Source organism: Pavona decussata, unplaced genomic scaffold (genome assembly GCF_977016875.1).
Source record: "Pavona decussata unplaced genomic scaffold, jaPavDecu1.1 SCAFFOLD_94, whole genome shotgun sequence".
NCBI lineage: Eukaryota > Metazoa > Cnidaria > Anthozoa > Scleractinia > Agariciidae > Pavona > Pavona decussata.
Window position 1 is genome coordinate 586,768 of NW_028145511.1, and position 104,023 is coordinate 690,790.

General features: G+C 38.9%; 9 protein-coding genes, 2 long non-coding RNA genes and 2 pseudogenes across 14 annotated transcripts; all 13 read right to left on the reverse strand.

The window, feature by feature from the left end:
• Window positions 1-1,907: 1,907 nt before the first annotated feature.
• LOC146473232 (uncharacterized) lies at window positions 1,908-4,459 on the reverse strand (annotated as a pseudogene). The gene is made up of 2 exons (XR_014866438.1): window positions 4,152-4,459; window positions 1,908-2,593 (listed from the first exon to the last, which is right to left on the reverse strand). The product of XR_014866438.1 is annotated as an uncharacterized LOC146473232 (transcript).
• A 1,766-nt stretch (window positions 4,460-6,225) lies between these two features.
• On the reverse strand, window positions 6,226-9,635 carry LOC146473233 (uncharacterized; annotated as a pseudogene). Its single transcript, XR_014866439.1, has 2 exons — window positions 9,246-9,635; window positions 6,226-6,946 (listed from the first exon to the last, which is right to left on the reverse strand). The product of XR_014866439.1 is annotated as an uncharacterized LOC146473233 (transcript).
• A 1,484-nt stretch (window positions 9,636-11,119) lies between these two features.
• On the reverse strand, window positions 11,120-16,603 carry LOC146473234 (uncharacterized). Its single transcript, XM_085118660.1, has 2 exons — window positions 15,814-16,603; window positions 11,120-11,788 (listed from the first exon to the last, which is right to left on the reverse strand). The coding sequence occupies exons 1-2, from the start codon at window positions 16,071-16,073 to the stop codon at window positions 11,203-11,205; spliced, it is 846 nt and encodes a 281-aa protein (XP_084974786.1). The 5' UTR covers window positions 16,074-16,603; the 3' UTR covers window positions 11,120-11,202.
• Window positions 16,604-18,485: 1,882 nt separating this feature from the next.
• Window positions 18,486-21,569, reverse strand: LOC146473235 (uncharacterized). The gene is made up of 2 exons (XM_085118661.1): window positions 21,196-21,569; window positions 18,486-19,276 (listed from the first exon to the last, which is right to left on the reverse strand). The coding sequence occupies exons 1-2, from the start codon at window positions 21,456-21,458 to the stop codon at window positions 18,694-18,696; spliced, it is 846 nt and encodes a 281-aa protein (XP_084974787.1). The 5' UTR covers window positions 21,459-21,569; the 3' UTR covers window positions 18,486-18,693.
• A 580-nt stretch (window positions 21,570-22,149) lies between these two features.
• LOC146473236 (uncharacterized) lies at window positions 22,150-25,334 on the reverse strand. Its single transcript, XM_085118662.1, has 2 exons — window positions 24,624-25,334; window positions 22,150-24,360 (listed from the first exon to the last, which is right to left on the reverse strand). The coding sequence occupies exons 1-2, from the start codon at window positions 25,090-25,092 to the stop codon at window positions 22,790-22,792; spliced, it is 2,040 nt and encodes a 679-aa protein (XP_084974788.1). The 5' UTR covers window positions 25,093-25,334; the 3' UTR covers window positions 22,150-22,789.
• Window positions 25,335-27,920: 2,586 nt separating this feature from the next.
• On the reverse strand, window positions 27,921-42,056 carry LOC146473237 (protein-cysteine N-palmitoyltransferase HHAT-like). The gene is made up of 12 exons (XM_085118458.1): window positions 41,966-42,056; window positions 41,759-41,826; window positions 39,839-39,980; window positions 38,854-38,918; window positions 37,469-37,579; window positions 36,577-36,774; window positions 34,934-35,164; window positions 33,534-33,856; window positions 32,622-32,657; window positions 32,330-32,531; window positions 31,328-31,469; window positions 27,921-29,812 (listed from the first exon to the last, which is right to left on the reverse strand). Exons 3-12 carry the CDS (start codon window positions 39,978-39,980, stop codon window positions 29,721-29,723), a joined length of 1,542 nt encoding a protein of 513 aa, XP_084974584.1. The 5' UTR covers window positions 41,759-41,826; window positions 41,966-42,056; the 3' UTR covers window positions 27,921-29,720.
• A 1,326-nt stretch (window positions 42,057-43,382) lies between these two features.
• On the reverse strand, window positions 43,383-46,159 carry LOC146473238 (troponin C-like). 2 transcript variants are annotated; one of them, XM_085118461.1, is made up of 3 exons: window positions 45,676-46,159; window positions 44,428-44,670; window positions 43,383-43,500 (listed from the first exon to the last, which is right to left on the reverse strand). In XM_085118461.1, the coding sequence occupies exons 1-3, from the start codon at window positions 45,689-45,691 to the stop codon at window positions 43,466-43,468; spliced, it is 294 nt and encodes a 97-aa protein (XP_084974587.1). In that variant the 5' UTR covers window positions 45,692-46,159; the 3' UTR covers window positions 43,383-43,465. The 2 variants fall into 2 exon arrangements, with proteins under 2 accessions (XP_084974587.1, XP_084974585.1); XM_085118459.1 differs by lacking the exon at window positions 43,383-43,500 and having other exon boundaries at window positions 44,322-44,670.
• A 2,875-nt stretch (window positions 46,160-49,034) lies between these two features.
• LOC146473239 (uncharacterized) lies at window positions 49,035-50,418 on the reverse strand. The gene has a single exon (XM_085118462.1). It carries the CDS (start codon window positions 50,364-50,366, stop codon window positions 49,170-49,172), a length of 1,197 nt encoding a protein of 398 aa, XP_084974588.1. The 5' UTR covers window positions 50,367-50,418; the 3' UTR covers window positions 49,035-49,169.
• A 1,720-nt stretch (window positions 50,419-52,138) lies between these two features.
• LOC146473240 (dynein axonemal assembly factor 10-like) lies at window positions 52,139-60,477 on the reverse strand. Its single transcript, XM_085118463.1, has 9 exons — window positions 60,250-60,477; window positions 59,124-59,224; window positions 57,537-57,667; window positions 56,786-56,887; window positions 56,028-56,143; window positions 54,669-54,803; window positions 54,329-54,426; window positions 53,380-53,512; window positions 52,139-52,351 (listed from the first exon to the last, which is right to left on the reverse strand). The coding sequence occupies exons 1-9, from the start codon at window positions 60,421-60,423 to the stop codon at window positions 52,277-52,279; spliced, it is 1,065 nt and encodes a 354-aa protein (XP_084974589.1). The 5' UTR covers window positions 60,424-60,477; the 3' UTR covers window positions 52,139-52,276.
• Window positions 60,478-64,450: 3,973 nt separating this feature from the next.
• On the reverse strand, window positions 64,451-73,349 carry LOC146473241 (calmodulin-alpha-like). The gene is made up of 6 exons (XM_085118464.1): window positions 73,210-73,349; window positions 72,935-72,968; window positions 72,646-72,789; window positions 67,400-67,526; window positions 66,185-66,300; window positions 64,451-65,054 (listed from the first exon to the last, which is right to left on the reverse strand). The coding sequence occupies exons 1-6, from the start codon at window positions 73,210-73,212 to the stop codon at window positions 64,981-64,983; spliced, it is 498 nt and encodes a 165-aa protein (XP_084974590.1). The 5' UTR covers window positions 73,213-73,349; the 3' UTR covers window positions 64,451-64,980.
• Window positions 73,350-78,885: 5,536 nt separating this feature from the next.
• LOC146473242 (uncharacterized) lies at window positions 78,886-80,903 on the reverse strand. The gene is made up of 2 exons (XR_014866409.1): window positions 79,459-80,903; window positions 78,886-79,132 (listed from the first exon to the last, which is right to left on the reverse strand). It is a non-coding gene; the product is annotated as an uncharacterized LOC146473242 (long non-coding RNA).
• A 26-nt stretch (window positions 80,904-80,929) lies between these two features.
• On the reverse strand, window positions 80,930-91,698 carry LOC146473243 (calmodulin-alpha-like). The gene is made up of 5 exons (XM_085118465.1): window positions 91,553-91,698; window positions 91,332-91,368; window positions 84,110-84,253; window positions 82,682-82,924; window positions 80,930-81,947 (listed from the first exon to the last, which is right to left on the reverse strand). The coding sequence occupies exons 1-5, from the start codon at window positions 91,580-91,582 to the stop codon at window positions 81,922-81,924; spliced, it is 480 nt and encodes a 159-aa protein (XP_084974591.1). The 5' UTR covers window positions 91,583-91,698; the 3' UTR covers window positions 80,930-81,921.
• Window positions 91,699-93,439: 1,741 nt separating this feature from the next.
• LOC146473244 (uncharacterized) lies at window positions 93,440-95,996 on the reverse strand. Its single transcript, XR_014866436.1, has 3 exons — window positions 95,863-95,996; window positions 93,931-94,052; window positions 93,440-93,588 (listed from the first exon to the last, which is right to left on the reverse strand). It is a non-coding gene; the product is annotated as an uncharacterized LOC146473244 (long non-coding RNA).
• Between the last annotated feature and the right edge of the window lie 8,027 nt (window positions 95,997-104,023).

A 104,023-nucleotide genomic window follows, 5' to 3' on the forward strand; every position in this document is an offset into this window, starting at 1 on the left:
CTCCCCTATGGCCTCGAAACTCGAATCCCACCAAGGTGATGGAAGAATTGATTCTTATTTAAATATGTTACACTTGCTAGCTTCAATAAACTGTTTCCCTTATACGACACATATGCTCAAGTATAATAAAAGTCTGGTGTCATACAGGGAGTCGTGTGCTAAAGCTGCCTTGTTGATCTATTCCATTTTCAAGCTGGCTCAGAGTGTTATTCTCCTCACTGATTGTATACCGTTTTGTTTGCTGTTAGTTGCGAGAATTTGTTGTTACATCAAAACGGATCATTCACCTGAGGGAGGCACATGTACAGGACTACCTGATATTTTCATTATAAGCAAGTTTACAGTTTAACTATACCAGGATGCACGCAGGATGGCAAATGTCAAACCGTAGCATCAGTTCGACAAAGCCTGCAGCGCAGGTAATGTTTTAAGCTTAAGCTTGACCATTCCTTCCCGCATTGCAAAACACAATCTGGCAAGTCAATACCAAATTTCTTCGCTGCGAGCTGTCCATTTACCATCATTTAAACTGTCGAGTACTTCTCAGAAGTTATCCTTTCGATTTACTGCTTCAGAAGGGTCAATTTTCTTTCTGTAAACAGCACATTTGAATCTGAAACATTAAAACAATATGGCCACTCAAGAAGCATTCTTAGTTCCACCGATAAATCACGAGGACGTGACGTGACAATAGTAGAAAACTCCCGTCCGCTCCCTCCTGACATACACTACGATATTGCATTCTGATTGGACCGTTTTTCTTAAAGACAGTAAGGACAATAGGAAACAAAAATATCCCCATCTAGGAGAAAACTGAATTTGATACATGTGAAACGAGTTAATAATTGAAAGATGCACATTTGCGACTACCATGAAAACGGAACGCTACCTAATTTTAGTCATGGGCTGCCCTCAGGGCGTCCCGCGTAATAAGGAAAAACAGCGAGTGGAATTGGATATTTCCAGTGAGAAAGTGCACGCGTTGCATCTGACGTCATTTTTATTGTCTCGGTACTCTTATAAACAATAGCTACAAGCCAATCAGCGCGAGGGAATTTTGACAGTTAGCTAGTGTAAACATTTATTAGATTAGAGTGCTTCGCGTTTTCCCAGCTCGTCGCACCCAGTGCCTATTATCCGGTTAGTATTTGGTCTTTAGTGTGGAGTTATCAGATACGATCAGACACAATCAAGCACGCATTTGGATTTGCCACTCCTTACTGACTACGTGGCCAGGGAACGAGTCTGGCGTTTTGGAACTAGCAAAAAATGACTTGGAATTCGTCTGCAAAGATTCTTTTATTCCACTTCTAATTAGTAGAAATGAAGATACAGACTCCAGGTGCGTGTACAGCTAGATATTTCAAGCCCGTAGCAGGGGGGAGGGACGGGGGTGGAGAGGGCTTGAGCACCTCCCCCCCCCCCCAGAATTTTTGGAGGTTAAGAAACAACGTGCCAAAAAGAATATGATTAAAACAAATTAATATCTTGAATTGTGACGCTGCAAGTGCCTTTTCACAACCTTTACTAATCTGTTTATTACCTGTCAGTTTCTAACCGAGTTAGTTTTTATACAACAACAACAACCACAACAACAAAGGCGCTCTCTTGATCGCACTAAGAACTAAAATGGATCGAAATGAAAAATTTCATGCGGCATTCCGCGTACAGTGACGACAAAAAAAAATATTACCATAAAATTTGATGCAGGTGTAAAGTTATTGTTTTGCTTATCAAATTTTTTACGTTCTCAGGTTGCATCTTAAAATGACTCTTAATTCCCAAATCGATTTTTTTTTTTCTACTGACGGGGGACAGGGGTAGCTTTGTTCCACCAATTTGTTCGCTCTCCCCTCCCCACCCACCCCCCCCCCCCCCTCCTCCACACACACACCCAGTTGTTTTAGCCTTGCTAGAGGCCTGTATTTCATCTGTCGCTGTTTTGTGGGATATATATTCATTGCACTAGCTATACGTTGTCACTTGACACATCGATGCATCCTCACTTTCTTCTCCAACCTAAGGAACTACTCTCGCATTCAGGGTAGCCCCCGAATTTTTCGCAGGTGAAGCCGTACGCAAACGGGACAGCACAATACGAAGTATAGAGACCATAGTCAGTGCGGCAACAGAGGTCGTGCTCATAACAACCCCGATGCCAACAACAATCGCCACAAAACCACGACCAACACGAACACCCTTTGCCACACATTCCACGGCACGTATTCTCAGTCGGTTGCGAGCAGCTACGTTTCTCAGGGTTATGCTGGTCAGCTGTCTGATATTTCATGTCATTCGCAGCTTTGAGCTCATCCGGGATCGCTACATCTGACGCCTTGAGCAGGCTGAGGCACAAGGCGTGGAATGGCTGCAGGATCTTCAGGCTAGTTAAGTCACTCAACGCCGCTGACACACGCTCCAACAGCTGAACTTCGGGAATATAGTGTAGTTCGCTCATAGCAGCTTGGTAGTGTCTTTTTAGGGCTTCGTGTTGTTCCATACCATTCTTGGACTTGATATCCTCCAGAAGGCTGGGAGTGCTTTTGGCTTTCTTGAGACGTCTTTGCGGACATGAAATATTGAAGGGCCATGTCTAATAAAAATACAACCACAAATCAAATATGGAACAATTTAGTTCGAGCCAATACAACTGACACAAATATGAAGCTATATCAGCTGATTTCAAAATATGTTGAAAGAGACTTCAGTGCCATTTTATTTCTACCCTTAATTACTTTTACTTTCTTTAATTTAGTCAACTAATTAGTGTTACTGTTGAGCGGAATGACCTATTGTACCAGATCTGTTGTACCAACACGTACAGTATTTTTAATTTGAAAAGGCTTCGATCTCGTAAACACGTTCCACTATAATTTATGGAAATGTAGGCGTGGGTCCAAGTCCATACCATTTGTTGATTGCTGTAAGGATTCCTTCGCAACGACTTTTTAACTTACATTTTCATCCCTTTTTAATGTCAATTGTAAATCGATAGAAATGTTTCTCGGTTTGTAATTTTTATATTGCCGTCGTTGTATTAATTTGACGTACGGAGCACCTCAGCGGTGTTAGCGAAATTTTGTGAAGAAAAGCATCTCGGCAATGTTGGATTTGGCCAAGCTTATTTGCGGTACATAAGCATGCTTTTGCGATAAACGTTCTGCGCAGTATATGAACAGAGATTTTATTACGTTTGAAGTGTTAGTTTAACAGCAACGAGATGTCAGCTCTCCCGTCTTCATAAATACTACGTTCAGCAAAGCTGTTCTTAAGAGAGTCGGCTGTAGCTTAAAGTCTCCTGTGTGTTATACCCTTACGTTGTATATAATAAACTTGGGCAACAAAATTAACCAAATTCAGGGCCGTGCCTAGAATTTTTTGTCGGGGTGGGGAGGGGGGGGCAAACTCCGCACACCCATCCACAGGGGTCTCCTGTATACAGACAGGGTTTCTAGTCGGGCGTTTTTGTTTTTACCTCTACACAGAAAGTTATTGCCTCTAAGACCTTTAAAGAAATTGAAACAAACTGATGCTTTTTGTTTTAAATTTTTACGATTTATTATGGCATAAACACCTTGTTAAGCTCGAAATTTCCTCCAAGGTCTCTGCAGCTCTACACAATGATGATTTATATACCATCTTAAACTTAAGCTATACTGTAAACAGCAGATCGTCCAAATTCTCTATAAATAGTTGGGAGTAGCGCAGGCCTTTAAAAACCAGTTTACCCTGAATTTAGCTCTGAAAAAACCTACTCGTGGCAGCTAGATATTGGCTTATCAATCTTTATTTGCACAATTCTAAACACCAGGCCGCCCAAATTACAAAATCATTAATTTCTCAAGAAAACATGTACTGGCCTTTGCCTCGAAAGTTTTTTCAAAAGAATTATTTGGAATTCACATTGAATGGATTTTTTGTCAGTCAATTAGTCAATTTTCGTGTGATTTTGGACCAATATAGTTACAAGAAATAGCTCAGCAATGGCTCAAACACTATATTAGACAAAAATTATTTTTCCTGGCGGGGGCAGCTGTCCCTTCTGCCCCGCCGCTATGTACGGCCCTGGATTTGAATATACTGTAATAATTTGAATGGCATTCCTTGCATTGCATTTAAAAAAATCATATCACTTATCTGATTTCGCTTACCCAATAAAATCATGTTCCAAAACTTGATAGAGGAAAATTTTCGGACCAAGTTCCTGGTAATGCACGATTCCTTCACCTTTAGTCTTGTGCACCTTCATGGAGCCTTTCTTCACATCAAAACAAACTGCCAGGGTCTGATTATACTCATAACAACCTTTGGCTTCGTCCTCAGAATAACTCTTTAAACGAAGTCCGTGATCTGCAGCTAAAGAACACGCAAAGTTTACCAGTATCAGAGTAACCGCCGTTACGGGAGCCATCTTTTAAAAATAAAAACTGTTGCTCTTATGCTAACTAGTTTCCATCTACATTTGAAAAGCACTGAAATGTTTTTATCAAAACAAAGTTAATTGATTGATCCAGCCTCGTTTCAACTCAATTCAAAGGTCACTAAAAGTATCGCACACAACCGTGAAATGCATATGGTCCACTGTCAACACAGCCATTGTTCCAAGTGAGCTTGTACTGCAAAGATTTCAGTCTTGCTATACATTAGCACTTGATTGCACTAGGTCTGAAGTCAGATTCATATATCAGATTCATTCTATAATCTGTGAGGAAATATCTATTTTTTTTTTTCGAAAAAAACAGCTCATCAAACCCAACACATGCTTGTTAACACCCAAAGCCATCTGGAACTCCAGTTAACAATGAGAACGTTATCTTATTGATGGCGTTGATTTGTTGCCAGTCTAAAGCAAACAACGTGCATCTTTAAAGAAATTAATGCTTGGGCCTAATAAATTTATATATCATATTATATGTATAAAAATATATATCAGATATATCACTTTAACAACCGAAAAATTGCCTCTGACACAGTCACTGTTCCAAGTGAGCTTGTACTGCAAAGATTCCAGTCTTGCTGTAAATTAGCACTTGATTCCACTAGGTCTGAAGTCAGATTTACATATAAGATTTATTCAATAATCTGTGAGGAAAAAAAACGGCTCATCAAACCCAACACTTGCTTGTTAACACCCAAAGCCATCTGGAACTCCAGTCAACAATGAGAACTTTATATGGCACTGATTTGTTGCCAGTCTAAAGCGAACAATGTACATCTTTAAAAAAATTAATGCTTGGGCCTAATAAATTTATATGTCAGATTATACGTATAAATATACGTAAATACGTATATCACAGTCATTGTTTCAAGTGAGCTTGTACTGCAGATTCTAGTCTTGCTGTAAATTAGCCGACTTAATTCCACCATGTCTGAAGTCAGATTTACATGTCAGATTTATTCAATAATCTGTGATGAAAGAAAAAATGGCTCATCAAACCCAACACTTGGTTGTTAACACCCAACACCATCTGGAACTCCAGTTAACAATGAGAACTTTATGTTCATGATGGCGTTGATTTGTTGCCAGTCTAAAGCGAACAACGTACATCTTTAGACAAATTAATACTCGGCCCTAAATTTAAAAGATTAATAGGCTAGGTAGTGCTAATCCTTTTTTTTTTCAAACAAGTAAGTTTAGGATGAATTTTAACAGTACTGATAGCAGAGTGTTTCTTTCTGGCACGTTATTCAGCATGTACGGAGTTGTTCGCGTCTCTGGTATTTCGTGTCTTCGGTTTGCTTGCCTTTTTGCGCCGAGAAATACAAAAGGAAAAATTAAACTGACTTTAAGCAGGGAATTTAACGGCAAAGGTCCATAACGCATAGTTTAGAATCCCAAAATTCTATCGCTACTTGGTAAAGTGAGTATATTTGGGAACATGGAGACTGGTTTATTAGTTGAAACGAATATATTTTCAGCCAGAGCCAGAAGTCCGGAATAAGCAGCTGAAATTGTGATATTTGAAAGACCTTGAAACCGTTTGATGGCTTAAAATAACTGGTTTGTTTACGGTTGACGATTAAATTTTAAGCTCTTTTAGACCCTCCGATTACGCCTGCTACGCAGGCAATAGTTACCATAGCAACAGTTTCCATAGCAATAGTACGTGGATAAAGAAAGTTAGCCACGTGCGTTCATCTAATGACACGTACTGCCTGAACTGTGTGCATTCATAACCCACCCACCACCAACATACACTTGTTTCGCCATTGAGACATGATTTTATTCTTTATACTAACCCTGAGTGTTATAAACATTGCTTGAGTATTACATTAATTTTGAAGACCGTAATTCTACCACACCAATTTCTAACAGATATTTATTGAACCATGCAGGTTTACTTGAATGCTTCCACATTTTTATTTCCGGCGCCAACCTGAAGAATTTTTCTTGCATGCTGGATAACCTCCAAATTTTTGGCAATTGAAGCCATATTTGATGGGCACGACACAATACGAAGTATAACGACCGTATTTGTTGCAACATATGTCGTGCTCGTAGCAGCCCCGATGCCAACAACAGTCGCCACAAAACCAGCTCCAACACCGACACCCTAAGCCACACAATCCTTGGCATCTGTTCAACGTCGGCCGAAAGCAGCGTTTTTCTCCGGTATGCTGGTCAACGGTCTCTTCTTCTAGGTCAGGCGCAGCTCTGAGCTCGGCTGGGATCTCTACTTTTGACTTTTTCAGCAGGTCGAAACACAAGGCGTGGAATGGCTGCAGGGTCTCCAGACGTGTGGAATTATCACCCAACGCTGCTGACACCCGCTCGAGCAGTTGAACCTCTGGAACGTAGTGCAGTTTTCTCATGGCTGCTTGGTAATGGCTTTTCAGAGCTTTGAACTGCTCGATTCCGTCCTCGGTTTTGTACTTCACAAAGGCCCTCAGCGCTTGTGGTTCTCTTGGAACATCGTCTGGTACATGAAACATTGAAGGGCCATGTCTGAAAAACACAAAAAATGATATATACTTTGTGATGAGTGAAAGACCTCATCATTAGCTTCATCAGAATCATGCAAGGTTCGTTAAAAAGTCAGGCTTGAACTGAACAAAGGGACTCTTATCAATATCTGAGTTATCATCTGAGAGTTAGTGGTCAGTTGTGTCAACTGTTGTAAGATCGTATATACCCATATATAAATGATAAAAAGAACTAGAACTGATGAAATCAGTTGAAAACATTAAAGTAAAATGTACTCGGAAACAAAACTCCCATTAAGATATGGATGAGCATTTGGAAGTTTGATCTAGGGCTGTTATATACAGCTTTTTGAGCTTAACGTTGTCGCATTTTTAAGCCTCAAGCTTATCCCACAAAACCAGTAGCGAATTAGGTATCTAATTCGCTCCGGGCAAAACCGAAAGGTAGTATGGGTAATCGCAAATCTTGTAATTTGACTATAAATAATTTATTTATTTCATGGTTGTCAGTACGATACGGATGGGGAAAAAAACTAATAAAATGATATGCCCTTGTGAGTTATCTTCTGTAGAGGTGAATATAGCTTAATAAAGTTATTAATGTCGCGTGGCTTTCCGATAACGTTAATTGAAATGGCTGTGTATAAGCGTCTGCGAAGTGTCTCGTAGTCACAATACTTAGGCTTTCCCTTTCCCCATCTCTCGATCTTTGACGTCAAGCATTCAGACGTGACAGCATGGAAAGCAAGTAACTCGTTTCCAGGTGCTGGCATTTTTTATGGGGACCAAAGTTGTCTTTGAAACACTGTTCAGCATTGGAAATGAAATGTTTATAATGGGAATTGAACTGAGGGGAGTGCAATTTGGTCTGAAATCATACGCGTGATTTCAAAATTGAACGAGCGCGCAGCGCGAGTTTGATTTGAAATCACAAGTATGATTTCAGACCAAAATTGCACGACACAAAGTTCAATCACCACTTTATTACACCTATTTTGAAATCACAGAGTATCATTGTCATTATTAATATTCTATTTTTGTTACTTCATTTCCATTTTGATGGGCAAAAGAAAGGATGCGATTTAGAGCAAAAAATGGTGCAATTTGGGAATAAATCGCTCTGTTGAGAGCCAATCAGATTGCAAGGATCACCAGTGATTTCAAAATGGGTGTAATAATGGTGTAAACTGGGATTCGCATTTGGATAGCTATCCGATAGTCGAACAGTCATCCTCTCAAGCCTCTACAGTAGCGTTTGCAAACGCCTTTAATTTAGCAACCACTAGAATTTTGTTCTGGAAGTCTTAATGTCCAATATCTTAGGATTTAATTCAGCAGATGTTGAATTTTTTACTGACCAAAACGGACATCTTGCATAAGGCCTTTGTGACATTAAAACTAATGGTAGCAAAATGAGCTGTTTCTTTGTGATTTGAATATAAATGAGTGAAAACAATATAACAGATATTTTGTTTCTTTTGTGAAATGTAAACAACTTAGCGTGGTGTGATGCCTGTGATATTGTTTTCACTAATTTATATTCAAACCAGATAGAATTGGTTTTAATTTTTCTACAGAAGTTTTTCAGTATACCTCTTAAGAAAATCAATTCAATTTGTCAAGAGCTGAGTGCGAAATACAGCCACTGCTGGTATTTTTTGGAAAGCTAGGTATATTCAAGGAATAACAATATTGTTCTCCTAATATAATGTTCTTTTTGTCTGAAGATATTCAATTTATGAATCCCAGGAGATAAAAGCTCTCTAATCTGTACACAATATCCTTTTTCGGCTAGGGACTGTACGGCAAAACAGAAACGAGAAATTTTGCGCTTAAAATTTTTTTGACTCATATTACCAGTTGAATTTAACAGCAAGATCCGGCTTCAATTTTCACCTTTGTTTTTTCAACTACAATACACTAAACCGACAAAGTTTTGAAGCTTATATACATATTCAACACAGACAAGTGCAGTTGACGTGATGATATGTTTGTCGGACATCAAATGATGCTTTTGCAATATCATGAGATGATTTTGATCTTTTTGCAACCCAATATATTCCTTGACTGAAAAAATTTACTGGTAAAGACAAATTTACAATTTCTCTTTTTCCAATGTTTTTCAAGACTGCAAACAAGTACAACTTCATTGCCACAAATATTAATAATTTTGTACAGTTAAAATACAAATTAATACCGGGTTGCTTCTTATAAAGAAATCTTTTCATTGGTAATTAAGCCGTTGGTTCAGGAATCATTAAAACAGCGTTTAATAACTGTAGCAAAATATATTATTAAATGATGCATGATCTTATAATTACCCAATAAAAGCCTGATCCAAAATCTGATAAAAGAAATGTCTTGTCCAATTTCCAGATAATGCACGATTCCTTCCCCTGTGGTCTTCGACTTTATTTTCATGGAGTCTTGCTTTACATCGAAGCAAACCCCCAAAGCGTCACTGTGCTCATAGCAGCCTTTGACCCCACCTTCGGAATAACTCTTTAAGTGAAGTCCGTTATCTGCAGCTACGCGAGAACATACTAAGCATACTAGTATAAAAGCCATGATGGTTTTCACCGTCAAGCAAGACATCTTAGCGTCACGGCGAGACCGTTTTCTCTCCTATCCGGGCAAAAATTTAAACTAGACTGAGGGTTTATGCCGTGCGAATAAAAATGCTGTACCCGGCGCTTAGCTTTATGGCTATATTTGTATTGCTTCAGGGGTAGTCAATTTAACTTGTGCCGTGTTCAGTTAACCACGCTTTTCAATATCGTGTGAAGTAGAATTTCTTAGTCAAAGTAGCGCCGATGTGAAACAATTCTCGTAAATAAATTAGCAGCAGTAAAGGGAAATTCTCTAATCAAGATAGAGTAGGCAACTACGCAGTTAAAAGATTCCCTTGCTCCGGCACCTGCTTTAACCACCAAGAAATCAAACTACTAGATAAAACGTGTGTAACCGCGTGACAACGTTATATTATAAGGCAGTTTTTCAGTAATTATCAAGGCACGTTACTCATGTATATTTCTCAATCGATTTAAATCAGTTGTTGGCAGTCCAATACGAAAAACGTTTCATTTTGTCAGTTAAACAAATATCAACAAATGAACAGGATAATTTAAATTTTTTCAAAAGCTTTCAAGCAGACACTGCCGGCAACTTAATTAGTTCAATCTTTTATGTTATGTTTAAAACACGAGCAGCAGTGTTTTATCGGGATTTAAAACCACGAGGCGCAGCCGAGTGGTTTCGAACCGATAAAACACGTGCTGCGAGTTTTTTGAACGGCTCCAAAAATATTCCTGGAAAAGCGTGTTCCAAGAGAGTTCATAACAATGATGCTTTTGTGAACGTTGGAAATTAGCATACTAATAAGGAGGAGGTTTTATCGGGGTTTTAAAACCACTGCACGTGATGTTTTATCGACCATTTGATAGGTCAATGGGCTTATGAATTATTAATGAGTTTTTTAATGAGAAAATTATTACACCTAGGACCCGTTTCTCGAAAGTCCCGGTAACTTACTGGGCCCGATAAGTATATTTTCAAATGTAATTTCTCCGATTACACAGTGATTACAGACAAGGTACTTGGCCAATGCTTTCATAGGATTATAAGATTTTAAAATTTAGTATTCAAAGCTAACAAACGTTGACTTAGAACTGTTAAGAAACAATTATCACCAAAGACACTTATCGGGCCCGGTAAGTTACGGGGCTTTCGAGAAACGGACCCCTGGCTGCCTAACAGTACACGCGTGTGATTGTGGTAGAGCACGTGACATACACGTACGGTCAACTAAAAATACTAAACTGCCTGATCACGAGGCGCAGTAAAAATTCAAACTACTCATTACAAATTGCATCCTTTTATATGACTAAATTTGTTGCTGTAAGGCGCAGCACGCAATAAAAAATTAAGCGACGTCAAATTTTAGTCAAGACCTCGAAGTGATTCTCTCTTAGTAATGGATAGCTACCCTGGACAATAGGAGGGTAAACAAAGCTAAGCATGCGCGCGCGACTCACAGACATACAAACAATGGCTATGAGGCCGTCCAGTGAAATGAATACTTAGAGCAAGACACGTACATACTTCTTAAACTCTGTGTTCATTTCCTTCGCTTCCCCATCCCACCAGACACAAATGTCCACTTGTTTGGTCTCCAAAGAAGATTTTATTCTTTATAGGATAAATGGTGTGCAGATTTGAACATTTTTGAATCGATTTTTGTTTACCATGCTAGCTACGTTTCCGGTATGATGCAACTGTTCATTTTCGGCGCCAGCCTAAAGAGCCACTCTTGCAGGCTGGATATCCCCCGAATTTTTTGCAGGAGAAACCGTACACGAAAGGAAGGGCACAATACGATGTAAAACGACCGTATATGTTGCAACAGATGTCGTGCTCGTAACAGCCCTGATGCCGACAGCAATCGCCACACACCCATTTCCAACACCGACACCCCAAGCCACACATGCCGGTGCATCTCTCCTTTAATGGCTTTTCGGCGCAGGTCTCGTCACGATGATGCTGGTCAGCAGGTTCGTCTTCCGTGACAGCCGCTCGAAGTTCAGACGGGATTTCTAGGCTTGACGCCTTCAGCAGGTTGAAACATAACCCATGGAATGGCTGCAGGACCTTTAAGGGTTTGGCGTTGTCACTCAAGGCTGCTGACACCCGCTCGAGCAGATGAATCTCTGGAACGTAGTGCAGTTTTCTCATGGCTGCTTGGTAATGGCTTTTCAGGGCTTTGAACTGCTCGATGTCGCCTTCGGACATGTCTTTCACAAAGGCCCTCAGCGCTTGTGGCTCTCTTGGAACATCGTCTGGTACATGAAACATTGAAGGGCCATGTCTAAAAAACACAAAAATGATATATACTTTGTAATGAGTGAAAGACCTCATCATTAGCTTGATCGGAGTCATACAAGGTTCGTTAAAAAGTCAGGCTTGAACTGAACGGAAAGGACTCTTATCAATTATCTGAGTTATCATCTGAGAGTTAGTGGTCATTTGTGTCAATTGTTGTAAGATCGTAACTGTATCGTATACCCATACTGTATGATAAATGATGAAAAGATATAGACGAAATGGTTGAAAACATTAAAGTAAAATGTACTCGGAAACAGAACTCCCATTGTGATATGAATGAAAAACACAAATATGCGCCGTTTTGTGAGTGAAATGCTATCGAAGTGATGTTGCAGGGGCACACAACGGCTCCTTTCGGTGGATGTCTCCCGCGGCTATATAGGTATGTGCGGCGCCAAAGGGTATGGTTTTTCAGCCGCCTTGGTCATAAATAGGATATCGGTGTTAGCCATCTTGCCGCCATTTTGGTAATGACTAGGGTATCGATATTTTTCACTCTAGTCTTGAATTCTTTTTTTTTTCTTTTTTTTTAAGAAGAAGAAGAAGAAGCTACTTCTTCATCATGATGTTTACGCGCTGGTTTACGGCAACTGTGTACGTGCCGCAACGGCTTGTCATGCGCTCTGGTCACCCGCTGGGCTCCAGGGGTTTTTGAACTGAAGTTGACCAGACACTATCAGGTCATAAATAGGGTATCAAATTCTTGGTCAGGTCATAAATAGGGTAGGGAAAATCCCAGATTTTGGTCATAAATAAGGTAGGGGTTTTGGGAAGCGGGCCGTACACCCATATCCAATTTTTTTGGGACTAACCCCCCCCCCTTCCCCCCCCCTTCCCCCCCCCCCCCCCCCTGTTCGGGAGGCCTCAATCGCCTCGGAAATTCGGTTTTAAATGTAAGGAATATCTAAACTTTTCTTTGGGAAAATGACAGCTTTAAATTTCGCAACACTCATAAACTAATCCCGTTCACTTTCGGAGGGACTAATTGTCGTTAAAATGCAAAAAAAGGTCAGCTAACATTTTCGTAAAACCGACAACTGCTCGCAAAATCGGGAAATGAAATTCCATCCCCTAAAAACTGTTACAACTTAAATTTTCAGTTAAAGCGTCCGAAGAAATCAAACTGAATTAGCTTAAAGGGGAAGTATCAAGAAATTTGATGCCATTTCAAAACCCAAAACTGTTTGTCTGACACAGAAACAAAAAATAATTGTGAAGTTTTGTTATAAATTATCACTCAAGTGCAATATAACTGTCGATTAGTGCCCCTGGCCAGAGACAGAGTAGGTCGGAATGGATTGAAACTTGAAAAATGTTAGGCTAATGTTTTTAAAACGATTTGCGAACCCAGGAGACAAGTTGAACCTTAGCTTTTAATTATTGAGGTGTCCGTGATGTTAAGGAACTTAAGAAGTTACCAACTGAAAAACAACAACAACAAAAATCAGATTGAGGTTTGAATTGGATTAAAACCCAGGCCTTTACCATAATGCTCCTCACCAAAGCCGTATTTAGGCTGTTCGAAAAGAACTCGTTGAAAAATTCAATCCTTACTGGCCCCGACTTGTTTCAGTGTGAAGGGGTAGGCTTAATTGTCTTGAAAAGTTTTGGCCCACTATGAAAGAAATCAACTACGAGCGCAGTTTTAATTTCCTATTAAATTATAATAATAAAAAATACATTTGCAAGCTTCCATTCAACAGTCCCTTGATTGTTATACTGTTGCTGTTTTACAAGTACGGGCATTAAACGTTTATTTGATTTGATTTATTTTTTGTTACTAAAACTTAAAGAAAATTTAAGTTTATCGTCATTGCAGAAAGCACTTTTATGTTTATGTCGTAATACATGGGAGCATATTTTAATGGGTTTATTTAGGGGTTATGTCATTTATTAAAATTATTTTGGCAATGAGATAAATACCAACTTACGTTCTAGCTTGAAAAACTAGACACTGGACATTTTCATTCATCTTTTAGACACCTCGCAATCGCATACCGAAAAAGCTGAACAAACTATAACATTTGTTGTTAATTAAGCAAAAGGTTCAGTCAGCTGTTTGATTTCCCTGAGAGTGGTCACCTCTTCTGTTCGGTTTACTTTACACAGAAATTAGCTAACACTTTCGCAGTGAAAATCACCTAATGATGACTTTACCGTAACTCATTAAAATTTAGCTTTCCGTCATTTTCTTAACGCCTTCTGTGTCCTATCCTTTTGTGTTTCTTAGTCGGTCAACTTTTTTTTTCTTAATTTCGGACACTTTATCGTCTTAAAAACTTAAGCAAAACAATCGTGAACCAAATCAGAATTGAAGCTGTCAAACTACCTGCTTATTTCATGCTATAGAAATACCCCATAAGGATATTTTAAAGACTGAGAGGAACTTCATTCGAATCGGTTTCATGCAGGAGCGCCCAACAGTTCATTTTGGAGAACATTATCTGTTTGGAAGGTCTTAATTAATCGCGTGGAACCGTTCCACAATGAATGAAGAACGATTAAGTGGCCTAGGGATGCTGCTCATTCATCGTGTAACGGATTTCATTTCTGAATCTGAGGTCATTTATCATATGGAACAAAACTGGCGTAAGTGACGGAACCTTACGTTTCGTCTGAGTTAGGTAATTTAAAGTATATGTTTTGTTCGATACAAGACCAACTTGAAAATTTACGATGGATTGGAAAAGATTTCTTTGAACGAAAATCCAACTGAAGACATCTTTTATACGAAATAGACTAATCCGGTTCGTTAGCGATACGTGTTTGGTGTACTATGGCCGAGATATGCGTATCAACTTTACGAAACTTCGGAAATATTCCTGTAAGCTCTAAAAATACCTGATCGAGATTGATTTTTTTGACGAAATATCTCGTGGAGAATCAGTGCTGAAATAGCTTTTCCGAGCGTCTAGATTTCAAAATTTTGGGGGGGGAGCATGCATGCCCCCAGACCCCCCAAGACGCATTGCCCTCCCGTTACAAAAAAAGTCTAGCTACGGCCTTGGCCTTAGAAGTTCGGAGTTAGTTATAGAGAAAATCTAATGGTTTCTTCCGAAAAATTTTCAGCCCAAAATTTCCTAACACTAGAAAACTAATTTATTTTGTTTTATGAGGGGCAAATACGTCAGTTTGCATTTTTGTAAAAGCAGCGACAGCTAGTAAATCGGGGGAATATAATTCCGTTTTCTAACAACAACAACAACAACAACCTTTATTTCCCCATCTAATACCAAGAGGGAAAAATGGAACTTAATATTAGGTCCTAGTAGCTTTTAAACGCCTCATTCAGTTGTTCTATAATACTTTATTTTTCTGCCTTGCTTCACATACAACTCAAATTTTTGGAGCTTGCAAATGTCAGACCGAAAGATATATTCCTCGCATTCATTACGTTCCTCCTCCAATTAAATAAATGCTGTTTCATTTGTTGTTTTGACCCTTTTATGCCTTTGTCTCAGGCAAGTTTACTAGTAAATATACAAGCTATTCCAATATACTGACTTCATAAAATTTCAAGGCAAACAATGTCTCTTTGATATGCTAACATCGTATAACTTTATCTCCACAAACAATTGAAATTAAAGGGTAAAATCGAACTTTGAGATGCATGGAGCCTAACCCGTTTTTCATAGACTCTTCCTCTCCACTGTCCTACTCCTCTACCACCACCACCACCACCACCAAAAAATGGATGAATGACAAAATTTTGTTTCCGGTGTACATTTAAACACCAGAGCATGAGAGAGAAAATGTGGAATAAAATTTCTTGTCTAGATCTAAGAAAAACAACACGACAATCCCCGCCTGGATTTCCCATAACAATAACCGGACGTGTTCAGTAACCACCCCAGCACCGCCTAGGCTCTTGTAAAATTATACTGTAGCATATATTCAATAATAACTTTTCATATACAAGCAGCTTGGTTTAAATCTGATAAAAGTGAATTAGCTGCATGATTCCCTTGCCCCAAATAATCATATCATATCAAAGCGCACATTACTCACGCAATAAAAGCCTCATCCAGTATTTGGTAGAACATGTCTCCTCCAAGATCTTGGTAGTGCACGAGTTCTTCTCCCGTGGTCTTCAGTATCTTCATGGAGCCCTTCTTCACATCAAAACAAACTGCCAGGGTCTGATTGTGCTCATAGCAGCCTTTGACTTCGTCCTCGGAATAACTCTTCAAGTGAAGCGCTTTATCCGAAGCTTCGCAGGAACAAGCGAGGTTTACAAGCATAAAACTCATAACAGTTAAAACAGCCATGTTTTAAAATTCTTGACGAGACTGTTTTCACCTCTCCGGGAACTGCTTGAGACGCTGTAGGAATGACTTGTAAGCCTGTACATGGCTCACAGCTCAGTTTATTTCTATCTGTATTGATTCAGCCGTCAAAGCTTTGTCAAGTTTTAACAGTGATTTAACATGGGGTTTATTAAACTTTGGACTGAGGTGTCACAGCTGGTCAAATTACGCGGCGGTCTGACACAGCTCTAATAAACATTTCAGAAGCAATTTCTCTGATCAAAAACAAAAAAAGTAGACCCAAATTAGTGGAAGCCGGTGAGAGGCGGCTGTGTTCGTAGGCTACCAAATTAGATACTACACAGCACTGTTGCGCCTACGATTACTGAAAACCACTGCAAGGAATGATATTCTTATTAGATTTTTCCGCCCTCGCGTCTCTTCGCGAGACACATGTTTCGCGCGCGCGCGTGGTTTGCGCGCTTCACGCTTTTTACTGTCTTTAGAACACTAAGGGACTTTTTCTAGTCTATCATATTTTGTTAAATTTTCTTTGAATGCACACCGCCCAAGAGATTTGTTGGTCCAGATTCGAGAAAAAAATATATTCAACTTGAGAATGATGCATTATTTAGTAAGTGACACAGGCAACTCGGAAAAAAAATTGAGTGCTCCTATCAGGAGTCGAACCTAAGACCTTCCGATTACTAGTTCAACTTACTGCCAAAAATATCAAGAAATATAAAAAGCCGAGATCACAGGATAATTGAGCTACTCAGAAAGTTCCAATTAAACCAGTAACACAGCTTAAGCCAGGCTTCAATCATCCGGTTAAAATAATCCAAACTAGTAAACAGTACTAACGGTACTGAAACCTAGCTTCAACTAATGGATGAGGGGGTTATAGTTTCTAAAAAAAACTCAGTGTGCTGTTGGGTCAGAGATAGTAGAAACAAATGTTTGGTTTATCAGCAGAGTTGATAACTAAAGGTAAATTGGCCACCGTAAAATGAATGGATTCGCTCTGACGAAGGGCTAACGCTACGAAACGTCAGCACTCGAATCTCTTTGCGGTGGCCAAATTACCTTTAGTTGTCAACTCTGCTGATAAAACAAAACAATACGTTCAACCAGACTGTTTTGGTCCGTCGTACGAAGGCTGGAAAGGCACGAGGTTCTTAACGAATTGAAGTACTATAAGCACTATTTCGGATCATTTGTTCCTAAGATGGCTACAGGGATGACGCCCTACAGTTCCACGTATACTGCAAGCTGAAAATCGAGCTCTGCCATTCATTCCGAAGCGAGCTTTGGCTCTGGAATGAAAGAAGAACAATTCAGTATTTTGCGCAAGCTCCAGTTACAAAGCGAAAAGTAAAACTTGAAGAACAAAGTCAATAGATTGGTCTACGAGGCACAGAAGACAAAACAAGAAACCGCGATTCTAATTAACCAATGTAATTTTACTGTCTAAAAAACTCTGTTTCTTTGTACCCTGAAAAAGACAGTAATGTCGAAACGTCGATTGTTTTCGCATATATTTATATCAATTCCTACTTCTCTGACTTTATTGCAGGGCCGTACATAGCGAGGGGAGGAGGGGGGGGGGCAGAGGGGGCAGATGCCCCCGCCAGGAAAACTCAATTTTTTCTAACATAGTGTTTGAGTTTGCTTAGATATTTCTTGTAGCCAGCTATATTGGTTCGAAATCACAAGAATATCGACTAATATAATTGACTGAAAAAATCTTCCTTCAATGTGAACTATCTGAACTCATGCGAGATTTTGTTTTAGTCAAGATATTCAATTTCTAGTGACGACGGTTACCCGGTACCAATAAACACTACGAGATCTGCGAGGAGCGCGTATCTGCAACTTTAGAAGTGCTTCAAAACTGTACGTTACTCTGTTCCACCCCCCCCCCCCCCCCGTCCCCTCCCCAACCTCTTTCCCCCCCCCGTCCCCTCCCCAACCTCTTTTCTTTGTTTTCCTTACTTCGATTCCTATTGTCCAAACACTACATTACACTTCTGTGGTAATTAGAAAGGATTTTATTCCTCAATACACCCAGTCACAATTTTGTTATCACACGATTAATACAATACACACTCAGAAGTATGGGCTCATGACGCACCTCGCCATTTCATTAGTAGCGCTTCCTAAAACTAGCGCCATTTTTTTTTCTAGATGTATACTTAATCAAGAAAGCAATTCGTGAAAATTTACCGGACGGAGAAATGAAAATAACCCAAAACCTACGCTTCTTCCTTGTTTTCACACCACACTACACAATTATTCAATAGCCAAAGGAGCAAGCGTTCCGCAAATGAAATAACACAAAATGAACTTTAAAAAGTAACCTCTGTGTCAGGCGTAGTTTGGGGGAGGGGGGAGGAGGGAGAGGAGGGAGGGGTGCTCTGGAACTGATAGACGTCGATGAATACATAACAACAGCCGGTTTTTATTTCGCTAAGACCTACGTTATCATTTGGGATAAGAAAGGCTACACTCTAAGAAAACACACTTTGAGAAAAACTCATTACAATGGATATCTTATTTAAGTTCCCTTATTAGATTAACGCCGTTCGCTTCAGCACACGTTTTTCTCGTGTTTTATTCGCATGTACGAGCCGGTACATTTTCACTTCCAACTCCAACCACTAGACCGCAAGCATTTTGGATAACCCGGAAAGCGAGAGCATTTGAATTTGTGATGATAAGGACGAAGGCAATACGAACTTGTAAGGCTCTTCTTACAACACAGGTCATGCTGCTCACACCCCTTATTAAAACAGCAATTGCGGCAAACCCACCACCAACACGAACACCCTTTACCACACAATCCGCGGCAGTTATTCGCTGTTGGCCGCCGACAGCTACGTTTCTGACGTTCAGGATGGTCAGCAGTCTCGTCTTCCATGTCAGGTGCAGCTCTCAGTTCATCCGGGATCTCTACATCTGACGACTTCAGCAGGTTGAGGCACAAAACGTGGAATGACTGCAGAACCTCAGGACCCGAGGAGTTTCCACCTAGCGCTGCTGACACCCTCTCCAACAGCTTAACTTCGGGAACTTGATGCAACTCCCTCATGGCTGCTTGGAAGTGATTATTCAGTTCTACTTGGTCTTCAATTTCATCCTCAGATACATCATCCAGAAAGGTTCGCAGTGCGTCTGGATTTCTTGAAACATCCGCCGGGGCATAAAAGATTGAAGAACCTCGCCTGAAGAACAAAAAATATTATGTTAGTCTAGCAGCGGTATTATAGGCCTGAAAGCAGATTTGGTGTGCGCGAAAGCAAAGATTTCCAGAGAAAAATGTGACTTTTATTTAGAAAATCAAGTTGCACGAGGAAAAACAACCTTTCCACGTTTCGCATAAAAAAATTACAGTATACATCAAGTCGTGGAGGTACATTCAAACGTAAAGCTGTTGAATTTGCCCAGACTCTTCCTTGGTAATTAAAAGTTGGAGTTTGTGAATATAGGTCATGTTCTTCAGGGACTATTCTGGAATAGGAATACACACACAGTTTGTAGTTTGTGAATATGGGCCATGTTCTTCAGGGATTATTCTGGAATAGGAATACACACACATACGTGCAGTGATTAGAAAAATCGCGCCACTTCCTAAAAGGTCCTAAAACACCTAGTGACTTGCTCGCACGGGCTTTCCCATGCTTTGCGCTGGTTACATGCATTTACTTCAGTCGAGTTCAGCCGGTTTAGTTCGTTGTTATTTAGGTCTCTTGTGTTGCCAGAGTAATTATTTGGCTCTGGTTTTACAACGGTTTAATTCGCCGCTTTAATTCAGGGCTCCTATTGATAGCAGGGTGCTTTTAAGCTCCTGAAGAGACTACTCTGAGCTTTATAACTAAATAAAGGTGTCTGTATGTCGCTATAGCATTGATTCGAATGAGCTACAATTAATGTCATCCCGATTTCCTGTTGGAGAATACTGCAGTCACAATCACAACTCATCTCTTTCATTTCGACCCTTGTTCCCACTTACAAGTTTAAAGCACGGAATCACAACCTATGAGTATCGCGAAAAAAAGGTTCAAAGTACTCTGCCCATGCATTCTTATAGAAGATTTGAGAAATCTGGATTTCTTAAATTTCCTGTTCTCAAGGAAAAAACAAAACGAAAACGAAAAATATAAAAGGAATCAATTTTCCTCACGGGATTCAAGATCTGTTTGCAAACTGAGGCCTATTGATTACAGCTAGCCTTTTCAATAATATATATAGCCTTACCATTTATTTTATGCATGGGAGCTACACAAACGTTTTTTAGTTTCATAACAAGTTAAGATGATCATTTTTCGATTTCTTCCCACCATTTTCAAAATAAATAGAGAAAATTTGAATAAAATGTTTTGCTTACTTTGATCATGAATTCTCAAACTCATTAATAATTCATGCAGTCAAAAGCCAATAAATGACCTCCATTTCGGTCAGGTGGATGAATCTTGATACCCCAATGAAACACCAGATGAAACACCACCAGGTTTTCATCTGAGATGAAACATGTTTTTCATCTGAGATCAAACATTTGCATTTTAATGAGATTAATTTCTTATTGTTTCATTTGAGAAGACATGTCAAAAACTCGGGCTTCGTGCTTTATCACGGGTTCCAAATACCTCGAAACAGATGAAAGCACTCGGCCTACGGCCTCGTGCTTTCATCTGTTTCTCAGTATTTGGAACCCGTGATAAAGCACCCGCCCTCGTTTTTGACATATTACGTGAAAATGAGAGGGGCACCCAAAGGCTCTAATTATTTCTTTGTATTCATTCAGCATTAGCTTGATCATGCAGAGCTGCCTAATCCCGAACAAAATGCGACTTAAATTAGCAAATTCGTATTGTGAAACTCCAAAACCATGGCAAACCGCTTATTTCATAGCTTTGCAAAAAAAAGCGTGGTGATGAAAATCCTCCAAAACATTTCATTTTTTTTTTCATGTAATGTTCGCTCGTAACTAAGGAATACATTTTGTAGATCATGATAATTTCGTGACCAAAATGGATGAAACTAAAATATAAAAGCATTGTAGAAACTCATCATGTACTAGGCTCGTGTGTCGCATCATGATCAAAAAGCGTATCAAACTAAACAGAGAATTGAATTTTCTTACCCGACGAAAGCCTGGTCCAACACCTTATACAAGAACATGTCTTCTCCAAGTTCCTGATAATCCACGATGTCTTCTCCCGTGGGCTTCTCTATCTTAACGGAGCCTGTCTTCACATCGAAGCAAACACCCAAGGTCCGATTGTGCTCATAGCAGCCTTTGACTTCGTCCTCGGAGTAAGTCTTCAAGTGAAGCCCTCCATCGGCAACTACGCTGGAACAAGCGAGGCTTACAAGTACAACAGTCAACGCAGTAAAGAGAGCCATCTTGGACAAACCACAGCTTCTACCTCAGTCGCCTTACACTGATCAGGTACCACAAATCGTTCGCACATATAAGTGTGCCAAGCGGAGATTTATATTGATTCAGCCGTTGTTAGGTTTCAATTTTCCTCATTGTTCTAATGCTACAGTGGTGGGCGAGATGTATTATCATAAGCTAATTAAGTGATTAAACCAAGCATGTTTCCTAAACGGAAAAATAGACTAGCAAGGAATGACTTCCGCTCATGCGATTTTTGAAGTTGTTTTTCATGTTTTATTTTACTCAGTGAAGAAAAAAATCAAAATGAATTTTGTTTTGCAGAATATTGTGACATAAAAAGTCCATTTCCAGTGTTCATTCTCTATAATTTATATGGCCATACAGTCACAGTTTTATAACTTAATCAAAACTAAGCGGATAAATTACGCATCAACAATTATGCATCAATAACATGGATTTTATTTGACACGATAATTTTTAAAGCTGCAAAGTTTGTAAGGTCGCGTGACTAGCGAAGTTTAGGGCTTTCGGTATGAAGGGAGGTGAAACCTTAGCGAGACCTCCACGGCACATTTAAAAACCCATATAATCTAAGTAAACCTCGGCGGTAAAAGTGTATGTCAAAACTCAGACAATGACTTTTAAAGTCAACGTCACCCTTAGCGCTAAAGTGAGGTGGCTGTCTGTTTAAGGTGGGGCTTTACCTGAAAAAAGCACACTTTTTGTATAGCCTGTAACAATCACAGTTTTAATCCAAACCATAACAAACTATATATCACTGGAAAGCTTATAATCCAAAGATTCTGAAAACGAATGTTTTTTTGCACTGTCAGCAAATGTAACCTGATACCAGGCTGTCAAAGGCACCACCCACAGTGCAAAACCCTTGGGTACTTGAGAAAAGATTTCTCTTTGCAGACTTCACAGACAAATAAACTTTTTATGTTATTTCAAAGAATAGTACCTAACTGTTGAAATGAATGAAGGATTTTGCTAAATTGTAAAATCACATGCCAAAAGAGCCATCTCAAGTTAAACCATCAAAATGTGGGGGATTTTTCATTGATCATTTTTTCCCCAGCAAGCCCTTGGCAAATTCCCTCATTCATATCAATTCACTTAATGAGCACTAACTCTCCTGAAAATTTCAGGTCAATAGCTTAAATCCTTCTTGAAATATCTTTTCTCAAAGGCAAAAATCGCTCGTTTTGAGAAAACAGACTTAAAGTTTACAACAACAAAAAAATTAATTATATATTATGATTGTTCAGGGAAAACAATATCACTGGGTAGAAAACTATCCAGATTTAGTTCTCAGAGGCTTAAGGGAGCCTTAGAATCCTCCAGGGTCATAGGTTGGTCCATCAATTTGAAGAAGGGCTTCTTCTCTTCTGGTCCGCACAAGTTGGAGTCCCTGGCGGCGCTTTTTCTCCATGGCCGTAGCTTGAGCATTTGCTTTCCTCAACCGCTTGTTGTTCTTTAGTCTAACCGAATGAGTCGTGTGACTCCCACCAGGAATGGATAGTTTATCCATTATTTCATTCCTACATTCTGCTCCTTTGTGGAAGTGGCAGATGGCCGAAGCAGCAGCATAACGGACGACTTTAGCACCATGATGCTTATGCTTGGGGCAACGCACCCAAACCGTACCATTGATACACTCGTTTGGGTTTTGGGTGGTCCCCCGAATGCATCTTTCAAGTAACTTTGTATCACTGAGTGTCATAAATGTTGGCCTGAGAAGTTCTAGAAATACCTCAGGCAAACAGTCATCATCTTTGTAAGTTTTTGTCCCTGTTGCGACATCCTGCTGCCACTTACACCATGAGGTTTCTCCAAAAGGACAGAACCGGTGCTGTTTGGCAGGATCTTGAGCTTTCACACTGTGGTTCAGAATTGCTATAATGTTCTTCTTCATAGTATAAATGGATACATCAACTTCTCTGTCAGTTGGATTCGACTTCTTTATAGTATTCTGACGTATTGCCAGACCATAATATTTCTGTAATTTTTTAATTTTTGTTTCAGTGAGCCTGCCATGCCCCCCTATGGGTTTGCCATCCTCCAGCTTTCCTTTTGTCCTTGCTTTCAAGTTTAAAAGGTGTTTGCCCATTCTCTTTTGTACGTGGCCAACACAATCCAACTTGATCACTTTGCATTCATCATACACATTTTCAACAGTGTTGAATGCTTTGCTGTCACCATCTGAGACCATCCATTTGTAACGCATGTTGTGCAGTTCAATTGATCTCCTCCAAAGAATTGAAGCTCCCTCAGCTTCCATGGCTGGTGAACTACCATTGAAATTAATATCACACTCACCAGAGGCCAAATGTTCTCTTTTCCATTCCTGAAATTGCTCATCATCCCCTTCACACTGGGACTGTTTGAGGGAACATTTTTGGCAAGCTTTAGACAAAACAGAGTAGTCCAAAACCTCACCACTGTCTACTGAAATAGCGAAGACTACCCCTGTTAGGGAGGTAAAACCCCGCTTGGCCCAGGTGCCATCAAAGCTTACAGCTACATCCAAAGTGTCGTCCTTGTCAAAGTCTGGATTCTCATCAAGAACGATGTTTCGCAGCCTTTGACCTGCCTGTGTGAGCTCGTCCTTTGTGTAATCTTCTACAACGTCTAAGATGCTGTCTACTTGTTTTTGGTAGGCACTCGTTGACATACAGGGCATGTTCATGATTCCACAAAAGGATGCAAGCCCTTCATAACCCATTCCGGATTCCAGGGAGTGATAAACAGCTCTTTTGTTTACATCGAAGGACTTTCCCCTTTTTGTAATGTTAGCTGATGTCTGGAATGAAATGCTTTGATCACAAGCACTACAAGTAGCAGTTAGGTCAGACTTTAAGCCAGCCCGACCACTTTCATTTTCCTGAAGAACGATGTTTGCTGAAGAAAGAAAAAAGAGAAATATGTAGTATGAGACACTACTCTTTTTGTAATTTCTAAAGATCTAGAGTGAAATCTGACAGATGCCATAATTCGGAAACAAAACCCATGTAGAAATAGAATTGCCTACATTTATGCACAGAGAAAAACATCAAAACCTCAAAATCACTAAAAAAGAGTTTTATATCAACTGAAATTCCCTTGCTCCTCAGCTTGAAACACAATATAAAGGTTTGATAAAATCTGTCAAACTTATTTCTCACCTTCTTCACATTCATGTGCCTCAGAGAGCACTGAAGACAGACTTTCCAAGTTAATTAGTCTGTAACCAGTTGTTTCGCATTGCTCAATTGATTCGTCATCCAAACGTTTTGAAGCTTCGTCTGGTGAATGATAGAGCTTCATTTTCTTCGCTGATGAACTGAGTGGTTGAGCACATTCAGAGTCTGACATGTCTGGTTCCTCATGAGAGGTGCTCGGTTTTTCTCGATCGATTATTGCTTCTGCTAACGGAGTGTTTTCACCAAGTTCTCCCTTTCTTTTCGATCCGCCAAATCCTTTACCTTTTCGTTTAGGCCTGTACCTGCTTCTCTGCTTTTTTCCAGCCATTGAACAATATATCTTTCGACTATTTCTCGGCACACTAATTTCACAAAGCAATCTCAACCTTCGGTTTACAGTAAATCTATCCCAGACTGCAATTCGTGGCGATTCCTCGAAATCTAGCGTCATGTATGTGTCACTAAGTATCACATTCGTGTTTCGACAGGAAAAGACGCAGAAAAAACCTGTAAACGGCCACAAAAATCAAAAAATGCTGTCGACGTTGCCATGGTAACGCGAACACAGATTTGAAGCGCTTGTAAACAAACCATTTATTTACAGGGAAATACCCAAAAAATCGAACAAAAACACTTTCTAATGTTTATTTAGATAGTTAAAGTTGCCGATTTTAAGGAAAAACTAAAAACGAATTTTTCAGCAAAATTCAGGTGAAGCCCCACCTTAAGCGCCCTAAAAGCAATCCGAATAAAAACCTACTGAAATAAACCGTTGTTGGTGCCCATGTAAATTAACCCTGTAAATTAAAACCTTTTTAGAACTTAATAAAAAATAGTTAAATCATATTTACATTGTTCATTTTGTAAACTTCCCACAGGCTAAACAGGAATAAATCAAATTAACTGTGTCAATACCGACGAACGATATGATATTGGAAATCGTTCACGGCAACATATTGAAAGATATTCTTACAAATCCCTCAACTAACTGTTTCGTTTGAACTCGTTACCTTCCACCGACTAATCAATTTTTTTGATAAAGAAAAAGAAAAATGTTTTATTACTTCTCCTTTTTCTTTGCGATTTGAGATGTGCATATAGCAGTAAAAGAATTAAAGTGGCTCTAAATCACCCCCCCCCCCCCCCCCCCAGCTCGAAAGTACTACCTTAGTGTCATAAAAACCGCTTTTTACTTCACAAGGTTTTTTGTTAGAGCCAGTTGAACTTGGACTTTCTTACTGTTCGGCTGGTTGACGTAAATAGGTAAGTTGCTTCCAAGTATCGTGACTAGATTTTTGTCTTCTTTGGATGACAGGAAGTATTAAGAATAAACAATGCACTGTTAACCCATCCGTTAATATAATGGGTGCCTTTTTGTCGACAGAGGAAGTCGTTAGACGGATCAGCGCTTTGTGTAGTTGCCTATACGTGACGGAACAAACGTATTTTCCATGTTTTTGTAACAAGGCTTTAGAAGAAGGCGAAATTTATTCCCCGCCAGATGTATGGGGCTTCTTTCTCGTTGAAGTTCGCTGGTAGTTAACTGACGAACTAAAACTATGCTCTGTTTCACTAAGGCGGAAAATTATCTTCGCATTTACTGAAGAATATGTACTTTCAGAATCGTTGCAACTTGTTGCCGTTTGAGCACGCCTTAGCTGAGCTCAATTGAGGAAAAGGGCCGAGGGGGCATGGGCGCTGATTGTAAATCGAGCAAATACGGTATGTAGAAATACACGAAATTGGTCTCTAAATCGTTGGCTATTTTGGTTTATAACCTAAAAGAACTTTTCATTTTTTAACGGACTAGTATGTAGAAGTGAATTATAAAAGCTTTCCATATAATTTTTCGACTGTCTGTTTGCTAAACGGGGAACAATCACATTAATTGTGTCAACTGTGCATGATAAACGGCACAAATTGCTCAACGGTATAAAACTGAGAAAAATAATTTGTCAGTCACTAAGATTTCCTTACCATTAATAATGAGTAAACAGAAAATTTAAATGAATTCATTTTAATGACTGGGTGATATTTCTTCAAATTTCTTTTAACCAAAGAGGAACTAAACATCTGAACTTCTGACCGCAAACGGTAAAAACAACTTATCGACTTCCGTTCTTCATTCGAAAGTTTAGAAAACCAAAGTCGAGCAGTTTCATAAAAAAAAACTTATACATTGAAAGTTCCCTTACCAGTGGTGCTTTTTGCTAAATAGTGAAATAGATGATGGAGAATTACACGCTCTAAATCATCCGTTTTCCGTTGTCCCAAGTAGGCCATTTGTTGAGACACTTTTATTTTCATGACGTAAAGCGCTCACAACAAACAACTGAATCATATTTACATTACATTGTCCAATATCCCAACTCTTTGTTTATAGATGTCAGAAACTGAAGCTAATGTCTGGCGGCCGGCTAATTTCAGTGTAATTTCACCCACTAAATTAATTAAAAACCTTTTAAAATTTTAATAAAACCATTTACCCATATTTACATTGTTCATATCGTAAACTTCTCGTTGGCTAAACAGGAATAGGAATATATTTAAGTCAGCTGTGTCATTTATTGAGACGAACGATATTACGAAGTGTTTCAACATATTAAAAGATACTCTTACAATTCCATCTACTAGAATGTTTCGTTTGAACTCGTTCCGTTCGCCCGAACAATCAATTTTTTATAAACTTTATCAAAAAGTGAAAAAAGGCAGGAAAATGTTCCACGTGCGATTTGAGATGTGCATATATCAGTAAAAGAATTATAGTGGCTCTGTCATCTAAATCACCCTCGTAAAGACATTGCGGTGATAGCGGCTCGTTCCAAAGTTTCAGTTGACAGGGAAGAGACAGTCAAGCTTCGCATATAGGAATTATTCTTATCCACAGATGTATTTCTCAATATCGGTTCACGTTTTCCGAGGTTGATAAATTATATTTACGAGCATTATCATACTCGTAGCGTTCATTTCAAAACCTCTGATATTGATCCGTATCAGCAGCGAATCAATTGTGACAAACGGTAAAAAGTGTTTTGTTGTCAGGAATTAAGAGTGTAGGTACTGATACAGTCAACTAAAAATTTTCTTACCATTAATCACTATAGGTAAACCCAAAAGTCATCATTTAATGAGCCATGGCTCCCGCTATATCTTATTTACATTGCTTAAATCTTCTTGTTTGTTCAGAAGGAAAATAGTATTCACTGTGTTGATCGTCACAAATGGTAAAAAGTTTGATAGAAAGGGTACAGAATTCAAAAAAGAAATATTCGCGTCGAGTTATCTTCGACAATATTTATTTGTCATTTATCTTCGCAATGACAAAATAAAATTTAACCGGGACCTTCAATAGCGCCCGGAGAGTCGTCCTGCTTCAAATCACAACGAATCATTGCCAAATTTGTCATAATTTTGGCTCAAAGAATACATACAATCATTTATTTAAACACGATAATGGTTTAAGCATGCACATATATATACTTGTGGGGTCGTGTTCTATCTAATACTAACTATACTAAAATTAACAAGACATACATCTTTTATTTTTACTAATAAAATTTAAAGTGTGACATTGTCCTCGGTTGTGTATTGTATTGACAGACTGTTAAAGCCGACTTCCTTGATAAATTCATCTTGTTTCACTTTGGGGAAAATTTATTAAACCAGTGGGTTTTTAATCTGGGTTTAAACGAAATGAAAGTCGACAAGAATTCATACTGGTACCCTCGATTCATTTTCAAGTATTTTATTACTGTCTTGTCATTTCCCTCACACTCTCGAAGAGTTTAAATCTGCTCAAGCTTTCGTCAGAATCAAGGAAAGTTCAATCTTCAATCTTTATTATACGGTTACCAATTTATTTTTAAGGTAATTACACTGGACCACAAGAAGGCGAAAGCTAATCGAGGCGGGAAGGGAAAGAGAAAAAGAAATATACAATATAATGAAGAGGCATAAACACACAAGAGGAAATGAAGCAGTATAATATGAGATCGAAAGTAATTACATTTTATAAAATAAATAAATGCAAAGATTTTTTTTTTTCTCGTTTTACAGAGAAAAAAAAAACAAAAAGTGAGAGAAAAAGGCACCAACTATGGTTTTTTTTTTTTTTTTTTTTTTGACTCACCGATGATTCATGAAAATCCATGAGAGTACCAAATTTTCAGTCGCTTCCATCTCACCGCCAACTCACGTGTACTTGATAGTCAAATCTTGTGCGCTCTCAAAACAGATTGAATCTGGTCAAATTTTCATGGTTTAAAAACGAGAATTTAAGCTTTCACTCGTCAAATAGAACTTGATTTGGCCACTAACACTCGTTGCGCTCGTTGACTTTCGCACTTGCCGAGTTTCAGTGGACTCTCACTAGTTCATTTTCCGATCGCATATTCACAGGCGCTTTCATCAACCCCCGTGCGCGTTTAGTTCATATCGAGTTTTGTCTCTCGTAAATTCTCGTCTCTCGTTTTCATTTCAAAACGAATTAACGGCGCTACTCGGTAAATGATTTTTTTGTTTAAGGATGTTGTGGATCAACATCCCGTTCGCTTTTTTAGGCCTTGTTTACCTGGAGGAGGGAAAATCCTAGCACTAGGAAGATCCTAGAGGGCGGAACAACTTTTCGTTTGGTTTACATGCAAAAATTTCGGTCGGGGTGATTACCAAGTAGAGAAGGAAAAGAAGAAAAGTTGTCGACCTTTGACAGCTGAACGCCCGGTTGCGGTTTTTTGTTTTTTGTTTTTGTTTTTTTGTTTTTTTCCTACTACTAAGACCTTCCGAGCGAAGGTAGTTTACATGGCGCTTGGATCGTACTAGCGATGGGATTTCCTAGCTGAGAGATAGGAAGATCCTAGCGCTAGGGCCAAGTACAAACTGAATGCTGAATACAGAAAATTTATGGCGCTAGGATGATCCGCCTTCTAGGAGCTTCCTAGTGCTAGGATCTTCCTCCCTCCCTGTAAACGGCCCCTTACTCATCGACTTCAAACTCTCGTCTTTTCATTTCACAGCGGCTTCGCTTTGTGTAGGGTTATGTCTTGGGTTGTAGCATTTATCTCAAAGTAGAGAAACAGCGAGTCACCACTCGGAGATATGCCTGTTAAGCTCCATGTTTGTCTGCACAACAAGGTACATTGTGAAAAGAAGCAAAAGAGCTGATGACGGCCAACCTATAAAGTAACACAACAGAATGTTAACAGTGATCTCTTTGAAACTCTCTTCAGTGTCTTTATTAGTGCTTCTATACGGTTACTTCAGTTGAAAATGAAATAAAGGTATTCGTCTATTCATTGATCGCGCAGGGTTATCACATTGACAGTGAGAATTAAGCACAGTGCCTACTTTTGTTACTGCGCATAAACTCTGCACATCTCGAGATACTCGGGTTTCCTATGGATGGTGCGTACTAATACAGGGATATTTTTGTGCGGTTTAAAACTATGCGGAGAAAGCAGAACTTAGTAAGGGCTATTGGTATCCTAAAAGAAAATTGGGGGTAAGCATGCATTTTAAGAGAAAATAAACTTCAATCTGGAAAAAACGCCATAAATTGCTTTGTATTTTACTGTTTTTTTTTAGAACAATTGTTGCTTAATTATCTCTGAAAAATGCGTGGTTACCCCCAATTTTCTTTTTGGATTTCAATAGCCCTTGCTAAGATCTGCTTCCCCCGCATATTCATAAACCACACAAAAATACGTCTTTATTAGTAGGCACCGTCCTTAATTAGGTTTTTTATTCAACACATTGTAACACTTCCCAAATATGGTCATGGTGCATTGAATATTCGTCGTCCGTAGTCAACAGATATCCTGCCATACTACGTAATTTCGTGTATCGGGGAGAAAAACGGCAAAATAAAGATCGTCTCCAGCTTTTCTGCAATAAAACTGTGCTTTGTAATCAGTGTGTTGAATAATAAAACAATTATCCTGCTCAATCTTGAGGAATATCCTCTGATTTTAGCCAACTCGGCCTACGGCCTCGTCGGCTAAGTATCAGGCGATATTCCGCACGATTTCGCAGGATAATTGGTAAAAATCGATCTGATATATGTGTAAAATGGCTTGGTGTTTGCTAAGGACAAAGGGATAATGAGTATGTGTTAAGCCCTTTAAAATCTGAAGTGCGACTTCTGAGTCTGCAGAAGCCAATTCCTACGATAAGCCTTGCATTAAGTAAGGGCCCCCACAGACGAGGCAAATTGTTATCGACGACTATTTTAAATCAAAAACTTAATTGAATCGACAACTATTAATGATCGGAAATGCGTTTTCACACCCGAAAATTAAAATGTCGATAACCTGTATGCTTTGAGGGGGCCTGGAAAGTTGTAATGTGCATGTGTACATCGTGCAGAACGGCGGCGAAACAGCGGCCACGTTTACGTCGCTGCAAAAATAGACTTTAGTACTTGCTGGACGGAAGGAAGTGAGTTGTCGATGTCAAAACTGCCGCTTTGTTATCGACAATTAAAGTAGTATTCCTTTTGAAAAGGAAAACTACTTTGTTGCCGACGACTTTATTTTTCACCATTTGTAGTCCATCACTTGATTCACACACGAGATGTTTCGTCATCGATAACCCTTTGTTATAGACAACGACAACAACTTTTTGTTATCGTCTGTGGAGCTTCAGTCCTTATTTATTTATGAAAAAAATTAAAGTGTTCATTATAAACCTACCAAAAAAGAAAATTCTCTGAATGTAAAACCAAACAGGTTCAGTTCCGCATAAAAACACCAGGTTACTCAGAATCAGACAAGAAACAGTTACAACACCAAACACAGCACGAATTCGGCGAGAAGCGGCTGGAGACAGTTGCTCCTGTAAACAAAAGAAAATACAGCATGCATGAATTATTTTTGTGAATTTTTAGCCTGTACGACTTTTCTAGGAAATTTCCAGTCTGCGAAAATAACGCGCTCCAAAAAAAAAACAGTATAACTGCAAATATATTTGAAAAAATCACCGCATGTAAATCAAGATTGCTCACAAATTACACTTCCTGAGACATGAGGCGGAGTTCCTTTCCTGGGCGAAACAAACGTTTTGCAAGTTGGGACAGTATTTCGCCCTTGTACAGACGAAAGCGTGCGAATAAATTAAAAATAGTCGCACGTTCATGCACCGAGCTGTCATTTAATCAGCGGTTGTTTCTCTTGTACATCTTTAAATAGGCCTTATCACGGTTTCCGACGCCATTCTGATGAGTAGGCAAACACGTCTTGAAATAACAGTGTTTGTATGGAAATCCGAGGTCAAATAATTTTCATAAAACATCGCTTCTGAAAAATTCATAAATTGGAAACTTTAGGCACTATGCAAAGGATTTCACAGAAAATAACTGAGGAACGTAGCTGTGCTAAAAAGCCTCTAGTTGCGTTTTGACATTTCCATACATTTGTCTGTATAGCGAACCAGCCGTGAACTGCTACTGAAAATAGTTCGCGGAAAAAAATACAGGAAAATGTATGGAAAGTTCAAAACACGACTGGACGCTTTCTGGCACAGCTACACCTCTGCAATTTTTTTTTTCTTAAAATCGTTTTATGAAAATTACTTGACATCGGATTTCCATACAAACACTGTTATTTCAAGACGTGTTTGCCTACTCGTCAAAATTTGCGTCGCAAACCGTGATAAGGCCTATTATACTTCTGTTTTTCTCGAACAAAGACACCCACCTCCAATCGTTTCACAGACGGTTGTGCTAAGACAATCCCTGCTGCGGACTCCAACACCACACCCAGCCAGTTTGGTATGAACCACCACAGCTGGGGCACGTGACCACCATGCCATTGCCATATAAAGGCAAAAGCGCAAAACGAGGCTAACATTTGGCGAATGATACCCTGACGGGATCCTCCCAGGGGTATATAAATGTACCTGCAACCGATAACAAGCCATAACTTGACTCAAATACAGTGAGAAGAACAACCACTGCGAAGACGAAATTAAATTTAACTCAAATCAAACCTTCTCATCCAAATGTTTAGTCCCCTGTCAAAATATCTGGAAATGAACAAAGAGACGAATGAGATTTAACGGAGTACTGAGGGGGAGCAGACATGGTGAGATCGTTACAGTACATTCGTCTGACCAATATTAGACTACGAGTAGACACTTTTTTGCTCGAAAATCGGCGGGGAAGAACGTAAAAAACTGAGCGAGCACGCGATGCCCGCGCTACTCGCCCCTCGAATATCGTGCTGGCTCAGTTTTTTCGTTCTTGCTCGCAGTCCTATGTCTACACCAATAGGTGGATTACATTGTCGCCATGTTGGTGGACAAAACAAAAGAAAATTTGCTCACATAGCTTGCATAAAAATGGAAGTTAACTCCTAGAGGAGAAAACTCTTAGGGAAGTGGTCAAAACTACTATACTCGAACAGGACCCACCAAACCCCAAAATAGACTGGTGGCCTCTGACTGCACCCCACTTCCTCAACCTCAAAAGATGGTGTCTTTATTGCATAGCCACCCCTCTATCCAGCAGTAAAAAATGACAGTGAGATTCAAATCTCACTTTTCTTATTCACTGTAGCAATACTGACTCTTGTTAGGTGATTATTTCTGTGTCAACTCAAATTTTAAAGCCAATAAAAATTTTGTCGGTAATGTCCATGAGATAGGTGGTGTCTTTGATAACTCCCCTACCCCAGACAAGGTGGGTCCTCTTCGAACAAACTTGTTTTGACCAGGTCACTTATTGTTCCTATCCACCAACATGGCCGCCATAACGTCACATGCAATCCTCCAACAGAAACGAAAAAATATAAGAAGGAACCAGAAACGACAAAGAAAAAGCTCTGCTTGCGGCGTTGCGTTGCCATGGCGTTATCAAGCGTGAATGGCTGTAAAACACCCACAGGACGTCAATTTACTTACTTCCACATATCACTAAACAGATACAAGGTGGTCACACATCTCGGCGGCCGAGGAGCACTAACTCCATCCAAGCGAGCAAACACAGCAGTGCTGAGATAGAACACTTTGTACTTCACCAGGAAAATATGAAGCTGAGAGTACATAATCCCAGATAGGGTCCAGTTAGAGAGGGTGGTAAATATGCTGGGGTCCTGGGTAATGGCTGTCGAGTACACAAAGTGGAGATAGCACTGAAGGAACAGGTACCACCAAATTGTACGAATTGTGTCCTTCAGTAGTGACTTGACTTCGTCGCGAGTAAAAGACTTTTGTGGTCGATAAAACTGCGGAAGACAAAAAACAGAGAACAGTTAAATATGTCTTAAGTGCGAGACCTTGAAATTCAACAGAAAGCAGTGGTCACTCAAGAAATTCTACACACAATGTCTGACTGAGAGGAACTGATTTCTAATGGAGGTAATCGAATACGAAAGTGGTCTCTCAGAAATACAGATTTGCAGACAGTAAAAGTAGAAGGGAAAAAATTGAAAACTCGGGGAGTAACTCCAAAAAAGCTGAAGACTCGTTCATTTTGTAAGGTGTCGAACTTAAGTACTACAGCAATAGGCTTAATAACAAAAACAACAACTCTACAAGCGTATTACACTTTTTGGAACATTTCCTTCCCGTTGTGCACGGCTAGGAAGTGGAATTTCTTGCTAAGATGTTATATGGGGGACGTAAACACACAACGACGAATTTTTCTTTCTCTTTCTAACCTTTGGTGCGGTCTCCAAAAATTCAACTCCAGGAAATTTCACCTACATTATTTTGGTATTTACAACGAGTTGGAATAATCACGACGACGTTTGAAAAGACGCGAATTCATTTTTAGGGAGCTTAAGCAACAACGACGGCAACGGCAACGAAAACGTCACCTGAAAATATATCTTTATTTCATTTGCGCTACTTTGCGATTATTTCAACTCGCTCAACTTTTACAAAAATGGCGAACTATACAGGAGCCAAATTGGTAGGAGTGGCGTACAAGTTAAGAAAGAAAATGAAAAATTCACCGTCGTGCGTTCACGCTCGCCACAAAACCTTAAATGTGGTCATTTCACGTTGTTGTTTTACAGAGGACGGCAAAGAAATGTACGAAACTGTAAAACGCACGTGCATAGCGATTGTTTTTGCTCATTGAACCTATTGTCTTGTGGCGTTGTCTTTGCCGTCGCCGTCGTCGTTGCTAAAGCTCTCTAATAACGCTTTCGCTGCCGTCGCCGACCTCGTTGCTAAAGCTCCCTATTCACAATGGATCCGGAAGGTACGTTGCACTTCCGATTCCATCGCCAGTGTGAACTAGCCCTCAGTGATACACGTGTTGAAAGGAACCACGACGCACGATCAAGACAACTCACCGTTTTTTGAAAAGTATCAAAAGTGATAATAGGGCCATTAGCAAAAACCGGAAAGTAAAAGTTAAACACGAGAAGGTCCAGCAGCGTGTACAGCTTCGGGGGTTTGTCCTTTTCATTTTCACGTGCGCGCCAACAATAATCCATTCCAAAACTAACGCAACGGAGAATAGACATCAGTGCGGCAAACAGCGTGAGATTCTTGATCTGCGGGTCAGTGCTTAAGTGATCAATCTAAGGGAACAAACAAAATGCTTCAAAGAAATTGTCGCTGTACAGTGAAGTTTTAGAGCGGTTTACAGCTGACTAAGAGAACTGGTCATAACAAGTTTGTTCGAAGAGGACCCACCTTGTCTAGGGTAGGGGAGTTATCGAAGACACCACCTATCGCATCAACATTACCGACAACGCTTTAAAATTTGAGTTGACACTTGACACAGACATATTCAGCTAGCAAGAGTCAGCATTGCTACATAAACAAAAAAAGTAAGGTTTGAATCTCATTGTCATTTTTACTGCTGAATAGAGGGGTGGCTATGCAATAAAAACACCGGCACCACCTTTTGAGGTTGAGGAAGGGGGTGCAGGCGGAAACCACCATCTATTTTGGGGCTTGGTGGGTCCTCTTCGAGTAAAGCAGCTTTGACCACTTCCATAAACACTGACAACAGGCTAAAAACAAGAGAAACTGAGCCAGCCATTTACCAAAAACGTCAACGACGTCATCAACCAATTAAAGAAACATGTACAGTGCACTAAGCGCGGGAAAACGCGTGCAAGTTACGATTGGCCTGGTATTGGTTTCACTTTTAACTGGTTGGCAATAGAGTGTGGGTTTTATCACAGAAATACTTCCGACACTCAATTTAACACCGCTCCAAGATGCGTTTCACACGGAGCATCCTGGCTCAGTCTTCGCGGTAAACTGCTTTTATGACCCCAAACTATTGTGTCGTAAATTTATCTTTGCTGACCCACTATAGCCAACTCACTGCCTGTTTTATTTTAAGTTTGTCGTGTGTGTGTTCACCAGCATAAACAATAAATCTCCTTTCAAAAATACCCGTTTTTAACAGCGTTTCCGTGTGAACGAAAAACCTGGCCCCATAAGGAAATTTCTGTTTTGAAATCACAACGAACGAAAAGAGCTACTTGTCGATTTAAAGGCTGGTTTTCACTAGGACATAAGCATAAGCATAAGCAGAAGCTCCGCAAACGCTACTTAGGCAAGTGAAAACACCTGCGGCATAAGCATAAGCAGAAGCACAAGAAGAACGATTCGTTCTTCTTGTGCTTATGCTTATGCTTATGTCATGTTATGTCGCCGTTTTCGCAAGTGACAACAGGGACGACATAACCACAAGCACAAGCACAAGGCAGTCAACCATTTCGTCCGCCATCTTGCTTAACATTGAGGGGGGCTGGTATCGAGAATTCCGTCAAGAAATGGTTTTCTACGCGTGCGTCTGTCCTTATGCGTATGTAGCTATAAATGTAGCTAGTATTCTCACTTGCTTATCTTTATGCTTTTGCTTATGCTTATGTCCTAGTGTAAAGCAGCCTTAAACCAGAAAGGCCACTTCCAGTCTACCATATTAATGTTGCTCTACTCAGGTCAATTTACACAAAGGATCACCGTTGCTTACCTGCCAGACTTTAGCTGCTTCTATTTCTAGTGAGAACGAAATGCTGATACAGCAGATCCACAATATGATAAAGGACTTGAAGATGTAGCAGACTCCGTACACAATCAAGCAGTGCACGAGCAAAAATGCCACAGGTTTCCAGCCGGTGACGTAAAGAAGAAAAGACAGCGTGAACAGAAGGCAATAAATGGGCTTAAACTGAAACAAAAAGTTCATGAAAAAAATTAACAAAACGTTGAGTTAGGAATTCCAATTTGCAGCCACTTTGTAACCACTTTTGCGCACGCAGGTAACGGGAGAGGGGGCCATGCTCCCACGGGAGATCTACTCTCTGAAATGCCATTTCTTGCAATTCCCTAGAACGAAAAATCCTTAGAAAAATAAAATATTTGACAGTTATTGTGGAAAAGCAATGACATTATTACCTAGTAATCCACCAATTCGGTGGTATCTTTCAAGAAGTAATTATTTCACTTGAAAGTACCGGACCATAAGAGTATGCTTGCAAGCAGCCCATAGCTACAAGAGATTATTATAAGTACTCTTTTTATCCAAGGACAATTTCAGAATGGAACAATCTCCCAAGGGAAATTGTATTGTCCAGTTCACTGGCTGCATTTAAAAACGCAATTTTTAACATCTACCGACCTTTTTTATTTTTATTTGTTTATTTATTTTATTTATTTTTATTTTTTATTTTTTTTTTTCTTTTAAAGCGGTCTAAAATGCTCAGTATTGAGTGACAGACCTACCTGGTAAATAAATAAATAACTAAATAAATAAGTGCCAAACGACGATATGAACACTTTCCGACCACAAACGCCCCTGTTTATGTAATACGTAATGTTTCACTGAACAGAACTTGCTTCTTAACAAAAAACAAAGATCTTACCTTGGGGAGAAAACGGGAAAAAACAAGTGTTCCGATCGTGTGAACCAACATGGCAGGTATTAGATATGCTACGACACTCGTCCAAAACTCCCACTCAAAATCCGTCACGTCCTGCAAAAAAAAGAGTCCCTGGCTTGTGTTACATTCATTAACCAAGCTAAAATATACATACCATCACATTTATTCCACTGCGGATATGCCACACATTGACATTCAAATCCTAGCAGTATGCAGGATGTTTGTCCCATAAACCTAGTTTAATGGCGTTAGCTCCCACGAGTCTCCTGTAGTTCAGTGGTAGAGTGTCCGAACTAGTAATCGGAAGGTCTTAGGTTCGACTCCTGATAGGAGCACTCGGATTTTCATTTTCAGATTATGCCTGTGTCACTTTGAATAACACATCATTCTCATTCGAGCATTTTTCTGTTACCAAGACAATTTTGGTCCATTGCAATAACCAAAATTTAAACAGCTGTCCTCTGAAAAGGGGACAACATACTGAACAAACAGGAAACTGCTTGCCACGTATCGTAATTGAAGAAATTTTATACCGAGGGGCCTCTCAGGCAGATGCTTCCCACCTTCCCCGTAGTATGTCCACGAAAGTGCGCATTACCAACATCTACTCTGCAAAACCGCTGTTCCTCCCATCGCTCCTGCGGGCAGCTAAGGGCGTTTCGCGAGCGATAGATCTTCAGGCTACTTGCGTAGGTGCCTTTCAGTGAAAGTTACAGACTGGCTTCCAATCCATGCATTTTTTGTTTGTTTGTTTGTTTTACTTGTAATGTGCTTTAATAGTTCCCCAAGCTGAGCAGAGACTTGTTGTTATGTGTTCATTCTTTTGTTCCTTTTCGTTTTTGACCAGGCCTTAACAAACAAGACTTCATTTCCCCTCAGTGACTAAATACCAGAGGTGGTACTCCCTTAAACTTCCTAAATATGGATTATGAGTCACCAACGGGTATGGTTTCTGAGCTGTATCAATTTAAGTTCTTGTCTTATGATGGGTGACGATATAGGACTCCATTCAGAAAATGGGTGAGCAAAATCGCACATATTTTGGTCGGAAAATGTGTAAAGTGGGCTACACACCCCGACCAAAATTTTTGAGGAATTCCCCCCCCCCCCCCCCCCCCACATCTCCCCAGTGATAAATGTTGCTACTACTAGTTCGGATTGGAGTTTTTCTTTTCCTCTGTTTGTTTTTATTAGATGATTGGCAAAAAATTTATTTGAGTTTGCGCCATTCACCACAAGGTACCAACTGGTACAGGGAACAGGTATACAGGAGCCTGACTGGGGGGGGGGGGGGGGGGAGGATGGTATTTATAAGACCTCAGAGAATGGGAGAGATTATCCAATCTATAACAAAAGTTAATCTTAACCTTCTTCCTTCCAAGAAACTTCCATCTTTCCTGTAAATCCTCCTCATACATTTCATCTTTATACTCTGTGGACATTTGACAAAAATAATTAATTTGAATGAACCAATATTATTAATTACCTAGCCTATGAGGTACATTATGGCTATGGTTGCATTAGAGAGTTCAACACTAGCTTTTACAGCAAATGACATCAAACAAATGAACAACCATTGGCGAACAAGAAATGGACGTTTTCATGACATAATAGGTTACCATAGCAACAATACAACCTGTTAAAACACCCCTAATTTTACTTCTAAGTGGTTTTAACTCAAAAATGAGCTTGATGGCCCCCATTTTTGTTGTGGAACTGTTTTTAATCATCTTGTTTAATAGATACAACTTTCTGCAAAGTTTTTAAAAAAATCTAATAAGGGGTTCGAGCCACCTTAACTTTTTGAAAATTTAGGGGTGTTCTTAACAGGTTATACTGTAGCTAGGGTAACCTATTATCTCAAGAAAAGAACCATAACTTGTTCGCCAAAGTTTAGGCATTTGTTTGATACCAATATTGTTGTATCAACTGATATTTAAAGAGTGGTAGTATTGATCCGTCAAAGTGAAGTGCCAGAAAATGATGGAAACAGGCCTGTGCCAGCCACCTTAAAATCCAGACACAACAGTATTTCAGTATACTCTGGTTTAGATTTGTTATTGGCTCTTTCCTGGCTGCAAATCTTTCTTGAGGGCTACAAATCCTCCACCTAGAAATAAAACCATCTTAGTTCTCAAATTTTCAATTCAATCTGTTTCACTGAAATTAAATAGGGGCCAAATAATTTAACCATCAGTTCCACTGTGTATGACCGCCTCGAGCATCAGCTGTCACGGTTACATCTCTTCTGTACACTAACTTAGAATCTTTTAAGAAATAAAGAGGTCGGTGGAGGTTCTATATGATTTTATTCAAAAGGGGATGGGTGGGGGGGATACACGAGCGACATACCGTGAGAAGCTATGATGACGCTGTACATGGAATATGACAAGAGCGAAATCCACAAGACCCAGTACAGCGAAATCTCAAGCAAGGGTAGTGGACCATGCTTATTTTTGTTGCTGTCAAGTTTTTCCACGTTGGGGTTAGACATCTAATAATAAAATAAAAGGTGATAACAGTCAATTTAAACAAAAAGGACAGCCAGAAAAATATGTGCATTTCCTAACGTCAATTATACAAAATGGTGCGATTCAAACATCACACTACTGCCACCAGTCTCCTTAATTTTATGGGCTATTCTGATCATTATTAAATACAAATTAACACTTCACTCCGAGTCAACAGGAACTAAAAGCCCAATGAGAGTTGAAACTTATAAAGAATTAAAAGCCTTCACTAGATACTTAACCAATGTGACTTAACTATAAGAGGTATTGATAACAGAGCTCCTGAACAGGCCAAAGGTTTAAACCAGCAAAGTAGCATGTATAAAAAATGAATTAAGACCATGAGGTTTGTTCCGCGAATCTGATTGCTCCGATGAAGGGCTAACACTCATGACTTCAGCACTCCAATCTATTTATGGTGACCTGAAATTACCTTATCAACTCTGTTGCTAAAACCAAACAGTCCCCTTTATTCCCCCACCGACGCAGCACCATACTTTCTTCAGAAACAAGCCTCTTATCTCTTTGTTCACGAGGGAAGTGGTAATTTACAAACTCTAAGTTGGTCGACTATCTTCACTGTTGTTTCTGACCATGATAGCCAGCTGGTGGCCACTAATAACAGTCGTGCACTAGCATAAATAGCTTCCCACTGGGGTCAAGACACTACATCGCCATAAAAACCAAAATATCAATTTAAGGATGGTGCCTACTAATACCAATTGAAAGTTGTTGTTTTTTTTTGCGTGCGGTTTATGACTATGCAGAAAAAGTAGATCTTAGCAAGAGCTATTGAAATGCAAACAGAAAATTGGGGGTAACCATGCATTTTTTAAAGCTAATTAAGCAACAATTATTCAAAAAGCCATTAAATACAAAGCAATGTATGGCATATTTTTCCAAATTGAAGCTTTATTATCTCAGAAAAATGCATGGTTACCCCTAATTTTCTTTTAAATACCAAGAGCAGTTGCTGAATTCTACTTCCTCTGCTTATAGTTTTAAACCGCACAAAAATATCCCTGTATTAGTAAGCACCACCCATAGGAATCCCAAGGATCTCCAGGTGCACAGAATGTATGCGCAGTAGCAAAAGTAGGCGCCGTCCTTGAGACATTTTCATCTTATTTTATCTTAGAACACAACAATGACTGACCAACTAATTGTCAGCAATATTATTGTTCTGGTTCTAACTAGACCAAGGTATGACGAAACGTCTTAAAATAAGATTTTGGTTTTTAAGAAGATTGGCTACTTCAATCTGCTAAATAGTGGAGGCCTAGGCTATGAATTGAAGACATCAACCGCCTTCAATTGCCCCTTTTAACCTTTACCCCTAATACCAAAGAATAAATTGTGCTATATCTTGTCCCCATACTTTTCAAGCCTTATAAAAAATTAAAAGTACTGGGGAGAAATTATTAAAAAATCAAGAAAATTCACCTTGCGTTGGGCGATCATATCCTTAATACTCCTAACCTCACAGTTTGATTTAAGCATTGACATTACATGGAGAAAGTTGATACTGATCACTGTTAGGGCTTTTCGTTGGCGTTTTTCTTTAATGACATCCCTTTAAATAGTGTGAATAGACAAATTATATCAATACAGCAGCAAATATCCCAGCTATGGCCACATATGGTAGCCACAACTCTGAATTGAAGTCAATTTGGCGCGCAAATTTCCAAGGCAATGGCAGAAATTTTACTTTCGATCAGTCACTTAGATTACTGATTAAGGGAGAAAAAATACGACTGTTTACCTCTTATTTCCGTCAGCAAAAGGAGGAGAGACAGCTGGCCCAACGTTATCTGCAGGTTACAATTTTCTGAGCAGCGAAAACGCAGAATTATATTAAACTTCAGCAACTCAGAGCTGAGCGCTATGCTTTTCGACCCTTTTCGTCACGCAAAGATTCTTCATTAACAAAAAGAATTTCCAATTAACCTGTATGGAGTGTTAGCTTACCTTTTTATATCTCCTTACATACTATTTCGCTTGAATCTTAATTAAAAGACATAAAAAAGAATTAAAAATTCTCAACAGTTTGCTAACCGTACAGCTGAACTCACTTTCGTTGACATTCGATCCACTTCCGGTATCTGTCCAAATTTGAGACGGCGGTCAACAAATAACTGGCCAGCGGTGTCTGGCCACTCCCTACCCCCCGTCAGGAAAGTTTTCGACACTTCTCTTTCCCCGCCAAACACTCACCATTCACCGATATCCACAAAAGTGTTGTTTTGTTGATTTGCAATTTATTGAACCTTCCGTAAGCGAGCATCCAAAATACTGGACACCTCGGTATCCGATCATCGATAACATGAAGAAGCACTTCCGATCCGAAACGACAAGAAACAGGAAAAGGATCGAAAAGGGTCGTAAAACACTGGAGGATAATTTTTAACACCGACCAAAACGCTAAAAAACCGAATCCGGCAGGTTTTGAGAATACCGCAATACCGTCAATTTTAGATTAGAATTACCGAATACCGCGCGCGTGAAAAACTGCCCAATCTGTCACCGCATTACCACAAACCCCAATGGCCCCCTCCATGAACATGCTCATTTCAGTTTTCAAGTTGCTAAAAGCGGCAGTGAATGTGGAAATAAACTTTGCTTACCTCATGTAAATCTTCTGTCATGATGTGGAAAGAAATTTTAGGGCATTCTGTGCCTTGGCCCCCTGGTTTATTCTGTTGACTATTTACTGGTCTCCTTCACGTCATATCGATCTCTTGGGGTCCAATTATGATATGCAGCAGATATGAAGTGTTATATATTGTATATCTCTGACTGTTCGGACCAGGAGCAGTTACAAACGGCGACCTACTAAAGCTACAGTCGGTTGGATATCATGTATAATCACGGCGCTGTACTGTATGAGCTCAGTTCAATTCCAAGACTAACTTTTTCATAACGAAGAACTATGTAAGGTCAACATACATAAATGATCAAGTGTTCGTGGAAAAGGGTTTGGATGTTCACTTTACTTTGCCTCCAGTCTCGCTTGGAATGAACCTGTACTCAAAGTTGTGAGCAAAGCTAACAAGGTGCTTGGTCTAGCTAGTGACAGAACCTGTGTTAAACGGCTATAAAAGGGTGTCCCAAAGGGAGTTTACAAACCCATCAGTCCCAACCCAAAGTTCGCTCGAATCTTAGTTTCCAGCCTAAATTTTGCCCCACATCCCATTCCCAGGGTGGGGCCCAAATTTAATCATCAAATCCCATTTCCTATACTCTCCAGTAACCTTCAGAAACAACACAGACAACAGGGACATGTCGTTGTTGTTTTTTATTATTGTCATTAATATTATTATTCGTAAACTTTTTACCTCCAAAAATGCTTTGTACATCCAAAAGCATTCAAAAAGTTACCATTAGATTGATGAAAAACAAAGGTTGAGAATCAGAGCAATCTTCTTATTGGCCTGAGCATGCTACCAGCTGACGTCATACCTCCATCGTGTCAGGAGCTTGAATCAGACATTAGTTGAACAAACTCTAAAAGGAAAGAACAAAGGCGAAAACTGAGACCATTAATTTGTTTCTTTTAATTAATTTCTGATTGGTTCATGGCGCTGTTTACATCTCTCGTGATTATCACGGTTAGGGATTTTTCCGACACTCAAATGAAAACCGCTCTATACAAGAGATACTTCAGTGGAAGGTCTCTTATCAGGCACTCTCGTAAGCGGACAGCTCTACTTACGACCACTTTCACAAAACCCTGTTTGAACTCCCATACAAACTCTGTATGTGCACATTCCCGTAAGCGACCGCGGACACTTTCAGGGGATACGATTTAGACTTTTCCTTTGTTTGTAAGCTCCAGTTTGCGGACACTCGAAAGGGAATTCCATTATTAGCCTCTAAGTTTTATTTTAATCAATCAACCTCACTCGCTGTTCGTCACAATGATTTTACGAAAATCCTCCAATCAACAACAGCCTAAGAGATGATCGAAACACATGCACCAATTGACAGAAACCAAGGTGCTACTCATACTGTTACGCAATCAGTCGACACCATCGCCTGATGAAGACCAGCAGTATAGCGGTCGAAACGTAGCGATCCACATCTATGTGACTCAATCGTGAGACAAACGATTAAACTCAGCTATCAATGCATTAAATACAGTTATCGCCGATTATCGCGGCTAATCACAATGATGCACAAGCCGGGCAATAAAACAAAAAAATCATTTAATATAAAGTTTTTTTGTTGTTGTTGTTGTTGTCGTTTTGTTTTTTTTGGTTTTTTGCATTCCCAATGTTTATTGTTTGCTGGGCAAAGCTCCCTTAAGCGGCCATCTGTCCCTTACACCTCTAGTAGCCGCTTACGAGTACCATTCTCGCAAGCGGTCAGCCCCAGTCACGGTCACCTTTTTAGCGTTCCGAGGGTGTCCGCTTATGAGAGCTTCCATTGTACCTGAGAAAGTGATTTTTCTGTCCTTGAGAAGATCCATGTCTGCTAAAACTTGTCGCAGCTGTTCGCTAGGAATACCACTTTCAGAGAAACCGAAAGCTTCTCTCAAGTCACGTGTCTCAATGTAGCCTCTGTTCTGTACATCAAAAATATTGAAAGCATTTAACAAATCTCCAATGTCCTCCCAAGGAAGTTCTGTCACTGTATGGGCAGACTTGTCGTTCTTCTCATTCTTGTCAGAATATGCTGAAAACAAACAGATAACGCCTGGTTCAGTATATTCATTATAACTATCTTGTGTGAAAATTTAGCCTGGGTAGCAAGCAAACCTCATTCCCAGCATCCTCTCTGATCTCTTCCTCCTCTCAAGGTTTTGCTCTCCCCCACGAATTTAGTGTTTGTTGCAAAATTCAACAAATTACATCTTTATATTCAACAGTTTAACTTTATTGTCAACAAGGTCTTTTTGCTTTTAACAGTTTAACTTTTCATTCAACGACGTGTATTTGCATTTAATTTCAACCCTGGGTAATTTCATTTCGCGCACACTCTCTCACCTTGTGTGCTAGTTCCTAGCCTCCTCGCATCTTCCTCTTCCGTTGGTATTTTAGAGTACAAGTACTAAGGGAGGGGACGGGACGCCGATTTTGTTGAATGAATATATTTCGCGTGGTCCGGAAACCTTAAAAACTTGCAGCCACAAATAAGCTCAGTTTCTGGTTTGAGTATTTTTATTGAATGAAAATAGTTTGGAATATGAAGTTAAATCACGAAGCTTGCTACGCCGGCTATATGAGATTAAAACGGCGGCGATCCTGACTGAGATTACCGTTCATAGTTCTTGTCGTGGTTTGGACAAGGAATGAACTGAGAACTTTTTAAATAAAAACCACTGCACAAGTCTTTAAATTCCTTCACCCTACTGCAGTACTGGATTTGAGGGTGATAAGACAAATTTTTTTTTCACGCTTCGGAGGGTTACTAGAGAGATGAAGCACCACGTTCATGGCAAGCGGCAAACGTGAGATTCGCGTTTATGTTTTCTTGAAAAAATGAGTACGTAGATGAAAATAGTACAAGATAATTCTGGCCTTTTATTCTAACGCAAAACTACTCAATTTTAGTGAGAAACTGTAAACAGTGGTTAAACATGGTAACCAAGTAACGTGGTCAACGTAACACTGAATTATTCTAAATCTCGCTACATAGTTGCAGCACTGAAAGGCGAAAACTGTTGCATGATTTTCTTACCTCTTAGAGAAGACATCCTGGGAGTAACAATTGATCAGGCTTCCAGTTTTGTATTTCCACAATCGTTGTCCACTGAATCTGCCCATTGCTTAAGTACTGGATGATAGCGACTTTATAACATCACCAAAAAACACAGGCCGTTGTTGACAAGATGTGATGTTACGTCTGAAAATGATGTCATAATAGCCTCCCACGATAGGCACCTGCCGTGCCTATTTTTTTGTTTCAGCTAAAAACAACGCTGGCTTGTTTACTACTGGGTTGTCCAAAATCTGCTGTGATCATGCTTGGCAGTCAGAAGGTGTAAGCTTATATTGTGACAGGTGCGTATTATAAACAAACGCCTCCTTTATGTTTTGCCTTTTTGTCTCTGTTCCCTTTTGTCTCTATTTTTGTTTGAAGTTCCGATGACTTTAAAGATACTATGGCGCCATTTAACCATGTGCTCTGAAAAAATTTTCAAAACTTATCTGGTTGCGTTTCGACATTTCCATACATTTGTCTGTATAGCGAACCAGCCGTGAACTGTTACAAATAGTTCGCGGGAAAAAAATACAGGGAATATGGAGAATTAAAAACACGACTGGACGCTTTCTGGCACAGCTACATCCCTCCAATTTTTTTTTTCTTAAAATCCTTTTCCTAGTGCCGAAAGTTTCCAATTGATGAATAAGAATTTTTCAGAAGCGATGTTTTATGAAAATTATTTGACATCGGATTTCCATTCAAACACTGTTATTTCTAGACGTGTTTGCCTATACGGTAATACCCATCAAGATGGCTTCCAAAACCGTGATAAGGTCTATATGCCTTTAAAGGCCACCAAACGATCTCGGAACACAGTGACAGGAGACAACATTTTCAAAACAAAAATATTTTGCTTTATAATAAATGTTCTCTTCAGTGTGCTCCTGATAAAAATAGCTTGATGTTAATTATGATGTCATGCAGTGAGCCGCAAGCCACCACCTGTTTGAATCCACCAAAACAAGTTTCACTACAAAAGACTCTAGACATAAACCTAAAGATGTAAAAATATCCGCAAATTTTATTAGTTCTTGATTCAGAAGTGGCGGAAGTGAATTGAAAGGCTGAGTGCTAAAAAGGACCTACAGGTATATGTGCATTTTAGGCCATATTTTAAAATAAACCCAATTTGAACGAAAATGGAACAAATCATCTAATTTTTATCCACCTAATAATTATTTGTTTGTTGTTGGGCTGATTCCACCACGGAAATGCTTTAATTCTACCTCAGGTCCTTCTTACTGACTTCTTACTCACTGACAAATAAACTGTCATTTTTCTCTCCTTTTTCATTCATGAACATATTTTTTTACATTGTTTTTAACATTGATTTGATAGTAAAACTGACACACCTCTGGTTGAAAAGTCAACATTTAATGGTTTTAATACACAAAACTTCAAAACTAAAAACGATACCTGTCATACATTGGCAAAAATTTAACAGCAACCGACTCTACAAAAAACAATTCCTCTTATATGTTGGCAAGACCTGGTTCTTGATACAAAACAATACTAAATACTACATACCTTGCTTTATTATGCAAGCTCATGAGAGGATCATCTACATGTATTTAAACTACATGTAGGCAGTAATTAAATACCATTAAAAGTACTTTCGTCATTAAAAGTATTTTATAAGGTTGTTACATTGTACATTTTGGCCATGTTGCACTCTGCAAATATGCTTTGTAAACAACCCACACAGTCCAGATCACCCATAAATTAATTATACAGTCGGACCTCTATTAAGCGGCCACCTATTAAGCGGCCACCCTCCATTAAACGGCCACTTTCCAAAGTCCTGAATTATTTTTTTGTCAGTAAAGTGCTGTATTCGATACCTGTATTCAACGGCCAACCTCTATTAAGCGGCCAGTTTTCAAAGTCCCCAGGGTGGCCGCTTAATAGAGGTCCGACTGTACCAATATCAAGGGTATTTAGCCAAAACTGTTATGGATTATGGCAGTTTTTGACAGCACTGCTTTAAATATGCTGGTATATTGCAAATGGAGTCTTAATGAGGTCCATCTTATACCAGTCTATATACATTTAATTAATTTTGTTTGCTAGTTTCCAACCACTGAGCCCAGGGTTAAAAATCTCGGATGCAACCTAGAACACAAAAGCCATGTGGAGCAGCACTTTACAATGTACATTAGTATTACTCATTTATTCATTTACTAAAATACTTAGTTGATACTAAGGGCCTCTTCACATGAAGGCATGCTGAAGTCTAACCAGTCAAATAAAAGCTACTGAACAGTTTACTTGTTTTTCAATAATAAAAAAAAACAATCTCTGCCAGAAAGTAGGCAATTAAACGGCATTTGACACTCTTCTGCGCATGTGCGGCGATTTGATTTCTGATCCGACGGAACAGTTTTCAAAGTCGGCATCTGCGAGGAAAATCTTTTTCCATCCACCTTGTGAGGCTTGTAGAAGTGAAAATAACGATATCGAGGAACTGTTTGGTCATTTGTAAGGGATTGAAATCGCATATTTTGTATTTTTATTTGAATATTGTCGAGAAAATCGATGTCCTCGAGAGGACATCGTAAAACATTGTAAAACATAAATATCTTACAAATACAAAAGGTTAAAGGCCAAACAAAGAGGTTTTAGAACACATGTGAAAACTTCAGACTGTCTGCGGTTAGCGCTGCCGCGCAGTGTTGATTATTACGATTTCCTATTGGTTAAAAATAATTGTTGTCAATCAAGATCGCACAAGCGCACATCCTTCTAATTTTGTCTCAGTTCCTAACATTAGGAACTGAGACAAAATTAGAAGGATTTGTATGGAGTCATCAGGGCGTAACAGAGCTAATATCTCGCCCACAAATTGCAGTTATATGCTGATTTTTGGCAAGTAGGCATTTTTCATCATGCTCTTTCCGAGTATACTAACAAATCCCATAATTTCATAAATTTAGTTATTATGACGTCATCACTTCAGGACTCTATGATCATCAAAGTTAAGATTTCCTGATGTTTAAACAGATTCTCCTAACCAGTACTGTAAGAAAGGTATCAAGAACAGTCAGGAGAATATGTATGTTACAGATACTGGGGCTTAAAGGCATCGGAGTGTGGGGGGGGGGGGTGTAAGTGCATCAATTTTGTTTGGGGAGTAGGGACAGGGTGAATGAGGGGGGGGGAGGTGGCTCAAAGTTTTTAGATCTTCAGAGGTTGGCATCTCTGTAAAGGGTTAAATCTTTAGCAATTCAACTTTTCAGCTAAGGATACCAAACTGATCAAACTGTTTTAGCTTGCATAATTTTACTTTTTAATTATAAATGGCCACAACATCATGTGGGAATGTAGGAAACAGCATTTAAACTATTTTAGTTTTATGTACTTGCTGGGTGCCCCTGAAAGTATTTCAATCTCAGTTTTTTTACAATGTATATCAGCATTTTAAGTCTAACATAGTTTTCCATCTCCGTTATGACATAATGATTAACCATCTACCAGCTGCCTCCCCTGCCACCACCACCGCTACTGCTCCCTCCACCAAAGCTTGTCCCACTGCCAAAACTACCCCCACCAGGCATGGAAGACCGGACGAATACGGGATCAGAAACAAAGCCGCCTGTGTAATTGCTACTGCCCCACCTGTCAACCATGCCGGTGGTGATAAACGATGGGTGCTGAAGGCGTAGCATCATCAGGCGAAACTGCAGCTCAGGAATGAAATCGTAGGTAGTTGAGGAATGACAGGCTTCGCCCTCATCACCACGCCCGTCTGCAGACTGACGGCAGATTGGACAAGTGGAATGATCCTCAAGCCACTTGATCAAGCAGGGTTCACAGTACTTATGGCCACAAGCCAGCAGCTTGGTTTTGGTCTCAGGTTGGAATTCTTCCAAGCAAATGGGGCAGGATTTGCTTTCATAAGATTTCTGGGACTGATTGGCTCGGTCACGTTCTTCTTGGATTCTCTGCAGTTTTTCGGTGCATTTGTCACGCTCCTCGTCCTGTCTGTGGCCAATATACAGCCCTATACCGACAACTGCGAGAAAAAAGATGCTGCCAATGAGCAAATCGTAGTTTTTGGGATGCTCAAGAACTCTTCCACTGAAAACTTCGCCCATCCTCTCGACGGCAAGCTTCACGGAGTTGTCATAATCTTTGTTCTTCAAAAACTGCTTCATCTCGTGGATGATAATGTCAATCTGATCATCTGACAGCACCTCCATGGCTCTTTTACCGGTAGACATATAAACTTGGCGATCAACAATCGAAAGAAATAGTACTGCGCCATCATTGCATCCAGAGTGCCCCACACCCCAGCTGTCATGCAAGTGTTTGGCAAATTTTTCTGCTGTTTCAGCGACGGATTCGTGTGGAATGCTGCGCATTCTGTTCAGAACAGCAACGCCGATTTGAAATCCTGGATCATCACTGCTACTACAGCCTGAATTCGTGTTTTTTCGCACGGAATACAACAGTTCCTCGATCTTGTTGGCGATTTCGTAGCTCAGAATTTTGTCCGGATCACAAACCCATGACACCTTTCCCTGGCGCCCGCAAGCTTCAAGATCTCTTGTTGGGTTTGGAAATTCTTCCTTCTTCCACTGTTCAACGAATCGATTACTTTTCCCTTCTTGGAGTAAGAATAAAGTCACAAAAACTGCAATAAAGGCACCTTTCCTTAGCGCCATTTCAGCTTTGTATTTCCGCCACCTGTTTCAGTTTTGCTTTCAATTCGGCTGCTGACTTTTATACTGCAGGCACAGGTTACTAAGGATACGTGTACTTTGCGTGTTGGTCGCTCGTGTTTCCACGCAATTAGCAGTGCTGTTGCGTCATGTGTTTTTCACTGAGATTGCTATTTTTAGTTTGAAATGACGTGGCCAAAAAATGTTTCACTCCAATGATCTGAACATTTCTGAAAGAACTGAACTGGGCGAGCTGTGCATGCCAAATGACACAGCGGACCATTAAGCCAAAAAAAATGTAAGTTTTATTTCCAAAACAATAGGGTTAAATTGATGATTGAATAAAAATACCAAAAATCCAAAATCTTACAGAACTTTTGCCAAAGAGGGTAAAATTTTTTCAGGCCTCCATTTTTATCATTTTCCTACAAGTTCCTTTCTGGAGTGCGTGAAAATCATTCACCCACTAGTCGGCACAAGAGGGAAACATACGTCATATGTGGGATCTGTGTAATTTGTGGACATGGATATATACGATTATTGTGCCGCTCGCTGAAACACACATCTATTATTTGGATATAAAATTGTTTCAATATTTTATAGTGAACTCCCTTCTTGCCGACACCCTCGGGACCTCGAGTTAGTGTCCTTAATAGTGAGAGTCCAAAATAGCGGGAATTTATTTCAGTCAAACGTCCGTAATTTATTTTTGCCAGGGATTTAACTGCTGTCCATGTTGTCTGTAATAGCGAGGTGTCCGCAAGGCGAGAGTTGACTGTACATGGCATTGTCATTTGAAACAAAAAGAAAGTAAAGATGTCCCATTTATTGACTTGTTAATCCTATGCAGCCAAACAACAGAAAATGTCTTGAGCTGTCAGCTATTAAAATAATTAGGCCTCTGACAGTTGATGGTTCAAGTGACATTTTCAATCTCCAGGAAACCCACTAAAGCTGAAATGGTTTACAACCGGAGAAAGCACTTCAAAACAGTCATGCACTGGCGGGAATGATAATTTTATTATTAACAGCTGGGCAGATAGAAGATTCAAATGAGAAATTAAGCATGGAGCTTGAAAGAAATGTTTTTCTAATTTTAAAATTTGATTGGTCTAGACAACATGGTATGTTACATGTAAAGTGGTCCCATTTGAGTGTCATAAAACCAAACCCATTGTAATAATCGCTCTAACCAATCAGAAGTGATGTAAAAGCATGGGAAAATGCCCCTACAGGAACTCCAACATCAAAGTGACGGGGTGATCATCAGAAATTTGGAAAAGAACCCCTAAAAGATACCAGAGCTCTGTTTTGTGGGCGTGGTCCGAACAATTTTTTACCCCTAAGAGCGAGGCATGAATGTTTTTCGGCTCAATACCCCTAAAAGGTACCACCATACCTCTGACGGAAGTCATTTTAGAGTTTAGCACCCTAAGGGGTACCTGTGAAGCCACAAATTTTAACCCCTACAAGATATAATGATCACCCCCGCCACTGGCTCTTTGGCCAGTGCTTTGTCACCAAGAGAGACATAATCTGGGGGAATTGAACAAAATTAAATTATAGATATACAATATGTTTTATCCAAACCCTTTCACAGGTCAAAAGTTCTTTGAAGTGCTGCACGGAATAGTGATTTTGACATATTTTCACATACTTTGTAGTCTAGGGTCACTACTAGACCATTAATTTTATGTTTCCTCCTGTTTAACTTGTGAGCTCATCAGCAAAACATTAAATAGCAATGCATACATACTCCAAAGGTAGTGACATGAGAGTCAATAAAATTGAAAGTCCTTGTAATGTTTTAAGAAGAAAGGTTTTTATATAAAAGTACACCTATTTACATAATAATTTACGACATTCATGTTTTAAATAAAAAATATCTCGCACACATTAAGCACTGTCAGATGTCACACATTCTTGAGCTTGGTAACAATGATTACTCTTAAACTCTGATCCAGTGCGGTGCACACACAAAGACCCTCCTGAAAACAATTCAAACAGATGAAAGGTTAGAGGAATAATGTGAAGGAAGGGGACAGAGACTTCCTTCATCCTTCATTCCTAGTTCTCCACCCTGCCAGGGTGATCTCAGACTACTCCTTGGGCTCAAAATTTCTATCTTAAAATACCATGATATAAAGTTGCATTTTTTTTTTTTTTGAAATCTTGTCATAATTTTTTAATCCTTATTTCTACACTTGTAAATCCCTTTCTAACCCCACCCTTCCCCTTCTCTCTTTTCCCACCTCCTATGGTAGACTCCCCCCCTCCCTCCCCCTTGTCATTTCCTTCATATTTCCCACCTAGAGTCGCCCCCCCCCCCCCCCCTCCGGTAAAATCTTACACTGAGGACCTTCAGTGAAATTCCTCCATGGCTTCAATACTCTGTATCAGGGGGAAGGTCATTTGTAGGGGATTTCATTGAAAGCAATACAGTGTTTTAAATGAGAATCCAAGGATGTGATTTCATGTTGCCTATAGTTCATGAATAAAACTGCATGAAACTGGTGCCTTCATTGTTTGCTATTTAAATGGAAAATTTGGCCTAGACTACATTATGACACTCATGACTTTTTTCAAAAATCATTTCTTAATTTCATGGTGTTTTCAGGCCTGGAAATAAATTTTCAAATATTATTTATAACTTTAATTACCAACTTTCTATGACTGTGTAAACATTGTTAGAACTAACAGTAAAATTTCTATTAACCAACCCTCTCAGGAACAGGTTTTGTAGTAGTAGGCAACATATACAACCGGAGAAATAGGCAGAATAGAGCTATGAGTCCAAAGGTGTCTTAGTGTGAACTAAGTGGCAATTATTGTCTGTTCTGTAGGTAGCAAAATCACCAGCTACTGGTACATTTTAAAAGGGCTGAATAACATCAGAGACAAACAGTAATTTACTGGTTCTGCCACATAATTAATAATGGAAATAATACATTATACATGTGTACATCTCATAGACTTGTTACAAGACAGCGGCTTATTAAGCCGGCATGATACTGACCTTGTCTGGACTCCAATCAAAAGATGTAATTGGCTGGGTGGACAAATTAGCATTTTGTAGCAAGGACACAGAACCGATAACACCCATTTCCAAATCATTTGCATCCTTCTTCACTCTCTGGTCAGGGTATGAGCTAAGGTAATAAAACAGCAAGACAAAAAGAAAATACCATACATGTACATGTACAGTACTGTACTGTAGTTGTGTTTACATGTAGTTATTAAATGAGCATTGGTTTACAAAAAATAAATCAGGGTCTCCGTTACATGAGTTAGAAGAATCCATATAACCTCCCCAACACAAGTCAGATGCTCTTACCACTGTGTTATATGTACATGAAGACTCTTGACGTGAACTTCCATAAAATTCTAAAAAGACTAAAGCCCTGCAGTGGACTGAAATTAATTCAAACAACTCTTTTTTTTTTTGTTGTGGGGGTGGGGGGGGGGGGTGGGGGTAGAGGGGGACTTGTTATCAGGGTATGCTTCTTAGTGGAAAGAGATTTGCAGTTTCAAAATTGATTGGATTTGACAGTAATTAAAAGCTTGAAATACTAAAGCTTGCAGCTTAAAACAGCAAACCTTAATGGCCATGACCTAATATTCAGAAACACTTATTGTCTGACAAATTTGAGTGCCTCAGATTGTTTTTAAGGGGTGGGAGGGAGGGTATGTTTCAAAGGGGGTCCCAGAGGGTCATTTTTTTAATCTCTGAAATATTCTCAATCCTGGCTTCCAGCTGTTTTACTTTGATCTCAAGTCTTGCAGTACATCTGGATTGATCACTGATATGTGACACACATCTTCACCACTACTCTCTACTGCCTGCTAGTAGTGTCAAAAGCACCCTTTGCAAGTGGTAATGTTATCTCATAAACATGACAATTCAAGTTCAGTTGTCTGTCTGTTGATCAGCAGCCAAGACAGGAAAAATATTAATGAGCACTTACTATTTCCAGAGATTTAGGGATCCAGCGCCACCGCAGGTCATAAAAACTTCACGGTTTTGCGGCAGATGTCTGGCGCACCAAACAGTTGACTTGTGAGCCTGTCAAGGGAAAATAATTTGGAAACTACAAGTATCAATAAAAGTTATTAACAACAATACAGAGGTATACAGTCATACAGTACATACATTTAATGCTGGAAATAGGGGATTACTTGTTTCCTTCTTGTAACAGTAATTATTATTTTTCCATAGTTTTCATGCCTACTTTAATCAAATGAAATAATAAGCCAAGCATTGCTTTGCCCAGAATTGTTTCCCTTTTGTAAATTGCATCTGTTTACCTTTTCAGAGAGTGACGCAAATCCTTTCTCTGGATGTTGTGTTCTTACATCAAACACATGAAATTTAGATTCTAATGTGGTAGCTACCAGTTTGTTCATCATGATGTCTTTTCTGTCAAACTCTACACCACAGACCTACAAATCACAAACCAAATTTAATACTTATAGATGTACATCTGAAAGAAATAATAGAAACTGTAGACCCTCACAGTTATAAAGCCTGAAAAGAAATCAGGCTTGAACGGGATTCGAACCCATGACCTCTGCGATACCAGAGCAGTGCTCTACCAACAGTCTGGAAACTGGTCATATTGTGAGTTCTGTACATGTACCCATGGAGGATGAATAAATAAATATGGATATAATATTATGAAACAAATGTTTGAACTAAGGGTGAAAGATATCTTGTTTTTCATGTTCGTTGTTCCCCCACTCTTTTTTCCTTCTGTTACTGTACATTGTATGGCAAAAAAATGTAAAAATGATAATAATAACAATGATGATGATGATCATCATCATCATCATCATCATCATCATCATCATTATTATTATATTTGTTATTATTATTATTATTATAATGGCAGTAAAAGCTTCTGGATGCCCAGATATCCTAAACAATGATTGGGCGGCCAGCAGTAGCCAATCAATGCAATGAACAAAGTCCTTACAATTAAAATCCCACCTCCTAATCATAAAGATCCTAGTAATTAAATTCTAAAACTATTCGCTATCTATAAAATCCTCAATCTAAATACTAAAACTTCTGTTCCTCGCGATGGAAATGTTGTAGGTTAAAATGAATACCAGGTTAAAATGATTTCAACCTAGCTTGATTTGTATTTTCCTTTTGTTTCAGATGTAAATTACCCAACCTTAACAAAGGAAAATACAAATCAACCTAGGTTGAAAATCATCTTAACCTGGATTCATTTTAACCTACAACAGAAACACTTAGAAAAAGTATAATAAAACGCCTAATGTCCATTATTTCAAAAGCTTAAAGCCCCTCGCAATATTGAGTGAGCTCGTGATGACTGACTTCTGTATCTGCAGAGCTATTGTGTCGCTTTTATCTCCCACTAGCTCTTTAAGTGCCTTCCTGATTATTATTATTATTATTATTATTATTATTATTATTATTGTTATTATTATTATTATCCAATCACTATAAACAGCAATGTTTAATTAATGTACAAGTAAAAGTTATACACAAAAAATTATTGTCATGTATAGACTGAAATTTTTGCAATCTTATCAATTCCAAACAAATCTGATCTGAATAATGCACGGTCTGATAACTTTCTTTTTTTAAAAGTACAAACTAGTAAATAATTTTGCAAACAATAGAAGGTCATGTACCCCATTCTTGATATTAGTTCCCCATCTAATAGCCATCTTTTTCAGGTCAAACATCTTGATATCTCCATTATCGTATCCTGCTACAACAATTCGTTCCTCTGCATCGTATGCGTCACCTGCCACATGTCACATGAAACAAAACAAGAAACAAAATAGTTACTAGACTTCTTTTAACAAAACGGAATGCATGAAGAAGATTGAAATCAGTATGTATGTTGAGGTTCAATTTTTTTTTTGGTTTTACCCTGTAAAATTTTCAAACCAGTTTGATTTTTATTTCCCTTTGTCTCAGATTAGGCAAAATTAAACTAGTCTGAAAAATTTTAAACTAGAACATATACATGTACATAATTATTATACGAGTATATACACTTGATTGCAAAAACGTTGACACCTAAAAAGCATAAACCGTGAACGATGAGACCCAACAGCTTTATTTGTATAAGTGCAGTAAATTTATTTTCATAATATTCTATTCTCTTGCGACGGTTGATATCCAAAATTAGTTGCACATGGTGAATGATGGAAACTGTCCAAGCTTTCCTTAAAGTGTCAAGTTGGCCAACAAGGGCCAATTTTTAAACACTACCCACAAATCCGTTGGGTCTCAACGTTCATGGTTTATACTTTTTAGGTGTCAACGTTTTTGCACTCAAGTGTATTAATAGCGCCAAAATGTATCCATACCTATTTCTCCATAGAAAAACACTTTTTCTAAAACTCCCACCCTTCTGGATATTCCAGTTTAGCAATCTTACCAAATGCCACACACCAGCAGTCACGTCCCTCCTGGCCTTCAGCTGGTGCCATGTTAGCAACAGGTTTGTCCTTCTGACGAGGATCCCAAACTTTTACAGACCCTGACAAGTGACAACAATCCACTTAAAACACTCATTCAAGTTACAAATTTAGCAAAGTGCTTTAATTTGTTTGCTAAAATTAAACGTGAGTTTTTATTGAAAGTTAACATCAAAATTTAATATTACTTAACGAATCATGTCAACAAAGTAGAGAATGTGCTGTGAGTCAATTTTAACCTTGGTTCAATTAATTTGTTATCGTCCTTTGTTTCACAAAACCAGCTTGAGCATCTTACAGTCAATCCAAGTCATGCATGACCAGTATTTCCAAGAATGAAATGAACATTTGAATTCCTCTTTGTAATGTCCGACACGTGAATGGAATGTTAAACATTTCTCTGGAAATCTTTTTCGCAAAAGATGCATTTAACTGAAAAATTAGATTCAAATTACTTTGGGAAACATAAAAATTGTTATTCTTGAAATACTTATTGCTGTAACGTAAAGAAAAATTCAAAGCTTTATACTGTCAATAAACTAGGTAAATTTCTACAGTCCACCCTGAAATATTGTTGGCGATGTTCAAAACTGACATGTAAATTTCAAAACTCCATTCAAAATATTTCAAAAACACCGGTCCCACATAACGTCACTGGATTGACTGTAAAAGCTGAACAGCCTTCTAGTGCGGCCTGTATATGTAGTTTACCATCTCTACTAGCAGTGACAATCTCTGGAGCTCCTTCACCAATACCCAGGCCCCCAACACCATCTATAGCATTCACTATCTGTGAATGTGCTTTCACTGAGTACACTGGCCTCTCTGTGTTTTCAAGATTCCTGAAAGATGAATTACAGAACAAAGAAAAACTCATGCATGGTTAAAAAAAATAATAATAATAATAATAAAATAACAGGTTCTTTATATATACACCTTATGTCTTCATTATAGTGAGGTTTAAAATTGACCAAAACTCATGCAAAATTGGGTAGTTAAATGTTTAAACAGGAAGTTCTGGAGGTATAAAAGGGACCAGACCTGGTTTTTCTCACCTTCAGTTGTCAATCAACCAGGCCATCAGAACGTAAACAACTGATAAACAACATGCATCTTTTTCTAAGGCCCCCCATCGATAAAATTGGCGTAGTTTTCAGAATAAACGCTGTTAAGTTGCTATGGTGATATTATGAAATTTCGAGCATATTTTTTCAGAGGACGCTTGAGTCAACAACTTGCCACCACTGCCAGAACCTCATGTAAATCTTCATGTCACTTCCCACAAAGGTATGAACAGAAGGAGGAGCTTGCCCTTGTATAGCAGAACTTCTTGTTTAGCAGAATTCTCACAACATTCAATGGTATCTCCCCCCCCCCCCCCCCCCTTCCCACAACAAAAACTAAAAAAATCACACAATCTAAGGTTAGAAATCAAATTTTGTTGTGTACTGAAAAATTAGTATCCTCCACCCCAGGAGGTTTCGGTCGGACATCTTGGCTCAACTGTGGGCTGATCTTATGGGAATGGATAACCCCAATGAAATGTGGTTGAAATGGAACGTTTTGTTCTTAGAAGTGTGTGATTTGCGTGCTCCACTCCACACTAAATACGTTCGGGCTTCTAAAAGTCCATGGATTACTCCTGAGCTTAAGAATTTGAAGTATCGGAGAGGTCGTCTTAAAATTAAGGCTTGGGGGACGGGCGATCCAAATGATTGGAATAATTTTAAGAAGTTGCGTAATGAAGTGAACAATGCGATCGAGAATGTAAAAAAGTCCTAAATAAATAATTATTATAAAACTTTTGATGCTCACAATGGACATTCGCACAAGACATGGGAAACTATCAATGAGGTGACACACCACAAATTGGATAAAGCTGTAATTAACGAGCTTCAGAGCTCCATGGAACGAGAATAACAAATTCGACCGAAATCGCTGAGGGTTTTAATAAATTTTTCACACAAATTGGTCCCGAACTGTCCAGGGATATTTAAGAAGTGGGCACCTCTTTCGATGAATATATTTACCAAACCAGCAATTGATTTAGTTTCCAGCGTGGGACTCAATTGCACGTTTTGTCCCACCTAAATAAATCATGCAAGAGAAAGACTACAGGCCTCGATTCTGTGTCAGCAAGACTTCTAAGAGAACGTCCGGATTTAATTTCCGGGTCACTTGCTCTGATTGGGTTGTTGTCTTTTAGTCACTTTCAAACTCTGAGAAGCTGGGCATGTTCAGTTGTCCACTGTTTAAGACAGCCCTGATTAAAATATGAATGAAAATCAATTTACAAACCATATCATCATCTTTCCCTCAAAGTCGCCAGTTGCTAGATATCTCTGCTGTAAGCTTGATGCTCCAAATGTACCACATTTTAGTGCCGTCCTTTTTTCGTCCTATCAGTTGAATGGTAAGGAATAATTATTATTTATCATGCAAACAAATAAAGTCATGAGCAATGATAGTATTGGGCTAAATATAAGATTGAGTGAAGCAGTAATTACCTGTATCTACACACATCCCTAGACTATGAATTATGGTATGTTATACATGCAGGTCACAAAAAAGACTACAAGCTTGGAACTTTAGAGGAAGGCTATTATCTAGCTAATGAGCATTACATTTCTGTGAATAGTTTTCGCGGCGGTCAAGTTGGAGGTACAGAAAATAAAAAATCTTTGCATGAAAATATAATTATCCTCCAAAGGAAAATCATTTTGAATAGGCCTTATCATGGTTTTCGACGCCATTTTGACGGGTAGGCAAACAGGCTTGAAATAACAGTGTTTGTATAGAAATCAAATGTCAAATAATTTTCAGAAAACATCGCTTCTGAAAAATTCATGAATTGGAAACTTTTGGCACTAGGAAAAGGATTTTAAGAACAAAATTGGAGGGATCTAGCTGTGACAGAAAGCGTCCAGTCGCGTTTTGAACTTTCCATACATTTCCCTGTATTTTTTCCCCCGAACTATTTTTAGTAGCAGCTCACGGCTGGTTCGCTATACAGACAAATGTATGGAAAGTTCAAAACACGACTGGACGCTTTCTGTCACAGCTACATCCCTCCAATTTTGTTCTTAAAATCTTTTTCCTAGTGCCAAAAGTTTCCAATTCATGAATTTTTCAGAAGCGATGTTTTATGAAAATTATTTGACATCGGATTTCTATACAAACACTGTTATTTCAAGCCTGTTTGTCTACCCGTCAAAATGGCGTCGAAAACCGTGATAAGGCCTATTGTTGTTTTGTACCTCCAATATGGCTGCCGTGAAAAACTCTCTATACAATTCGACATGGGTTTCAAAAACATACGGCACGCTGGACTTTGATTCCGAAAAACAAAAGCGAATCAAAAAGTTACAAAATAACGGCAAACAAATGATAACTACCCTAGATCATCATGATCATGTATACTCACATTCTTCACAAGATTGACGGCGCCCTTCGAGACCTCGTAGATTTGCAATGCGCCGGTCCCACGGGCATGGTTTCCTAGCACAACAAATCTTGCACTGCAAGGTATCCATCTTGCATCAAACAGCGTAAAATCTAAAGGCTTATGAACATGCTCAATAATTTTAGGCTTGTCCATCCTTCCAACAGTAAACTCTGGGTGGCAAAATGTCCTAGGCGTTCTTTTCTAAAAGACTGCGCATGGCTAATGAGCATTCATTTTTCACGTTAACCGCTGTACAATTATCCTCTCTTTCTCCTTCAAAAATTTTTCCGGACGGCTTTTTTATTTCGATCAAAAAAAAAGCTCGTCAAGTTTATTTCCCGTTTCTCTTAAATCATCAGTCCAAAGATAGACAACAGTATTTTTTTTAATCACTCTAAAATAACTGAGTTGACTTTTCAAGCCCTTCTATCCTCGGATACCCAGTAGTCTCCTTCGCAGCCGTTTTTATTGTCGTCACGCAACGCTCCTCCCCACTAACGGCTGCTAAACTTCGAACCACATTCTTTTCCCGTTGTTGACCAATCACAACTTCGCTCCCATATTCTGGAGCCAGTTGTGCCAAAACCACTTGTCCAATCACAGCTCGCGTTTTATTCGGTGACCGCGTGGTATTGATTTGTACAACGCGACTCCTGCAGTTCGCTACAACGGTACCTTAGCTCTGCTTAATGATTTTCATCATGAAGGGAAAAACTCAAACATGTTGAATGGAGGTTTTCTTAGTGGGGAGGAGCGTTGCGTGACGACACTAAAAACGGCTGCGAGGGAGACTAGATACCCAGAGGTTGCCAGTCGGAAGGAAGTCGGAAGGCGGAGCCGGGAAATGGTGCCAGTTCGTCGCTCCATACCATTTCCCCTAGCCTCCCTCGCAGACGCTCTTTTGGCTCGTCACGCAATCTTTCGTCTTGGAGGAAAGATTGCGTGACGAGCCAAAAGAGCGTCTGTGAAAGGGAGGCTACATTCTCTCCCCCCCCCCCCCCCCCCGACAACTGACTGCCGCTGGTTTACGAGGAATTGTGGGTTGCACTATTGGGACCTATTGGTGAGATTGGTGGACTGGTAACGCGAAAAAAAAGCGTTTCTTGATTCCAGATTCCAGATTTTAAAACAGTGCCGATTTGTAAGTTGAGTTTTTGCTCTGGGTTTTTGCGGCTTTCTCTGTGTAACCACGATGTAGAGAAATGCCACAGATCAGAGCCACGTGTTCGTGACAATGGTTAAGGCCCGTTTAAATGGTTTCAACATTCGTTCAACAAAAGTTGAACGGATGTTGGGCAAATGAAATGTTGGATGAACCGAGTGATCAAACGGTTTCAAGGCCATTCCAGAATAGTTCGTCCACACAGAATAGAATTCAAGATAGCAATGTTAGTTCACAAATGTATCTATGGCGTCGCACCACAGTATCTTTTAGACTTGATAAAAATCAATGACAGCTCGCGGTACCAGTTGAGATCACACCGGGGCATACTTCTAATGGATAACACCTATAGAACAAAAAAGACACTAGGGGATAGGGCGTTTGAAAATGTCGCGCCCAAAGTATGGAACCGACTCCCTTTGGAAATCAGACAATGCCAATCATTGAATACTTTTAAAGTTTTACTAAAGACACATCTTTTTAAATTAGCTTTTTATTAGTTCTCTTATTAACTCATATTTTAATTTTTGTTGTGTTTTTTTTTTTTTCCGGAGATTGTAAATTATTATTGTTGTTATTATTTAGATTAGCCATTCATTACTTTATATTAAGATTTTGTAATGCGCACTCGATCATATCTAGCATGTTAGACTGCGCAATATAAGAAATAAACATTATTATTATTATTATCATTCACAAAGGAAATGTTGAATCGATATTCAATGAAAGTTTTAGAATTTAAATTTGATTCAACACACTTTCAACAAGCTTTCAACAATGTTGAACGACCTGTTCAAATGCCCCTGGTTCAACAACTATGTTGAACGCATGTTGAAGCAAATGTTCAAACCATTTAAACGGGCCTTTAGGTTGGTTGGATGCTTGTAGGTCTCGAAGATGTTCGTCAGTAAAGTGCATTTTATGCAATAGTTAATTGCTTGGCGGAGAGGGGTGCAAAACCGCACGATCAGTGATTTTAATAGATCACTTGGGTCCCAAGTATTTTTTCCTTTTTTTTTTTTGGCGGGGGTGAGGGGAGGGGTGATTTCAGTAGCTCATGCTAAGATCCACTTTTCCCGCATAATCATAAGAAGGTGTCAAAATACTCCACATGTATCTAAAGCACAGGTTGTGTGGGCCGCTTGGCGACAAGTGTGATATTTTACTTTTGCTTTAAACGTTAACTAATTCCAGTTCCGCCGAGGATGTATTCCCTAGGGGTTGCTACTCTAACGTGACGCACAGGATAACTATCGTGACAGTCACGCACGGTTCCATGCACTGTGTGCCACCCGACAATTTGGTGCAGGCCGCAAAGTGACTTAGGGCAGGTTTCAAAAGTTGCTCTGAGCAATTTTGCTTTATTTTTTGTTGTTATATTTACAATGCCTTTTTACTGGCTTTCAGTTAAGACAAAGTTTATATGTTACATGGAACAGACTGAGTTTTTGTTATAAATAATAGTAAATAAATAGCTAGCCTCTGTACACGAACTTAGACATTTTGAAATAAATGAACTATTTGACAATCCAGAAAGCTCGGTCTACTCTAGAAATCTTTTAAAAGTCTTGGAAAAAATTAAGAATTAAGTCTTTTGTTGCGCGGCTTTCCTTCTGCGACGGTACCTACTAATACAGAGGTACTTTTGCGCAGTTTATTACTATGCGAGAAAAGCACATCTTAACAAGGACTATTGAAATCCAAAAAGAAAGCTGGGAGTAACCACGCATTTTTTCAGAGATAATTAAGAAACGATAATTCTAAAAAGTGCTAAAATACAAAGCAATGTATGGCATTTTTTATCAAAGTAAAGCTTTATTATCTCTGAAAAATGCATGGTTACCCCTAATTTTTTTTAAAAACCAAGAGCACTTGCTAAGTTCTGCTTTCTCTGCATAGTTTTAAGCCGCGCAAAAATATCCCTGTATTAGTAGCCACCACCCATAGGAAACCCAAGAATCTCAATATAAAAACACAAAATTCCTGTTTTGTTAGCCAATTAACTGACCCACAACTTCATCTCTCATAAAAAGAGAATTAACTCATGCTATGCACGTATAACATACTGTACTATTAATTGAAGAATTCGAACAGTTTTAAGATAACTATCGCCCCGACTTTCATTTCCAGTGGGAAACCTTGCTTGAACTGTTGAATCTTGTAATCAATCAAATCAAAGTTCTTTAGCAGTTTACTTCACCTGCATTACTTTCCTATTACAGTTCGACGCGCCTTACCGCGACCACCCAACAAACCTTTTTTTTACGAGTTAGCACTTGTAAAAAAAAAAAAAAGTTTGTTAGGTGGCCACGGTAAGGCGTGTCGCACTGTAAATTGCCGTTCAAGATGATAAAAGAGGAGTTTGTGGATGGAAACTGGGCTAAATAGAAAACCTGCTTTTAAAAAAATGGATAATCTAACAAATGAACTTATCTCTTAACTAAACACTGTGATTTGTTGTTAAATTCTCTATAATTAATCATATGCTACAGTCTATATTTACATATTTACAAGACCGTCTTCCACTGACTCACCAATTGAGTGCTTTCTCCTTACTAAAAAAGATGCATTTTGTAAGACTGTCATACGCTTCTCCTATCTACATTAAGCTAAATTTCTTTAAACAAATTGGTAGTTTTTGATAGACTGTCATTTCGGAGTCCGTTGGAAAATGAGTTCCATTCTAAAACTTTCTTACGAAAATTAAAAAAAAATTAATGTAACTGCGTGGATGACAATGTATCGCCATTTAAAAGAGTTTTACAAGGCTTTCTGTGCTTTAAGAAAGAGACGTTCACTCAGAATAGCCTGCATAACAGGCGCTTATTGATCCGATCGAGCAGGAAGAGAGAGACAGTAAGCGCGAAGCGCGACTCGTGAGCGCGGAGCGCGAAACGAGAGGGAGAGAAAAATATTCTCTCCCCCTCGTCTCGCGCTCTGCGCTCGCGAGTCGCGCTTCGCGCTTAATGTCTCCCTTCCCGCTCGGCTCAGTAAGTGTCTGTTATGCAGGCTAACTCAAAAAGGCAAAATGGTTGCCACGCAGTTAACGTTCCTACAATAACAGTAGCACACTAAAATGACTGGAAGAGAAACAAACAACTTGGAAGTGCTTAAAAATGGGTTTTAAATCATTTCAATTAGCGAATTTTAAAACGATTTTTTTTTTCTGAAAAGTCTAGTCGCCATCGGAAATGGAAGTTAAGATAGTTAAGATTTGTTTGTCTTTGTTTTGTTTAACGCGAACTCGGAGCGTCGACCTATACCCACGCTGCGCTGACCAATTAAATTAAACACGCCGATTTCTTAGCCAATCAGAAGCAAAGCCACAACCCGGTCGTCACTGACGTTACTCGATTTTTCCCGCGCTTATTACCGGTTGCAAACCAGGACGACTGATCTGCGAGAACTGATTGGTTCATTGCACTATAGCGCATTTTGATTGGTTAGCTGTGGCAAAACTGGTTTTCGCTCATGACAGTCGTTCAAAAACTGCTCTTCAATAAAATATACATTTTAAATGAGTTTCAATCAGTTCAGTGATCGATAAACTACTTAGTAGCCAACAGATACTGAGGGGGTCCCTCTGGATTCTTGTCAATGTTCGATACCATATGTACAAATTCTGTGGAGAGACGAAGAAAAAACTTTTAACATGGTCACTGCGATGCTATGTATTGTGGTATTAAAATATTGAGAACACAGTTAGCAGGGCCTTGTGAGTTTTCAATGTTAGCTATTGTCCCACAAAGCCATGAATTTCGCATGCGCAGAAGACAATAAGCCTACGCTCAATGGAAGAGATAGCGGAATAACCAGCGCCCGTTGCTTTAACTGTTCAAAGGATATCGCTTTTTTATCTGTTTTGGATCGAAGAGGCGTATTTAAAGTTGTTGGGTTTTTGCGTCCGGATTCATTTAGCCAACTTTTAAAAAATAAGGTCTGTGCTAACAATTATTTTTAGAATACAAAAGCCCATTTTTGGACAAAAATAGGTAGGAAGCTTCATGAAATCTTCCCTTGGTCTTCTGGGGGCCCAGTTGTTCAAAGCCCGATTAACTTAATCCCCGATTAAAGTGAACTTTTACTCGACTTCAATTACTAATAAATAAAGATTCTTCCAAAGATTTTTGTCTGTAAGTTATGACTTACGACTTTTCTTTACTATTAGCCCAAAAGTAGTTTTTAAAAACATTTTTAACGAGCGAGATAAGGGTATAGAGATTTTCAGTTTGGTCTGAAATAGCATGAAGTTTAGAATGAACAGGCATCGACGTGAAACAGGTGTGAGGTATTAGTGTGGAAAAGGTGCTTAAGGATTCGAGCTACCCTGAGGATTTCACTAGCAGAAACAACAATCCAATTGCACAAACGTCTACTATGTGGGAAAAGCAGCTTTTAGCAAGGGCTATTGGAATCCAAAAAGAAAATTGGGGGTAACCACGCATTTTTTAGAAATAATTAAGCAATAATATTTCTAAAAAGCGCCAAAATATAAAGCAGTGTATAGCAGTTTTTCCTAAATTGAAGCTTTTAAAATTACCTCTGAAAAATGCATGGTTACCCCCAATTATTTTGGGATACCAAGAGTACTTGCTAGATTCTGCTTTCTCCGCATAGTTTTAAACCGCGCAAAAATATTCCTGTTTTAGTGAGCACTACCCCATTCTCGTCTCCAGCCCGTAGGAAACTCAAGTATCTCGAGATGTGCATAACGTATACGCAGTAACAAAAGTAGGCACCGTCCTTAAATACCTTCAAAGTCTATAAATCCATCTCCATCGAGATCAGCTTCCCTCATCATTTCACTGACTTCTTCCTCCGTCAACTTTTCTCCCAAACTTGTCATCACATTTCTAAGTTCCATCGGGCTGAAATTTACAGACAAACAGTTTAATAAATTTTACTGTTAACTATAAATTAAAGTAACATTTATTTTGCGCGGAAAGTATAACTTGTGTAAAGGGATATTTGTCCGTGCACTGAGATTATCCGCGCAGAAAGAAGCGAACCGTTTTTTTTTGTTTTCCTTTTTTTTTAGGGCAAAGTTCGAGGAAATTAAACTGTGAGCAGTTCTATCTAGAGATGGGGTTGATTTGGATTTATGGCTTGCTGCATCGGCTCTAGATTACTATTTCTTTCCAGCGTGGTGAAATCGTATTGTAATTTCGCTTTTTGTAGTTGTCTACTGGCAGCAAATTAAATGCGGAAAACACGAGAGAATAAACTTATGAGCGATCAGTTCACCAACTGCGTCACTCGTACTTATCCGCATCCAAATAAGAGTCACGTTTAGCTTCGTACGTGTACGTATGAAAAATTCATCTCGCTTAATTTGTAGCCCTTGTGGTGTCAATTGCTGATTAGCTCGACAACTTTCATGACTGCATGATCTTATACTATAAAGTACAACTTGTGACCGCATTTCAGCTTAATTTGAGAAGCTCCATCCGTAAAATAAAAAAAACTTTTGAACAAATGTCTCGCCAATGAAGATAAACTTTTGATACGGGAATTGCAAAACGTCTCATTGGAGATGTTATAGTTTATCCACACAGGAACACAACTGGCCGCCGAGAAAATCAGACAAAACGTCCGGCTTGCGTGTAGCCAGGCAGAGCTGCAGGGGCCCTAACCCAGGAGCGTTCTAAAGGTTTTCGGATCGAGGGCACGCTTGGGAACAACTTTGCGAGGCGCTCACCGGCCCCTGATTCCCATGACCCCGTACGTTAACAAGAAACCTTTCCATGTTTCTTGCGCGCGTAACTTAAAGTTTTTTCTTGCCATTATTTGAGGTGCGTGGCTAAGGAGGTTCGAATGTGGTTAATAACTGGAATGACTAGCATCGTTCTATCTAGAGGAGATACTGCCAAACATGTATAGCTGTTGGTCGTTTTGGACACAGCCAGAACATAAAATTCCCTAATCACAGATAAGTGACTTCATATAAGCTTCACTATAACCTCTCACCTTATCTGCCCGTCTCCATTTCTGTCAAATACCCGAAATGCTTCACGCATTTCACTGTCCACGTCTCGGGACATCATTTGTTTCTTCATCATCAACAAAAATTCCTCAAAGTCCACTTCACCGTTTCCTAAATATCGAAGATAATAAATAGGAGGTCGCATACGAAAAAAATCTAATCTAAGGTCTTAAATAAACGATCATGTCAATCCAATCAGGCGTCTTTATACTCGAGAAAACCCTCCCCAGAGCTACCCTGGGAGAGGTAACTTTAATTTCAGCTATTTATTCAAACAGTTCTACCAACGTTTAGAATACACGAGAATCTCAAACCCTTTCTCGCATGGGCCGGGACAACTCGGAGGTTGGAGGGAGGGGGGGGGGGGTTAGGGGAGAACTGTATCGCTTTGATAGGTAGGCCCAACTTATAACGTGCCTCGTATGGCATTAAGTTCTTTTCTCCTTTTATTAAAAATAACCTTATAGTATGTGTTTTACGGGCGTTGCTCATTAACTTCCAAGATTTTAAACATTGACAGCTTTGATTAAACAAATTAATTAGCATAGGCATTGCATACCACACGTTTAACAAGTGGATTAAGTTAAATTTAATTTGCTTTTACAAACGAGTAAATTAACATCAGCGCATTTAATTTTGATTTTAACTATTTTCAAATTAGGTGTGAGTTTTGATGCTATTTTAAGTCAACACTTTACTTTTACGTAAAGGATGAAGGTGACTGCCGAGTAGTTGCATTGTCTCCAATGTAAACAAAATGCAAAGAAAACTATTTAGGAAAAATCAATGCCACCGTCAGACTAAGTTTAAATACAAAGCACGCGAATCTAAATATTGCAGAGGTCGCGATGCCTTTCGATTCACGTGCATATTTTTGCGGATCACTACCTCTGCAATATTTAAATCCGCTTGCTTTGTATTTAAGCTTAGCCTGGCGATGGCATAGATTTTGCTGAAAAAAACATCTTTCTCTTTTGTTGTTTTCGGCTTTTTGTATTTTGTCTACATTGGAGACAATGTAAAATACTCGGAATCACTACTGAAATTATCAGCGTGAATTTTAAATGATTTTTAACACTCCAGGCGTTAATTAGGTTCTAAATTCCTGACTTCGTATTTAACGTTTATGAACTTGCTTTATGTCTGTGGCGACTCTTCGTCTACATAGTTGATGGGTTTTATTATTCTGACTCATACATTATTCCGTCTGACGCTCTGTGCTCTCATTCAACTGAAATATTATTGTTGAACAATTAACTATTTTAATCCGATTTTTTTTCAGCGTTAGTTGAGCCAAAGTTAAACAAAGATTACAATTCGAATAAAAAAAACGGAACATCTATCGAAATCAGTCAAATGACTAAGTATGGTCTTGGCGAAATGGAATTAAAACGTATCATTTTTCGCTCAGGTCGTTAACCATGACCGTTAATTGCGATTCTTTGTTTAAAGCTTGTGTCACCTATTTTTAGTGTCCCTATGAATAGCCAAAAAACGTATTTGTTTCAATGGAATCTTTAAAATAATGGGTGACTTTTGTTAACAATAACCCAACTAGTGCACAGAAACTACTACTAATTATAATTCGCTGCGTATGGTTAGGATGGAAGCGGATTGCAACTTGAAAAAGTTGGCCAACTTTTCGAAGTTCTTCCTGTGTATTTTAGAGAAGTCGGTGAAAACTCATTTTAGTTCGTTCTTCCAAGGAGAAAAACCTTAATATTTTCTTCCCGGTGCATGTTGCAAGAGCAATTTCATGTTACAAACCAGGTTTTTTGTTAAATATTTGAGCAGCTTTTACCTGAAATACAGCAAATTCGACTGTATTCACACAAAATTTGCGGTCAAGACCATGTACACAAGCAAACGTTGTGCGAAAAGTTATCGAACTGTGCTATATGTGGGCAACGATCTGTTGCAGTGGAATATTTTGGTCAAAAGGTCTTTTCGAGCCTTTAATTAACGCCTCAAGCTGAATTCGGATTAAATTGCGCAGGAAAACAAGAGCTTTCTTTAGCAAAACATCACCTCAAATTTTTGCTACAATGAAAATTAATTCCTTTTGTCTTCGGAGGCAAACATGTAATTAAAAGCGTAAAATATGGCCTGATCTAAGCGGCATTTTTTCAAAGCCAAAAGCAGCTCGGAAAAACGAGAAATAAAATATTCCATTTCCTAAACTGATTCAGTTTCAGCCAATTAAAATTTCAACTTTTGAAAGAAAACACCAGCACAGGTTGACAAGTAACCTAAAATAGCAAAACCAGTAAATTGTTTTTAGCTTGCATCGAAGCATCTGCAAGGCAGCTGGGTAGCCTTTCATACTCATCAGGCATTGTGCACTGCGCTGAAAACGTTTGCAAAAATTTAACCCGTGATCAGGCTTTGTGCGGTTTTGTTTTCGCTGCGTAAACCGTTCCGGCGGAAAACGGTATTTCGCGCGAAGGATCTAGGAATACATGAGAGGAAATAGTAGCGCAACCTCGTTCCCAGGAAGGTTCCCAGGGTCATGAGTGTTTCTTATTTCTGGGAACGAGGTTGATTGGGCGTGATCGCAGGTTAGCGAAAAAAATACAAAATTTCAGGATTGATAGCTTTGCCTCTATAAACAAGTTGTAACGCCCAAAACGTTTAGGAATTCTCCCAATTTCCAGGCACTGTTTTTAGCAGAAGCTCTCCACGCAACACCTAAAAACACTAGCTATGTTGTGGTCTATTATAAAACTTGCCAAATGTCCCAACAAGAATTTCTTCAACTTGTTCAAGATGGACAATTTATGTTCATGCATCTTTTTAAAACATAAATCGGTGTTGGATAATTTTATGGCCTTTGGTGTACTATAGTGACACCACCTTTTTAAATTTTCATGCAAAATCAACCCTGTCAAAAAATTAATCATGCTTATCGAAGCTTCTGAAGACTACTGAGGGAAACTTCATCTTACGTGCTCAGAGCACAAAATTTCTGCGGCTCTGTAAAACGAGTTCTGAACAGGAACATTGATCAGCCCTTCTATGAACAGCTGTACCGGGATTGTACAATTCCACCTAGATGTTATATATAGTCCGTATAACATTTGCAGTTGTAGCAAACCGCATCCATTTTTTCTGATGTTTACACTCGGTATCCAACGCTTCACCGTGAAGCCACTTCTTAACTTGCATGAAACTAAAAATGCTCATTTTCAGGATCGATGCCGGGCAAACTGTGTTGTCCAAGCTAAATCAAAATCATTTAACATTTTTAAAATAAAATAAAATAAAAACATCGAGGTTTTGTATCGAAAGTTATAATTATATCGCCGACAAACACAGAATGTTTTGGTTTTAACCAGGTGAACGTGATCCACCTGCTCAAAGAAAAAAAGATGTAGTCAGTCCACTCTTTCTCAGTGGCGCTTATATATGTTTATTTTGTCGTGCAAATCTCCTTTTCCTGACTGCAAGAAAAAAACACAGAAATTTTGCTCTGGAAGATGGACCTGAAATTTAACATAGAAATTATAATATTGGATTCACCCCATAAACGTGCAACATTTTTTTTTTTTTTTTGAACGATTATTAAAACGTCAAAGAAAGTTATCAAAGTTGGAAACGTGATGGCAGAGAAGCACGTATCCACGAATCATGATAATTTTAATATTTTAGATTATCATCAGAAAACTGCACTGACGTCTATATTCCGTAGGTAAAAGTAGTATCGAGTAAAGATCCTCTTTGAAAGAAAAAAAAAGAAACGAAAAACCCCCAAGGTAACGTCGAAATTTTCGAAAATTTGATGCAATGCATTAAGAACATTTCCAAAGCAGCGACGCGATTAGAAACAGCGTGCATATTTGCCAACGGGTTGGATTCAGTCCGGCTCAAAAAGTAACTTTACTTCAAATTTAATGAACAGCTACGCTGTCTCCTTGTACACAAGTCAGAGAAGTCGAAATATGACGATAAAAAACGAAAGGTTTGCGGTCGGTTAAGTCTTATCCGGCCTACCTCAATAAGACCATGATCAGCGATTGTGTTTATGAATAACACTTTAGAATTGAACTAAAACCAGGATGGATTAAGAAAATTACAAAGCGATTATTTTTATTTACAATGCGATTATTTTTTATTTGCCAGTTCGATGCCCCGATGAAATGAATAAGGTGAAAAACTTTTCAATTTTTGGCTGTTTCAAACGGCAAACCTCGACATTAGCAATTTCCGTTCAATGCTAATATATTTTCATTTCGAAATTATGGTGTTTACTTGAGGTATTTTTTGTTATTGTTTGAAATTTCGAGGTTACGGCGAAAGTACACAACCTAAAATGGATTTCGTCGCGTTTTGGTCCTTTTTACGATTTTCAGAGTAAAAAGCTCGTTTTTTTAGTTTTGTAAATAGCCAACAGCAATTTTAGCAGTAACGGAAATGGAATTTTCGAAGGTGACTCAAGAAGAAAGGAAAAAACATGAAATGGAGATTGATTGTTTTTAAGTGTCTTCTCCGCAATTTAAATTAAAGCCACCAAAATATGAGGTACTGAAAAACCAAAAAAAATTAAATTCTATAGAAGAACGTTCGCAAAGCGATCAGTAAAGCTTTCGTTATGCTAATCAGGGAATCGTCAAGTGGAAAGTGAAAAATGAAATGACATTAAGTCATCAATTTTCTCTTAAGTACGAAATGTTCATCACTTCTATAGTTAATGAATCTACAATAAAGTTCCTTGATAAAAAGCCGTGTGCAACACTATCAGAAATAACTTCGAAATTGCTTGTTGGTAGAAGTCTCAATCATTTTTGTTTTTATTAGTTCGCCAGGTAGGGTAATTGACTTTTGCATATATTTCTGGTTTTTAAGGCAAACAAACCGGAAATAATGGCGATGTCAAAAAAAGATCGCAAATGTAAGCAAAATAACCACCGTTGAAGCTATTACTGAAAAGCGAAACCACTGCATTTGGCGAGAAGATGTAAAATAAAAAAATATATGTATAGATATACATATAAATTGTAACATTTATATTTTGTACATATTAATACATTTGCAGTAAACACATGCAATTCTTGCTTGAGGCGAATTTTAAATATGCCTATAGTGATTCTTTGTATTTTAATTTTGCCCTGAAAATTCGAAAATTGCTTGACATTCGTATAGGTTAAATTTCGGCGAACTAGCAATTAAGTTAAGGACTATTGGACAGCTTCTAGCAAACGTAACATTAAAAGCAAAATACAACTCAAATTACCATCCACATCGACTTCTTGAATCATTTGCTTAAGCTCGCTCTGTGTAGGGTTCTGCCCTAAAGACTTCATTACCACCTCTAGTTCGTCATTGGAGATAGTTCCGCTGCCATCTTTGTCGAAAAGCGAAAACGCTTCGCGCAACTCTATACCAAGGAAGAAAATTTAGCGAAAAATGTCATTTAGAAACTTAATGCCATGCAGATTGTTGAGGTCAAAATAGAACTGTAGCGGTTACAAGAAGAAATTACGTCTGACAGGACTATATGCATAATAAGCTTAGTAGCTTACCGTGAATTTGCTCCTCCGTCAGTTGGCGCTCGGCCTACGAACAAAATACCACAAAATTGAAATTGAGGACGAATGCTTCAACGAATAAACCGAGGTACACCTCCAAGGAAACAAAATAATTCACACATGGCTTTTGAGTAGTCTTGTCTGGTTCTGTTTTGACGCTTCGACGCGAGGAATAGAAACATTTCAAAGCGACGCGTGCTGTAATCATTCGAGCATAGAGGTAGCTATATCTCGTAAAGCCACAGCCGTCGCTCGCAAAATACACTTACCATGGTTTTCACTCTTTGGTGAGGGAGAACTTCAGACCTTGAGGTTCACACAAGTTCCTCGGTTGGCTCCTGATAAACAACTGCAGTTGCAGCAATCAATACACTACTCAAAATCGCATAAATTTTCAATGTTTTCTGTTGCTCTGACGTCATAGTGTTTTGTATGGTCGCCGCGAAAACCCCAGTTCGAGCTAATTTTCATTTTGAACCACAATAACATCAGCTCACACCTGCACTAAAATAGAATAAGTACATTTGATTGGATGCAGAGTTAAGACAAGGTGTACATTGTCATAACAAATTGCAACAGCAGCGTTTCTGATGATCGTTTTGGGTTTCAGTCTTTTTGCTTGAGGCTTTAGAATTCTCACCAGATTCACCGCTTAGGTGCTTTCCGCATCTTTAAAAGCTGGCAGAGTTTTCATAACACTAGGTGATTTATTTAACGTACTGTGGAATCAAAACAATGAGCGAGGATTATACAAAATCTTAGGAATGAATTATTTTGTTTAAATATTGGTCCTTTACAGAGTGCTATCGATAAACGGCTTGACTGTTCCTGTAAGAACGGTGCGATTATGAGCGAAATTACACTGAGAGATTAAGCCATTCATTTCGGCATTATCGGTTCTTGCTAAACACATAATCTTTGGCTCTGAATAGTAACATTATGGTCAGCTATGGTGGCTTTGATCATGTAAATTACAAGGTTGAGCAGTGTGTATTTGTTCAAAAATATTCCTTTCTCAAGCTTTTTTGTCGACATCTTCCAGACAGCAAAAATAACCACAACCTTGAGCCAGGTTTTTTTTTGTTTTTTGTTAATATGGGGATTGAAAAGGACAACCAGTTCGAAATAAAAGAATTTTTAAGAATAAGTTTACGTAACGATAGCTTGTACATAACGACTGCGCACAGAAAAATGTGTTAGAATTTTGGCGAAGATAGCCACTTACAGTCTAGTCTAATGTGTGGAACGCCCGACTTCATAGCATTCAAAATCTATTTCCTCTCCCACTACAATGGCTACAAGTACTTTACAGCGGTTATCAATAACACGCGACCTGTCGCCTTCAAAAGACTCCAATAAAGTTGCTTTTTGGTGGACGCCAATCATAAAAAAGCCGTTGAAATTATTTTGAATTCTAAGATCATTCCAAGGCAACAGAGTAAGAAATTGGTAGTTTTATCCGCTGACAGAGGGTAAACTTTATGAAAATTGAATTCCAAGCCAGTTTATATAAAAGAGCGGGCATTGTTTAGATGAAGCCGTATTTTTTTTAATAATTTTGCAAAATCAGCGACGCGTGCAGGTGAGCAAAATATGACTTGCAGTGAAAATTTAAATTTTAAATTCAAAAGTGCCTTTTTTTTTCCCTTGATCTGGCTCGGAAATCAATTTAAATAAAGTTTACCTGCTCTTAGCGAGGTAAACTTCTTAGTTTCTTACGGGTTACCTTGGAATCTTGTCAGAATTAAAAATAATTTCAACGGCTTTTCTTTGATTGACGTCCACCAAAACGAAACTCTATCCAACTCTTTTGAAGACGGTAGGTCTCGTGTTATTGGTAACCGCTGTAAGAAGGAAACGTTGACACTTTTCTTGGATTAACTTATCTTTGTCCTTACATTATCCTCTATTCTTTCAAATCGATCTTTTAATCTACTTTTTGAATAATTTACATGCAAATGTGATAGCCGGTAAAATTTTCTCGACTGAAATAATGTGTATATGTATGTTTATCGCGCACGTTCGGCGAAACCGTAATGGTTGAAAGCAAAACTTTGAGACTTTTGGCTTCTTTGCAGACGTTCACATATTTTTTCTCGATATTTCCTCGATATTTCGTCACAATTTCTTGTTGCGTGTCCATACGCTTCTCTCCTTCAGGCAAAATCTCAATGAGGACCACGGTACTTGGGTGCTCGGCAAGGATTTACTTTAATCTGTCAAAATATTTGCATTGCCTATGTCCACAGTTATCATACACTACCTTGGAACGATGTATTCGCTTTCGTGTTCGTTTATCGTTGTTGTATAAAACTAGGCGCTACAAATCTCGCAAAAACAAGGCATTAAAACTCACGATGAATGATTCAGTAATTAGCAGGTTAGGTTAACGCAGTCTGTGGCGTTTCACCGACATGTTTATGGCAGTGAAAACTCTTTTCGTGTGATAAATTCGAAAATAGCTTCAATTATTGATTATATTGGTGTTTAAAGGTGGACTCAGCCACTGAACATGGTTTTACAAGCCCTGAAATTTCTCCGTTAGTGCTAAAAAAAACTTTCAACCTAACTGACATCAAAGGGACATTGTCACTGCCGAAAACTTTTTTTTCGCTCAAAATTTGCTAAATGTATATATTTATGAATTGATCCAAATCACTGGTGAAATCAAGTGAATTTGCAAAGAAGAAGCCGCTAAAAATAAGTTATTACCCGATTTTAAGCTCTGACATTACCGAGAAAGTGTCCATTTCCATCCGTTTCAACCAAGCAAAACCGAAACCATTTATGACTAGTTTGCGAGCACAAAAACAACCATTTTAAAGAAAATTATTTTTCGGCTGGGCTGCCGGCATTCAGTGATCAAAAACGGGTTTTATGAGTTATTGTGCCTCTAAATATAGATGACACAGTTCTTTTAACAGCCTGCAAGTTTGTTTTGTCTATTGCGTACCTGTCAATGCAATAAGCCCCAGGGCAGGGATTCTCGATCGAGCAGGTATGGAGTACTGCGTGGATCAATTTTTCTACGCCCCGCACACAACACTCTAAGGTCCTTGAGGTAAAAATAGGGAGCGCACAGCCTGTGGTTTGTTTAATTTCGATAATTATCTGTTCGGAAGGCCTAAATAATCTGTGTTTTTCGGGTTTAATAGCCTAAGAATGAAAAATTAGCGTTTACTCAGAATGAAATGTCACCTTAAAATTCTTAAAGGGGCAGTGTCGCCTATTTTTTAGTGTATCTTTGAATTGCGAAAAACATATCTGTATTGATGAAAACGTTAAAATAATGGTTCAATTTTGTTAAAAATAACCTTCATTAGGGCACAGAAACTAGCATCAATTATCTGTGGCAGCAGATGGTTTGGATAGAAATGATCGCCGCATTGCAGCTTGAAAACATTGGCCAAATTTTTTTCAAGTTCCTCCAGTGAGCTTTGGAGAAATTGATAAATGTGATTAGAGTTTGTTCCTTCACCGAGAAATAATTTCATATTTCCCTTCCCGCGGTGCTCTAACTGGGTGATTTCACGTTAAATAAGCGGTTCTTTGAGAATGGTGTATTATTCAGTAAGTGACACAGGCATATTCAGATAAAGATCCGAGTGTTCCTATCAGGAGTCGAACCTAAGACCTTCCGCCTTCCGATTACCTAAGACCTTCCGAGTAATCGAAAGGTCTTAGGTTCGACTCCTGATAGGAGCACTCGGAGTATGCCTGTGTCACTTACTGAATAATACATCATTCTCGTTTATTCACCAGGCTTAAAATTTCTCATTACATTTATTCCAATGGGTCCAAGCTTTGTCAAATATTTGAGCAGATTTCGCCAACATACAGCAAAATCTCCTTGACACTGTTGACAGTGCCCCTTTTAAAAAATGACTAGGAAATTAATTTCTTTTGTTTTTGAAGCGACAATGATGTCGCTTTCGAATGCAAAATAACGCAAGCTAGGATTTGACCGAACGCCAACATTCCGGTCAGAAAGATTCCGCGAAATAGCCGAGCGCGAAAAAACTGGAGCGAACGAGCGGAGGGGGGCTTGGGGAGAGGCCTCTCCCCCAGTCTCTTTTCGTTTATTTCTCCTCGCACAAGTCTCGCTGTGAGCGCACCCTTTCGACTGACCAGAAAGGGACTACTTGCAGTCTACCGTTCGCTAAACGTTTGTGCGACTGAATATTCAGCTAAAGATATCTGAACCGAGATAAGACTGTGTTGTAACAAATAGCCGTCATAGCACGTTTCAGTGGGGTTTGCCCTTTTTCGCTTTTTGACCGCGCGGAGACTGGACGACAGCGAAAACACGGAGGAGGGGGGAAGAGAAACAGTGAAAAACGCCCAGAACGCAACTGAAACACTTGCTTCGCAGGCTATGTAATAAAAACCTCTGGTAACAGGCCTTAAAGCGATCTGGAAAACCATCTCAGCAGTAGACGACATTTTTAGTATTTGCTTAAATTTTATTTGTTTGGGTGCACCTGCAAAATGTGGGTAAGTCGTGAAAGTGAAGCGCATGTTTTTAAACACCACGCGTCGAAATTGCACGTAGGAATTCTACGGCTTTTTGTTTTTGATAAGTGCGGGGCGGAGGGGTTGCTGTCCTTCCCTCCATTTGAAACATTTTTCTCGCTCTTTCTGTGTTCCCTATCCTCAATAAACCGCCTTTAGCCGAGTGACCAGGAAAAGCGCACAAGAAAATCCCTCGGAACGCAGAGAATGAGTGCAGAAAACCTCCCACTTAAGCTGTTTTATGCAACCCGGCCCAGGACTCTGCGCTGAAAAATGCAGGGCCTCAGGGCTTCATACTTTACTCCATCCCCCCACGAGACCCTAAGAAGTACTATGGCTTCCAGGTGTGGGAAAAGCATGCTTTTTGTTCTCGCGGGGAAATCACAATTCTTTAGTTCGTTACTCGTGTCAACTTGCAAGTGAATACACAGCTAGTGACGATTTTTTTTAAATTCAGAATCAATCATGACGATCACAAGTTAAGTGACTGATGTATCAGCATGGTGTGATACATACATGGTTATTCAAGTGTATGCAAAATAAACTAAAGAAAACAAAAAGGGCCACGGCGGCCATGTTGGTGTCCCAAAACAAAGAAATGGCGGCCATGTTGGTGTCCCAAACTAAACCTCTGGGAATTGAACTCTATTTTTATGCAAATACTTTCTTTTGTTTCAGTAAACCAATATGGCCGGTAGTCACGTTAATGAAAACGCTCTATAGGCCATTTTACAGTTGTGTGGTTAGTGACTTGGCCTTGGATTGGAAGCGAGGCTGGGAGTGACCTTGTTAATAATTACCAAATGTCACACTTGTTTTGTGGGATCACAGGTCATGTTTCGTTTCATGCAGATGTCAATGTCATGTCTAATTCCAAAGAAAAGCCCCTCTTTTCTCTTCTTGTGTGACCTCACTTTCTTGTAATGAACCGTAACTGAAGTTTGTTAAAGAGTAACATATTCCTTCAGTCTAGAAAGTCTTAAAATGTGCTTAATTTCTGAAAAGCTTGTCAATATGTAACAATCCTTTAATTTCTATCAGCTAGCGAATCCTTTTTGCGTCACTTGTTTGTTTACTACTTATTTAACTTTTATTTAAGTCAATTCAGTTGTAAACACCAAATTTATTTGTATTTAGTTTAACATAGACATACCTACCCGCCTCGACTAGCTTCAGCTATTTGCAGGTAGGTATATAACCAGCTTGTAACTGTCTGTTTTTTAATGAAGTGTTGTTGTTGTTGTCGTAGCCACCTTGAAAATCCAGTAAGATATACACTGAACTCAAATAAAAAATTCACTTTAAAGACTTTTAACACATTTCTTTACGCATTAAACACTTTTTTTTAATTTTCCTTAACACAAGGAAACGTAGCTGCGTTCAAATCTGGGCAAACTCTTTTGAAGGATAACAAAGAATTATAATTACCTCATTATAAAAAAAACACTTTTAATACAAATCGCATAAAGCCATGCAAAGACTATCCTTAGGATGAAAGAAATAAACTATAAAAACATTGTACGGACAAATCAAGGAGCAGCGATGAATTGTTAATGTATTAATCTTGCAGACAGAGATCACTAAGTAAAGAAGCAAATGAGTGGTTTTTAAGGGTGCACAGATTCTGATACTTAGTTTATTGAAGGCTGTTTTAGTACAGAAAACGAATACTTTTCCGTTCTCATAACTGCTGTTGCAGTGTGCTCGAAGAGAAGTATCACAGCCCTGTACCTTACGTAGTCTCGGTGGCTCGTTTGTAGCCAGGGCACTACCTTGGCTGTGACGTAGGATTTGGAGAATCCGCCCACCCTTAAAAATCAAAACTACTGGACCTATGTTATCTGTTGTTGTTGTTGTTGTTGTTGTTGTTGTTGTTGTTATTGTTTTGCTTGTCTGGTTATTTTCCGATTTATGAACTTCGTTTGGCTCTTGTAGCTATGTCAGCGCAATAATATTATTCGTATCAATAAGCCAAATGCGCAAGATAATTTTACTAGCTTTTAGACAACGTTTTGACTTACTTTTGACGGGTTCTCTGATAGCTTCTCTTCCACGTAGTCAATCAAGATAAAAAACTACTGGAGTCAGAGTTGTCAACTGTTGCAGCAAACGTTGGACAGTTTTGCCTTTCACAGTTTAGATACAGACAATTCCTTAGTTAAAAACCAAGTTAACCAGATCATTTGAGCGGGGGAATTCGTGGGATTTTTTGGAGGGAATGTGGAACCTGCTTTTCCAAATCCTGACTGTAATTCAGATTAAAAGATGTCATTTTCCAATTCCTGTTTTTGCTTTGAGACCTGGCAGTGTACAAGCGGGAGCAATGAGCTCCTGGTACCAGTGAATAAAGTTTTATTATGTCAAATCAATCTTTCGATTTCCCTCCCACTTTCTAGATCTCTTCTGCTTCGTTTGAATACAAAAAGCGATAAATATGTTTATATCTTTTGCAATTATTTATCAGAGCAAATTGATACAAGTTGTCAGACCAAACACCACACCTTGGTGGAGGTACATACCTACATGCTATCTGGAAGTACCTCCCGCGGCCAAGATTGGCCAGTTAGATTAGAGAGCGTCAGAAAGTTGTCAAAACGATGTCAAAAAGTTATCACAAATCAGTCAAGCAGGACAAAAGTCAGCTTATATTTGCTAGTTGGATTGAATGCCATCAAAACGTTGTCAACAAGATGTACAAAATAATTCAAAAAATTTGTCCAGAGGTAACGACAAGGCGCACAGCTCTCGATCTGTATTCCCCGTTTGGGGATTATTTAGTAAAAAACCGCAATACATCAACCTGTATCTTTCCAGTCAGCCTAAAGTAGTTCTTATCTTACTCAAGATAAGATTGTTTAACCTTTTAATGTTATTTGTAAGCCATGTATATGTATATGTGTATAGGTTGATTCCACGTTACGTAATAGCGGCCATGTTTGTTGTTAGGGACAATAAGATTTTTCTCTTTTGGGAGATTGGAATTTTGGAATTTTCTTTTGTTTTGGCACCAACATGACGGCAACGAAATCAACTTATAGTGGTCATCTCCCGCATTGTCTTGCACGGTGTTTTGAATTTTTGTACAAACAGAATATTTTCAGTCAAAGCTTGGTTGATTTTATCCCTTAAGTTTCTGACATTTTTCCCAAGGAGTATTCTTTTCGGACAATTCTGGCTATTCTAGATCTTATCCCGGTTCAGAAATCACAGAATAGACAGTCAGAATATCAATTTCCAAAAGAAACGCAATTCTTTTTATTCTGAGTAAACTATATTGCGTTCACTCTGCTCTCAGCGGCAAAGAGTTCTTAGTGTACATTCTTTAAACAGAATAGGTCTCAAAAGAACATAAATACCATCTGTTCTGTGTGTTCCTATCCGGGAATAGTCCTAAAAGAACGCGCCCTTTATTACCAAAGTGTATTTCACTACACCGTATAAAAGCGTATTAGAGCGGGTTTCAAGTGAGTGTTGCTTTCGTTTTGCTTTATTGCGCTCTGTTATTGGTTAGCAAAGTTCGCACCATTTACTCAACCAATGGGAAGCCAAACCCAAACTAATCGTGCCTTGCTCGCACGCGTTTTCCCGCGCTTGGCACCGGTTACATGTCTTTGTTTTGAATTATGATTAGTTCATTGTGTTGTTTATGTTTGTTGTGATTGGTCATAGAGATAACATTGGTTTTGGTTTTTACGACACTCAGTTTAAAGCCGCTCGAACCTTGATAACAAAAGCCAAAATTCAGAGTACCAAAAAATGCCGGTACATATCCATATACGCGTAAGAAACTAAAATATAATATAAATTGGATGTTTTAATGAAATAACATAAAATATTTCATTAGATGATGGTATATTTTTGAAATATGGGTATTGTTCCCCTACCCTAAAGAAAATTTTAAATACTTCACTAGAATATATCACTGATAAGATTAAACAAATAAAAGCTAAACTAAAATACCAAAATTTAAATTTCATTGTCTTTCTCTACTATAAGTTAAGCGCAGAATGATACTCTGGCATAAAAAATAATTTCTCTACTGAAGATAACATAACACGATAAAGGCGGGCATAAAGACGAGTCTTAAGAGTATCATGATAGCTGCTGACTCTATAACTTTCACCTTGTAAAAAAGCAATGCTATGCAAAATACTCCATTCTGAAGTTAAAAGCAGAACATATCTCAATAATATCTCAAGCTACCTAAGAATGCACTGCCACACTTTAATTCATGCAGATAAATGAGAACTCTCTGTACAAAATTCTGGTTGGAAATCTCGCTGAATATCGATCTTGTCTTTTATTACAACGGGTTGTTAAGCTTGCTGTGCCTTTAAAACTTGCCAGCATTTTTTTACCTCCAAGTTGCTGTCGGCTTCAGCTGATCCGTGGGATTTGCACAAGTGCAGTGATTGCCAAAATGTTTGGCTTGTCAAAATAAGTAGCTCCTCCGTTTTTCATCGAAAGCTTTATTTCGTCATGAGAAAACGGAATTCTGTGTGGCAAAAATACAAAGGGAAAAGATTAGCATAAGCTTTCATACTGCCGTGCCCATCTTAAATAAGAGATCCTTCAATAAACGCCTTCTAAGGGTGTCATGAAAAGTGAAAATGCTACAAAAAAAATGAAAAGGGGCTTACCAATATCGCGTGCGGAAAGAGAAGACTGAATTTACTACACGTTTGCTGCAAAGGACAATAAATTGTCCATAATTCAAGGCACTTTATCACACCGAGTTTGGTTCGCTTTTTTATTTACTATGCTCTGTGGGTTGTCAGCAAAACTTGCACCACTTTGTCAACCAATGAGAAACTTGACCTGCGCGCAATCGTTTTCCCGCGCTTGGCACTAGTCACATGTTTTTGCTTCGAATTGTGATTGGTTCGCTGCGCGGTTGGCGTCCGCTAGTGATTGGTTACTCAATGCTTTACATGGGTCTCTGACTTCACTTATTGAAAATCACTCTAACGTTGAAAAGCCAATAATACAAAATTTTCAACACCGTTTGACGAATATAACTCTGCTTCACTTACAATCTTTCGCGGAAAATATCACCACCCAAGGCACGTACAACTGGCACTTTTAATGCTCTCATCTTGCGTAACGTAAAGTCAGTTTTAAGTAATGTTTAAAACACGAACAGCAGTGATGTTTTAGCGACCATTTGATAGGTCAATTGGCTTATGAATTATTAATGAGTTTTTGAAATTGTTTTCAAATCATTATTACCTTCGAAGTCGATATGTCCATCCCCATTAAGGTCGGCTTCCCTCATCATTTCATCCAGTTCTTCGTCTGTGAGTTTTTCGCCAAGGTTCGCCATAATCTGTTTCAGTTCATGTGCACTTATCAAACCATTTCCATCTTTATCAAAAATTTTGAACGCGTCCCTTATTTCCTCTTCAGTATCAGTATCCTTAATTTTCTTGGACATCATCTGAAGGAATTCTTCAAAGTCTATTTCACCATTTCCTGTCAAAGACAGACAGTTAACAATCACCACAACGGCTACGGAAAGAAGCCCGCAAACAGAGATTTCTAGGTCGCCGGCCGATAAATAAACTAGCCTGCAAGCAAGCTCTCCAAGCTGGGGTCTCAGGCGAGGGCGCAATCGGCAAACGAAACGCTCTTACTGCACGGTTGGCCTCGCTCGCCACTCGCGCCCCAAATATATGTCTCACATGAGACCCAGAGCTTGCTTGCAGGCTATCAGGGTACAAACACAAGAGCGTTCTATTAAAAATGTTTATAGTGGTTTTCAAATGAGTGTCGAAATAGTTTCTCATTTACAATACCATGTCCTGAAAATATTTGAGATAGTCAAAGATCGCGCCATCTTCTAAACCAGTTCAAGTAGCCGAGACCAATAGTGACTTGCTCACACGGGTTTTTCCGCGCAAGCTTGACGTCGTTTACTGGTATTTGCCTCGAGTCTCGATTGGTTCATTTTAAGCGGCAACGACGGTGACGGTAACATCAGGGCCGCAAAACAATAGGTTTAATGAGCTGAAACAATTGCTCTGTAAGTGCGTTTTTAAAAATATGGTACATTTCTTTACCGTCCTCTGCAAAGCAACAACATTAAATGACCAAATTTAAGGTTTTGTGGAGAACTTGAACACACGACAGTGAATTTTACGTTATCTTTCTTAACTTGAACGCCACGCCTACCAATTTGGTTCTTGGGTAGCTCGCTATTTCTGTAGAAGTTGAACGAGTTGAAATAATCGTGAAGTAGCAGAAATGAAATAAAGCTATATTTTCAAGTGACGTTTTCATTGGGGTTGCCGTAGATGCTCCTCGCACCTCAAATGAAAACCACTCTAAAGCCGCCGTTACACGTTGAAACTTTTAGCTGAAACTTGTGTGCAACGGCAAACGAGACCAGTTTCACGAAGTGGTGTTACACGGTGAAACTCTTGTTTTTTCACCAATGCGACCGTTGCGAGCCGTTGCAGAAGTAGAAAGCGGTTCTACTTTTCGTGAAACTTGTCTGGCAACAGAAGTTCGAAAAAGTTTCACGAAACCGACCATGTTACACGGCGCAACGCCTGCTGAAACTTGTTTCGCAGCGCCGTTGCACACAAGTTTCAGCTAAAAGTTTCAACGTGTAACGGCGGCTTAAGATAGGAAACAAATAAAAGAATTATCTCCCACCATCTTCATCCACCTCAGCGATCATCTCTTTGAGTTCATCTTCTGTTGGATTCTGGCCCAGTGATCTGATCACCGCGCCCAGCTCAGAGGACGAAATGGATCCACCGCCATCTTTATCAAACAATGTAAATGCCTCTCGGAGTTCTAGAGAGAGAAGGAAAAAATAAAATTCAACAATACACAACTTAAGGACGGTGCCTACGTTTGCAACTGAGCATACGTTCTGCACATCTCGGGATGGTTTGAGCTCTGGATGCTTCAGTACCATTTACATGGAAAACCCGGAAATTCCGGTTGGAAAATCAAATGGTACGCATCATTCCGCTTGGAGTACTTCTAAAATTATGGGCTTCTGGTCAAAGTGACGCATTTTTATTACTCCTTTTGGGACTTACAGCTGATGTTCATACATTTTGCATGTTATCCATCTTCTGTTAAGACAAGCTAAACCATTTCGTATTTATGCCAAAAATTTCCATCCGGGTGGTTTGCATAAATGGTAAGCACCCCCAAATGTCTTAAGGACGGTGCCTACTAAGGTATTTTGCGCGGTTTTTTAATATGTGGAAAAAGAAGATCTTAGCAAGTGTTATTGAAATACTAAAAGAAAAATAGGGGTAACCACGCATTTTTCAGATATAACTAAGTTTTAAGTTGGAAAAAAAAATTCCATACACTGTTATGTATTTTAAAGCTTTTTTATAATTATTGTTGATTAATTGTCTCTGTAAAATAAAAATGCGAGGTTACCCCCAATTTTCTCTTTGGATTTCAAAAACACTAGCTAAGATCTTCTTTTCCTGCATAATCATAAACCGCGCACAAACACCTTTGAATTAGTAGGCACCGTCCTAAGGCTAAGCTGGACATCATTGGAAGTTTCCAACCAGCGAATCTTCTTAAAACGTATTGTCGAGAATTTGCAGGCATCCAATAGCGGATTAGCCAATTTCAGCGTAGGTATCTAACAATTGTGCTACACCGTCAAATCTAGCTACTTTTTGATCTTTTTTTTAAACAGCTACTCAATATGGAACAGATCATCTATTTAACTATTAGATTACGAGCTCGAGATTTCTATCGCGCGATAGCTGATGAGGGCGAAGCCCGAATCAACTATCACGCATAGAAATCGAGAGCGAATAATCTAATTGTTTTAGTATAAATCTACTAGTAGCTCTCAACTGCCTGTCTCTAGAATCAAAAATCGTAACTAAATTAATTAAATATTAAACATGTTGACCGAGTGCTTTAATGCTGATTGAAGATAATCAAACAAAAAAAAATTTGAATTATTTTTTATGTTCTTTAAAACTGTGAGGAGAAAAGGAGGGAGAGAAAGTTTAAGAGGTATAAAATTTACCGATACGATAAAAGAGTGAAAACAAAAACCGGGAACAAATTCGGTTAAACGGTGTAAAAAGGGCCAGAATCTCAGTGAGGACAAAGCCTAAATTTATCAGAATTAATTCAATTAATAAGCTTTGTTTTACAGTCTCATTTCAAGTTAGAACTTTCAAATTTTACCGATTTGATGAAAGAGAAATTGAAGACTAATAGAAAGAAATAAATCAATTTATTTATGGCTTTTTTCAAACATTGGAAAAGGTGATAAACTGAACGAAACATTTAATTCTGCTACCACGCAAGACCATATCCGAATCATCAATTTAATCTGAATTTGAATATCAATCTCTCAGATAGTCAGTGTACAAACCCTTACCAGCAATTTGGCCCGAACTTTGTTCTTCATACCACTTTTTCCCAGACGTTTTGCTCATCTTTGCCATCGATGGTCTCGTGTTAACAGGCGAACGATTAAACTTAAAAGAAACGTGGACTTCTGGACGCGTGCCGTAAATTAGAGTTCTGATTCGAAATGTCTGCATACTTTTAGTTTCAAAAACGCCGTTAAAAATTTAATGGGTGCTATGGTGAGAAGCACAAATATTTTCAGTTAACAAAATAAAATAAAAGTGCATAATCGGTTTGTTACGTCCAGTTGAGAGTACTTGCTAACTGCAAGCCGTTGGAAAGGATTAAAAATTTACTGGTATCCAACAACACGTGTCTTTAGGATAAACAATAGTCCGTAATTCTTGCCTGTAGGATACAAAGAATAAACATTCAGACAACGCCATCTAGAAAATGTAGATCAAGAAAGTGATCCTATTTTCTAGTTCAACTCAGATCCAGCTGACAAACTGCAACATTGCATGAAACTAACATGCTGAACTCTCGATCTGAAGCCCACGTTAGAAAAGAGTGGCAGTTTGCAGCGAGGGTTTGCGTCCGTTTAACCATTGAATACGTGACCGATTTATCGGGCCCGATTAGTACAATCGCATGGGACAATTTACAGGTCACAATTTATAGTTTGTAGGACGATTTTTTCCCCTATGCTCCTGTGAAATATTGAGCCAATGCATCTTAACGCATCTTCTTATTTTATCACCAAGCTTAAACGTTTTCACCTTTCTTTCTTCGCCATTATTGCATTTTGAACTTTCTTTCAGAGGCACTCAGCGGGTTCATTTCCGCGTAGAATGTCTCTTTGCAAGGCGTAAATCACCTCAGAAATTTGGATTGAATTGTAAAAAAAAGCCAAAGGTGTTCTGCATCTAAAACTTTAGTGCATTGAAAAATTAATTCCTTTTGAGTCGGAGGAAAAATATGCCCTCAAGAGAGCAAAATAAGGCCAGTTTGGATTTTCGAGCACCCAACCGCGGCTCGTAAATTCGGAAAATGTGGTTCTGTTCCCAAACAATTTCGGCGACTAAAAACTTCAGCTAAAGAATCTGAATAGGTCAATTTTTATTAGAGTACACAAATCTACCTTAGTTACTGATCTTGGAAAAAGGAAAACTCCGCCATTTAAAGTACTTTCTTTATTTCCTTTTCCAATTTTCTTCCTTTTCCCTCGGGGGAGGAGGGGAGGTGCCGGAACGTTAGCCCCCTCCCTCTCCCCTTAGGAAGTCCTGATACTCAGGTAAGTATGTTGTCACCAAATAGACTACCGTTTGACCAAAACCATGAGTGCACTGAGCATGCGTACTGGCAAGGATTCTCTGTCGTACAATCAGCACAAAAACTGACGCACAGTGTTTCCACGATTTTAAAGCCCCCTCTCTCGAATAAAACGCCCCTTTGTGTTACGAAAATTACATAAAATAATCCCTAACTCCTCACTGATGAAAACAATGGCCTGTTTATATTGAGAGAAGTTGCCCCGCTTAGGTGAGTCACCCTCCTTCCCGCAATAGACCCGGCTGCACCTTTCAAAATCTCTATTTTGACTGGACTCTGATAACCTGCAGCTGCATTGTTTTGCTTTGCTTTTTTTTTAGGATTGGGATCATTGTTCTGTTGTTCGTTCTTTTGTTCTTTCGACCAGCCATGTAAGACGTTGCAAACGGAGCAGGTCGCCCCAATTCAGGAGTCAAGTTTTACCGAACATTTATCAAAGTTGTCCCCGTTGAACGCGGACTCAAAGTTAACCGCCCTACTAAGCTATTCGTTGGCCCTGCTTAATTGTTCATAACCACAGTAATCCTCCTTCGTTTGAATTTCTTTCTTTAATTCACTCGGTGTGGTCACTGTTAATTTGATCTTATCTTCTTTGACAGCAATTGTAGTTACAATATTCCTTTTGTAAGCTAAACAGGACAAAACTTCATACGAGGCGGGCAAGGAGTCAGGTCATGCATGCTAGCCGAGCCAAAGTGTCAAAGTTATCCCGGTAAGACACATTGCCGGAAAAAGGGTGACTTCCCCTGTAAGCACTTCGCAGCGTTTTGTGAGGAAATGTATGAAAATTTGGCTCGATCGCCAGGGTTGGCTCTACCCGGGTCAACTTTTCTCCATATAAAATGGCCCTAGTGTATGAGGTATTAAAATAAGAGAAAGTCTAATTTACTCCACATTTTCGGTCTTCCACAGATAAATTGTTTTTAAAATATCAAGCCAGTTTATTGATTTAATTAAAAAGTCAAAATACCAAGGATGCGTGTTCGAGGAAGTAAGGCTATCTTGTGACAAGCATTTTCGCACCTGTACGTATAATGTACGTGTTGATTTTGCGTCACGTGCTGCGGCAAAGGGCCATCTGTTTGCCAAACTAACGGAAGTTCTTCTCACGTTACAGTTGCAAACGACAGCCAGTCGGAAGATGGTAAATGGCAGCCAAATTATCTTCGTATGTTTATATTGCAGTATGGCGTTTGTCTTAATAGAAATGTCAAAGTCGAAGATAGTAAGAAAATATACATTGCCTAACTGGATGTCATGTCTAAATGCGATATGTTAATAAATGTCGTTTCGAACCCCGATCAAGCCTGATTTTTTTCTTTTCAGGCTTTCTTTACGCAACTGCTTAAGTTGCGTACTAAATGCGAGGATCTTTCTTCTATTTGATCTTTCATCCGCAGTTCAAAATATACGTTTCATATATTTACATTCAAATGTCGTTACGATTGGTAACACTCAACAGTTCGTCAGATCGTATAGGAAGTGTTATGTTGCCACATGTGCTAGCTTTTGCATAATTAAAAAAAAAATGGTTTGGCTACTCAGCGCGCGCTACAATGATCAATTGGAAGCAATCGATTTCTATCACTTGTCTGTTGAATCAGATATAGTGCATCAGTCCGTAAAGGAACGGAGCCGCCTTATTTCCTGCCTTTTTCTACGGAATTAATAGAAACGATCGGATAATTTTCAAAGAACTCGAAACAGCGAATATATTAAGGACTGCCTACGGCAGTTTGTCGGTCTTCCAGAATATTTCACACTCTGTTTTTATAACTCTATGGAGACAAAGAATCATGTTTACTATGTTTTTAAAAGTCTTACAGAATCAGCCAAACAAGCACCAAGTGAACTTCCTCGCTTATAAAAACGAAGTCCAAACTCAGCTGATTCGGTTCGAGACATAATGATCCGTGCTTCTGTTTCTCTTTTCGAATATAAAATGCTATCAAGCTGTTTCTATTACCGGGTGTTTAAATTTATGTTACTGTTGTCCTGATAAAAATATGATAAAATTTAGAAAAATCAATCATGGCAAAAGCATTGCTTATTCGGGGTCGCAGAAGGAATTACGCCTCTTTCATAAGCAGGTAAAATTCAACTAGATCTGGCATGATTAATCGAACCTCGATATTTCCAATAAAGACACAAGACTTACCAGCCATTTTTTTAATCATTGCGTTCATACAGGTCAGCGAATTTATAGAAATGAGCCTTTTCATGGAAACTTCGCCATTTTAAGATCCCGAGGTGCTAATATGGAGACAAATAATTATTTGTTTCAACCGTACGGGAAAAAATAAAACCGAAATATATTCAGGCGATGTCGCATAAATTCTGTAGAATTTGACATCTGAAAAAAAACTGTAAAAGGCGCGTTTTTAGGGGACATATTCCGGATATCCGAAAATCAGAATACCTCGAAAAATTAAATATATCTTTCTTCTAAAATTTTAATAAGAATTCAGTTACTTTGGCCATTTGGATATTGTTTCGGCTACCGGGCAACAGATACAACATAGAATTGTCAGTGTATTCCTTTCTCAGCAGACAGAGAATGTGTTCCAGAAAAACGCGTCCTAAAAGTAAAAGATCTTTCTGCCCAAATTTAAATTTACACAGAAGTTATTTAACAACAGATTTCCGTTTTTTCTCATGCAAACACTGTATCTTGGACCATGTTTAATTTGCCCATGTCAAAAATGGCGGACTTTACCGCGAAATGATGTAAGGTATTTTGACAGAGGTGCTTGTATGTTAGATAAGCAGTAATGTTTCCTGTGTACCAGAAAATAATGCAAGGTTTTTCCCACAGCCCGAAGCTCAAAAAATATTTTTAAATTTACTGATCTGTACTGATGTTTTCACTGAGGAGCAAGAAACGCGCTAATCTTGATGAAATCGAAATTCAAAGTTTCTAAATTAATTAATTAATCTCAACGAGCTTTTTCTAGTGGAATATATCATACTGATGAACCGCAATGCAAAGACTAGTCAGCTTTGAACAGTGGACCATTCTATTTTATTGCCGGGGAGCGTTTATGCATGCAAGATCTTCAAAATCAGTGGATTCAGCAGTGTTTTGTGAATTCGAAGCCGAGACTTCGATCGAACAAAGAATTGCGTTGTCAAAGTGCAACAACAGTCACCTGCGTTTCTATGTTTTTAAGTATGTCTCGGGCTTATTAAGGAGTGACAAAAAAACTAAGGGAAAGTCTGGTCGAAAGCAAAGTTTATTTATAGAAACGAGCAATGTTTTAAAGGCTGTGTGTAGGAAACGAAATCAGCTAGAGAATTGTGTTACCGGACTCACGGTACTAAGCTGGAAAACGTCCAACATTTAATTTTCTTTTGCTCTAAAACTATCTAGTACGCGACGTTTATGTTAATGCTTTTGTTTATATTAAGCTACTAATTAGCAAGCTAGTTTAATTTATTCTCGATCTTCAGTAACATAGATATTGCAGTTCAAAGCCAAAGAACTACTTAAGATTTTTAACTCTGACTCAAAGAACTTCGTGGAAACTGGCGTTAATAGCTGGCCCGTGCAGCGAATGTTTTAACTCGTTTGCATAGCTGTCTAAACTGAATAATTCAATGCGCGCAAGCTTTCTATTCTTATACTTCAAATTGTTGAAGGCTGGTGGCAGGTGCAGATCGGGGCATTGTTTTAATAAACATCACTCCCGTTCGTAGATGTTTTGCATACAATTCAGTGGCCTTACTCGAAACAACTCGAGCGCTTGCCAGCTAAATTATAAATTTCTTCTTCCATATGCGCTCCCCCCGCAAACATTACGCCACGCGACCAAATTCCTCGTTAGATCAAACTTTTCTGCTTTGTGTATCGACAGGAAATTCGTGGTGAACGTATTACTTTATTGTTGGATATTTTGCTATGCCTTTCACGAAGACACAGCGAATAAAAAAGCTTGCTTCATAACCCCGTGTCCTCCCCTTAATAATAGACTTGTGCTTCATGAAAGCTCTTGGAAAACAATAGTTATAAATTCATTTTCCAAAAGATCACTTTCGTTTCGTTTTTATTCAGCAAACTGCTCGTTTCGCGGCCTCAAGGAAGTTTCGTTTTAATTTATATCGCGCGCCGGACAAGTCGTGATAAATATTATCGGTTTATATGCTAAGCGTACTCTGCGCAGTTTAAAAACCATTGCGCTTGTTGAGTAAAACTTACCAGCAACTTGTTCCTCAGACAACTTTTTTTCCGGTTTCTGTGGGCATAGAGTTGAACAAAAGGAAAACTTAAACACACTACCAGGAACTTAAAAAACACAGATAAATTATTATTGTCGTCCTATAAACTCATTCTGTGGCTTCTGCGCTTTACTAAACAAACGCTATAAATACTTGGCAAAATTCGGCGTACAACGGCGTAGGAAAAATCGCTGAAGGTACCTCGTTCTGTTTATTCGGCATTCCGTTCATCTGGAATAGCTGCAGTGGATTTGCGGCAATCTAAACCAAGAAACGTACCATTCTACCAGTATATTGTTTATCTTTTAGTGCTCGCCAGCTCGTGTTCTCGCTCAGTTTGCGGGGGTCTTGAACTGCGTGTTAGGAGATAAATTATTTATAACTTTCTATTTACGTGTATAACGTACGTAGCTCAATTGGCATCAAATGGATTGGCGCGTCATTATTTTGAAAGGTGCGCTCGGCGTAAGCCAGATGTAATACAAAATTTTAAAAAACGATACCTAATTTTATAAGAACCACAAAAACAGCGCGCAAAATTAAAATCTTTCGAAGTTTTCCGCGCACGTGTTTTTTTTTGTTGTTGTTGTTTTGGGTTTTTTTTAGCCGATATTGAGTTGTACGTGGAATTTTAAAAAAAGAGCCACGATGGGTATTGCGTTCGCCATTGCTTTGTCCAGTCAATAGGGAGATTAAGAATCGCGTTAACGGCAAACGTGAGATTCGCGTTTAAGTTTTTTGGAAATAAAAAGTACAAAGATGAGAATAGTGCAAACTAATTCTGGCCTGAAAACAGCAACTGAAGTTTTCAGAAACTGAAAACAGCACGCGGCAAATATAGGATAAACATGGTCACGTGGTCATATTTCACGTTTGCCGTAAACGTCATTATTTTTAAGTCCTCGCTAATATCAGTCATTTAAAAGAAGGATTTTGATATATTGCGCAACGAAAAAGTGATCACTATATCAAAGAATCGGCTCATTTCTAACAACGGTATATAAAAGAACACAATTGATAGAATGCTACGGCCTGATAATTTAAATGAAACGATATGTATTGCGTTTTTCAAACAGCACGTAGAGGAAATTGATCACCACCCCGTACTCTACCGGGATGCAACTTGAATAAGGACAGGCTGAAATTAAGTTTGTATTAGTTCTGGACTTAATAATCAATTTTCCGGAAAAGTACATATTACAGCGCTACATGAAAACGAAAACTACTGGACAAATGAATGGGGAAAAGGGTAACGTACTATAGATGTGCCTTTAACCCGAATTTACTAAAAGCTTAAGACGTTTCTAACAGATGATGTTTTAACGATGCTTTTGGCATTTAATTCTAAGTTTTAGTATGACATAGATTAAGTACATTTTAATTTTTTTAACTTGTTTATTGTTGTGTTTGTCATATTTCAAAGATGATTCATCTTGAAAAAAATTTGTGCAGAGGATTTTACCTTCAAAAAATTTCTTGTACAAGCTAAGAGCGAGAAAAAATCATGTAAGGTGAAAATCTGCCCTCCTTCCCCTAAACCCCCCCCCCCCCCAACATTACATCTTAAACTTTTTTCCACGATAGACCTGACATTTAAGTTCAAACTGAAGCAAACGAGAAAATTCGAAGGCTGTAATTGTTCTTGAAATTCATTGCCAATCTCGTGCACAAACATTACAGAAAAACTAATATTGTGTATGAAAAAAACCGATTGGTAACAAAATTTCACGAGTACTCGTGATCTCAAAATTTATTCTGTTTATCTTTAAGCTTACAAATTAGGTTTTTGATATTGATGTACAAAGTTTTCAAAATATACTTCGTTGTATTCCATTCATTGAACTCTTTGAACTTCTCAAAATGGTGCCCTGTTACCCGTGATGCACTCAAGAGCGTCAACTCATTTGTTGGAATCCATAACAGAAAACTACAACATGTTGTTACAAGTTGAAAAGGTTTCGTTTATTATAACCACAAAACGGCACAATTAATTAAGGTGCCCCTACACTGTCTAATATACAATATTAATAGGGCAATCGCTTTACTTTTATCCCATTAGTGTAGTAAAAGGTGGCTGTGCAATCATTCTCATTCCTCGTAGCAATTGCATTCACTGAGGCAGATCTTGATCTGAGGAACTTTGTCTCCTTCCTCATGACAACGATCGTAGCATCCTTGACAGCCATCGCTTGGATCGTTGAATTTGTCTCTTATATCATGACGCACATTCGCGAAGGCTATAATTGAAAACACAAAAGCTTTATTATTAAATGAAAAGGGACAACATTATTATTATATTGTCAATTCATCCCTGTAAGAGGTAAACAGCTTCTCAACATGTAGAATTACCATGTCTAAAAAGAGTTTTCCTATGGTATCGTATCGTATTGTATCCAGTGACGGCTAACTGCGGTCCCCCCCCCCCCCCCAACCCAATCCCCTGTCTTACACGGCCTCTTTTTGTATTTGATTAGAAGGAATGGTGCACTGACTATCGAAATTCGAAATATATTACTTTTAACTTTCTTTCTCTCTTTCTTTCTCTCTCTCTTTGTCTCTCTCGAATAAAAGCAATTTACCTTTCACACGACGATTGGACAGCGCGAAACGTCCTGACGTCACCGACATGATCATCACAGCCAACAGGATCACAACGACAGCAGTCTTCATGGTTTATAGCAACACTGGAACAATCTTTGACCTGCATCAAATCACACCATCATAAGCGTACGTCCTCTAGTCTGTACTAACACCATTTTTCATTACTGCCGCGCATATTTGCGCGTTCGCAAAAATAGAACATGCGAAATCCACAGAAAAGAATACGTATAACTTTTTTCCTTGACACAAATGCAGGATGAAAGTGGTTTTCGTTAGGACAGCAAAATAAGATTTGTTTTTGTTTTTGTTTACTCAGCCGTTGTCAGTTGACAGAACTCTAGTTTTTGATTGAAAATTCCCTACGCAGTTTTCTGAGTTCTTAGAAAGTCACTCATCAAAATATATTGAAATGTTTTCCACGAAAAATTTTACCTCTCCTTTTGCACGACTTCCGCCGGATTCATAATCTCGTGATTGTAAAAGACATTGACTTGACCTCACAAATGAACGGAAAATACGACAATTACTGTCATCGTTCCTTATTCGTTAAACTAGCAGCCCTTATAAAAACGACCCTTCTTCCACAGGTGAATTTTGATACAACTTTTGGTGCGACTTTATTGCGCGTATCAAGCCGCGCGTGTAGCGATTTCTGCCATAATTATTGCGATGAGAGCAAAGCGCGTGTGATGTCAGCTTAAAGGAGCCCTAAACGATCTCAGGGGAACTTTAACGTATTTTACTTAGAAAAAATTAGAACTTGTCATCTGAAGTTTGGCTCCTAAACAGTCTAGAGTACACGAGTTACCATCATTATTCCAAAACTTTCATCCAGTTAGCTCTGTACCAACTCAGTGGCGCCGAACAACTCTCTCTGTGAGCATCTCTTTGGCAGGAATTTTTCGCTTCAGGAAATGACAGGAATGTGGATTAAATTGTGCCGAAGAATAACAAGCACCTTGTTGAACAAAATTTTACCTTGAGCTTTCGTACACTGAAAATCTAAGACCTTTTTGCCTCTAAAAAAGCCATAGCCGAGCGACCTGGAAACACAGGAGACGTCAATTTAAGTGTTTTGCTTAAACGTATCCCGTTAGGTGTCCTTGCTACCTCAGCTTGCATTTCCCGCCAATTGCAGCTGCGATAATTAATATCACATTACAAAAGCAACCAAATGCAGAGAAGTGGCTGGTCATGTCTTTTGCTAACAAAGTATATCAAGTTCTTTTTTATCCGCAGAATCCGTCCAGCTAAAAGTTGTCTACAATACGCAGGCCAATTGTAAGCAAACTCAGTATGCTCTCTTTCGCGCGGTATTCGAGGCGCGACTGTTGCATAATTATGTTTATTTATTCCACAGAAACGTTTAAGTTTTGCGAGTCGGGATTTGTATTACAAACTTTACCTTAAAATACGAAAAAAAGTGCTTTAAGTAAAGCAAAATATATGTCAACTGTGGTGAAACTGCTTACTTTTACAAAGAGATTGTACGTGTACTATATGGATTGAATATAAAGTGGTACTATGTGAATAAAACGGTGGATTAACTAGCGTTAAAAGTGATTAACGGTCTAAAGCCTGTAAAGCCCATACTGGGTTATTCTAAACTAGTCAACTTGCACTTTTACTGAACAAAAACTCTCAATGTGTTGAATATTGTTGCCGAAACATAGAAATAGATTTTCTCTAAGATTGTGGCGCGCGCGCCCTTTTAGATTTATCGGCGGGCAAACGCATGTATACTTTGCATTGTCTCGCGTAAAAAAGGCCGCAGAAATACACAAAGCCGGAATATGTCATAAATTTTCAAATCAGGGCAAAAATATACACTAGTCATTCGTGCCATTTAGTAAGTTGTTGTAACTTGAATAAGGAAAGATAAACCGGTCCAATTGAAATACTTATCCTACCTTTCAGAAGATGTTGACTCTTCAAGTTCAAGCAAAGGAATGAATGTCTAACATCGACTCGCATGCTTAAGAAGGTAAAGAATTTTATTCGGCTGATTTTAATTTGTCTCATGATTTTGACAAGTTAACGCTCCGTTTCCCTTCGATAAAAAAATAATTAAAAGAAGAGCCACAGGTGTAAGTGCTTCCAGTCCAACGACCAATCATCTTTTGCTTGTGGTAAACACGGTTGAACGTTCAAAGTAAGTGACCTTTTAATTTGGGCTTCACTCGAGCGAAATTCTTTACGACAACCCCTCATTTCTTCCCGCTTATTATAATTATGATAATATTCTAATTCTACTTCGCGCCATCCACAACATGTCACAAGTTTTGTATTCAACTACTTTTCGTTCGATCTAAAGTAACTTAAGTTCGATTGTTGGGCCAAGCGTCAAACTTGGATTGATCAACCATTTGTACAGTCTCGCAAATTAAATCTGGTTTGGTTAAACCTAATATCGAGCATAATTCAGTAATGTTTCATTATAAATTATTATTTCAAAACAACTATAATACATGAATGCACGTCGCGTGATCGATGATCGCGTGATTGAATTGCATGCACAATCGAGCATGACAATTATCCCGTCTTATTCCTGAATTATTAAATTGTTCTCTGCATTTTACTACCATCTACACGATTTGAAGCTACAGACAGTGGATTGTGATAAGAGATATTTAAACAGTCGCGATGCTTGACTTTCATAAGGGTTTGACACCGAACTGCCGGTGGTGTGCATTATACATTGTTCCGAGACATGTGAAAGTTTGCGCGGTCGCTGGCTCTAATTGTTGCTTTATGGCGCGCGCGCGACCTCAAACAAATGATATGCGGTTTTCTAGATTCTTCATTGAAAGTAAACTCCCGAAACGGTTATAGAAAGATCAAATCAAGGTTCAAGGTTATTTTTTTAAAGTTTGTAACAATGTTCCAGATACTGGTATAGAGGGAATTTGTCATTGTTCAATTTTTTCCTTGCCGTTTTGTTTTTGTTTTTGTTTGGTTTCTTTACTTGATCTTGTTCTCATTATCATACACTACAAAGGAAATGAAAAATTGTTCCAAAGATTAAATTAAACCGCAACAATTAACTAATCTAACAAGAAACAGACTGATTTTTTTAAGGTGTATTCGCATGTTCAACAAGGCACTGCTAATTTTTGAGAGTTTAATGCACAATGTTCCTTTACTCTACGATGACACAGTACTTTTCTTTTCACTATTGAAGAACAAACTATGAACTTCTGCGCCAAGTTGGTAGAGCCAAACTAACCCTACGACAACCCGCCAGTTATAATTATGATAATTGGAGTTTCTGCTGCCATGAAATTATTCCCGAAAAGAACGGATCAATTGGCTTCCGTCAGGCCCCATCCAAATTTCGACATCAATTTTAAAATCAAGTTCATGGAAAAGAAAATAAACTGCAACAATGTAGTTATTGTCGCTTTCTCAATGTTAACACTACCGCCTGTAATGTGGACATCCTTGAATATTTGTAAACTTCATACATGATTGTTGCAGTCTGTGCGCTTTTAAAGCCTTATAATCATGCCGGTTGACGTTCAGACGCGAGTGGGAACTTTCTTCGGTAGTCGGTCGAAGGCGAAGCGTCCACCCAGAGCCTGAGTTCACCCGCGGGATTTCATCAGTGAAACATACTAAATATATTTATCAGAGTTACGTTCTGTGCAAGAATGCCTGATCTTTCCCGCCATTGAAAATTATGGAGGTTGTGCCCTTTGCCGATCATTCCCGCCAATGAAAATTATGATATATTAAAATACCACGCAGCCAATGTAACGATTCTTGTAGAAAGTTCGTTGATGGGCTAACGAATACCAGAGCTGTCATTAAGGGCCGAAACTTGTTACGGTTGAATACCGTCTAAATTGGGCCTGTGATCGTGAGTGGCTGACAAATGACAGCTTCAAAAACTACAATATAAATCACGAAAAAATTCCAGCTATAAAAGACACAGTGCAAAGAAATAATACAAACATTAAACTAGAAATACGTGACTTGCAAAACCTCGCGAAGCTAGGACTGGGTGGACAGTTGATTTCTACCTTGGTTGTACTGCCTGTGATATTCAAATCTACGGTTCCTCTGCTCCTGTATAGTAAACATTTTTTACTGCTCGATGAATAAAAACGTTCAGCCGTCAATGAACAAACATGAGAGTGCGCCATTGTGAGGCAGCGGTTTTCTTTTATAGTTACCAGTCCTGGCCGCTTTTGACCTGCTGAAACCGGTTCTGTTGCATAGCAACTACAAATTGCGACTGACGCCAGCCTGTCTTCCAACCTGTTGCTTCCAAACAACCTTCCCTTTGTCTGACGTCATTCAAACTTTGTTTGCACTGTTACCAGGCAACAGCACGGACATCTTCAACGATATATGTAGTATATAAATATAGTCGCGCAGTTTAACTCCCGAACGATTCACTTACGGCCCGACAAATTTATTAACCTCGCTTCGCGAGGAAAAAATACAAAAATTAAGTTGAGAGAGCAGTGTTGGAGCCTTATTAGCCTGCGACCAAGTTCTCTTTTAGGTCAGCCGAGAGAGAACTGGGGCGGGGGGCGGAAGAAAGGAGAGCTTGCAGCGATGACTCTGAAAAATTTTCATTTCAACCCCGGAAACGGCGGGAAATCGCAGAGATGGGTTAACTTTCACCGTAAGAGTAAATTTGACAGCCGCGTTTCTGACAATCAAAAAATAAGTGGCCTTAATAGAGTAGGTGTTGTGAAGGCGTTCCACCTTTTTTTAACCCGAACTTATTGTTGTTGCTTCCAAATTCGTTCACATTATGAGAGTTAAGCTTTCAGGACACAATCTCAGATCCCACAACCCCTCTTTATAGATATTTTTTGCGAATTCGCTACCATCACCGTCGTCTCATCTTTAACTCCCTACTAACAAATACAAATCGATATGATCATAAGGATTTTGGTTCTTATTTCCGATTCACAAGAAGGAATGCCTTTGCTGCTGTTGTATAAAAAACCAAAAGTTAGCGGAGGTAACTGTCAGGTAATAAACAAATTATTAAAGGTTGTGAAAAGGCACTTGAAGCGTCAGAATTCAAGACTGATTGTTGCACATTATTACTATTTTTTAATTATGACACACTGTTTTTTACATTTCCAAAAATCTTGGGTGGGGGCGGGGCTCAAGCCCCCCTCTCCCCTTGCTACGGACTTGTTTAACAGTATGGCTTTATATACCAGCTGGTTATCTAGGATAACGAACTCTTTGTGACAACTTTTACGCAAATGGTTAATACCCGTAGTTCTTTATTGAATTTTCTTTTTCGTAGCGACCAGCAACGAAGACGTGCGAACCGTCAATACGAAAGATACAACGGAGGAAAAGACATAAAAACATACACTCAGTGATTGAAGTGTAGAGCGAAAATTCACTTCTTAATAAGATAGCTATAGAGGGGGAGGGGGGTGGGTGGCTTAATTAGATACCTTATCTTTTTTTTTTAATTTCAGCCTCTTCATTGTTTTACCTAGACCATCATAAGCTGCTTCCCTTGTTCTAAAGATTAAAGTACGGTGCATGCAGAACTAAAAATCCTAACATTAGGCATCTTTAGGGCGTGGTGAAGACACAAACTTTTCACTTTTAAGAGCTGGGATCAGGCTTCTTTTCCTTCATTCCTTCATGCTTTCCTTTAATAGGCATAATACGTCTTTAGCATGGACGTTACATAAACCTGAAAAGCTCTAATTGGGACTTACCGATGTCTTACTTTCCTCAAAAGAAGGGCCTTTTTACGAGGTGGTGGACAAAAAGTTGTCCCGGAACTACAGCCCCTAGCACTAGCACTAGGGTTCCAAGCGCAGAAAAAAATAATAATAAATAAACAAATAACACTGAAAACTTCACGTGTAATCTCATTAACGGCTTTCTCCTCATCTGATGAACTGCAAAAAATATTTTGTGGTGGAAAAGACTGAATGTGCAAAAAGGTAAAGTGTTACATCAGACGTTTTTACAGTTTATTATATATAAAAAGTAATGGAAATTATGTTTACGCATACCTGAACCAACTGGAATAAATAGTCCTAGTTTCTCTCATATCAAATGGCACGAATTTTTGCCACGTCCTCGTTCTGCTTTTGCGACTTTTTGCGCCTGGCTGTCATGGCTCGATATCGGCGGAGGAATTTGACACTTATTTGAACCTCGACACCAGCCAATGCCCAGAGAGGAGCGGTGTCGTCAATTCCGAAAGATTTAAACGCCGTGGTGAGGGAGATAACCGTTCTGGGGCCCGTTTCTCGAAAGACCCGGTAACTTATCGGACCCGGGTACATTTCGTCCACGTCCCTCGCGGCCACGCTGAAGATGCGACAAGAGTTTCGAAGTTTTACGCCAAGCGGTAACCGAAGCCCCAACCCCAGGGTGCAGACCGCCACGTTAATGTCAACCCCCCAGATTCCCCGACCGCTCCTATGCCTGAAGATCCTAAATCCTATACTAGGAGAGAAATCCTGGATATTTTATGCAATAGATATACTAATACTAATGCTAGGAGAGAAATCCAGCATAAAAAAGTTCATTTGAACGGCATAAGTTTCTAAAAACCAAGGTAATTTTTCTTAACTGCACCGCCTACGCCTGGCTATATTACTGTATTACGCGCTTTACGCCAAAGCAGACCACGATCACCTGCCAGTACGCCGAGCGATTTGGAAACCCACGCCGAAGATCTTCGGCGCCAAAACTGACATAACTCTGGCGTTCGGATACTGGCGAGCAGCGCGAAGACGGGGAAGAGGGGGGCTTCTCTCTCCAGTCTCCACGCTTTTATTATTCATTAGCATCGCAATTTTCTTTACCCTTCTCCCAACCTCCTGAACACCTGGAACATGCTACACGATATTCGCGTGGAAATCTCATGAAAGGAGGATCTCAAATCACTGGAAATGGAAAGACTCAAACAATGGTTCTGGTTCACTGAATTTCAAACGAAAGACAAGGAGAAGTTGAATTTATAATCACACCTTTAAGCTTTCAATAGGAACACTTTTAATCTTTCTTTGCCTTACTGACAATGGTTTTTACTTACTCCTATTGAGTTTATTATCTATGACGCACGTAAGAGTGTGAGCCAATCTTTCTAAATCAATAGTATTACACCTGCTACAATGTGTTGTTATTGCGGCCTGGGAAAGCTTAATAAAATGAGATCACAATATTACATATTACAGCCACATTCACTGTTACAAATAGGGACTCGGCTTATGTGGTCACCAGGTTCAAAACAGCCATTGTAGCACTCCATATCGCAACCTCCTTCAGCGTAGAGCTTACCAAAGTCGGCTTTTTCATCATGACGTTCTTTGTGGAAGTCTAAGTAAAAAACATCACTGTTTAGTACATGACTGTTTTTACGAATATGAACATCTACATCCCTGGCTTTTCAATCGCTTGTGTGAGAGGATTGTTAGCATTACAACATCAGATGTAGTACAGCTGATCTAGGGTCAGTCCTAAATACTGTTTCTGTACAAAAGTCTGTTGTTATTCCAGCAGTAGAATTTTGTCAAGAAAAAAATGCTTAGGATTCATCTTAACTTAGAAAGACTTCGTGAACCGGTCCCTGGTCAGTAAGTTTCCAATCTTTATGCTGTGAAAAACAGAGCTAACTTAAGGCTAGGCAAAGTTAACGTTGTGTATTCGTGTGAAACGAAGACAAAAATATTGGATTCGTAACCGGATAATTCGATAGATTTTGTTGACGCTTTTGATAAACGCGCTTTAAAATATTGTTGTGGTAATAATAATTCCCAAACTCATTAATTATTCATCAAGCCAAAACAAAGCAAATCACCACCGTGAAGGAGGTTTAGAAATGTGATCTTAATTATCATAAAATTATGTGAACGTTTGCGTTTAATTTCTCCAAGAATTATCAATAGTTTGAGAAGCTATATCAAACACTCAAAAGAGTGTTTCCTCCTATTTCCAAACACCTCGAAGTTGATTAAAAAAAAGCTCGGCGGCGCCTCGTTTTTCCAACCTACTTCTCGGTGTTTGGAAATCAGAGGAAACACTCTTCCTCGTGTTTGATCGATTACTTAAAATATTAATACTAAAAGAACAATAGCTGATTCTTTTAGTATTTATAGACTAAATACTAGACTGCAATTTATAAACATATTTTGACTTGATAATGACGTTTAGCCGACGTCGAAACGTCGTCGTTTTTCAGCAATTTTTCTTTATTTTAAAATGATTTTAAGAAATATTTTATCGCAATTTTTTATAGTTAAATGCTTTTCTAAATCACTTTTTGTTCGCATATTTATACTGTTCATTTTAAAAACATTTGGTCAAAATAAAAATGTTTTTAACTGACTCCGATCCTGGGCAATGTTCTTTGGACGTTTTTTATAAATTGTAGTTAATCAACCCAGGGTCGTACATAGCGGGGGAGGGGGGGGGGGGCGGGGGGACAACGGGGCAGTTTCCCCCGCCAGGAAAACTGAATTTTTTTTCTTACACAGTGTCTAAGTTTGCTGAGCTATTTCTTGTATCTATATTGGACCGAAATCACAAGAAAATCAACTAATTGACTAAAAAATCTGCCCTCAATGTCGATTCGGTGTGTTTTGTTTTCTTTAAAGGTCTTAAAGGCAACTTTCTGCGTAGAGGTGAAAACGAAAACTTCCAACTAGAAACCCTGTCTGTATACGGGAGACCCCTGTCGGAGGTGTGTGCGGAGTTTGCCACCCCCCAGACAAAAAATCCTAGGTACGGCCCTGCAACCTCGACGTTCTTATAAAAAAGAAGACCGCTGTATAAAATGTTGTACATTCGTGAAACGAAAGAACAATCTTCTGTCCTGCGGACTGTACTCAATGACAATTTTGATGAAGGCGTAGGCTGAGTCTCAAATTAGCTTTTGTTGATCCTTTTGAGAAACAGGTGCATTATAAAATGTGGTTATAAGCCCCAACCGATATAGGGTCGTTGTTTAAAGAACTGTATATTTGAGTGTGAAAAGTAAGTTCGCGTTTGTTTTGGTTTTTTTGTTGATGTTGTTGTTTTTTTTTTTTTCCCCTTTGGGATTACAGTTAAAACAAAAATCGTGCCACTTAGAACTCTCGAACTGTATAAAACCGAAACAAATTAACTTTCTCTGTCATCAGCTGCTTTCCCGGGCTTACCACTGGTTATTAGTATTTTACAGTTTTACTTGTGTTGGATCTCTGTTTCTCTTCTTTCTTTCTTTTTCCTTTTTCTTTTTGTCTCAAGAACACTCAATGAGTGGTACTATCTTCCAGTTGGTGTTCACCGCTGAGCAATAAACTATTGGAGCGTTCAAATCAGCCGTCACCGCCCACATCTCCTAGGACCAGTCATCTTTTTCCTTTTTTATTTCAACTGCACCTACCACCTAGACCCATCGGGTTGATTCTACTATCTTCTACACATCAAAGTGCCGCTCAAATGTACAGTTGTAAATGACTCGTGAAATAGAAAGACCAATTGATTCGAGGTGCGAGCCCATATGGCCCACCCACCCCCATCCCTCCCCCAAACAAAGACACCGCCCCTAAATGCACCACTGGCACAACTACAAGAAATAAAAGTACGTAATTTACCTTGGAAACGACCCTGGGGTAGCAAGGCACGTCGAGATGCCACCGACATAACCATGAAAGCAAACACGATAACAAGGACAGCGGTCTTCATGGTTCAGTTATAACAGCAAAGATTAGCAAAGACAGCACTGAAATAATCTGCAACACGTATAACATCATACTATTAGAACTGAACGTGTACCATCATGCCTTCTAATCATTATTATTATTATTATTATTATTATTATTATTATTACAAGTATTATTATTATTATTATTATTATTATTATTATTAGTTTGATGTTTTTTTTATTAGGTAAAAATCAATAAACGAATACTATTGTAACTTGATGAGATTTTTTTCCTTTTTCTTCAAAAAGATTGTAGTTAAAAATAGTCTTCTTTAATCGAAAAGAATTGTAAATAGGTTTAAATAGCTTTTTTTCTCTACTTTTAGCCTGTAAATAACATTTTATTTGGAATATTTTAATAAAGAGATTATAATAATTAT

Excerpts from the sequence above, each read along its gene's own strand:
- LOC146473234 (XM_085118660.1), bottom strand. The coding sequence starts at position 16,073 with ATGGCTGTTTTAACTGTTATGAGTTTTATGCTTGTAAACCTCGCTTGT. Across the intron at positions 11,789-15,813 it reads CTGGATGAGGCTTTTATTGC|ACATGGCCCTTCAATGTTTC; the intron begins GTGAGTAATGTG and ends TGTGTTTTTTAG.
- LOC146473235 (XM_085118661.1), bottom strand. The coding sequence starts at position 21,458 with ATGGCTCTCTTTACTGCGTTGACTGTTGTACTTGTAAGCCTCGCTTGT. Across the intron at positions 19,277-21,195 it reads TTGGACCAGGCTTTCGTCGG|GCGAGGTTCTTCAATCTTTT; the intron begins GTAAGAAAATTC and ends TTTGTTCTTCAG.
- LOC146473236 (XM_085118662.1), bottom strand. The coding sequence starts at position 25,092 with ATGACGCTAGATTTCGAGGAATCGCCACGAATTGCAGTCTGGGATAGA. Across the intron at positions 24,361-24,623 it reads GGCACATGAATGTGAAGAAG|CAAACATCGTTCTTCAGGAA; the intron begins GTGAGAAATAAG and ends TTCTTTCTTCAG.
- LOC146473237 (XM_085118458.1), bottom strand. The coding sequence starts at position 39,980 with ATGTCTAACCCCAACGTGGAAAAACTTGACAGCAACAAAAATAAGCAT. Across the intron at positions 33,857-34,933 it reads TTGATACTTTTCAAAAAACG|TTTTATCGACCACAAAAGTC; the intron begins GTGAGTTGTCTT and ends TGTCTTCCGCAG. Across the intron at positions 32,532-32,621 it reads CTAAACATTTGGATGAGAAG|GTACATTTATATACCCCTGG; the intron begins GTTTGATTTGAG and ends TATCGGTTGCAG.
- LOC146473239 (XM_085118462.1), bottom strand. The coding sequence starts at position 50,366 with ATGGCGCTAAGGAAAGGTGCCTTTATTGCAGTTTTTGTGACTTTATTC.
- LOC146473240 (XM_085118463.1), bottom strand. The coding sequence starts at position 60,423 with ATGGACAAGCCTAAAATTATTGAGCATGTTCATAAGCCTTTAGATTTT. Across the intron at positions 57,668-59,123 it reads GAGGGAAAGATGATGATATG|GAATCTTGAAAACACAGAGA; the intron begins GTTTGTAAATTG and ends TTCATCTTTCAG. Across the intron at positions 54,427-54,668 it reads TTGCGTCACTCTCTGAAAAG|GCTCACAAGTCAACTGTTTG; the intron begins GTAAACAGATGC and ends TTCCCTTGACAG.
- LOC146473241 (XM_085118464.1), bottom strand. Across the intron at positions 72,790-72,934 it reads GACGGAGGAGCAAATTCACG|AGTTGCGCGAAGCGTTTTCG; the intron begins GTAAGCTACTAA and ends TCCTTGGTATAG. Across the intron at positions 65,055-66,184 it reads TGGATTTATAGACTTTGAAG|AATTTGTACATATGGTATCG; the intron begins GTATTTAAGGAC and ends GTCTCTCCACAG.
- LOC146473243 (XM_085118465.1), bottom strand. The coding sequence starts at position 91,582 with ATGAACGGAATGCCGAATAAACAGAACGAG. Across the intron at positions 91,369-91,552 it reads TGCCGAATAAACAGAACGAG|AAACCGGAAAAAAAGTTGTC; the intron begins GTACCTTCAGCG and ends CTATGCCCACAG. Across the intron at positions 81,948-82,681 it reads TGGACATATCGACTTCGAAG|AATTCCGTTTTCTCATGACG; the intron begins GTAATAATGATT and ends TTTGCCACACAG.